The sequence below is a fragment of the Patella vulgata genome, chromosome 6, assembly GCF_932274485.2.
Source record: "Patella vulgata chromosome 6, xgPatVulg1.2, whole genome shotgun sequence".
NCBI classification, from domain to species: domain Eukaryota; kingdom Metazoa; phylum Mollusca; class Gastropoda; family Patellidae; genus Patella; species Patella vulgata.
Window position 1 is genome coordinate 50,519,832 of NC_065884.2, and position 144,179 is coordinate 50,664,010.

The 144,179-nt window shown below is 35.9% G+C and overlaps 3 protein-coding genes across 9 annotated transcripts in view; 2 read left to right on the forward strand and 1 right to left on the reverse strand.

Annotated features, from left to right (window-relative positions):
- The first annotated feature begins 26,135 nt into the window (after positions 1 to 26,135).
- Positions 26,136 to 83,112, forward strand: LOC126823611 (transcription factor ETV6). Of its 7 annotated transcripts, none has more exons than XM_050552558.2 (10): positions 26,136 to 26,158; positions 70,415 to 70,536; positions 71,714 to 71,821; positions 72,568 to 72,672; positions 76,934 to 77,020; positions 77,870 to 78,049; positions 80,216 to 80,290; positions 80,746 to 80,859; positions 81,364 to 81,607; positions 82,104 to 83,112. In XM_050552558.2, the coding sequence occupies exons 2-10, from the start codon at positions 70,437 to 70,439 to the stop codon at positions 82,603 to 82,605; spliced, it is 1,515 nt and encodes a 504-aa protein (XP_050408515.1). In that variant the 5' UTR covers positions 26,136 to 26,158; positions 70,415 to 70,436; the 3' UTR covers positions 82,606 to 83,112. The 7 variants fall into 7 exon arrangements, with proteins under 7 accessions (XP_050408515.1, XP_050408513.1, XP_050408511.1 ...); XM_050552556.1 differs by lacking the exon at positions 26,136 to 26,158 and adding an exon at positions 34,033 to 34,130; XM_050552554.1 differs by lacking the exon at positions 26,136 to 26,158 and adding an exon at positions 34,179 to 34,339.
- A 9,096-nt stretch (positions 83,113 to 92,208) lies between these two features.
- Positions 92,209 to 116,823, reverse strand: LOC126823617 (splicing factor 3A subunit 2). Its single transcript, XM_050552564.1, has 8 exons — positions 116,707 to 116,823; positions 108,712 to 108,937; positions 104,597 to 104,643; positions 103,281 to 103,390; positions 99,385 to 99,434; positions 98,861 to 99,001; positions 98,333 to 98,401; positions 92,209 to 97,245 (listed from the first exon to the last, which is right to left on the reverse strand). The coding sequence occupies exons 2-8, from the start codon at positions 108,907 to 108,909 to the stop codon at positions 96,820 to 96,822; spliced, it is 1,041 nt and encodes a 346-aa protein (XP_050408521.1). The 5' UTR covers positions 108,910 to 108,937; positions 116,707 to 116,823; the 3' UTR covers positions 92,209 to 96,819.
- Positions 116,824 to 117,510: 687 nt separating this feature from the next.
- The window catches only part of LOC126823604 (uncharacterized), a 30,956-nt gene continuing 4,287 nt past the window's right edge, over positions 117,511 to 144,179 (forward strand). The window contains exons 1-13 of the mRNA XM_050552529.2: positions 117,511 to 117,560; positions 119,786 to 121,652; positions 121,898 to 123,712; positions 127,967 to 128,268; positions 129,777 to 129,820; positions 130,942 to 131,095; positions 131,890 to 132,053; positions 138,074 to 138,228; positions 138,913 to 138,993; positions 140,557 to 140,668; positions 141,397 to 141,474; positions 143,139 to 143,266; positions 143,856 to 143,972. Coding sequence (XP_050408486.1) covers positions 119,827 to 121,652; positions 121,898 to 123,712; positions 127,967 to 128,268; positions 129,777 to 129,820; positions 130,942 to 131,095; positions 131,890 to 132,053; positions 138,074 to 138,228; positions 138,913 to 138,993; positions 140,557 to 140,668; positions 141,397 to 141,474; positions 143,139 to 143,266; positions 143,856 to 143,972 — 4,976 coding nt within the window. The 5' untranslated portion in view covers positions 117,511 to 117,560; positions 119,786 to 119,826. The remainder of the gene's footprint in view (positions 117,561 to 119,785; positions 121,653 to 121,897; positions 123,713 to 127,966; positions 128,269 to 129,776; positions 129,821 to 130,941; positions 131,096 to 131,889; positions 132,054 to 138,073; positions 138,229 to 138,912; positions 138,994 to 140,556; positions 140,669 to 141,396; positions 141,475 to 143,138; positions 143,267 to 143,855; positions 143,973 to 144,179) is intronic.

The window sequence follows — 144,179 nt, forward strand, 5'->3', positions numbered from 1 at the left end:
ACGGTTTTTAAAATCGGATAAAAAAAAATTGTGACCTCTTAAGAATCCACAAGCTAAAAAAAAGACACGATAACGGTCTGATATGTGCAAATAGCTACAGGATCCGAGATCTTTGAGACATAAACATAATAAACATATAACTTAAGTTTCACCAAAATCGGATAAAAATTGTGACCGTATTACATACTTTTACATAATTTGCATTCAAATAACGGCCATTTTGTCGGGCAGTTTCATTTCGATTTTCCAGAAATTTGAACTCAACCATCATTAGGGTGTAACGTTGATAAATTTAAACGTTTTTTTTTTTTAAAAAATAGGATAAATATTGTTACCTCTAGAGGGTCCACAACCTAAAAACGTTATAATCCAGGACGTTACGGCCCGATATGCGCAAATCTTAAAAGGAATATTGTGATTTCTAGGATGTCCACAACCTTGGTGTTAGATACTTTTATACTATTTGCGCACAAGGAGCTGGCAGTTTCGAACTCAACCTCATTAATGTGTAACGGTGATATATTTAAACGGTATATTTAAGCTAAAAATGCGATTTTTCGGACAATCCGGGGCCATAATCCTCAAAGTTACGTTCGGATATGCGCGATTATCTAAAGGAACCACGATCTTCGTAATATAAATTGAAAGTTTGATCAAAATCGGATAAACATTGTGGCCTCTAGAATGTCCACAGCCTTGACATACCATATTTTTACACTATTTGCGTACGAGGGGCGGCCATTTTCGGGGCAGTTTAGGTCCGATTTTCTCATAAATCAAACTCAACAATCATTAGGGTGTAACGGTAACATATTCACGCGTTTTTTTGTTTTTTTTTAAATCGGATAAAAATTGTGATCTCTAGAGAGACCACAAGCTAAAAAAAAAAATGTTTTCGTACAATCAAGGGACAGCTTTCAGGAAGTTGCGATCCGATATGCGCAATTATTGAAAGGAGCCAATATATTTGGGTTATAAACATGCATTTCAAGTTTCATCAAAATCGGATAAAAATTGTGACCTCTAGAGTGCCCACAAGCTAAAACATGATTTTTCGTACAATCAGGGGCCATAATCCATGAAGTTTTGATCCGATAGATGCCAGTATAGAAATGAATCGAGATCTATTGGAGATAAACCTATATTTTCGTCAAAACCGGATAAGAATTGTGACCTATAGAGTGTCCACAAACAAATTGTGGACGGACGTCCGGGCGGACATGGGGCGACGACAATATATGTCCACATGAAAATGTGGGCGTATAAAAAAAATCAAAATTGAAGATTTAATTGAATTGAATGTGCACCACTTTTAGATGAAGTTTCTGGTAGTGATCACATTTTAATGATATCTTTAATAAGTAACGGCACAATTTCATCGGGGCATGGGTTTTCATGAATACTTTTGAAGTTTGTAGATTTTATGTATTTCAACAACCATTGGAAATTAAGTATAGGCAACTTTACCAAATCAGGACAACTAGATCTGTCAATCTGGGTCTGTTACTGTAGAGAGTACTATAGTAAATCTAATATCTCTTCAATTTTGTATATAAATTATGTCATTCGTCTTGGAATTCAGGAATATTTATCATCCCAGACACATTGACCCTGAACGAGTATTTCAAGGAGGGTCGACTGGAAATCGGGGGAGAGTAGTGGTGTACGTGTTAAAACTTACCTGTTAAATAAAAAAAAATTATCAACCGATATTTGTGGATGGTCTTCGCCTATAACCTTTTCTCCCACAGCAAATTTTCTTCCAGTGTATTTTTTTTTCTTCAGATGTTAAAGTTTGATTTCTAAAGATGCTATATTCAATTGAAAGATGAATTTATTAAAGGTAGACTACCATAATATTTAATCAAGTACTATTTCGATGATATTTGAAGATGCTACTTTAATCATGCATGACATTGACACGCTCAACATTGTTAGTCGTCTTAGATTTACCAAGTATGTGATCGACAACATTCTGCGCCGTTCCGTGTTAGTACCTATTAATAAGCAAGAGAATTTGCAATAAAACATGCGCGATGAGCAATAATTGAAATGAAATAATACATCTATCTTATATGCAGCTCTTGGTCTGTGGTAACAAACTTTATTTTATCAAAGTTCAATTTCGTGTGTGTCTAAAACGGGTTATAAGTTAGGTTACACAATTCAACTTGGTTTGACAAATCTTCTTTATTTTTATTTTTATTTAAAAGGTTTGATTTGATTATATCTCTCTTAAAGTCATCAATGTAGATGTTCCTACGTTTCTGGAAAGATATAGTTTCCTCATTGGGCTTTGTTTTGGGAATACATACTGCTGATCAGAGATAAGTTTGTCTTCCAGGCATAGAGTCATGTCCCTTAGTTATCATCATATCACTTGGAATCCTAGGCTTCATTAAGGATCAAAAGATCACACGAATGGTTGATTGCCTTTCAAACTGACCCTTTCCTCATTCAACCGCCTAAAATATTTTGCAGTGATACGGGAATGTGCTTCTGTTTGATGAACTCCGAAAGAAGACTCCTCTCAGCAGTTTTGAAAATCACAATAAAATTCTATCCTTAGCGTATCCGACGTATTAGGGGGTCAAACATGGCCTACTTATAAACCCGATTGTCGTCGCCCATGTCCGCCCGGGCGTCCAAATTTTGTTTGCGGACGCGCAACAGGTCACAATTTTCTCCAATTTTGATGAAACTTGACGTAAAGGTTTATATCGCAAAGATCTCGGTTCCTTTCAATATTGGCAAGTATCGGAGAGTAACTTCACAGGCCCCTAAATGTACGAAACATCTCGTATTTTATCTTGTGGACGCTCTAGAGGTCTCAATTTTTATCCGATTTTATAACTCGCTCAATATATCACTGTTACACCATAATGGCGGTTGAGTTCGAATTTCGTGATAATCGGACCAAAATTGTCCAACAACATGGCCGCTCCCCGTACGCCAATAGTGTCGAAGTATGTAATACCAAGGTCATTGGCCCTCTAGAGGTCACAAGTTTTATCCGTGAAAATCGGACCAAAACTGCCGGACAAAATGGCCGCCCCTCGTATGCAAATAGTGTAAACATCTGGTATATTAAGGTTGTGGACCATCTAGAGGTCACAATTTTGATCCGATTTTGATGAAACTTAATAGCACAAAAGATCTCGGTTCCTGTCGATATTCGCGCACGACGGAGGGTAATTTCCTGGTTTGTTGCCCCTGATTGTACGAAAAATCACGTTTTTAGCTTGTGGACTCTCTAGAGGTCGCAATTTTGTATCCGATTTTAAAAACCGTTCACATATACTATTCAAAAAAAGTAGGGGATATTTGATTTTGGGGGCATAATACTAAAATATGCAAATGACTACGAAAAAAGTCACTATAGAACCTAACAGAAGAAACATTTCCAGTTACATGTGACGCCCAAACGCACCAATAGCTACCGCATGGAATGCAGGTGATGCTTGGGATCATCATGGGGGTCCAACCCAAGATTTGCACGACTCTGACTTTGAATGTTACAGTCATTGTGGCATTGAATTCCAGGGTGGAAACATCAGTTTAATTGTTTTAGTGACCAGAAAACAAATTTTGATATGCGTCGGCTTACCCAAAATGAAAGGTTACGTGCCCTTGGCATGCTACAGGCGGTTGTGGCGCGGACGATGAATGTTTCTCAGTCTGTCATAAGCAGGCTATGGTCCAGATACCGTGATACACAATCTGTACAGGTCAGACCACGCTCAGGTCGACCAAGGGCGACAACTCAAGCCCAGGATCGATTTATCCGTACCTTGGCCTTGAGAAATCGTGTCATCACAGCAAATCAGATCAGCGCTCGTCTTCAAACAGACACTGGTGTGAGAGTGAGTGGCCAGACGATTCGGAATCGACTGCATAGGGGTCACCTTCGCGCCCGACGTCCTCGCGTGATCCCTTGTTTGAGAGATCATCACATTCAGGTAAGACGTCGTTGGTGTAGGGATCGTCAACACTGGGATAATCGACACTGGAGCAATGTGATGTTTTCAGATGAGTCAAGGTTCACTGTTGATTTTTTGGACAGACGTAGGAGGGTGTGGCGTCGTCGAAACGAGCGCTTCCAAGACGTTAACGTCATCAGACATGATCGATTTGGGGGTGGTTCTGTTATGGTGTGGGGAGGCATCACTGTTGCTGGAAGAACGGCTTTACATGTTGTTGCAGGGCGTGTTACAGGCCAGTACTACCGGGACAACATCTTGGCAGTCCATGTTGTGCCGTTCGCACGACGTCATGGCCGCCGTTTCATCTTCCAGGATGACAACGCAAGATGTTACAGGTTACCTCCAACAACAAAACATCACCACATTACCTTGGCCAGCACTGAGTCCCGACATCTCCCCCATCGAGCATGTCTGGGACATGCTTGGACAGAGGTTACGTCAACGTCAACAACGTCCTGCCAATGTCCAAGAACTTGCTGCTGCGTTGCAACAGGAATGGGACAATCTGGACCAAAATGACCTTAGACGTCTCATTAGGAGTATGCCACGTCGGATCAATGCTTGTTTGGCAAACAGAGGAGGATTTACCCGTTACTGACTTGGTTGTGATGCTGTGGTAACTTTGCTGTTTGACCCCGGGTATCATTTTACCCTTATAATGGTCAGTCTGTGCCTTACTTAGTCTAACGATCATTTGGAATAAATCGATGAATGTGAACTTCATTTCATTTTGTCATTTGTTTCTTCGTCAGTTTCATTAGGTGACTTTAATAACACTTAAAAATCAAATATCCCGTTACTGACTTGGTTGTGATGCTGTGGTAACTTTGCTGTTTGACCCCGGGAATCATTTTACCCTTATAATGGTCAGTCTGTGCCTTACTTAGTCTAACGATCATTTGGAATAAATCGATGAATGTGAACTTCATTTCATTTTGTCATTTGTTTCTTCGTCAGTTTCATTAGGTGACTTTAATAACACTTAAAAATCAAATAACCCCTACTTTTTTTGAATAGTACGGTTGAGTTCCATTTCGTGGAAATCGGGCAGAAACTGATCGACAAAGTGGCCACTACTCGTACGTAAATAGTGTAAAAGTATGTAATACATAATTTTTTATCCGATTTTAATGAAACATAAAATATATGTTTATATCTCAAAGATTCCTTTCCATAATTGCACGGTAACTGCCTGGATTATGGCCCCTGATTGTACACTCCAAATCACAATTTTTATGAAACTTAAAATATGTTTCTACCCCAAAGATCTCGGTTTCTTTCGATATTGGTTTATAGCGGAACGTATTTTCATGAATTTTAGCCCCTGATTGTCCGATAAACTACGTTTTAGCATGTGGACAGAATCACCCATCAAATCACAAAAACGTGTCCTCAAAATTTAAACAAAGCAAAATATCAATAATATACATAAGGAATTATATAAATTTAAGTTTCAGTGGTAATGAGTAATCTGAATGACCCCTAGGATTTCTGTATCCCAAAACGAACTATTCCATCTCATTGTCTAAATAATACGCTGCAAAATCATGTATGATTTGTTACTAAGTGGTTAATAATGAAAATGATATGCTATTGTATACATGTATATACCCCACCCTTTTTATTTCAGTTTTCTAGAATTGTGACATATTGTGGAAAGGGGTTAATTTGGACCTTTCACACTTTCTTGCTGCGGTGGATGCTGTCTCTCGCATAAAAGAAAGTAGGGGAGGAGACTATTAAAATGAGTTTTTCCGTATGCCTGAACTCTCCTTCTAATTGAGCTAGAATATCCAAACCTGGTGTAGGTGTTTATTAGGTCGATGACTTGATGGAGTTCGAAGATGAGCATTTTCTGCTTAGGGAAAGCAGAGATAAGCAATTTGATTGGTTTATACTTTGGGACACAATAACTTTAGTTCTGATTAAGTGAGAGGGATCAAACTTGGTGTATAGTTTCATTACAGGAATACCTTGACTAAGTTCGATAATGAGCATTTTCTGCATAGCGATAAGCAATTTGATTGGTCGAGACTTTGGAAAACAATAACTCTCCTTCTAATTGAACAACATTGTTCACAGTTCACACTTGGTGTAGGTGTTTATTAGGTGAATGCCTTGGTGGAGTTCGAAGATGGGCATTTTCTGCTTACTGTTGATGCTTTGGGACACGATAACTTTATTTCTAATTAAGTGAGAGTAAAGAAAGCAGAGATAAGCAATTTGATTGGTTGATGCTTTGGGACACGATGACTTGACTAAGTTCGATGATGAACATTTTCTGCTGAGGAGAAGCAGAGCGATAAGCAATATTGATGTTCATTAGGTGAATGTTTTGACTGAGTTCAATTATTAACATTTCCCGCAGAGCTAAGCAATTTCTTTGACTTTGATTCTATCTGATAAAGAGTGATGAAACTTACTGTTTAGTTGATAAGCGTACAATTAATTAATATGTGTCATCTACACTGAGCGCCATGGAAAACGCATCATTTTTTTTCCCTAATATTTTATTACTAGGTGGTTTTGTATGTATAATATTATGCAATACTATGAACTATTATTTCACACAATGCTCCCAAGCGCAAAAAATATCGGCTCGTGTGCAAAAAAAAAAAAAATTGCACGAGATGCACATGAAAAACCCAATATTCACGTGCAGCATTGTGTGTGAGCCCTTTAAAAGCATGATTTCAACTTAATGTGCATTACATGAACTGTGAAACGTCAATCTGTCGTAATTTGTTGTTGGACGTGTCAAGGAATCGAGCTAGAGATGCCGAGACTTACTGAAAATCAACGGAATGAAGCCATGGGAATGTCCAGGGCTGGCATGTCTACACGTGCTATTGCCAGACACTTCAATTGTTATCAGTCCACTATTGTAAGGTTGGCGGAACGCGTTCGAGTAAGTGGATCAACACGTGACCGTCAACGTCCTGGTCCCAAAACGCGTTACAACCCAGGCTCAAGACCGCTACATCCGGGTCACTCATCTGCGAACAGGTACAGCAGTCGTCGGAAGACAAGGACCAGTAAGTGCCAACACCGAAAGACGTCGTCTAAGAGAAGTAGGAGTCCGTGCACGACGACCTTATATTGGAGCTATCCTCAGGGATCATTACCGTCAGCGGCGGTTGATATGGGCTCAAGGACACCAGACATGGAGAAGAGTAGACTGGCAAAGTGTGCTCTTCAGTGATGAGAGTCGCTTTCATCTTTATCACGCTGATGGCCGTCAACGTGTGTGGAGACGTCTTGGGGAACGTCTTGCAGACTGCTGCGTCTTCGAAACGAATCGATGGGGTGGGGGAAGTGTAATGGTGTCGGGAGGCTTCACATTTCATCACCGGACCGCCCTACACATTTGTAGGGGTCGCGTTAATGCTGTAGCCTACCGTGATGATGTCTTGCAACCAATTGTTGTTCCGATGTTTCGAGCGCACCCACAACTTCAACACTTCCAACAGGATAATGCACGTACGCATACCGCCCGTTTTAGTATGGACTACCTGGCTGCTAACAACATCAATGTCTTGTACTGGCCAGCCATGTCTCCGGACATGGCACCGATAGAACATGTCTGGGATGAGATTGGACGCCGTCTGTATCGGAGACCACAGATGCACACCATTGCCGCTTTAGAAGCTGCTCTTGTCCAAGAATGGAACAATTTGCCCCAGGCCTTCTTTCAAACATTAGTAAATTCCATGCGACGTCGCTGCACAGCGTGCGTAAGAGCCCGTGGAGGACACACGCGCTACTGACATCTGTGTCATACTTTTGGATTTCACCCCTCTGACTTTGTACGGTTGATTACAGATTAAACATCCATAAGTGTACAAATTGAATATTGTTCACAATAAGAAGCAAAATAAATAAGATATGTTTACAGGATCATTTTGTTATACGAAAAACTAAGTGATGCGTTTTCCATGGCGCTCAGTATATTTATTACGGGATTTCGATGGGGGACATCAGCCTCACTACTGGCTTGTTAAAATCATATTTCGTGATCCATCCCCTCTACGTACAGTTGTGTTACTTGGGACGCCTAAACAAAATTGGAAGAAAATATTTTAATGTGTATTCCTGTAATATTTGGTCCAGAGAGCAGCATATTAAAGTTGGCCGAAATTGGAAAAGGTATAAATATGACGTCAAAAATAGCCACCACTGGACCAGAATTCCCAATAATACATTTCTGTCTCACAGTGTCCCGAATTTGAAATAATACGATGGTAAATTCCAATTATGTAGAATATCTTTTAGGTGTATCAAAAATTTACCCATTTTCAAGTGACGGCATTATACTAATGCCAAAAACATACATTCTGAATTAACATACAGTCACAGTATAAGCAAAATCAATAAATCTGACCTAGGTTTTTCAAAATTGGTTGGTATCCAGGGTGCATTGATCATATTTTCACAGTTCCCATTCTGACAAGGTCCACAAGCTCGGTACTCCTTAGTCACGCCCAAGTGTGTTGCATCCAGTCGAGCTTTGCCCCGTTAATCAAAGTCGCCATTGCAGGGATCCTGGCAACTCCATCTGGGTTTTCAGCACCCAAAATCTTCGAACAGATATCCAAGACAGAGTCGTCCGCGGTGACTTTTCGAAACACTGATTTCTTCCCTACACTAAAGATTTTAGAGGCAGTGTCACTCCCAGTGAATGCATGGGCCGCAAAGAATAAACCATAGTGATCATATTTATACATTGCCAATCGAGATTGAAGACTTAGTAAAAATTCAGAACGTTCAGAAACGTTCACCTTTCTTCATTTCCCCTTATCGGTAGTAAGATTGGGTGTAAATACACAGAATGTTGTCCCATATATTGTGATCGAGCTTGTACGTCCGTTGGCCCACAATTACCTGTCTGCTACACTCTACACTATAAAATTAAAGATATTTTCAAAGAAAAGTTTTTATCGGGTGGTTCTTTCCAATAAGAGTATGTCAAATTTGGTATATATGGAAAGTATAGACACCCAATCTTCCTAGAAAAATACTGGATTACCCGAAAAACTCCCATGGGGCAAGCACTAGGAAAATTTGTCAGGGTATCACTAACTGGCAATCCGACTGTTATCTGCCAGCTTATTGTGTGCAAGCTTAAGTGAAGGAGCGGTTGTTATTTCTTATCAAATGGTTAGGCGGTTTTGGGAACATTGAGGGGTGTCAACGTACAAAAGACTGCAAATAAAAGGCGGAAAAAGATGTTGACAGAAATAATTATGAATTTACTTAGACCTCAGTATGAATGGTAAATGTACAGTAAGTAATGATAAATACATTCTGAAAAATGGACCCCCCCCCCCCCCACAATGAAGCTAAGTTGACAAACATTGCGTCTAACAACAGCTTACTAATAGGTATAGGTATCCCCGGCGAGTACAAAGTTTTCAGAGGAAATTGAAGCAAATTTTTAATAGATTGGTTACTTTGAATATGTTTTTAGTCCAAATATATCATCAAATCACAAAGTTTGTGCGCGGGAATTTATCTTTAAGTACTGATTTTTGTTAAAATGAATTATATGGGTCCGTAATGATACTTTTCCGCTAAGAAACGGCACCGAACGTAGCGACATTTGCTTGTCCTTACTGTACGGGCGAAGGTATTCGTGGATTCTTTTCAATATTATTTTGTTGGGTCAAAACGAATCCCTTTTCGATTTTGACGTCGATCAGGGTTTGTTCACGCTCAGAAAATAGCGAAGTTATATTTTTAACTTGAACTCGCTACATTTCTTCGTGGATTCTTTTCAATTTTATTTTGCAGGACCACTGTCGGTTTTGATTGGGCACTTTCTCGTTCCAGTAAATCAGGGCGTATATTTCATATTTGTAACGAAGCTTCCAATCTCGATCAAAAGGAAGCATTGTTGGTATTTGTCCGTTTTGGGAATTTAGCGAATCGAACCAACCGCTTATGTACTATGGTTTTGTATTTAAATGACAATATTGGTGTCAGTCATTATCACATATGTTCCAAATATAAACGCCCACATTCTGCAAGAGATGGATAGAGAACAAGCTAAAAACAAACGTGACTTTTTGTACAATCAGGGGCAATAATCCAGAAAGTTATGACCTGAAATGTGCAAATATCAAAAGGGACAGAGATCTTTGGGATATAAAGATATATTTTAAGTTTCATCAAAATCGGATAAAAATTGTGACCTCTAGAGGGTCCACAGTCTTCTTATTACACACTTATCTACACAATTTGCGTACAAAGAGCGCCATTTTGTCGGGCAGTTTCATTTTGATTTTCCCGAAGTACGAATTAAACCTTCATTATGGTGGAATGGTGATTGTATTAAATGTTTTTTTAAAATCGGAAAAAAAATTGTGACCAAATGGTTTTTAAAATCGGAACAAAAAATCAAATGGTTTTTAAAATCGGATAAAATAATGTGATCTCTAGAGAATCCGCAAGCGAGTTTTCGAACAATCAGGGGCCATAATCCTTGAAGTTAAATTCGGGTTTCCACTATTATCAAAAGGAACCAAGATCTTAGTGTGTAATGTTGATATATTCACACGTCTACAGGGACCACAAGCTAGAAACGTGATTTTTTGTTCAATCAAGGGTCATAAGTCAGGAAGTTGCGATCCGATATGCGCAAATATCGACACCAACGAATATCTTTGGGTTATAAACATGCATTTCAAGTTTAATCGAAATCGAATCAAAATTGTGACCTCTAGAGGGTCCACAACCTTAATTTACCAGATGTTTACACTATTTGCGAACGAGGGGCGGCCATTTTGTCCGGCAGTTTTGGCCCGATTTTCACGAAATTCGAACTCATGAACCATCCATAGGGTGTAACAGTGATAAATTCGAACGTTTTTTAAATCGAATAATAATTGTGACCTCTAGAGGGACCACAAGCTAAAAACACGATTTTGCGTACAATCAGAGGCCATGATTCAGGAAGTTACGATCCGATATTAGCGAATATTGAAAACAACCGAGACCTTTGGGTTATAAACGTGCATTTCAAGTTTCATCAAAATTGTGTCCTCTAGAGGGTCCAGAACTTTGATATAACAGATGTTTATACTATTTGCGTACGAGGGGCGGCCATTTTGTCCGGCAGTTTTGGTCTGATTTTCATGAAATTCGAACTCAACCATCAATAGGGTGTAACGGTGATATATTCGAACGTTCGTTTTAAATCGGATAATAATTGTGACCTCTAGATGGACCACAAGCTAAAACAGCGCGATTTTTCGGACAACCAGGGGCCATAATTCAGGAATTTACGATCTGATATGCGCGAATATAGAAAGGAACCAAGATCTTTGGAATATAACCATGCATTTCAAGCTTCATTAAAATTAGATGAAAATTGTGACCTCCAGTGGGTCTTCAACCCTGATACACAATATTTTGACACTATTTGCCATTTTCCCCGTCAGTTTCGGTCCGATTTTTACGAAATTCGAACTCAACAAACATTACGGTGTAACTGTGATATATTGTAACGGTTTTTCAAATCGGATAAAATTGTGACCTCTATGGGGTCCACAAGCTAAAAACGCGATTTTTCGTACAATCAGGGACCATAATTCAGGAAAGTATGGTCCTATTTGGGCGAATATCGAAAGGCACCGAGGTCTGTGGGTTATAAACATACATTTCAAGTTTAAACCAAATCGGATAGTGTTCACAAGCTAAAAACGTGATTTTTCGTACAATCGGGGGCCATAATCCATGAAGTTGCAGTCCGATACATGCCAATATCGAAAGGAACCGAGATCGTAGGGTGATAAACCTATATTTCAAGTTCCATTGAAATCGGATAAAAATTGTGACCTGTAGAGTGTTCACAAACAATTGTGGACGGACGGGTGGACAGGGGCGGCGAGAATATACGTCCACATGAAAATGTTTTTATTAAGTATAGTATGAATAAAAAGAAGGGGATGTACGGACTTTTTATATTTTTCTCGTTTTCCCTTATCTAGGGACCTTCAATTACTTTTTTGAATCATCATATATCCTCTCACAGCCTCACATAAGAACTTTTGGTCTTCGAAGGAATTATTAGTGAGCAGAAATTCGCACGTATGTCCTGTATCACTCGTCACTTCAGCCAGTTATATAGAAGAGTAACTCGTGTTTTCCTTTTGTGTTCGTCACTTCCCTTTCTTGAAAGCTGCATAACGCAGTTATCGTAGGGGTGATCTCTGTGTTAAAATTATATTTGGAACGTGTTTAACCAGTTCTATCACATATGTGATAATGACTGACACCAATATTGTCCTTTAAGAGGACCTCTATGTTGGATATGATGGGCTACCACAGGGCATTGGCTATGTCTAACTTGGCAGTAATTAAACGATCTACGAAGTCAAATGGTGCTTTCTTGACATTTAGGGCATGGCGGGTTATATTATTCACAAAGTAACATTTAAGATCCCATTAGTACATCATAAAAGGATAAAATATCTTTTCAATAATCTGTTTTCTTTACAAACCAGTTAAGCGGATATATTATCATGTGAGATAATGAGTATATAAGAAACATTTCCTTCCTTCATAAGTATTTCCACAGTGTTATCTAAAAGAATCTGTCATCTTCCCAAAGACAAAAATAGTCACATCTTTATTATTACATATCCATGCGTACACAACTTAGTCATATTAGAATCTAGATCATCACTATAGCACCGTCACACTTTTGGAAACGCTATAGATTTTCTATTTTCAAATAATATAGCACACTTTGTTGATATTGTGAAATACCATAACTTTACACTAGTGAACAAACTTGGAATATGCAACATATAGTAATAATAATTACCACTACAAGCTGATCATTTGATCGATATCTGGTAATCTGTGAAATATAGACTATAGAAACGTTGCACCCTGTTGTATTTTGGTTTTGCAAGGTAAACATGATTTACCCTACCCAAATATATTGTGTCCTTATTGTCCCCCGGCTTTCGAAGAAAGCAGGGGACTATTAAAATGGGTTCGTCCGTCTGTCTGCCCGTCCGTCACATTTTTTTATCCCCCGCCTTTCGAAGAAAGTTAGCGTATCTGTATGTACGTGTAGTGTATATTAAACGGACACCTATGGACTAATCCATTTTGAAGGGTTTTTATACGCCCACATTTTCATGTCCACGTCCACAATTTTTATCCAATTTATCTCCAAAGGATCTCGGTTCCTTTCAATATTGGCATGTATCGGACCATAACTTCATGGATTTTTGCCCCCGATTGTACGAAAAATCAGGTTTTTAGCTTGTAGACACTCTAGAGGTCACTATTTTCACCCGATTTTGATGAAACTTGAAATGCTTTTTTATAACCCAAAGATCTTGGCTCCTTTCGATATTCGCGCTTATCGGATTATAACGTCCTGAGGTATGACCCCTAATTGTACGAAAAATCGCGTTTTTAGCTTGTGGTCCCTCTAGAGGTCACAATTTTTATCTGATTTAAGAAAAAAAAAACGTTCGAATATATCACCGTTGCACCGTAATGTCGGTTGAGTTCGAATTTCGTCAAAAATCCTCTTTAAAAAAAAGGTCGCAATTTTTTTTCCGATTTTAGAAACCGTTTAAATATATCACCATTCCACCATAATGAAGGTTGAATTCGAATGTCGGGAAAATCAAAATAAATATCCCAATGATCTCAGTCCCTTTTGACATTTGCGCATTTCGGACCATAACTTTCTGGATTATTGGCCCCTGATTGTACAAAAAAATCGCTTTTGATTTAAGCTTGTTCTCTATCCATCTCTTGCAAAATGTGGGCGTATCTTGTCTGGCAGCTGCTGGTTTAATTTATCTTCCTCGTTTGTATGTATAATATAGACCTCTTCACCCTCGATCGTTACCCTAAAAAAGTTTCGGCTTTACCTAAACCATATTTCTTGTGACCACCATGTTGGTCTATTACTAGTACAAACTATAGGCCTATTTATGATGACCTTAAATTATTCGGAAATTACTTGACTTAAGATAACCGATATCAGTCTTGTTAGATTCTTGTCAAATTTGAACTTCGGCAGTGGAAAGTAGTTAACTAATCAAAGGCGGGCGTCAGATAAATACACCAATGATATCTTATCACACTGCTTGGCTTTTAAAAACAAAGGTCAATAGAATTTGAAGTTCTATCCTTTACAGTCGTTCATAAGAGGGCGGGGTAGTTGGTTGTCCGAATGGGTTATGTTAGTTCCGTATTGACTCTCTCACACACACACACACACACACTTAAAAGATACGAAATATTATAAGAATTGGACGATTTAAAACTAGGGTAATCACAGATAGTCGCAGAATTGTCGTGTCTTCCGTAAGTATAAATAATTTTTGGGGCCAAATATAAGTTTTTGTGAAAGCTTAACATTTTAGACATCAATAGAGTGTTAACCAATATCAGAAAGGATTTGTTTAAAACCAATGGAAAATATGGTAGTGCTGAGATTAATGTAAGATATGTTAATATATGTGTTATTAAAAGCAAAGAGTCATGTTCCGTTTCGGCATAAACGGTGTCGTAAAATTATTCACCAATTAGTATGTAAACAGAAACATTTAAATAATTGAATTGACTAAGAATTGCAAATTTGAACGATTTTCCAATCTGCCACTACATAACCAATCAATTAGAGTAAGCCTATACATTGGATCCTAAACTAACGTGCTGTATGGATTAAGAAAAAGACATCCAACCAGAAAATCAAAAGTATGCGGTTGCTGTTAATACTTGAGGAAACTTGAACAAGATCGTTAAATATTATCTTTTAAATTATTCGATTATATTTGATAAGATACGTCTAAATGTCAATTGGTGCAATGTACAATCCTAGATAATCTCCAATTTTGAACTTCCTACTTTCGTTCTAAGTATCACAAATATCCGCATTATAAGTCAATACAACTAGATATCCGGACAAGGATGTATCCGGGAGACCTTTCATGAGTTATTTATTTTACCCTTAAGCGTAATTAATTCTTTCCTTGAATACATATTATAAGAAGAGGCAGAAGTATAATAATACATAGTGTCAATATCTACATGTTTGAATCAAAGTAAGTATTATTTATTAAATTTGATAAATTAAAAGACGTTAGGCCTACTTGTCAGACTGTCCAAGCAAGTTTTCGGTGACGAGGTAAACCCTAAGTAAATAATCATTGAACGGCTTCCGATGGGATCCAGTCTAATGGGTTAAACAGATAATCACACTGCGTTTGGAACAAAATTGTCAAAACCCCTGAAATGTAGACCGATTAATCAAACTGCACGCAGCGATCCATCTACATACGTCATTATGATCACTGCCCCAATTAACCGCCATTTAAAACGCTCGCGTGATCATTTTGGGGTGGGACTTATCGACCGGACTACAGCTTTGTGTACACAACAGAGTAAAAATAACCCCAGCACGCACGTTTTTTTTATGTAAACACATGTCTTTAGCAAAATGTCAACTTCTGCCAATCCGGTAAAAGCGATATATAATATGTACTAGTGGGTAGGCCCTAATATTGCCATTGTAAACTGTCTTTAGAGTTTCAATCTGTTTATCTTTCAAAACAAGGTTAGATACACCTAAATTTGTCTTCGCAAACAAAACCGCCTCTGTGAAATTATCTTTTATGGGCACCGCCATATTGAATAATTAGAGGAATATTTTGTGATTCGGCTTTGATTAGTTTGACATCTTTCATACACACAGCGGCTAAATAAACATATTAAATTTCATTCAATATGACAATAGAAGAGAAAGGAATACTTCTAAAAATTACTAAAAGCATACTCAGTGTTTTCGACTAAAATCGTCGATGTAGGAATTAAAATGGCGGATAATTAGCTTAGGGCCTGTTCTCAGACGGAGCTTGCTGTAGACAGGCAGCCTAAGTTTGGGATGAGGCGCAATAATTCCGTAAAAATGACGTGTGTATGGTTAGTCACTCCTAATCTAAAGCTACACTTAAAGTACGCATATAGCTCTATCTTTGTAACCGTAAAATGAACGTAAATTGACCCATAACCACAATATATTAATTGAATATGGGTGTATATAATTTTGCACCTGTGTTGTCCTTTCTACACGTTATTTTTTTACTATCGCTTGTGGATCAACCCTTTTTAATTATTTCCGCATTGTTTTGTGTGATGAGTTTTTCTTTGTTCATTACAAATGGCACTGGAACAAAACGACGACGTGTACTGATTAAAAAGTCTTCATTTAGGAGATAAACACTTCCTGTTACGTATTTAGAGGGGGTTTATTGTCCATTTAACCATGCTTGAATCATTAGAACACGAGACGCGATAGCGTCGAGTTGTTCTAATGGATAATTCAAGCATGGTTAAATGGACAATAAACACCCGATAAATACGTAACAGGAATGTGTTTATCGATATTGTAGCACAAATATTTGGAGATTTTCTTCGGAACTATTTAGAAAACATTTTTACACCCATTTTAAAAAGTCGTTATTTGGTCACGCGCTTGCGTTCATTTTTCAAAATATTTTCAATAGACGGTCTCTTGCTTACCTACAAATCTAAAATTTTTGAGTCTCGAGTTGCTGGTAAATGAATTATGAAAGAAAATGTTATTCGGATATCGAAAACAACAAAATATTTTTAACGTTTGAAGATCTTTAAAAGAACGAGAAATTAGTATTTTTTATTGCGGTATTTCGAGACGAGTGTCAGCGTGATTGAAATAATTCCGCCCTGCTATCCGAGACTAAAAGAGGAGTAACTCTTGGCAACAAAAATGATTTCGCTTCGGGAGTTTCATGTAAGTTTCCAGCATTTATTATTTTATTTTGCAGACTGTTATCACAATGTTGTAGCTAGTTCTTCTTTACACAATTGCAGTTCAGACTTACATATTGTATTTTCAAGCGATTCCTTGTGACCAATGATTTATTATTAGGTAGATCATGCTAGTCAGATTTTGAAAGCATGATTTTTTTTTTTTAAAAATCCACCTGATTAATAAAAATTGGTGAGTGAAGCTAGCCTACCAAAAAAGAAAACATAGGCTACTGACACTGTCACTGCCTAGTTACGAATATATTTGGATACCTGAAAACGGTTTTAATTAATTTATGACTGATTTTCTACTGTTTTATGTATTTCAGAAATGTGATTTCATAAAAGATGATGTTTGAAACTGGTGTGATAGTCATGTGTGCAGAATTCCTTGAAAATATTTGCCAATAAAGATTTGAGTTGAGGAAGATCATTGGCACAAAAATGAAAAAAAGTACACTGTTATATTTATACGCAGTAATTCGCCTTGAAAATTTAGAGGGGGTTTATTGTCCATTCGACCACACTTTTCGACGAATCAGAATCGAGGAAATTTCTAATTTGTGCTACAATATGTCTTAAATATTGCATATTGGGATCTATATTTTCACGGGAAGATAAGACCATCAATATTGATTAAACTGGGCCAATATTAAATTCTAATTCGTTTTTTTAAATTTTGAATATTATGGGAATTAGATATAAGGATACCATATTTTCACAGTAAGTTAATAGCAATATTGATTGAATGGGCCGACATTAAATTATAATTCGTTTTCGATATTTTCACGGGAAGATAAGATAAGACCATCAATATTGATTGAACTACACCAATATTAAATTCTAATTCGTGTTTTAATTTTGAATATTATGGGTTTTGGATATTTGCATACCATAATTTCACAGTAAGATAACAGCAGTATTGATTGAAGTGGGCCGACATTAAATTCCAATTCGTGTTTTTAACTTCGAATATTATAAATAATATTTAAGAATCCAGCGACCAAATTCGTCAGAGGTAACTTTGGTTCTGGGTGCACGATTTTAGAGACATCTGTTACTTTGGATGGCTCTCCGATAAATGAGATCGTATATGATTTGTAATTCTCGAGTAAAATTAATGGTGCTATTTAGTTTATATACTAGGTGGTAGTATAAAAACTATTCTTTTTGTAAATAGTCTTCTAGTACATATTCTACAGAACTGAACTCTATATTATCTGGAAGTTCTTTAGTTCCAAAGATTATTGAATATCTAAAACTTTTAAATTGTTATCAGGATGTGGCGTCATAGACGAAAATAGACCAATATTTGACATCAAGGGAAACTTTTATATTTTTCAATCAATTTTAATGCGTTTTAGTCTCTTCCACGCATGCGAATGGCTTAATTTTGAAGATTTCGACTTGAAACTATCCGAATCCGTTAATAATGGCTGGATTAAGCCAAGCATGTCAACGATATTTAGGCTATTATTTAGGCTATGGTTTCGGGCTCCATTTGTAATGAACAAAGAAAAACATCATGCAAGACAATGCGGAAGTAATTAGTAATGGCTGATTCACAAACGACAAAATAATTTTTAAAAAAGGTGTAGAATGGACTAGGCAGGCAGAAACGACTGCAGTTTAATTTGGAAAGTTCATGTGTTTCACCGAACATAATTTATTAGAAATTACAGTCCAACCTCGTGGGCGAGTCCCGAAATGATCTAGTTTGTGTCCAGTGGACATAAAATTAATCAGTTTTACTTATTTGGGACGACTCCTTTCGTATTTATAAGTAGAAAATGTACATCATTCTCCCAACATATGACCATTGTGACACGTATGTTCAGGGCCTATTTTAACGTGGCTACAATCCCGGATGTGTCTCAGGATAAAAAATGTCCGTGCTTTGAGAAGCTGAAATCCGTGCTTGGAAAGAATGTTTTGTATCTTTGTGAATCTCAGGAGATTGTATGGGGAAACCTGAGCTATCATTATGATCACCGACCATTTTCGATTTCTGTTTCAAAAGTTTTATATTGTTGACGTACTCCCACCACCACCTAAAGCCCGAATATTACATGGCAGAACATCGTCAGGTGCAGGTGACAGTGTCGCTTCGTTTGCCTTTGGATATTTCATTTGGACTGTTAATGATACTGACACGCTGCTATAAATATCAATATATTAATCCTGTTATATTTTGGTTATAAATGTGTAAGCGTGTTATCTAAACTCAAATTCTGGAAATTTCCACGGACCTTAAAACACCGGAAACCGTGCTTCAGCAATAAAACTTTAAGATAGACCCTGCGTATCTCTGTCTGTAGCTATGAAAAAAAAAAAATTAATGATTAACAAGAAAGACGTAATAGAAATAATACAACCGGTCTCCTGAGAAAATCACACTATTAAAATAATGTGTCTATAAAGACACATACCATAATATCTGGCCTTCCCAGGACACAGTAGTTTTAAGTGCTTAAAAAGAGTAAACATAATTTGCCATGTGGGCGACATCTGCCACTCTTAAAATAATACATAAATTTGACAACTATAAAAATATCAGTGAGCGTGAAATAGATTAACAACCCCTTGATGACGACATCTATGCATATTTCAGTCTAGATGTTAAATATCATTGTCTCATTAGTTTGGCTGTTCGAGAACAGTGGGACGCTAAACCCCATTCCATTCAGACATTCAGTTTTTGTTAATGATCAACTCCAGCAAGTTTGAAGATTCGGTACTCTGAATTACTACATGGTTGACCCTTCTGATTATAGTCGAACAATTCCAGTTACAATGAAGTTTGGAAATAAGACAATTCTCAAAAAACGGTAATGTTTAGAGGGTTTACAAGAATGTCGAAAACATGAAATGTTTCGCATAATTATATATTCCATATTTATCAAAACGATATTAAAATATTTTTATTTAACTCACAGGTTTAGTCTATTTACTAGATGTCTAAAATAGTTGAAAGTACAGATTTAAAAAATACATACCTATGAAGTTACTTCTGTAAGTCCATACTAAACTTGGGCTGTCTGTCTACAGTTAGATCCGCTTGAAAACAGACACTAAGCTGATTGGCCGACATTTTAAGTCCTAAATCGACGATTTGAGTCGAAATCATTAAGTATACTGACTATTTGCGATTGAAAAATTGGTAATTCTGATTTTGTTTCATCCGCAATCTACAGATCTATATATTTCGTTTCGTTTTTTTATACATTCAATGGGCTGCACTACATGAAGATCTCGCCTGTTGTAGTGGAAGGTCGCCTAAGGGGTCATAATATGAGCGGCATTTGACCACTCGCCGGAACAGATCGTTTCATTCGCTAATCCCTCACATCAACTTGAACGCGGGTTATATAACAACTCTTCCATGTCCTAGTGTAGTAAAGACAAGTAAAACGAAATTTGAACTATGAAAAACGAAACGAAATAGGATCTGTGTTTCAATCAGGTTGGTTCATCCGTGTACCACAAATCCAAACAGTTCTAAAAAATATTCCAGTGATATCATTCTTATCACAAAAAGGATACTAGCTACACCGTGTTCCAATCTCCCTTTCCAGAGATATGGTGTTTATGGTTCAACTCACGTCAGCTGATACCATTTCTGTTCGTTTCTACCTGCTTATTCCATTTTTGTCCCCCGCCTTTCGAAGAAAGCAGGGGACTATTAAAATGGATTCGTCCGTCTGTCTGTCCGTCACACTTTTTGGGACACAATAACTCTCTTCCTAATTGAGCTAGAATGTTCAAACTTGGTGTATGTGTTTATTAGGTCAATGCCTTGATGGAGTTCGAAGATGAGCATTTTCCGCTTAGGGTAAGCAGAGATAAGCAATTTGATTGGTTGATGCTTTGGGACACGATAACTCTCTTCCTAATTGGGCTAGAATGTTCAAACTTGGTGTATGTGTTGATTAGGTCAATGCCTTGATGGAGTTCGAAGATGAGCATTTTCCGCTTAGGGTAAGCAGAGATAAGCAATTTGATTGGTTGATGCTTTGGGACACGATAACTTTTAATTGAGCTAGAATGTTCAAACTTGGTGTATGTGTTTATTAGGTCAATGCCTTGATGGAGTTCGAAGATGAGCATTTTCCGCTTAGGGTAAGCAGAGATAAGCAATTTGATTGGTTGATACTTTGGGGCACGATAACTCTCTTCCTAATTGAGCTAGAATGTTCAAACTTGGTGTATGTGTTGATTAGGTCAATGCCTTGATGGAGTTCGAAGATGAGCATTTTCCGCTTAGGGTAAGCAGAGATAAGCAATTTGATTGGTTGATGCTTTGGGACACGATAACTTTAGTTCTAATTAAGTGAGATTGATGAAACTTGGTGTATAGTTTCATTACAGTAATAACTTGACTAAGTTTGATAATGAGCATTTTCTGCTCAGGGTAAGCAGAGCGATACGCAATTTGATTGGTCGAGACTTTGGAAAACAATAACTCTCCTACTTTGATTGTCCCCCGCCTTTCGAAGAAAGCAGGGAACTATTAAAATGGGTTCGTCCGTCTGTCTGTTTGTCTGTCTGTCCGTTCCGCTTATGGTAAGCAGAGATAAACAATTTGATTGGTTGATCTTCGAATTGAGTAAATGTTCATGCTTATTGTCCCCCGCCTTTCGAAGAAAGCAGGGAACTATTAAAATGGGTTCGTCCGTCTGTCTGTTTGTCTGTCCGTTCCGCTTAGGGTAAGCAGAGATAAACAATTTGATTGGTTGATGCTTTGGGACACTATAACTTTAGTTCTAATTAATTTATATCTTGTTTTTTGGGGCTTTTTTCTTATGAGATTAACAAATGCATAAGTTTTTTTCTGCACCCAAAATGTTTGTACTAGAACAGTACAGATTGATTGCATAAGTCAGTTATATCTGGTATTTGTTAACCTCAACAACCCTCCTAAAAGTAAAATAATTTAATGTGATAATGGTAACAATAATACTAATCACTGACTGATAACATTCAGCTATCATGTTAGAGTAGAGTACTACAGGTCACAATAAGCCGTTAATCTTGATCTCTAGCAGCTCACATTACTTTCAATACACATCTAAAATCTCCAGCAGGTCACAGTAATTGTCCCCCGCCTTTCGTCCGTCCATCTGTCCGTCTGTCTGTCCGTCACACTTTTTGGGACACAATAACGTTCTAATTGAGCTAGAATGTTCAAACTTGGTGTAGGTGTTTATTAGGTCAATACCTTGATGGAGTTCGAAGATGAGCATTTTTCGCTTAGGGTAAGCGGAGATAAGCAATTTGATTGGTTGATGCTTTGGGACACGATAACTTTAGTTCTAATTAAGTGAGAGTGATGAAACTTGGTGTATAGTTTCATTACATCAATACCTTGACTAAGTTCGATAATGAGCATTTTCTGCCCAGGGTAAGCAGAGCGATAAGCAATTTGATTGGCCAAGATTTTTGGAACACAATAACTCTCCTAATTGAGCTAGAATGTTCAAACTTGGTGTAGGTGTTTTATAGGGTCAATGCCTTGATGGAGTTCGATTATAAACATTCTCTGCTTACGGTAGGCAGAGATAAGCAATCTGATTGGTTTATGCTTTAGGGGCACGATAACTTTGGTTATAATGAAGTGAGAGCGGTGAAACTATGAATATAGATTCATTATATCATTACCTTGACTAAGTTCGATTGTACGAATTTTCTGCCTGGGCTAAGGAGCGATAAGCAATTTGATTGGTCAAGACTTTGGAACATAAAAACTCTGCTTTTAACTGAGGTAGAATGTTTAAACTTTAAACCTAATGTAGATGTTCATTAGGTGAATGTCTTGACTGATTTCAATGATTAACATTTCAAGCTAAAGCTAAGTAGAGCTAATCAATTTCATTGGTCGATGCTTTGGGACAAGATAATCTTGATTCTATATCTGATAGAGTGATGAAACTTGGTGTGTAGTTTGATTGCTCGAAACTTTTGAAAAAAATAAATGTGCGATTAATATGTGTCATCTATTTATTTTGGGATTTCTGCGGGGGACATCAGCCTCACTGTTGGCTTGTTACTGCTGAGCTCCAGGCATTGGAGTTTCGTCAGGCCTCATAATTAAAACATATAATCTTTATTTAATTCGTTGTCCTCTACAAACAATGCATACTAAACAGCTTGATTTCCCATTAGTGGCAGAAATGAGAATTGATCCGCAAAGACGCTGCCCTTTGCTGGCTCCCCAATCATGTAGATATTAAAGTGATGGATCAAAAAGACTTATCACCGTCTCTATGTCAGTTCTTTGCTCAACTAGAGCTTTGAAGTGCTTAAAAAAATGTATAGCACATTTCAATTGTATTTATAATCTATTATTCGTTTTGAAATATTTGTATACATAAAGCAATGTGATACTTGCTTTTAATTTTATAACTATATGATTAGTGCAATGTAGCCAATGCTGACGTACTATTAAACGCCATTTCATTTTCATTGATAACACTAGATCTGTATCGAATTAACAAGCTTTATAAGTCAAGATGTAAACGAAAATGTATTTTAGTTAGTTTCGATCGACAAAATCATAATTTCAGCAAGATGTTTCCTTGTAACCCATCGAAATTAGGAAAACAAGCCTTCTAGAACTACCCAGATGTTGTATAGGGGTGACGACATTATAAGTTCACAGAAAGCCAGTTTAGAACAACAAACTGATTAGAGTACTAAAACTATATTTATTTCAAATCACCTTGTCTCTATCATGCAGAAAAATACATGTGTTCTACGAATATTACCAGGGTCGTCAGAAGCAATTCTTGATTGGGGGGGGGGGGCTTCCATCCTATGTCCTTATAGGCAAGGACCCAGGGGTCGCAATAACCTGGAGAAAAGAGTACTTGCGGCCAAATTATTGGGGGGGGGGGGGGCTAAAGCCCTCCCCCCCTAGCCCCCCCCCCCCCCCATTCCGCCGGGCCTGATTAGTCTGGATGCGTTGTCAACATTTGAGAATAATACGGTCATTGGCTAGATTATCCAGTCTTTTACATTATCATAAACAAAGTCTAAGGGAGGTAACTAGTCCTAAAACAAGATTTTGACGCCCATGAAATTAATTTAAGAATGCCATTTCAAAAAATCCACTTTGATTGCATTGCCAGTTCAATATCCAACACTCTTAATTTTTTTTATTGTAAAATTTCTCTCTTCATGGGTCATATCTATATTTTTGAAATTAATCCTAATTCGTCATCACGATTCATGATTGTTTATATTAATGCAAGAATTATGGGATTTATTGCAGAAAGCGGCGCACTTCTTATTTGACTTAGTCAAAGATACTGGATAATCAACCACATCAAAAACCAAAACCCCGGTTACGCATGGGCAATGGATTTTTCGTCAAATATTGACAACGTTCCCAGACCCTTCGTACGTTGAAGACTAGGAGGTTCTGGGTGACCGAGACTATAAATCGCTAACATTTAGAAATAAAAGTGTCTAGATAATTACTATTTCCAAAAGCTTCCGTCAGTCATAAATCAAAGCATGAAAAAAGAAACTATTCTCATATGTCAACCTACATAATGTGAATGCGGAAATAGTCACATAATAAACCATATGTACTGATAAACCATCATATATAGTAGCTGGTCGTTTGGATGTAAATAATTTGCTTTGAAGACCTTGTGACAGATTGGGTAGTGTCCAGTTCTTCCTCTCCCGACGCACAGGTTCAAATGCCTGCAGTAGCATCCTGAATAAGACTTCGGATTTGTCAAAATGTAGCCAGGTTGAATAGGCAACCCTACTCCTTGTCACGCACAAGCGGGGAATCGTAACCACGCCACTTGGCCCAATGACAGACCGTATGATCTAATGCGCACACGTTAGATCACAGCCACCCGATCGCCGATTCATTAAAATCCGAATAGCGCATGCTTCGATTTGAAATAATAAATTGGTAAATAACTGTATGTGATAAAGCTTAAAGAGTGTATGGCTCTATTTTTTTTAACCTTGAAATAGACAAAAATGGTTCTAAAAGCACATATTAATGTAATATGAATGTATGTAAAGTGATTTATATTCAATTTTTGAGAAAAAAAAATGTTGTAATTTCTAATCAATTATGTTCAGTGAAATACGTGATCAGTACAAATCGAACGGCAGTCGTTTACGCCTGCTTAGTGTATTCTACCCGTTGTTTGTTTTTTTTTAAATTATTATTTTGTGTTATAGTATATGTTGTTATTTGTTCATTAGAAAATGACACCCGAAACCATAGGGTACACGACGCGTGTACTGATTATAAAATGTTAATTGTGTCTTAAATATTGGATATTAGGATCATATAGTTTAACGACAAGAAACTAACATCAATATTGATTGAAATTGATCAATATTGAATTCTAATTCGTATTTTTAATTTCGAATATTTTGGAAAATATTGAGTTAGAGAGTTGGCTCCTTTAAGCAAATGATTTATGGTTGTAAAAACACTTTCAACGAATATATCAATAGATTCATTCAACTTTTTTTGTCAGTGGAGATTTATCGATTTCCTTTTATTTAGTTATTTGTATTTTTTCTTCACATTTTTTTGGGGTGGTCTACAATTCAACACATTTGAATAAGTTTGGTTAAGCAGGTGAATTGAACAAAGTCTTCCAGCCAGCTTACAAATCGATGTCGATAGATCCTGCTGAGCAAGTTTTAAAACTCTGAGCACGTTTTAAAAAGTCGAGGCAAGTGTTAACAAATCTAATAAAATATTTTTAAAATCCAAATTGAAACCTGACCTTTATCACGTTTGCACGCTTTACAAGTCAAAATAGAATCATGGGGATAATTGCATGGTTTACGATATAAATTTCTCATCTGCGGAAGACTTTTAAAAGATACAATTAAAAATGTGTGCTATATCGCGTTCACGGGCCTTTAAGGACGACATATGATCGAAAGGAGAACTCTGCATAACGTTTGAAATTTACAATACGTACGGATTCTTCTTTAATGAAAAGTCCCACTTAATATTTGCTATCAAGAACTGTGCCTTATACATTTTCACAAAATTGCATATTTCCGAACGGAAATGTGAAGAAATTTTGAATTTCCATAGAGTGTATAATGTTTACCAAAAAGTTTGGGCAAAGGGGCGGATTCAGGTGACGACAATGAATATGTGAGCACATTTACTGTAATGAATAAAAAAACATCATAGTCGGTTGTATGTGATCTGTCTTACCACACTAATTAGCCTATTAGTTGATGACATGGATACGTCACAGCTTAAAGTAGGACCGGAACCATGATACAAGTGATTTTGAGAGGATTATCAAAGATTAAACAGGATGATGTGCAGAGTTAATCCGGGCACACCCAAGGTAACGGGAACTTCTCAATCAAGCTAATATCACGTACATATTTGCTATGTTTTAACGGTGGTCAAGGAAATTGTAGATTTAATTATGGGCAGGTTGTTTAGTTGTTTATAAGCCTAATGAATGGTGGCTGAATGATTTATTTTCGTAAATGGGACTTAAATAAAATCTGGAATTGTATTTTCATTGCCCAGTTTAAAACAACACACATGGTTATGGTGCTATATATTTTGTAAGTGTGCACTATTTTTGGTTGTTGGATTGGGCTTAGTTGATTTTTTTGTTTCTTTTTGGTAGGGGGATGGGTGTTAAAAACACCTACGCATTTGGAACATTCATCTTGGGAATCCGATAGCCTTTTAGAATTTAATAGGTTTCCCCTGTGATCTCCTCAAATGAGTAGAAGAATCAGAATATCATTGAATATTTCATCAAGTTTATATTTTAAGTCCATCAACTGTATAAATATGCAATATGTAACTGTGGTATTATCGAAGACTTGTTTCATTTAATTCTTGAGTGTAATTATTTCAAACGATCAATTTATATACCCAATAAATATATTACCCACTCCCCATATAAAGCAAAATTCCATCAACTCTGTAATTGTGTACTTATAAATACACATCTAAAAAGTTATTTATATCAGACAATAAAACTGTAAATATAAAAATTGCTTATCATTGTTGAACTATTGTATTATATTGATATCCAAAAATTAATTAATTCATTTAATAATTTAAAAGTATACTTCCATATTTTTATTATACACTAAATTCTTAAAATTACTTGACAGATCACTCTGTATATGTGTTCAAATGCTATTTGTATCCATAGATCTTTCTAATAAATGACGATTTTAGATTACTGCAATGACTAAAAGTACATGGTAGGTTTTTTGTTGTTGGGTTTGGGGGTTTTTTTGGTGGGGGGGGGTGAACGTCATAAATAGGGTTCAATTCATCTGATTGCCACGTGGATATTTGTATAGTTCGAAAAATATCTGTTTTCCATGCAGGCATATACTAGAAAGAAAACCGAATCGAAATTTTGATCTGTATTTCGGCCAGATTGGAGTTAATTTAGTTACGGTTTATTGCTTCCTTATTTACAAATTTATTTATAAGCGACATAGATTTTACTAATTTTAGGGATCGTGACAACTTGATGGAAACATGCACATAGTTGTATAACAATAAATATTATAGATATGCCCCTGAATCATTACTCTATATTCTTAATTTGTCAACACTAAAGTTAACTATCGATTACAAATTTTGATTATATAAGCCGTAATTTAATTTGACTTCCCTTTTCAGATGGTTTCGGTGAAAGCGACTTTTATTATACGTCCAAATTCATAATGTGGACGTATATTGCCGTCGCCCCTGTTTGTGTGGGTGTGTGTGTGTGCGTGTGTGTGTATGTCGCCTACAAGCCGCAATTCTTAAAACTTGAAACTTTGCATACTCATTCCTTATTTGTTTGTTTGTCGTCAACATGCCGCGTTTCTTAACGGAACCACTCCAAACTTTGCATTCCTTTTACTTATACACTAAGGATCATCACTATGTTATTTGGTAATTTTAAAATATACCATATCAATCAAAGCAGGAATGTGCACGTATATTGCAGCAGTAGCGATGCTCTTGTATTTATTTCTGATACTCTCGTAACTCAGAATTTTCATTTGTTGGACAGCACAAAGACCCTTTCATTTGCAACATCTTTTTTATGAGTGCCTATCGTGATGCTTTCACTTTACGAGGAATATGTAGCGTAATTTCATCTACATTGATATGTTTGAAAACTCAAAAATGGCGGGCGAAATTAACTGTTAGTAAGGGGGCTCTGATATGTACGTTTGTTAGTGATTTCTGCGTATTGTGTTTGTCCGTAGATTCGTTTTGTTTAATTGTGTGTGGCGCAGTCCCCTTGCACTTACTATTCGATAAATTTCTTCGGACAAACCCTCAGAATCCTTTCAATTAGATTTTAGAAACTGTAGGTGGTGCATTTCAAGTTTTATATTATGTTGTCACCTATACCCATTAACTTGTGATTCGACAGTATGCCGTTTAGATTAGTAGTGATTATTCTTCAGAATATTTAATGAGCCAAGATCAAAACTAATCCGACTTAATGTTTTTCTGCTTATCTATAGATCAGATTTCTCGCGATTTTAAGATAATTTTTAAGTATAAAAAGTGTATAATGGGCATGTGTGTTATAATACACCCACATTTTTTATATTAACGTTTGAGATTAATACAGGCGGTAAGGCCTAGTGTAATAGTAAGGGCAGGGGATGGGGGCAAAAGATTTGGGTGGGCGTGTGTGTTACAAAGAAGACTTTAAGAATCTTTAAAGGCATTACAAGCCAGATCAGGTGTAACAATTATGTGCGACCGGTACTTTGATGTATAAAAACCGTTGTTATTGTTAATCATATCCTAGTACACAAAAAGACGGATTGGTTTGTACGAGAAAGATAGCAAAGTTATTAATACTTTATTTATTCAAGACACATAGTGATGGCCGTATGAAATCTAAAGAAACTAATGTAACTTTAAATGTTCATAACTTAAATTAGAATTGATCTATTTGCACCCAAACGTTTTTCACTAAAAATACTTTTGATTGTACGAAGTCTTAAACTTTATAATTAACCCTTACTCTTTAATTGACTTTAACGCCATATTAAATATAATAATTTTAATAATGCCTGAAATGAAAAGTGTACTTTAATAATATAGTGATATGGTCAAAATACTTCAAATACTGTAAAATATAATTAATAATAGATTTAGATATTAAAGGGGCATTATGTAAGATTTAGATAAAGATCTGACCGTTCTCGCTATAATATTTCAAAAATAGATAATGCAAAATGAATATATTGAAATTTCTTTCAAATTACTTTATTTTAAGCGAAGTTATCAATAGTTGTAGTATTGACTTAAAGCATTAAATGGCCGAACCGTTCTAATCTGCTTAAAAATCAGAGTCACCTGCTAGCATAGAGAGTCCATTATGGTCTTGTCATGTTAATAAATGTCTAATTAATACTTTAAATAACATATAGGCCCAAAGAAAGACCTGCAATAGTCAGATTTAGCTCTTACATAATGCCTATTTAAACAACGTTTCTACATAATAAACGTTACCCGTACATTTAAAATGATGACCTATATCGTTTTTGGGGTTCTCAATAGCCTACGTTATTTGCGCTGTAAAGTATGTCGTCATAAATATGATTTCCCAACTGGTTACATTTCCATTGATAAGATACTAATTTTACTATTGCTGTTCTAATAGTACTTAACGCATTTTCAGTTTTACCTGGTTTTATCGTATTATGATTTTACTGAATGAAACTGGACGCGCCCTTTATGAGAGGTATTTTTTGAATGACAATGCCGTCACACGGTATTTGCATGAATACATCTACACTGTGTAGGGTCTTTGTGACGTCATAAACACCTTTAGTAGACGTCTCCGATAACAAAATATGGAAAGAATAAAGATAGCTTCTTCCTAAGTGTAAACAATACAACCGTCACACCCTGCAATATAATAATATAGAATAGATTTTTTATCATTGGGTATATCATATAAAATTATATCTCATCACGATTTTACTACGTGAATGAAAGAATGTTGTTTACTTTTAAAAAATTTTGTAAACTTTATATACCTGTATTATACCTGTATAGGATTCAAATAAGGGCCACTTTTTTGTCGGCCTACCAGGAAGTCGTGAGTCAGAGCCTGGTGGAGATTAAGCAACGGAGATTAAACCAGACAGCAGCCCTACCGCCTACTCTTATTTCGAATTCCGACTATCAAGCAATATTTTACGTGAACGCAAGTATACGGTTCCTAGGTTTCCGTCCCACCCGAATGACTAGACACTACTTGTCAATCCATCCTCCCTGCTGCACCACTGACAACCACGCCTGGAGCAAACCAAAACATTGTAAATGAATAGACGATGGCGGACGTTGTACAATATAAAACAATGTCGCTGTTTCCGACTCGTAAAAAATAAACTATCCTTCAAAGGGTATATATAGTTCTACATTTTAAAACTTAAAATAAATGAAAAGGGGTCCAAAAGCCCACATGCGAATTATTAAAATGAAAAACCACATGTTAGTCCAGAACTGAACTATTTGTGTCGAATGTAGGTTAAACCCCCATTTCCCTGTAGGTAGTAAGGCCTGTTGTCTATACAAATCGTGGGTACGATACCGGGTTTCTCTGCACTATTTCCACTGCCAGTGCAGTAATTAAACTGTCACTTTATTAATTGTCAATGCAGTTTATTACAGATTTTGCTAATCTATTGGTGAAGCGTAGTACAGCATTACTAATTGTCACATTTCCTTCTCCGCAATATTATATGTTCTCGAAGCGTGCACGAATTGCTCCATGACTAGACTGGGTTTTTTATAATTACAATTATATCCTGATTGATATAGGCGAATCACGTGACAATGTTTTCCAAAATATTGTACATGTTATAGTAACATGACCCAAACCATCAGCAGAGCTACATTTTAAAAATAAATCTTTTGCTCAAATCTTATAAAATTATATTATTTTAAAGTTGTATAGAATGATATAAAGCGTTTAAAATAAACAGAGCTGCTACAAAGTTGGTTAAATACTCAGAATACAATTTAGATCGCCCGCAGTTTGGAATTCAACATTTTACCAAACCTCCATATTCCTAACTTATTTATTCCTTTTTACAAATAAGGATGAGGATGTGAAAATACATTTGTAAAATCACGCCACATTATAGGATCTATTTATGACACAAATTGCGTCTAAATATATTATAAACAAAAACAGTCATATCTAAGTATGGAATATAGATAAAACGAAGTATTTCACTATAATGTTCAGATGTTCCTTGTTAGGCTAATATGCTGCTAAAATGTGATGATACGTCCTAATAAAAAGTGTGCATTATGTAAATTTACCCGCACGTGTCCCATTCAGTAAGCAGCGTTCACAGTCGTAATTGCGATTTGCTTCTTTTATCAGGTAGGCCTAGTTCGAGCAGTAAGGACACTGTTCCAGATTCCAACCATGGCAACTTCAAGCCGGGCAGACAAGTAAATGGTTACCTACTAACTCGAATAAACTTTAATTAAAGTTGTATTGAATGACAAGTAAATGGTTACCTACTAACTCGAATAAACTTTAAAATTAAAGTTGTATTGAATGACATGTCAAGCGTTTAAAATAAATAGTGCTGTTACAAAGAAGGTTAATGTCTAATAATTTGCAGTGGTCTTTTTTATTAGGGTTTAACACCAATGGTCTATACTGTGGTTTACTATATTCAGAAATTAAAATTACATTACTTGAGATAGTTATACGGTAACAGTATCAATGACACATTAAAATTGGATTACTTAATATAGTTACGGTAACGTCTGTCTGGCAAGCCCAAAAATATTAAGGGGCATGGCAACCTGAATTGAAATTAACTTTTAGATTATTCAGCTATTATAATGTTATGGGACAACTTATTTCGAAGTGTCTCACAGTTCTCCTTGCAGTCTTTCTTTGATAAATATGTAATAATATCGATCATAAAAGACGTGGTGGGCACGTTGGGTAGACAAAAATTGATGAGCGTATCGATTGGTTACTAAAATATTTTTTAAGGGTGAATTTTTAGCAATGATTTGGGGAGTTATTGTCTTTGTTCTTCAAACCTTATTTGTGCATTAGTCTTAAAGGAGCTAAACCTCCTTGACAGGGCCTATTTTAACGTGCCTACAGACACGGACGTGCCTCGAAATGAAAAAGCCTTGCTTGGAGAATCTAAAATTCATGCTTTGAAAAGATGGTATCATGGTATGTTATGTATCCTTGTGAATCTGAAAAGATTGCATGAGGAAATTTAGCAAGTGTGTCATTAACAATCATTGTGATCATCAATCAATGCGTTTGGTTTCGATTCAATTTCGTGGATTGTATGTAAATGTCGAAAAATAAAGCTGTTGTTGACGCAAGTAGTCAGCTGCATGTTACAGTAAAGGTTCGTCTGCTTTTGGGCGTTTCTTTGGACTGCCAATGATACCGATACGCAGCTATAAATACAAATGTCAATAGTATGCAAATTTTAATTTAGACCTCAATTTTTGACCGTTTTAGATGTTGAGGCTCGAAAGATCTTGGTTGAATTCGATTTTGGTGATTCTGCTTGGATTATGGCCTTACATACACAGAGCGCAACAAAGTTTGTGAGCTTTATATTGTGATGAATTGAAAACACGGGAGCAAGAATCATACCGATAATCAGCATTCCGCGACCTTCTGATCCGGAGTTAAGCCCCCTGGAAAACCTCGTGGAAGCGACAGGTGCTTGCGTTTTAACCTTGTTTTATTTTTTCACATTTGATGTGAAGCATTGGGGTCATGAGACGACAAACCCCATCGAGTTACCAAACTTTGCCAAAAACCCTGTGAACGCGATATAGGCTACAGTTTCATATTCGATGTGTAGCATTGGGACAATGAGAGGTTGAGCCCTATCGATATTCCCCTTCCCTATCCATATCTTACAGAATCTCGGCGTATCGTGTGTGCCAACCGCTTGTTTTGTTTTAAAAGTGTAAGCGTGGTGATAATTCAGGAAGTTTTAATTTCACTTCTGGTGAGCCTTTGTTTTGGTCACAACTAATTGATCACGATTTCAGAAGGTTTATTCCAACACATTAGAGCTAATAACGGTGATGGAAGAAGCTAAATTGAGCTACCAAGTTCTGTGTGGAAAATCGTGAGTCACGTTTTGGAAATTTTGTTGGAACCCAAAGGGGGGAAACCGAATGAAAAAACTCCCATCTCCGGAAACCGTGCTTCGTCAATAAAACCTTAAAATAGGCCCTGTCCTTGAATGAGATCAAAATGTTAAATTGCGTTAACCTGGGGTGTTATTCGATTAGTAATGGCATATAATCCAAAAGATTAAATTTTCGTTTCGACATATTAAATGTAAGTCAGTTTGCTTACTGCTTTTATTTTGGTTTTTAGCTTAAACTGTCGATAGTGGAGCACAAAATCAGTTATCAATATCGGCTCTATATACCTAAAATTTTAAATAAAGACAGATATTTCATTTAGCAAACCATTAAATTAATACTTTTATTTTAATGAACAAATCCTATATACATAATTGTTTATGTCACTGAACTCACAATTAGTAAAATCCATAAATCGAATCACGAAGTTTTCTTATACAATCATATGTGATAATTGGTTGACAGTCTGTTCAAACTGATGACAAACTAAAGTAAAAAAAATAGCTGTTGATCACATGTATATTGATTTCAAAAGACACGATTTTAGCCATACATGTGTCATACAATTTCCTCTTTTTTGCTGATCTAAATATTATAAATGCTTAAAAAAAAATATCAAGTATTTAATTTAGCGTCACATGACAGAAGTGGTCATCTGTCATTTTTTAAATTCGTCAACGTCGAGGATATTTAGCATGCTATGACTTTTGTATTATATTTTCTATGAAGGGCAGGATGTTAGAAAGACCATTATAGCTCATATAATTTAGCACGTCATTATACAAAATATACATTCTTAATTAAATCGTTTTCTCAATATTCTTTTCCTTCTTTATCAAAATTAACACGAGAAAGAATTAAACGAAAAAAATCAATGAATTTAATCCATATCTGGTTGTGATTCAGCACTTTGTGTCGACTTAGAATCCTGTGTTCACAGTGGTGTTCACAGTCAGATATTATTAGCGATGAACTTAAGCAATGTAAACAACATTTAAAAAAATCGTGTGACTTTCAATTAAACGACCCCTTCCCTATGACAAAATTTCACGTGATTATGAATAGCTGTTCACATCAAAGAAAGTGTTCATATTACGCACGTCCAGAAACGAGTTCACACCAGGCTCTGAAAAAAAATGTTTGTGTTGGACGTAAGTTTATAGACAATATAATATTATTTCCCTGTTAAATTCACACTAAATTTGTATTTCCTTTCCAAAACGAACGACAGAGGTCTTTTCTTCTTCTCTCTTAAATTTTTCCTGTGTACAACAATACTGTTCATCTATGTATAACAAGTTGCTGAGTTGTTCAGTAGGAAATAAATTATCAGTTCACCATCGTCAAAATTCCTGACAGTGTAAGTATTGTGTATGTTTAGAAGTATTAGTTAAATTATGTATTGTTACATTTCTTGTGAATATAGACATTGTTTTCATGGTTCACGGTAAATTATGCTATATGCAATTCAGAATAGTATGAATATTTTCTTTTACATTATTACCCATCCCAAAAATTTACATTTATATTTTAGGCGTTTAGTGAGTTATAAATATGAGCAACCATTAAAAGTTAAGTAACCATAGTGGGTGTGTCCCTGGGTATGTATTTATTTACTGGGTCGGACTGGACTTCTTTCGCACAGCATAATATACTCTGATTCAAGACAGTTTTTCATTTGGATTCTATACTGAAACAAGTTTAAAAATAAACCAAATTATAAGTTATTAATTCAAAACAATGTATTGGTCTGTTCATAATATTTAGTACAAAACACTTACATTTAGATACGTGGTTAACCACCTATTATAGTTACATAAAGACACCAGTTTAAATTTTCACGATGGTTGGTTGACATCTGTATAGTAATTTATTATATAACATACGCTATTTTAAATATGTGTCAAATAGTTCTATATCCCTTAACAGTTATTTTAAGCGAGCGATATTGGCGGTTCAAGGTAGTCTGCGAATTTATTAAAACATTTACAGAACTGATTTTTAAAGACGGGTGTTGCTCCATGGAAATAGATCCATAAATAATATACTTTTATTTCAGATACAGAACCTAAAACCAAATATTTTATGGGCAAATGTTCTTTTTCATTTATGGATTTCAAATCGCCAATGTGTTAAGAGTAAGGAATTGCTTATTGTGTTTTCTGTGTCTTAAATATTGGATATTATGATCTCATATTTTCACGGTAAAATAACAACATCAATATTGATTAAAATTGACCAATATTAATTCTAATTGGTCTTCTTAATTTCGAGTATATTGAATGATATTGAATTAGAGGTTTAGCTCCTTCAACAAATTAGTGGAATTTGAAACATTTTACAATTCATAAAAGCACGTTTTGGCTTAAAAGCAAAATCTTAAAGGCTCAATACCACTCTTGTTGTAACTGAATAATATGTCCCAATCTTTATTCTGGTCAACAAATTGCACTATTTTACAATATTCCAATTAATTGATGATACAAATTTCATCTTAACACACCTAATTTAAAAAATTGGAAAAATTCAACTAAATGATTTGAAAAACCTGACGTAAAGCTTTTCAAATGTGACTTGGATTTAAAAATATTTTTGAACCATCTGGACAAGTAAAATAGGATTTAATGCATAATTTACACAACAGGTAGGACACTAACACATCTAGTATTTAGAATAAGGCTGTTTTTTTTATTTTCTGGAGCTGTCAAGCCAGCAAGAGTGTTATTGTCCCTTTAAGTTTGTTTAGGGTGATTTCGCATTCGTTTATATGTCATTATCTTTTCTTAAAATCGTTATTAGTTTATATTTCCGGCTTAGTCCTGGATAAATAAACGACACTCTTTAGAAGTTAGCCAATGGGTTTTTCATATTAAATATGAATTTCCCGACAAACAATTTAACAAACATACGACATCATTTGATTAATTTGACTGGGATAAATCTCCAGGCCATTAATTTGCCACTTTCAGGTCTAACATCACGATGTACACCATTATTACATTTTTCTAATCATTTTAATTCTATAATATCTAGATTTTCAACTTAAAAGTCCTAATAGATTTGTTATAAACTCTAACCGCGTGACATAAGTATTACCCTACATCAGGAAATATAAAACTGCATGCACTTGTAATTTGTATAATATAATTTGCCCCGGCGGAATTATTAAACAACAGATTTAAAATTTGGCTAAAGTTCGTTTCCGACAAAGGAAAAGAGCCACAAATATGGACATAAACTGTTTCATAAAGCAGCTAATGACAGTTCAGTTATGTCTAGTAAGTATGTATATAACTTTATGTTGTGTGTGTGTGTGTTTGTAACACTATTAAACCTAAAGGCATTATATTAATAACATTTTTCAGTTTCGTACAACCTTTACATGAATATATTAACGAATTTGTCAATTTCCTCTTACATTTAGTTTTTCGGAGGTTTTTTATGTTTTATATATATACACACACACACGCACACCACAAACATAAAAAACTCCGAAAAACTAAATGTAAGAGGAAATTGACAAATTCGTTAATATATTCATGTGTGTGTGTGTGTGTGTGTTGATTGCTATAACCTTGATCTCATTATTGTATCCTTGTGATCAGAGGTCAACACCTAGCTGTTTATACTTAAACACTTAACAGCTATTAAAGTTTTTTTGTTTTTTTAAATATTTAAATACGATATACATGTAGTTATTGTCTTACCCGATAGTCAAGGCATAAAATCATATGGACTAATAAGAAAAAATAAGCAGACATTAATAGGGACAGAGTTGAGCCGCGCGTTTTGAAATGTTGCACTCCGTCAGTTGGGTGAATTTAACGTTTCAATCAATGTTTAGCCATGTTTGGCAATCCTCAATTCTCCAGAAACAGATAGAATCTTGTAGTTAGCCAAAACCACATCTTAAATGACTACAAAAATCTCAAAAAGTATGTTCAAATCAGTTATCATTATCATTATATAAGGAAATCGAAAGGGGTTAGGTTATATATTAAATTCTTATAGATGACCTTCAATGGAACTGATAACGATATTAAGCAAGTCATGACGGGTTGTGTAATACAATATTTCATACCGCTGTCAACCCTTAAATACTTTTTTACATTATCTGTATCCTACTATAGTTGTTAACCACTTGCGCAACCGGATGTTAGTTATCGTTGTTGTTGTTTAGAATATATGCCTCTTGAAGGAAGACATTATTTGCAAAACAAAATTATTATCTATTTTAACATTGATCGCACGAGTACTGCGGACATTTTAATCGCATGTCTACTTCCGGCTTCTTGTTCGGATTGATTTATTCTTTAGTTGTAGTTGCTGTAGTTTCTGATTGTGGGAGATGGCATTGGTTCTGTTGTGCTAGAAGATTTGATTTTTTTCTGGTGGGCTATATTGATTCTGTGCTGGAAGATTGTATTGAATTTCTTCTGGCAGATTTAATTGTTCCGTAGATGGTCTTAACTCTGTTATTTGATTTGTTTCCGTTTTGGCCTATTTTTAGATTATGAAATAAAATGAAATGGGGTTTAACGTCCTATTGTTCTGCGACTGGGCTAAGGAAGACGGACATACGACATACAGTGTGCTATGAGGGTAATTTTGTCCGGATAGCAGCACTACGACCTACTCTTATTTCGAATTATAACTGTCAAGGGTTCTTTTACGTGCAAACCAATGTGTACACGGGACCTCTGTTGTTCGTCCCATCTGAACGATTACACGTGTCCCATGCCAGGACCTCCGTCCTGCACACTGACAAGGGGGAACTTTCTCGGCCAACACCGGACTCGAACACGGAACCTCCAGGTAAGCGAGTAAGCGTCTTACTTACTCCGTTACTCTAACCCGATATTCTACAGAATTCTTTAAGCGGTGCTTTGCGATCTTGAACAGAAATTTGGTATCTTGGTGTGTTATGATGATAGCTGTATAACGAGTAAATTCTTTAATAGAGTCATTGTCATGAAGCTTTCCCAACTTTTGTTCTAAGTATCTTGAGGTATTAAATTCAGGCTTGGTGTGTATGTAGGTGTATCAAGGTAGTTTAAGATGAACTTCGAGATACGTCCCTATGTGTGTATGCATTATAGATAGTTTGGGTAACAAACTTGTTGATAAACATAAACTGGTGTCATGAACGGTTTTTGCATGTTATGTATCAAGCTTAGTGCTACGTACAATCTCGTGGTTGGTTGGGGATATGTAACACTCTCGGTAAGAAACTGTACTATACGTATAATGTGGATTATTCGCATTTTGATATGTCGGGATTCTGTTATGGTAGATCATATTTCATTATATTTCATTAGTTATGTTCGATAGATTATATTTCACTTTATTCCATTAGTTATGTATGGTCGGTTGTTTATATTTCATTATATATTCCAATTTCATTAATTATGTTATGTTCAGTAGATTATGTTTCATTAGTTAGGTTATATTCGGTAGATTATATTTCGTTATATTTCATTAGTTATGTTATGTTCGATAGATTATATGGGATTATGTATAGTTTCATAATGTTCGGTACAGTATATTGGATTATGTACAGTTTGATATTATCGGTAGATTACTGTATATTGGATTATGTGCAGTTTGATAATATCGGTAGATTATATTGGATCATATGCAGTTTGATATGTTCGGTTGATTATGGGGGATTATGTGCAGTTCTGGTAGTTTATACTGGGTTATACTTTGTGTGTTATTTGTATAATAACATTCGATAATTTTCGTAAATGTCAAAGATTTATTTGTATGTATCACTCTATCAACTGGTTGTTAGTTTTTATTTGTTTATGTTTTCATTTTCATTTTGATACTCCCACATTGTCATGTCCGTCTGTCCGTTCATATTTTGTTTGTTGAACTCTACAGATCACAATTTTTATCCTATTTTGACGAAACTTGAAATATAGATTTATATACCAAAGATATTGGTTCCTTTCCATATTGACATGTATCGGGCCACAACTTCATGGATTATGGGCCCTGATACGAAAAATCATGTTTTTAGTCTGTTGGCCCTCTAGAGGTCACAATGTTTATCCGAATTTGATGAAACTTAAAATGCATGTTAATAACCCACAGATTGTGGTTGCTTTCGATATTGGTGCAAGTTCCCGACAAAATGGCCGCTCCTTGTACGCAAATAATGTACAAGTATGTAATACCAAGGTAGTGGACCCTCTAGAGGTCTCAATTTTTATCTGATTTTTATGAAACTGAAAAACGTATGTTTATATCCCAAAGATCTTGTTTCTTTTTTGTATTCGCGCATATTGGACTGTAACTTCGTGAATTATGGCCCTTGATTGTGCGATAGATCACGATTTTAGCTTGTGGGCGCTTTACAGGTCACAATTTTTGTGCGATTTTGATGAAACTGAAGATATATGTTTATAATTATATCCCAAAGATCTTACTTAGTTCCTTTTGATATTATCGCATGTCGGACTGTGGCATCCTGGATTATGGCCCCTGATTGTGCGAAAAACTCTGTCCATTCATGCAAAATGCAACCGCGTGTTTAGCATAAGTGTACTCAAAACTGACTAATTTGAATGTGTTCTTATTTGCATGATTTATGTTAAGTTTAATGAATAGATTCCTTCAAGATGTATTGTAGAAACATGTAACAATTATGTTTGTATTTCCTTAATAAACGACAATGGTTTGTTATATACTGGCTTCCTATCTCCTGCAGGGTGCTTGTTTAGTGAATCTTTGAAAGGGTTTTTATATACTTTTTTTTCAGTTTTCTGAAGGTTAAAATAAAACCAAATGAATTACTACAAAAGAAACGTTTTGTTGTATGAGTGCGAAGATTGTTTTTATCTTCTTTCTTTTGTCTAATGTCAACAATTTTTCTGACTTCCAGTCTCCAGGGGTGTTTTCTTGGTTAAGAAAAGAAGTAAATGGTTTGACACTTTTTATTACTGCACTGTTGTGTTGATATTAAGTTTATATCTACCTGGAGTGTGTTAGCCTACCTATATATAACTATTTTCGTGACACAAGTGTATATTATTTTTTTTATGATTAATTTCAAAAGAAAATAACAAGTCTCTAGTTTTGTAAAGTATATTTGGATATGAATTACCGTTGTCAAAGTATATTTTCTACTTCCTTTCACACCTAATTACGTATATTTTAAGGTTGTACTGGGGTCAGTGTCCATGTGGCACTATAATTAGTAGAGCGGTTTCTTTCTATGTTATTAGAACTTTCGAATGCCTTTACACATAAATAGTTCAAAAATACTCATACCAAATACCTATTGAGCCCATAATTTTTTGTCAGTCCTAATGTAAGTTATAGCTAATAGAAGTTTAGTGACTAAAGATTTCATGCAACGGTTATATCGTTCTAAGAATTTGAATTGCATTTTATATATGAATGTTAACATCAATGTTAAAAGATTATCTAACCTTCATCCACTTTCTAAATCACTATCTAACACCCTTTACTGTCTTTAGTTTTAACTTATAATAAAATGTATTGGCTTTTTCTAATGCCTAATAACTAATTATTTTCACTGGTAAATTTACTAGCATTTTGTAATGTCAATGTCAAATTATTTCCACTGATGAATTTTGTCATTTTATAATGTCAAATAACTTCTTATTTTCACTGATAAATTTTGTAATATCAAATAACTCATTATTTCCACTGATATGTTTATTGGCATTTTGTAATGTCAAATAACTAATTATTTCCGCAGAAACATTATAAAATGTATTGGCTTTTTGTTATGTCAAGTAACTAATTATTTTCACTGATAAATTTGTTGGCATTTTGTAATGTCGAATAACTAAGTGTTTACACTGATAAATTTTATCATTTTGTAATGTCAAACAACTATTTATTTCCACTGAAAAGTTTATTGGCATTTTGAAATGTCAAATAACTGATTACTACCACTAATACATTTAATTTAAAGAGTCATCAACATTTTTCTCTTGTAAGATGATTTCTCATCAAAGTCGGTCCTTAAAACTTTTCACTTCAAGCAAGGTGTCGCTTAGCTTATACATTTTAGTTGCAAAAAATGGCATTATTCTTAATAACTTTGGATGTTAAATGGTAGACAATACAGTAATCAAGTAGGACAATTTTTTTTAAAAAATAAATAAGTAATAAAACCCCAAATTAAATGTTTATAATAATAATATAGCGGGGTGATTCATAGAGACAATATAATAACATGAGAAATCAATTACTGCTTGCTATAAAATAGGTTTCCTATGAGAAACGCGGAAACAAATAGATTCGTAATTGATGCTTTTTTCACGCGGGTTTAATTCACGTAGTCAAACCGGGTATCAATTAAATCAAACCATGATACGGTAAAGTTTTACATAACATAGTAAAGAGTACAACATGTATTTTTCTTTACAGCCTCTTTGCGTGATCCGTTGTAAACTACAACATTTTAAAAGATGATTATATAACAGGAATATCAGTCAAAAAATGTTTCAATTCCGTTCAGTATTTACAAAGCTATTGTTGAATTGAAATCTATCCTGCTTGTTCGCTATGTAATAATTCAGTCACCAGTTTTGTTGTTGGCCTGTTTTAAATCCGATTGAATCTTACCGAGAGATTATCTAGCGATGGTATTTTGGTTTTGTTTTCTTAATTAAATGTTAAATAATCAGTCTGAGTATATATTAGCGTGGGCCGTGAGAAATTTGTAATCTTAGCGAAAAATGCAAATGACGTAATGGGACTTTAAGTTTGCTGATTAACTGACGTGGCTGTTTCATAGTTTGTCATTTTAGGAAATATCTAAAGTAATGTTTACAAAAAAAAGCCACTTTTGATGTTTAAATTTGTGCATTTACAACATCTAAATAAATAAGCAATTATTAATTAAAATTCACACAGACCAATCTATTATTATTTTATGTTTCGCCATATTTATAATTTTTAAAACATAGTAATACATTCCAAGTGATATTTTATACACTTTAGTATCCAACAATACATTTAATATTAAACATGTAAGGTTTTGATTCCAAATTTTTAATTTATAGTTTAAAGGTAAGTTAGTTAGATCTTGACTCTTAATCATTAAATTATAAAAAAAATTAACATTCAACACAAACCAGGTCATTTCGGAACTGATATGGTGTATCTTTATATCAATAAGGGAGCCGCAGTTGCTCAGTGACAAAGACGTTGGCTCGCAAACCTGGCCGTCCCGTGTTCGATCCCGATGTTGGCCGAAAAAGTTCATCGGGATTTTCCTGCGTGGTTCCCGATTTTCAGTGGTGCAGGACAGAGAGTCTGGCAGGGGACAACGTATAGTCGTTCGGATGGTATGAAAACCGAAGTCCCGTGTACACATTGGCGTGCACGTAAAAAAAATCCTTGACAGTTGAATTTGATATTTGTCCCGGCAGAATTTCCGTTATAGCACACTGTATGGCGTATGTCCGTCTTCATTAGGCTAGTCGGGGCAATCTGTTTCACAGAGTATTACGAAAGTCTTCTAATATCTCTGTAAAAGATGACTGCCTTCAATACATGACGTCATATCACGCGGCGTCAATCATGGGCTCAATGGCGCGTGCATTGTTTACATAAGACGTTACTGATTCGAGCAGAATGGCGCCTTTTACTCATTTTAATACCCATTTACACTAAAATAGCACATAATTTTTACAAATACCTCAAACGTCTTTATTTATTTTTCTAATACATAAAAAAAAATGTTTTAGAATTTGATTTGTCGGAGGAAAAAAGTTAATATTTGTGCTCATTAAGTCGCATCAATGTCATCCTTATCAGTGATTGTCGCGGCCTAGCGAATATTCACTGCGGATCAGTGTGTAGTCGGGGCAGAACAGTAGGACGTTAAACCCCATTTCATTTCACATATATCAATAATTCGCTTGATAACAGGTGTCATATAAGCATCGACAACATGCCAGGTGATCTTTAGAGCCCGTACTAGACCTCCCTGTTCCCTGAAAAACCAGACCTTTCTGTAACGAATTGATAGAACAGGAAAAAAATAATATTCTCTAGGATATTTAATCAGTGATAGTATTAAAACTTGATAAATACATTCAAAGATACTGACTTGATTACTTGGTTAATATTTGTCCATCCTGCAATAAAAACTTATCCGTAACAAACTTGATTTATCATGAAGATTTGTAAAGCTGGACTTCAGAAATGACCCATAAGATACTCCTAAGATACTCCAATTTGATAGATATATTGTCGTATTGTCTCATACCCTTGTTTTTTTTTTTTTTAAAAATCAAGCTGTCATTTTTAGATTCGGTGAAGGCTTGATTGTCACAAATGGGAAATCCTTCTGGGTTTCTTGCACTTCTAACGCCTATGTAACAAAACGGAATTGCCAGTATAGATGATGAAGGGGAAGTGACAATCGCTACATTTCGTGTAGAAACCAGTTTCTCGGTGGAAGACGGAATCTCAGTGAGTGAACAGATAAGGGAATCGGATAGCAATGAATTTACATTGCATTCAGATTTTCAATATACTATATGGTGAGCAATAGATTCCTCATTTGAATTCAAATTTTCCCTATAATATTTAGTGAGCAATAAATTCTATATTTGAATTCAGATTTCCCATAAAATATGTGGTGAGCAATAAATTCCACATTTGAATTCCGATTTTCCAAATAGTATATGGTGAGGTATAAATTCCACATTTGAATTCAAATTTTTCCCTATAATACTTGGTGAGCAATAAATTCAATATTTGAGTTCAGACTTTCCATATAATATATGGTGAAGTATAAATTCAACAGTTGAATTCAGATTTTCCATATAATATGTGGTGGGATATAAATTCTACATTTGAATTCAGATTTTTACATATAAAATTTGGAGAGCAATAACATCTACATGTGAATGATAACCAAACATTCCCGTTAAGTCCTTGGGGATGGGGACTTATGCTATCTTTTATTGCACTTCTGTCGTCATGTTTGAAAATATCTATATATAATACATAATTTATATACCTAAAGATAACAACTAATGTTTTGAGAGAAAGAGAGAGAAATGGGGTTTAACGTCCACTCGACACAAACTAGGTCATTTCGGGACTAACATATGGTTTAATTTTATTTTACATAATTCGCTTGCGCGTAGGGGTCTTTAGCAGTGGGAGGAAACCGGAGGACCCGGAGAAAACCCACGACGATGGACAGGCGACCCTACTCCTTGCCACGTACAACCGGGGATTCGAAACCACGCCAGTCAACTCAATGACAGACTTTATGATACAGCGCGCGCAGGCTAACCATTCAGCCATCCACCCCCCCCCCCCTAATGTTTTGAAATACATGTAGTTTTAAGGACAATGTTGATGTCCACCAATATTACATACAATTTTAACACGGATATCTGTTTTGCGGTTAATTAGTAACAAAGATTTGAAGAATCGGAAATAGACGCAACAATTAAAAATTAATTATCGTTACTAGCCGAAGAGGCAACGGGTACGCAGCCGAATTGCAGCTCAGTGTTAATCCCTTTGAAGATGAACCGTTGTTATATGAGACCCCGAGAGGATATCTGTTCGAAATGAACTATTCATAAAAAAAAAAATGACTGTCACAAAATCAGTAAAAGCGAAAAAAAATAGAACAAAAATCCCCGTATTGCCTTATTTTGAAGAATTCTAAGTTGGGTTAAGATCCTAAAACACAATGGTACCCTATATGCAATTCAAACTAAACATAATTATAAATGTGTAGTAAAATGATATCGTACAACCGGGGAATCGAAACCACGCCAGTTGACTCAATGACAGACCTTATGATACAACGCGCACGCGCTAACCATTCGGCCATCCAACCCCCTAATCTCCAAGAAATGAAATGAAATGAAATGGAGTTTAACGTCCTACTGTTCTGCTCCTAACCTGGGCTAATGAAGACGGGCATACGTCATACATGACGTATGTGTCTGTTGGTTTTACCTACTGTATGTTAACTAAGGATACTTATCACGTCCTTATGGTGGTCTCACGTATCGTCTCTTGCCTAGTTAAACTTGTAGATTTTACTTACCATGTTTTGAAAGATCATAGGCGTAAGGGCTCGATGACAGTTAGGGGGGCAGAACCCGAAATGCCCGAAAAAATTTCGGGTTTACAGACAGCGGCGTCAGTCTTCCTCGAGAGGCTTGCATGCCCCCCCCCCCCCAAGAAAATTTTGGAATATTTGACGGCTGCAAACACGTTTTCCTGCTATTTCAGTCCTTGAACAAAGTGGTCTATTATAGCCTAATTAAGATGGCTGACTCGAATTCCAATCAAAAGATCAATCGTTTACAGTCCACGAAGACGGGACCGTTAGCAGAAAATTTTGAAAATTTAACTGCCGCAAACGCGCTTTCCTGCTATTCCAGCCTGTGAATACAGCAACTTCAATTTGGTCCAATATAGCCCACCTGACTGATCCGAATTCCAAACAACCAATCAATCGTCGCGGAGTATGGAGGCCTCACCCCCCGGGAGAAAATTTTGAAAATTGGACCACCGCATATGCGTTTTCTGCTATTCTAGCCCGTGTAAGAAACTCCAACAGTATCCAATGGTTTTGTAACCTAAATCCCATTTTGACTTCCAACCATTCAATCAGACTGTTCCAGTTGCATTCACAAAAAATCGATGCCCGAAAAATGTCGCACAAAGCAGAGTGGCTCCAGACAAAATGTTTTAATCCATAGTCAACTCAGTACAAATTCGTGGTATTCAATTAAAAGATAAGTAAAATTAGTGTTTTATTTGGGCTCGGTGACAGGGAAGCAAAACTAGAAATGCCCGAAAAAATTTCAGGTTTACAGACAGCAGCGCCGTTTTCTTCGAGAGGCGAAGAAGCGGAGCTGACCTTGGAAGGACCCCCCAAGAAATTATTTGGAATATTTGACGGCCGCAAACGCGTTTTACTGCTTTTCCAGCCCGTAAAATTAGTGTTTTATTCGATTTCGGGCACTTTATTTTGCCAAGTAGATGAAATAATTTTTTTTTTTCACTTTACCCGTCTGCCCGAAAAGTCAGCTTGCCCGAAAGTTAGGGGGGCAGCTGCCCCCCCCCCCTGCCCCCCTGGCTCGTACGCCTATGTGAAAGATGATACCTTTTGTGTTCTGTTGATTCTACCTACCGTATCTTAACTGATGATACTTATCGTGTCCTTTTGGTGGCCACACGTTCCGTTTCTTACTTGGTAAAACTTGTCGGTTTTACTTACCATCTCTTAATTAATGATTGTGTTCACTTCCGGTGATTAGTTTGACCCGACTGTCTCTTGTTTGATGATACTTGTCTTTTATTTTCGCTTCCTGCCTACTTACCGTGTTTTTCACTTACTGTATCTGGTATAATTATTGTTATCGTCTGTGGGTAGTTTTACCTGACTGTCTCCTGTTTGATGATACTTCATGCCCATTTGTGTCAATTCAACTGAAGTTATAATGACCATGATACCAATTACACCCTGATAGCTTCCACCAATAACTTTAACAGGTACCCAACGACAATCGTCAACTACGTAACATCTTCCCACTTCGCATGCCTTTTGTTTGCTGTTCAAGGTTTTAGACTTGACTTTCCATTTCCCTTTCTACTATCCACAGCTCGAGGTTCGCATCACTCTATCGACATTACATAATCGTGTCGCCAAACATTATAACCTCTGTTTATTAAGTGTTTTGTACATTTTCATCAAGTGAGAATAAAGATGTTTTGCTTTTGTAATTTATAACTGTATGTAACTCGTGATTATATTTATAAAAAATGTATTTATATGTCTGTAAATAATTTATTACGGGAAATGGATTTATATAAGCTCCGGCTTGTTTTCAGATCCCATAATTAAATATTGTATCTTTATAATATGTAAATATTGATTGTTAACAATTTTCATAGTTTATTTTAAACAAGTATGATTTTTGAACGAAAAACAACTGAGAAAGAAATTTAAATAAATGATCATATCGAAGTTTACATTTAAAACCAATAGGTCATTATCAGACTACACGAGAAAATGAATGACTAACTATTAATAGCTAGGACCTATCATACCGACATGTTGACTTTAATATAAGTAATATGTACTTATCTACATAAAGCTCGTATTATCAATGGACATCCTGTACAAGTTACATGCGCTTCGGTGGCCTACATGTAGGTTTCAATGACAGGAGATATATTATGTCAATCATCATAGAGCCTTCCCCCCGGAAGTATAACGTCATGAAACACCCTCTAGGAAATGGTTGTATGTTACTTATGAAACTTCCTACACGATATACAGGTAGATAGATCTCAAGCTAGGTAAGTTGGATATATTCATAGCTAAAAAGAAATCTCTTGGATTATTTTTTAATTTGTTAAATATCATTAATTCATTGATTATATTTTTTAAAATTATAATTTTGTTGTGGGATATTTATTTTAGTTTTCAGTTTGCGGATGTAGATACAAATCGCATTGAATACCGATACGTTATCACATATGAGCAAATAAAACTTATAGTGTATTAGCGATCCATTATATAATAAGTCATCATAAAATGTAACCTGTGTGATCAACACATAACTAAGTTTGGGTTGAGGTTTTTTTTCAAAATAAACTTTTTGATGCAAACCGACGATTCTTTATCTCATAGCTGTCTTCAGCACATCATTATTTTCTTTTTTCTGGACGTAGGATACCATTGCTTCAAAAATCGTTCACCCTCCATTGCTACTGCAGAAAGGCGCCACCCCACCCCAACCCACCCTTCACCCCTTCCAGAATACGCCCATTTTATCCCAATTTTATTTATTTGTTCTATATTTTTTTTTTTTTTTTTCAAATTAATCAAAACTGTCTACATGAACTTGACAGTAATTTATACATTATGGTGTATTTACTTTCTATGTCTTTTTAAAACACAATTTTATTTTATTCATTATTCAGAATAATAAAATAAATGGATTACACTAAGTCAACCAACCCTATCTTTGTGATCAACAAACGACTCTAATGAACCTTTGCTAGTAATATCAATTCTCGGAAAAGGGCATTAAACAATGTCACCCAGATAATAAATTACCGCTTTGTCATTTTAATATGTTAATCACTCCTCTCTGAACGAACACGTAGACAATAGCTCGACATTTCCGCATTTATCTCCCCTACGGCAGGATAGTCAATAACGTATACTATGTCCGTAAATTATATTGAAGAAGTAAAGAATTGCGGTCTATATAGTACGTGTTGACGTGTATTGTATTTGCATATATTCTACAACCATTTAGGGCCTGTAAGAGAGAGAGAGAGAGAGAGAGAGAGGGGGGAACTAATGTAACTCAAATTAGGTCATATCGGGACTAACATATTTTACAGTGTTATTTCAATAATTCGCTTGTCTTTTAGGAGTAGGAGAAAAGCGGAGGACCCGTAGAAAACCCACCAGGTTAGACACGCGACCCAAGAGTTTGAAATATATTACTGAATTGTATATTGTTTACAATGCTATATGGCACGTACATTGTTATTTATACATCGCTCCGAAAAATTTCCAACTATTTATGATTACGACTTCCATCGATCGAATATCAGTGCAGGGGTGTCTCGAGTTATCCAAACCAGACAAGCAATGGAAACACTATCACTAATGATAATAATAACACACTAATGATAATATAATAATTTCTTTTTAAAAAAGAAGCAAAAACCACCACTTAAGTTGTATTGTTTTATATAATTGTTGACACTCCTTTCTGACTGGAAATGATTCTGACAACAGTTCCGGAGTGGCTTGGTCTCCCTTACTTTATATTGCAGGGGTGGATCCGGAGTGGATGTTGTGGAGTGGGGGAGGGGGTAGGATGGAATGGACATTCATAGCGCAAGATAATGATATAGACATGATAACACAAATAATGCTTTGGGTCAATGAAATTGAATCACAATGTGATCCTATTAGTTCATAATAAAAATTGAAGTCAAACGGAATGTATGTATGCTTACTAAATTTGGAGACGATGATAGCATCATGCACTGTCATAGCCGCTTATTCTCCACGCTATGGTCATATTTTGGGTTCTTGTCAAGTTATCTGTGCCCCGCAGTATTGGAAAAATTAAACGAATAATTGATGTGATGAATTTTTTGGATAATTTGGTGTTTGACGCAGTCGTGGTCAGTTTTTTTTGTTTGTCTACTTTGCTTCTCCTTAAAGTTTGTGGGGTTGGATGGCCGAATGGTTAGCACGCACACGCTGTATCATACGGTCTGTCATTGAGTCAACTGGCGGGGTTTCGATTCCTCAGTTGTACGTGACAAGGAATAGGGTCGCCTGTCCAACCTTGTGGGTTTTCTCCGGTCTTCTGGTTTCCTCCCACTGCTAAAGACCCCTACGCGCAAGCGAATTATTGAAATAAAATTGAACCATGTGTTAGTCCCGAAATGATCTAGTTTGTGTCGAGTGGACGTTAAACCCCATTTCTCTCTCTCTCTCTCTCTCTCTCTCTCTCTCTCTCTCTCTCTTCTTAAAGTGACCTTTAAAAGTCGTGTATTGCATATTAGTAAAACCAAACCGTAGCGTAGTCGGTACATGTATTTAGTATGTTTTTATGTAAAACCCAGGTTTCTGTGTTTTGTCAAAGTGACCCCTGGTTACCCCAGACATACGCCAAAATGACGATAGAGACCATGTATTTCTCAAAAATGTTCAAGGCCAGAGGGAGAGACCCCCCCACTCCCCCAAAGATACATTGTCTAAGGGACCTGGCACCCCCCCCCCCCACACACACACACACCTGCCAAATATTCCTGTATCCGCCCCTGTATTGGTTGCTTTTAGGTACGGATACTCGCTTATGAAAGAAATGGGATAAATGAGTCAACGTGTGTAATTATTAAATTATATCTACACGTCGGTATAGTCTATTTATTTTCTTTGCAAACGTCATTCGACAATGCCACCCGTGTGATGTCATGGACTGTCATCAAACCATAACAATAACACCAATGACGTCATGTCACGAACATAAAAGCAAATAAAATTTATTAATAGTAATATATTTCTAGGTCAAACGTAACTATTATGACGCAATGATTTAATTGCTTTGTGATCATGAATAAACAAACATCCCGTATCAGTGACGGCTGCACTTACAGACAGGTGTACTTGACTTTAATACATTACACAAGTAAAAATCTATAGTATACCTAGGTTTACAGCAGATTCATTTTTGTACACAAGTAGAAAGGCTTTACATTTTCTTATACGCGTTACTATTGTAAAGGTGTCAAATATTGACAATTAATGAACACGGTGTCAGAAAGTAATTTACTTTTCCTATGGCTGACAGTGTAAGGATGTTGTGAGCGTTTTAGTAGTTGTTTTGTGTTGTTCGTTGGTTGTTTTTGTGTATAGTGCGGTTGTTCTGTATTTATTAATAGAAGTTAATCCTAAAAGCGAAACAATACTTAAGATTTCCTTGTTTAATCTTAATGTAATTAATTTCGAGTTCATTTAACTTTTACTGAGAAAATGATGAATGGGTGAGCACTGGAGTTATTTACTGGGCAAGGCACGAGTATTGCGCGTGGTGAAATAGCCATTAACTGATTTATTATAGATTAACTGATTAATTTAAGTCTAAATCTGTAATTTAATAAGTACATTACAAAAATTATAGTTTCAAGACACAAGGCTGTTATAATGAATACATCGAAATTATTTTGGTCTGACGTAGACTTATTGAAGTTGGATTTAATTGAACGCCTCCCCACCCCAACAAACACACACATACACAAATAATACAAACCAAAATCAAAAGGACTAGATTAATAGCCTTAGTCTAGACTGTGGACGAACGGGTGGTTGGGGGTTAGTACAAGGTATCTTACTGAGCGGAGAGCTGGGCGCCTTAAAATGACTTTTACATTAACAGTCCTTGTTTAGTATCTAGTCAATAACAGTTTGACATTGAATTGTTTAGTATGTCGGTCATAGGTGGGTGATCTCTATACATAATAAACTAAAATAGAACGAAAACAAAAAATCAGTCACTGTCATGGAATACTCAAAAATTGCGCATCAAAATCCGTTTTAAGAGCAAATCCTGCGGTGGTATATACCCGGACTAACCGGATGTGTATATGTAATCAGCGGACAATGGGCGACACTAAAGGTTATTGGGTGCATAGTATATATATGTCAATAAAAGCCCACAAGAATTCCCAACTGATATCCAGTGAATCGGTCTGTGAATTCGTCACTGGGAGTAAGATGCTCAAAATAGCCCTAACGTTATTATTGCGTCTTATGTCTCGACGTCAATATGTGTGTGTTGGGGTGGGGGCTGGGGGTTTCTGGCGTGTGCGCTTTAGATAATAAGGTCTGTAATTAAGTCTATTGGCGTGGTTTTTCCATCCCACACTAGAAGTAGGACCGCCTGCCGAAGATCGTGGGTTTCCTCCGGGCCCTCCTGTATCCTCCCACTGCTATAGACTCCTACGCGCGATCGAATAATTGAAATAAAATTGAACCATGTTAGTACCGAAATGACCTAGTTTATGACGCGTGGACGTTGAACACCATTTCTCTCTAAATTTCACATTGTATTGTATTAACATACCGCCATCTTTTTGTTAACCAATGCCTGAAGGATAATTCATTTATATCTATGAAGATCAAGATGTGGTCTAAATCGTCTAAATTACTGTATAAAGAAACCTTTTCGGTCCTTATTTTTGTCAACTTTAAAGGTACATTATTCAAGAGCTAAATTTGCCTATTGGGGGTCTTTCTTTAGGCCTTAAATGTTGAATAAATTATTAATTAGACATTTATTAACCTGACAAGACCATAATCAACTCTCGATGCCATCGGATACTCGGGATTTTAACTAGATTAGATTTAATTTAAAAATGGAGAAGCGAGGCACACATTTTGTCAAAACTACAAACAATGATAAATTGGCTCAGAATAAAGTAATTTCAATGAAATTTTCAATATATTTATTTTGCATTATCTATTCATGAACTATTATAGCAAGAACGGCCAGCTCTTTATCTAAATCTTATATAAATGTGAGTCCCCTCTTCCCTTGAGTCCCTAAGCACGTGCTTATTTGGCTTAATGGTTAAAGATGGGTTCCCGCTTACAAACTGGGTGATTTAATGGTATATATAGACCAAAAACATATTCAAACTAATTAATTTGTCATAATTCTGCTTCAAATCCTTCTCAAACATTATAATTGCGAAGGAATGCCCTGCTATTAAAATTCGATAATACCAGGTCATCAAGCGCTCAATGTTCGCTTGTGACCTTTGACATCATGCGTGCAGAAGTTCCTAATCGTCGGGCTGTTGATTAGGGGAACCCTTACATTTTTGTCCTGTATACGCTCCATGAGTGTTTTTCGGGGAATCCAGTATTTATCTAGTAAGATTGGATATCTCTACTTTCCATATATACCAAAAGTATCATACTTTTATTGGAAATAACCACCCGATAAATACTTTCCTGGGAACCCATCTTTAATCTAAGCTGTTTACAGATAATGATATATGTATAAATCGTTTGTATCCATGTCTGTCGCTATTGCCCGTCTTCCATAGCCCGTTTAGTACAGAAAGTTAGGACGTTACATCCAATCCCATTCATCCCGTCCTTGTTGACAGTATGGAGGCAAGTAGATGTGGTCTACGTGTCAATCCGCATAATGGACACGCATCTGGATTTGTGCATCACGGATGTACATAGTCCGCAGTGCATGACCGTTGAAGCACGTGTACGAAATTTAATGAAATGGCTTAGGAGAGATTCCGTATGCACGTGAAGCGTGACGAGTGGTGTCTTCTGCGTAGCATATTCGTCGCATCACGTGAGCAACACACCCATTACTTGTCCAAATTTGTATGAGGCATTCAGCACAGGTATTCCAAATTGAAGCCGGATGAAATGAATACTTTATGGGCATCAATCACCATCAAGTACAAGCATTGTTTAAATGGGACCGGAGCCGTATAACAGCTTGTATATACCGCCATAGACGTCCAAGTATATAATATAGAAAGTTTTATTTAAGTTACCCTCGGAGGGACTCGAACCCATGACCTACCTAAATTAGAAGATGTGGAGTTGCAAAGTATCGACCAATCAAATTGCTTATCTCTGCTTATGTTAAGTTCGTCATCGAACCTGTTCAACTCAAGACACTGAAACAATGGCAATGGACATTTAACCAATTAGAAGCAGGGATATTGCGTCCAAAAATGTTGGAAAGCCCGACAAACCCATTTCATTAGTGACCTTCTTTATCCGAAAGGCGTGAAACAATAAATATTCACGTAGAAAGTATAATCTTCTTGTATTTGAACTGAAATTGAGGTTAACGTCCTGCTTTTCTGGTCTGACTGGACTAATGAAGACGGGCATACGTCATGCAGTCGGGGGTTCTATTACGTGCATGCCCATGTGAACACGGCACCTTGTTTTTCGTCCCATCCAAATGACTATACACTGTCCCTTGCCAGGCCCTCCGTCCCGCAACATTGCAAAGGGGGACCACACCGGAAAATTCCGATGAACTTTCTCGGCCAACACCGGGATCGAACACGGGACCCCCGCAACAACCTAATTGTACTTGAAACTAATTAATTTCGATTTTGATGCGATTTTAAATAAGCCAGTGCTTAGGTTAGCGAGGATAGGGATATTTCAAATTTGATATTTATATATATTTTATTAATAAAATGATAATGGCTCTTCAAAACTAAGAAACTGAATGGAATATAGAAAAACACCTGTGGGTTACGGGACAGGAAAATAGAAATCATTTAAACACCTAGGTCTGGGTTTTTCTTTTAAAGGTGATGTTAAGTGATGAGTCATGAGTGTTACCCTATTCATCAACCACGCATAATGTATATTAGGTGAAGTGAGTGTCAAATATCAAGCGTCAAAAAATCAAATACCTGATAGTGTAGTTACGAATATCTTTGGTATATCCATTTCTCAGAAATGCATCTTTCTCCGAAAATACTAAATCAAGTTTAAAACGACTTTATAAAAATGAATAACGACGAATTTGACGGAAGTAAGCAAGGAAATCGGAAATATTATATGCTTCAATATCTGTAGGGAAGACTTCAATCAAGTTGCCATACACGGCTGACATCTGAGGGTTAAGTAAAGGTGCATTGTCGTGAGAACTATATTTTAGTAAACTTTCAGGGTCGTTCATTGAATTTCGCAGTGCTGTTTAGCTGCATGGGTTTTAATACTAATAATAGCACTGTTTGGGATTATTTTTCGAAAAAGAATATCTAGCGCTTAGAATGAGTTGAGCTTTGTTTTGGGACAGAACCATTGGAATTATTAAAAATCCTAGGTTTGGGGATAATTGTTTGTTCAAATTTGGTTGGGCTGTAGTACTCTAGCCAAGAAGAAGGAACAGCTTGACATTTGGTGTTATCCCAGCCAATGTCTTTGTAAATTTTGCAGTGATCGATTGGGTAGTCACAACGCGAGACCATTATACACATTTCAGTTCCTTATTTCTTTTAGAATTTGGCGCTTTACCCAAATGTTTAAATAGCGGTAGGCTTTATGAACAGAGTGGACGATTTAGCTGATAATTGATATATGTTTAGACCGACTAAGCAATGCAGAATGGTTGTTATCTTCAGTAAGATTGTGTTGTGTGGACAAAAGTGAGTGGGTACTACATTTTAGTACAAATAAACGTGTTATTGAACCCAAAAGTTCTTTCGTTCATGACGTCTCGGGCGAGGTCTTTATCTTTTATTATATTTTCCTTGTTTACAAGTTTGAAAAAATATAAATAAATGAAATACGCACATGATTAATTCGGTAAGGATAAATCAATTACGTCAATAATCTAATAAAATAACCCACAAACACACCCGAACTGAATTTGTGATTCTAGAAATTATCTTGCACAAAATATATAACTATATTGATAAAAATATGTAGGTAGGCGATTTGTAAAGCTGTGCTTGAACCATGTAATTTGCTTGGTACCTTGACCATATAGAAGCCCTTCGGGGTTCTTTAATTACAAAAGAAATGAAAAGCATAGTAAACAACTAATCGACGGCTTCTTTCAAAGGGTTGAACCGTTCGGATGAAACGCAACATTGGCATACAGATGTATGTTAAAATTTCTAAAAGTAAAAATAACCTATTCTACAGTTTTTATAGTGTTTCCGTAGTAGATTCTACAGTTATCTATTTGTCTTTCTGGACAGACTGCACAGTTGTCCCACTGTCTTCAGTTTCTTGTTAATATTAATTTCAGCCAATGAACAAACAGTCTTTTCTTGACTTTCCAGCAACAGAAATTTAACGGACCGTTAACAATCGACACGTTAGCAAGATAACGATCCGTTAGAGTTGAACGGACCGTTAAAACAATGTAATTTTGAGCAACCGGACCAGTTGTATAATCGTATATCAAATCTGTCAGTCTTTATTTTAAGATACTATAGCGTCGAGAGAAAAGGGTTTAAAGCGTCCAACATTGTGATAAATTTTTATTCCAATAAATAAACTTACGCGAAAGCCGGAAATCGTAAGACCCGAAAAAAAAGCACCAGGTTAGTCCCGTATAAGCCACTTGACTAATTGACAGACGTTATGGTCTAACGCGTTATACTGCTCGGTCCATTATTAATTTTGTTGCTGAACACATGCGGGATTTGGTTGTTTTTCATAAAGGTGATTGAACTTTTAAATATTACCATACGACTGAACTCTTGCTTTATTTGTTGGTATCAACATTAATAGCTATACCGATTCCGGAAGAAATGAAGGATATATCTTAGTCATCTACACATCGTCCAAGTTTCCTTGAAAGTTGTTTGAGTGCAAATGAGATAATTGAGAATGTATAATGACCATTGGCGAAAACTACTGACAACTGTATTTTAAATGTCAAGTCTTTCTTCGGGTTAAATCACGGAACTGTAGACAAGCAAGACCACTCGTTAGATCATTTCACATTGAATAATTTATTATACGTAAAGCTAAAAAAAAAGAGACAAGAGGTACAAAATGACTTTTGAATGGGGTCCACACTTACTATGCAAGTCCATTTCCTGTAACATTGAGAAAGAAAAATATTCCGTCAAATATAAAAGAATAACAGGAAATCTTACTTTTCTGAATCAATCGGGCTAATAATACCAAACACTCTCAAAACTTCAATAGAAAAACAAAAAACAAAATCACAAAAAAACTCCGATTACTGAAAGGACCCTGAACTATAAGTATATAATAAGCATCGAAGATTACTATGATGTATTTGCTAATTTATACAAAAGTTCCAGAATTTTGTGTATCATTTAGAATGCTGTTTTTCTCACTGTGTTAGCCAGTATTATACTAGAGTGTTTATTATTAGTTAGTTAGTAGAGTGTATATTAGTTTAGTATATATATATAGTATATATTAGTTTAGTGTATAGAGTTTTTATTATTAGTTAGTGTGTAGAGCGTATATTGGTGTAGTTTGGTGTGTATACAGTATTAGTTTAGTGTATAGCCTGTTTATGGGCATGTAGAGTGTGTATTACCCGAGTGTATAGAGTGTTTATTAGTTATTAACTTGGTGTGTATGGCGTTTATCACCTTAGCATGTAGAGCGTTTATTACCTTAGTATGCAGGGCGTATTTTACCTTAGTATGTAGAGAGTATATTACTTAAGTGTTTAGAGTGTGTATTAGCTTGGTATGTAGAGTGTGTATTACCTTAGTATGTGGAGCGCATATTACCTTAGTATGTAGAGTGTACATTACTTAAAGGCGTTTTTGTGAGTCGATTAGATTAGGTTTTGATTTGCTAGTACGATTTGGTATGATTTCGATTTGATTAGCTATGGTCCACAAATGTGAAATTTGATAATTACGATTTGGTAAGATGGCTGACATCACGGACACCGATCAGAAAAAAAATTGTCTCTGCTAACATGACGAGGGGGGCGTGTGTTTCACGTGTAGTCCAAGTTACCTACAGATTACAGTGACACTGCTGGCACCCAGAGGGCCTAAAATTGCTTAGAGCCAGAGGTGATCTAACATTCTTGTGGACTATAAAGTTAACATTAAAGGAGCTAAATCGCTAACATTTGGGATCTAGAAATTGACAAAAGTGGGTCGCAATGCTTATAATACTGTAATATGAATGTATATAAACTGATTTACATTCAATGGTTTCCGTTTTTACTCCAATTTCAAATCCGTTATGTTCGGCGAAATAAGCCAGCAGTCTCAAGCGAGTGCAAATTTCTAGCGTCTGGTTATTCCAGTTTACATACGCCGTTTGATTTGGTGCAATGTGTCTAGCCTCGTCCCTCGAGTCTCTTGATACAACTAGGGCTGAAGCGCATTGTGGTACACGATTCGTGTACCAATGGTAAAATGTTTATTTTGTCTTAAATATTGGATATCAAAAGCCCATCTTTTCCCGTTAAGATCACAACATGAATGTTGATATAATTTGACAAATAAATCGTGTTTTCAATGTTGAAGATTTTGGATGATATTGAGTTAGAGACTTAGCTACTTTAAACACCTCAAATGCGTTTTAAAAAAACATTTTTTATGGAGAAAAACAACAATAAGCATTAAGAATTACTTACGATGTCGAACATTCCGCCATTTTGAAAACGTCAAATCTAATCGCCTAAACACCTCCTGGGACGATTAGGTCGATTTGCCTAATCAGTTGAGTTAAATCGTCTCACAAATGTAACGATTAGCATAATCAACTTGGTTCACAAATGCGTATAATAGCTAATCGGTCTAATCTAATCGGTTCACAAAAACGCCTTAAGTATATAGAGTGTGTATTGTCTTGGTATGTACACGTAGAGTGTGTATTACCTTAGTATGTAGAGCGTATATTACCTTAGTGTGTAGATAGATATTACTTAAGTGTATAGAGTGTGTTTTAGCTTGGTATGTAGAGTGTGTATTACCTCAGTATGTAGAGCGTATATTACCTTAGTATGTAGAGTGGATATAACTTAAGTGTATAGAGTGTGTATTGGCTTCGTATGTAGAGTGTATATTACCTTAGTATGCGGAGTGTATATTACCCCAGTATGTAGAGTGTATATTGTTATATATTATTCAACTGTGTATGTTAAATATATATAAAAATTTCGTGTGTGGAGTTTATTTTAGATTGTAAATTAGAGTAGTGTGTAACGTGTTTCATTTAGAATGTATTTAGTATTTAGAATGTGTATTTGTGTCACACGTGAGTGTGCAGTAGTTTAGTGTGTAGCATTGTCTGCGATATGACTTAGATAGAAGCGGACGTTAAATAAAGCTATGTCTCACACACACCCACACACACAGTGTGTAGCAGTATGTACTAGAGTGTGTATAAGTTTACTTTCTCATAATAAAGGTAAAACCGGTACAATACTGATACTTTCAACTTGTTAATGTAAATTCCCGTTGGAGTTTAACTAACATGATTATTAGACCATTAATGAGAATTAAGCTTAGATCATCGTATTATTTTCTCCAGCCCGATGAGTCAACAATTCGTCCGCTAATGGTTAATATTAATTTGGCATAACGTAGAGCACGTTTTGTGGATTTGGCGCTATATAAATGGACAAATCCTCGGGGGGTTTTTTGGGGTTTTTTTTTTTTTACTTTATCGACGAGTGTTGATATTTTTTGATATCAAAAAAGACGAGTAGGAGTTTTTATTTATCACCTAACCCTTTCTTACACGCACAAATAAAAATAAATATAATTCTTTGATATAGATATTATTTTACGGAACCTGATTACATTACGGCGTAGAGATAAATCATTTTTTGACAGCATGTCACCCGTTTCAAAGTCCTATATATTGACCCTTTTCCATGCCCAGAAAGGTCTACTGAAACTTTGTCACCAAACACTTGTAGCAGAACATTAGCCCAGTAGGTGCAGAAAAGTAGGACGTTGAGGCCCATTTCATTTCAATTTAGTTATGTATAATATATAAAGTACACGCCCTCACTTTTTCATATTAAATGTGTCTAGTTTAGTACGTTTTTTTTATTAATTATGATCCGGTGTTAGGTAAAACATTTTGATAAGTCACGAAATGGGTGACCTTGAAATTTGTCCTCCCCAGTCAATAATTGCCGTATACGTGAAAAGGTATATATAAACGTGCATTTTACATTTTAAAAATCTAACATTACATTGATAGTTATTGCGTTTCAGGCAAAACGGAAGATTATGTAAATGTGACATTAATTTCAAACAAAACGGAAGATTGTGTAAATGTTAATTGTACTTTCAAAAGGCTATATAGCGTGACATTAGTTATACTTTCAAGGGAAATTTATTTTGAAAATCCACGTAAAACTTAAAAAAGTATTTCGAACCTTTTTCTTACTAGGAGCCACGGTGGTTTGGTGATTAAGACGTTGACTCACTAACCCGGAGATCCCGTGTTAGATCCCTGTGTTGGCTGAGAAAGTTGTTTAGAATTTTCCAGCGTGTTTCACCCTTGTCAGTGGTGCTGGATTGGACGAAAAATCGAGGTTGCGTGTACACATTGGCGTACACGTAAAATAACCCTTGGCATTTGAAATTCGATATTTCCCTCATAGCACACTGTATGGCGTATGCCCGTCTTTATTAGTCCAGGCGAGTTAATGACAGCAGGACGTTAAACTCCATTTCATTTCATTTTCATTGCTTTTCTCATAGTTGACCACACAAGGGGGCCGCCCACATCAATTAATGACAGTCGCGTAAAATGCAATTGATCAAGGCTTGATCTGAGGTTTCCCGAACGAGCTCGGGTGAAGCCGATTGGCCTACATCACGCTTTCTCCTTTACCGGACGAGTTGCATCCGTAAATGCGAAATGTGACGGGACCCCTCTCAGGACCGAGGCCCCAAACGAAGGAAAGTTCTTCCAATCTTAATTACAGTCCTCGAAATCCGGATATTCTTAATACGGCATTTCTTGTCGTTTTTGTCATATGGACATATCACTGAATTCGCTGAGTATCGTTAATGCGGTACAAGTAGTTTCTTTATGGTATTTTCATACATATCGTTTTATATATAGATATTGAGATTTGTTGTTGCCTATGAGTTATCTTGTCGTTATAATTAAAATTTCTTCATAAAATAAAATTCCATACTATTATATTTTGTATCTTGAATCAGTGTCTTGTTGGCCTAATTCCAAACCTCACTCAACGACTATACAATGGATATATCCATGTCATGTGTCATTGGTAATTTTGGATAGAGAGAGAGAGAGAGAAAGAAATGGGGTTTAACGTCCACTCGACACAAACTAGGTCATTTCGGGACTAACATATGGTTTAATTTTATTTACATAATTCGCTTGCGCGTAGGGGTCTATAGCAGTGGGAGGAAACCGGAGAAAACCCACGAGGATGGACAGGCGACCCTACTTCTTGCCACGTACAACCGGGGATTCGAAACCACGCCAGTCGACTCAATGACAGACTTTATGATACAGCGCGCACGCTAACCATTCGGCCATCCAACACCCCCGAAAGAAAACTTAATCCCAGGTGTGTTTGTTGGTCCGACTCACAATCTCATCAGGCATTGCATCAAGATATATGTGGCGTCAATCATAGAAAGCGCTATTGTAAAGTAGTTGTAAGAGCTGTACAAGTTGATTCTAGTCATTCATTTACGCGAAATTTCACCCTAAGGTCCGATTCTGCAAATCATTGTTCATAAACTTTGTTCCAGGGCCTATTTTAACCTGCCATCAGCTATGAACGAACGTGCCTCTGGATAAAAAAAATCTGTGCTTTGAAAATCTAAAATCCGTGCTTTGAAAAAAAAAGCTATGTGGCCTTGTCAATCTGGCAAGATTGTATGGGGAGACTTAGCTATCATTATGATCATCGACCACTTTCGATTTCTGTTTCAAAAATTTTGCATTGTTGGCGTATTACCACCACCACCTAAAGCACGAAATTTGCTTAGGAGCATAACGTCCAGTACAGGTGACAAAGAAGGTTCGTTTGTCTTTGGGTCGACTTTGGACGTTTCTTTGGATGTTTCTAATGATACTGACACACGGTTATAAATATATTAATTCTGTCATATTTTGGTTATAATAGTGTAAGCGTGATATCGTGTTATCGGAAGTCAAATTCTGGAAACTGGCAACCGTGCTTAAACCTGCTTTTTTCGACTATTTTGTGGTGTGTCGATACTAGCAAAGCGTGTTGTCTGAACAATGTGGACTAGCGATCCAACATGTATTTCCTTTAAAACAAACTAGAAAAAACAACCAACGAATATATTGGAAAATGCGTAAACAGAAAAGTTAAATATTATGTATATATAAAAACACGATAGATTAATACTTTTTAATTGTGATACACAAAATACCAGGTAGAAATCTAACTTGTTTATATCCTATTAAATAAAAATATTAATGCATGGTAGTCATTTAAACATCTTGTATTTGGCTTTATATCTGGGCACAACATTTTGTGACCAGGATGTTTATCTTATAGCAACCAAATTAAAATTGAGTTGTATTTTATTTAGTGTCCCTGCTTTTTTTATGATTTCTACAATACATTGTAACCTAACGTATTTTGTAGCGGACTGACAGTGACAATTCTATGTATTTCCACCGGTCAAACTATAAACCACAACCTATCAGATCCACTCTATACACTTGGGATTTAAAACCTCATAATTCACCAGCAAACGAAGCACCAGATTCTAATACAGACAATATGATTGGTTAATATGCTCAATATGTGATCTAAGTACCGTTTACAGAAATATAACTATCTAAAAGTTAACGAATTATAACATAAAGAAAACGCAATTGATATACTAGTATTGGTTCCAAAGCTCTAGGACTAGCTTTCAATCTGCTATGGAAATATACTTAGAATTAATTTTAGCTGTTTTTATTTTACTATTGATAAGTTTTCTGAATAGTTGAGCCTATCAAGGCAGTAAATTGGGAAAGAGTTGTGTAACCCCAGTAAATTGTTTTCACTAGACAAGTTCAATGGGCTATTTCTTACCATTTTGACCTTTGATTTGCGGACTTAAACGAGCTGTTATTTCGGAGTCACTGAGAACACTGGGACCTCCCCTTTCATATATCTAGATATTATTATATTTTGCAAAGGTAACAGGACATGAAGTATACGAGGACATACTTTATTGCTCTCGTGGTTTGGTTTTAAAATCTGATAAACAAATTAAGATAAATGATTCCTTAACTGGCGATAAGCCCAACCAGGAAATATTTTGTAGCATATATCTACAGAAGTAAGTACAAAGATATGTGTTATCTATATGGCTATCTTCACATTAGGTTTATAAAAATATGGTTGCTACGTAGCTTTTATTTATAGCGTGTAAGTACGTTTGAAAAATCGTATACATAATATGGTTTATATATGTAAGGTACTTGATTCTACTTTATTTAAGAATGACCAAAATCTAATTAGAACATTATTAAATTGTTAATTGCTATCTTTTATCAAAAACGGGATTTGCGGGCTATTCAAGAATTTGCAAATACTAGCTGATTTTTTTTTATTGTGTTAATTTCAATCTTATCTCTTAAGTTTCATTATTCAAATCATTCAAATGATAATTTTATCAAAAACTGAGTTTGTGGGCTATTGATAGCTTTCAAGGTAACTAAATTTATCCAGAAACGGTAATGACCTCGTGAAATAGTCTTCTCTCAATTTATATCTTTATATAGAAATGTAAACTTTATTTGAAACTAGATAATAATTATTTTCGGAGAAAAAAGCAAATCTATGATGGAAATTATATCTGATGTATACTGTGATCATAAGCCATAAACACGAACGTATTGTGTAGGATTTATATAATTTATTTATATAATTTATCCAGAAACGGTAATGACCTCGTGAAATAGTCTTCTCTCAATTTATATCTTTATATAGAAATGTAAACTTTATTTGAAACTAGATAATAATTATTTTCGGAGAAAAAAGCAAATCTATGATGGAAATTATATCTGATATGTATACTGTGATCATAAGCCATAAACACGAACGTATTGTGTAGGATTTATATAATCGTTGCTTGCGGTGTATACATTGTAGGATTTCTTTTTCATAGTTATTCAGATTTCAAAATAACTATTATTCACTGTAATATCACATACGTTACTTAAAAGATGATTATTTTTCCAGTTTAACACAAATATGCTCTTTACATAATGAAGATAAGTATTCATTCTTTTTTTTTAATATACACGTTACTCCATATTTTATTTATTAACCGAAGGAAAGGTCGTGCAAGGTCTTTTTTTTCCAAAAATCTAAAGATTAGATTTCAATGTAAACAATACTTTATTTCACTTTTCTTATTCAGCATTTCTTGAATTAATGTTCAATCGCGTACGCAACAAGGGTCGATATTGAGCCTTTATTGTTTTGTGATAACATAAACGATATGTTAACCATTTGCGATTTGTGTCTCTAATTTAACCATTGCAGACTTAGTAGCGTGCTTTATGGATGCTTAGAAATTATTTTCTTAAAAGAGCTGGCAGCCATAAGATCGTTTCTTTAAGTAGAATTTATATTAAACATTGTATAGCCCCGAATTTCTTATCAACAAAAAACCCAGTCATAACAAATTGCATTGGGATAAAATCTTTCATGTAAGAAATAGTCCCACATGCATATGTTAAGTCCCCCCATTCATGATTAAGATTTTTACAGTAAATGCCGATGCAAATAGATACACAGGTTGTCAGCAATTTTTGAGATAAGCTAGAGCCTACTTTACTGGATGGGACCAGGAAGCGTTTGCTCTTTAATTTGATTGGCTAACAAGTGGGATATGCATCAACGTAGGTAAATCGTTTCCGTTTTTAGGTCAGACTATTTACTCGTGTTCACCTATTATAAACAAACCATAGGATATTCAGATAAAGCTTATAACTGACAGCGATAAATGTATATTATGAATATTTAAATGGCAGGCCATCTTATAGATCGAATAAAGAAATAAAATCCTAATAAAGCAAGAAATGTGTCTGCTGATTAAAATTGTAATTCTATGATTCAGTGTACCCAATGTAATTACATACATACGTACTGCACGATTCGACATAATAAGATAAGGTAGTTTGCCAGGCAACAAAACGCACTCACCTGCAGATTAGCGGTGTTTATAAAGGTTGTCACCAATCTGATATTTTGAAGCTTTGAATATAATTTCTTTAGAATCTCAGCAAGTTTCATGAACATTGTTTAGTGCAAGGAAGAGTCTTTAAACCTGTATTCTTTATGTGAAATATTAGTGTAATTATGTGCCCTGCTTTTTTTTTTAATGTGCGTGTACCTTCCTTAGACAGTACAGCGTTTGCGCCTCGTCTTTGATTGATTCGATTTTGATGAGAAAGAAGTAAAGCCATGTCGTCTTTTGTTGATTACTATCAATTTCCGTGCCTTGAGGGGAAATTCTAACTAATATTTTTGTTATGTGATGAAAGGGAATTTCCGAAAAGTTTTATCATCTACAACGTAACAATGTGTTCTTTGTTTATAGGTTATTTTTACGCAGGAAACATTCTTTGTCTATTGTACAACAATCAGTTATTGACTATATTTCCACATACAAAATGGTGCTTACATATTAAAGGTTTTATCGAGGTATACTACTGTTTAAAACTTCTTTAAGTATAAAAACAATTTACAGATAAAAGAGAAGTCTTTTAAGTAGGCGATCAGATAATTTTAGAAGACTAAGTGCCCCGTGCAATTCGGGCAAGCATGATGTTTTTTGTCATGATGGGTGTGACACGAACTCTGAATATATAATTACAAATCCGAGGTGCATTGCACACAAATAATAATTCCACCCAAGAAATATATAACAATAGAAGAGGTTTGAGTTACCTTTACTAATAATAAAAACTCGGTTACCTGTTGTTGTTATCGACACACACCTATCAACGTTATCTTTGTATCCGCATTCTTGAATTTCAAAATCGTAACAGTTTATCCGCATTTTTAAAGTTCAGTCGGAATTATATCGTTAAAAAAAATATTTTACCTTTTTAATTTTATTACTTCCAGTTGTGAAACACTGAATCTAGGGAGTCTTTCTGAAATAAGATAAATGGAGAATATTGATTTGTGATGATGCTTATAACGTTTCTACCTGCTGGAACCTGTTACCATAAAGAAACATGCTAAATAAGATCAAATTTATAAGACCGGTGCGATTTTGATAGCTTAATTTTAATGCAAAATTCGCCGAGCCATAACGACTGACATTCGGATATGTAAAGGATGTATGTAGAGGCAAGGACGAATAATAATGTCATGTATTGAAATTTCTTTTATCGTTATCTATATTATACTTATACAGAGTAAACATATCTAGTGTATAGAAATGAACCTGACAGATAAAAAAAAAACCAAAGAAACACGCTGGGTATATGTATACATTTGCGTCAGACTACGTACTGAAATACGGATATACGTTGGGGTTACCTGTCAATGTGACTTATTTCCGCGAATAACTATTTACCTATACAAACACACGCCATAAAAGGAAATAAAGAGGGGAGGGGCCATATTTAAACTAAGATAGTGTAATGCTAATATAAAACCTGTTTTTACTTAACGACGCTTGATTGAAACCAATGTTATGTTATTTTTATAAATTCTCTAGTAATTTTTTTAGTTGATGTTTATCAAGGTGTAGCCGGGTGGTATTATAACTATATCTTTATTGAAGATAGACATATAATAATTTTCCTATCTCTTTAAGTGAGTTAATCGTACACGCCCAGATACTAGTACAATATCCAAGTTATCCTCAGTTCCGCTCTCTAGTTTTCATTTCATAGGAATGTCACCTATACCTTTGGGTGCGAACTTGTCTCTTTCTTAGTAATAATATCCTATCACATGAATTTATACACCCATTTGAAAATATTATGTATGAAAAGAGGAACGAGTGTCCCGCCTAAATGTGTATCTTAATCTGATGTTATCAGTTATGTATTGTGACACCATGGCGCTTAAGACGTTCCCGTTTCAGTTCGATCCCAGGTAAGAATATATTTACTATTATTTTGTTTTTATAAGCTAAGTTTGGATACAGTATCGTTATGGCAATGATAAAATCCAGCCCGACTTAAGACGCCTGGTTGTTTGGCTATCACTCCAATTATATATATATATATATATATATATATATATATATATATATATATATATACAAGTAAAAAGGCGGATGCTGTGCACGCACAAAACAAATATTATACTTATTCAGTTTCTCCGGCGTGGTTTCCCCTTGTTTGTGGTGCAGAAAGGTGGGTCTGCGGGACGAGAAGAAGATCCGGCAGCGAATATTAGGTTGACTCTTCGCTCCAGTTATGAAGACTGGGACGTTTGCATCTCACTTCAGAAAATGATTAGAAACCGAAATAGGATCTTTAAACAATATGCAACATAGATTTAATGTAATAAAATGTTTATGGTACTCTCAGGCTGTAATCTTCAAGTTTTATTACATGGTTTATGGTTTATATATCATGAATTAATGCAGTACTACCACATTCCTTATTTGTGAATTGTTTTTTGTTGTTTTCGTTTTTTTTTGTTTTTTGTTGTTTTTTTGTTTGGGGGGGGGGGGCAATGATTTCTTTAAAATGAATAAAGAAATCACCGATGAAAATTGAGAATGTTTAAAATATACAACTGTATAGGGACCATACAATCATACTAAATATAATAGGAATCCCAATGTTGTTTTTTTGTGTTTTTTTTACATCGCAATGTGAGTTTTGGGGATAAATATTTAGCAAGGTACACCAACATAGAAATCGAATTAACACTATGTGTATTATGTCGGTACAGTATGTCGTTAAACCCCATTTCATTTCATTATGTTGGGAATATATATATAGAGAGAGAGAGAAATGGGGTTTAACGTCCACTGGACACAAACTATGTCATTTTGGGAATATAAACAATGATTAATACTAGTTAATGTAAACATGTGAATAAATATAACTGTAAACGTATAAACTGGAATATAAACATTTGAATTAATGTAAACAGTTTTAAACAAATAAACACCGGAATTAATATGTGAGTGTTTGTGGAAATATTCGAAAAACTATTGGATAATAAGGGTAGATAACTACGTCTAGTTTAGCGAGTAGCTCACTGCAGAAAATATACAGAAAAATGGCTGCCGAATAATCTTAACATCTCGTAGCAACCCAAATCCTTTTATAATTGTAGAAATCTTCCACCATAATGTATTAATAATTTATGTTAAGAATTCTTAATCCCTGCCATTCCATTTGCGGTTCAGTTGTGTAACTAACAGTGGTATTCTCCGTGGCATTTGAAGTTTTATTTTATTAAAAAATGTTTAATCTGCATTGTCCTTACTTTACCCTGTATTCTTAGTTTTGACGGATTAGCTTATTTTGCGTGTGTTCACTTCCAACGTTAAAAATAAAACCTCATTCAATGGATCGATAAAATTAAGTCTTGAACTGCTCGGACAAGACAATTTCGCTTTAGCTATTTATGGAAGCATGTAGACTGTTGCTGAATGTAATGACTTTAGGTATCCGTGTCGATAAGAAGTCCATCACGCGTACAATCTTAGAAATACTTCCGCTTTTAATGATAAGAAAACCCGGAATTTATAAGAAAGGCATTACAAAGGGAAAGGAACAATGCAGTTGCGATCAATATCTTGATGTGATCTTTGGATTTTATTTTATATTCAGATAAAATATCTGAGTGGGATTTTTTTTAATAGGATGTTGCCAGTCCTCGTCTGGGTCTCACCTAGTTTATATAATGATCATAAAAGCTTTTTTAATCGTCACAGGAATGAAATAAAACATGGAGATCATGGCCCTTATGCTTACAAATATATGATTGGGGTGTAACTGTTCGGGATACAATTTCTTAATATTAGGCAAATATTTGTACCCTTCCAATTGTTAGGACCCCCTCAAGGTCAATGTTAATAATAACGCTGAATTTGGAACAGTCGTTGAAGCTACCATGTGTAATATGTACTCTAATTGTATTGATACATGTACATCTCTTAGAACACGTTTCTTCTTGACACGTGTTCCCTTTGATAACAATATCTCATTCAAAACAAGATTCGCTGATCAATGTATTAGTCGACATAATATAGGCGTAAACACGATAAAATCAACTGCCAGGGACTTTGTCTGCTTTTGGAAATTCAGAAAAACAGTAATATCAATGAGAATGTGTTATATAAAGTGCAACATTTTAAAAAAAAGTTGACATTGCTAAATATGGGTTGTCAGGTTATAAAGGCATAGGTGTGTGTAATATTTGACCGCTATTTGGGGACCCTTTTCAACTTGTCGTGGTATTACGAGAGACATCGGTTATATTGACTGAATTAGCGGACAATGTTGTTCACTACTAACTATTAGTATACCTGTAATTAATCAGATGCTCGATGTGTGTGCGTTATATTTCAGTAACGCAGTTATCGTTTATATAACATCCATGGTGCAACAAAACCATAAGACGTATACAACATAAGTATTCGACATTTTTTACGATCATACTCGTGGTCATAAAATGGCGAGTAGTTGGAAAAGGCGTTTGGACAATGCGGAAATACTCTCAGGGCAAAATTCGACCATGGGTATTGTACACGTAATTATATAAATCGATACATATGGCCTAAGTAAAGTTAAACCCCGGTCCATTCCATTTGAGATTGCCAGTCTTACTGCAGTAATCGGTTCAATGTATCCTTGTCCAGACAATGCACTTTCGCACAAACGTGCACTCCATGACCTTCTTGCTGACCGGGTTAATTTTAGAGCACAACAACCAAGCATGTCTTTAACTTGATGAAAGATATTGAAAGCAGATTTTGGTTAGCACATGCTGCTAATAATCTTACATGAACACAAAACATCAAATTGCTTTTCGTAATTTACATATAGGTTACACCTCAATAAATTTGAAGTAGTTCTTATTTAGACTCTTTGTGAGATTGTGATGTATTTTCCCATTTTAGATTTCATTGCCTTTAAGTCACGTCAATGTTCAATAACTAGATGAAGAGTTAGGTCGGTCGTGATGAATAAAACTTTAAAAGTGAAATGTAATATTTACTGGACATAGCTACAACACGTGTTCTCCTAAGCACGGGGGAAAAGACTACTGTTATTAATTGAAATGTATAGGTGACATAATGGTATATAAAATTATATATATAAATATTATATTGTGCATCATATTATGTTAGTCTCCAATTAATGACCCATGTATCATAGTCTCTAGTTAATGACCCACGTACCATAGTTTCCAGTGAATGACGTGGGTTTTCTCCGGGTCCTCCGGTTTCCTCCCACTGCTAAAGACCCCTATGCGCAAGCGAATTATTGAAATAAAATTAACCCATATGTTAGTCCCGAAATGACCTAGTTTGTGTCGAGTGGACGTTAAACCCCATTTCTCTCTCTCTCCAGTGAATGACCCATGTACCATTAATAACTCATGTACCATTGTCTCCAATTAATAACCCATGTTTTCAATTAATGGCCCATGTGTCTTAGTCTCCAATTTATGACCCATATTAGGCCATATACCGTGCATCATGGTCTCCAATCAATAACCCATGTATCATGGTCTCCAATTAATGACCCATCTATTATGGGAACGAGACATTAAAACAGTATCAGTTTCAATATTTGGATGGGCTGAACAAAGGGCCGTGCCTCGAACCACACTAAAACTGCCCCTGCCGCCCCCCCCCCCCCGCCTGCCGCCTTGAGTCAATAACTGACTCTGCCCTATCGTACCCAAGGCGCACCCCCCCATCCCTGCCATGCCTCTCCTCCGCCCCAGTGTTGGAAGAGAATAACTGACACCGCCCGTTCTTACCCGATGCGCACGGCTGTTGGGAACATCTCCAAAAATATTCACCCCTTCAATATCAATTTATGTAATTTATAAATGTGGCGCCCACCCGCCGCCAAAGCGGAAATATTGTATACGCTAAAGATATAGACCTATGCCTCATCGACCTGTAGTCGCGAACATCTCACAATGAATAACACTGAAGCGATGTACGGCGGTATATCACCAGTATTGAACCTCTTCGATACATCAATTATTTTGAGCGCGTTCTTGACATCCGCGTTGTCAAGGAAGTTTAATCATCCCCTGCAAACTTTCAAAACGGACAAATGAATACATATAGATCTGTTTATGTTAAATAGCTATGTATATCATTTGCTCGGGTTCCGTGGCGCTCACTCTACAAATAAATGGATCTCAAGTTGTTTATAAACAAGTGTTTTCAATACGACTCCATCTCTTCACAGATTAGCCATCAACTCACAGCTGATGTATTCACCGTGTCCATGGACCCCCTCGTACCACTGTCCACCAACGTTATCTGTACCATCAACGACCTGCCATGCAGCTCTCCTACCAAATACTTTAAGTAAGTTAGTTTGTTTTTCTTTATTTTTATATAAAGATTCACGAATTTTAAACTCCAAATTCCGTTTCTCAGTCTAACTTTTAAGTAATGGTAAATTTATCTAACTTTCGAGGTAATTATTCTTTTAAATAGGAATATAATAATGCATGAAAAGTATGATGATTATTAGTTTAACTCCGCCGTCAAAGCTCTTTAGATTGTTCTAGTTCATTAATAAAATTTTAAAATTTAATCCAAATATCAAGATATATCCAGTATTTAGAAATACTATCATTGTAATTAATAAGCTCTGCCGTTAAATGTAAACCAACGCTATGTAAAAATTTTAGTTTTCTGATCGTCATGGAGCCACGGTGACTCCGTGATTAAGGCAGTAGCTCACTAACCATACCGAGAAAGTCCCCTGGGATTTTTCGTTGTGTTTTCCCCTGTCGAAGCGCATGACAAGGCACAACTACTATTCGGTTGGGATCTGTATCTCGATTTCTTCCGTCCATTTAGATCGCTAAGAACCCTAGTAAAATTCTAAATAAATGGTAAACCCTTTGAGGTGGTTCAATCGTGATGGTCATTATTAATCTATTATACTTGAGATCTTGGCCTGAATTTATTTTGAATTTTATATTTGAATTCTAAGCAAAACAAAACACTGATAGTTTTCACGTGCTATACAACCAGGATCGTGTGTGCTGTAACTTGGTAACCTGTCTTGAGAAAACAACAGTATTTGGGTACGCTTAGCCTCTCCAAAATGTCCATCATCTTTTTGCACCATAGAGATCTGTCTATTCCCTTTTCTAAAATTATTTCATGAATAAAATGAATCTTGTATTTTGGAACTGAATGTATTTTCCGGCCGGGGGGGGAGGGGTCTAACACTGTAAATTGAATCATATAATATCGTATATTCATCTTATTTCTGCATGTTAAAAAGAACTTTTTCCTTTTGTGGTACCTCTATCGCGAATGACCTGTAATCTCGTATACACCAGACTGAATCGTCGATGTACAAATGCACCGTAACATATCAGTTACATGCAGTTACGAAAGTTGTTTTGTTTCGAGCTTGACCGTATTCGCATCACGTCGTTGCTCTTGTCATTAGCTTCGCCCAGTCGGTGCAGAAAAGTAGGACGTTAAACCCCATTTCAGTTCACAGCTGTTTTTAATTTTATAGCTCGACATCCTCAAACATGGACCAAAGAAGATGTCCGAGTTTGGCTCAATTGGTGTGCTCAAGAATACGCCATAGAACCCGTTTCTCCTGATAAATTCGACATGAACGGTAAGATATATTATTATTTTGTTTGGGAGGCACCTAGAAGAATTTATATACAAAAGAAAAAAAAACCCACTAAAATACTCAAAAAATATTCATTCCTTAAGATCTTGCAAATTGTTCGAGATAACATTGATAAGGTGCCTGCGCAGTACCAGAATCCATTCCTCTTAAAAATGGACTTTCTGGCATCAGCCTCAATTTTTGGTTAATGAGACTTATTAAAATGATAAAAAAGGGGATTCGTTTTTTCAATATTTAACACAAAAGGTAGGGAAGTTATTCTTCCAATTAAATGTGGTATTATAGCATTAGGAATCAACTCGCTTATCGCCTCATTTCTCTTTAAATCGGTGTACGTTTTAATATTATAGTCCATACTACAAATGCCACCAATCGACGATATCTTTTACTTCCCAGCACCTAAAAACATCCGTTTTTTTATAAGTTTCACGGGTGTATTAAATAACATAGAGAGAAAGAGGGTTGGGGTGTAAGCCCGCTAAACACAAAGTAGGAAATTTCGGGACTATAATATGGTATATCTTTATTAGATTTAAATGATTCGCATGTGCTTAGAGGTCTTTACCAGTTGTACGAAACCGGAGGACTCGGAGAAAACCCACGAGGCTAGGCAGGCGGTACCCTTATTGTCAGACTTTACAGACGTTCGTGTTAAACCACTCGCCCACCCCTTGAATTAAAATAATATATATTTAATTCAATAATAGATAATGTTCATTTTATTTCAGGGAAAGCACTGTGTCTGTTAAACCGTAAAGATATGATGGACCGGGATCCCCAGTCTGGTGACATCTTATTCAATGCCTTACAACAAATAATTACTAAATCCGAAGGTAGACTATCACTTCTATCAATATTTCTTAAAAACATGTAATTCAAATATCTCTGGAAAAGGTTAATCCAAATCCCCCAAACGTTAAGGCCCGATTTCCACGTATACGCGATTTCGCGTCGTTTCCTCGCGCGTTTTCGCCGATTACATGGAAACGGTCCCATTTGCATTAGACCGACGTAGGCGAAAACGCGTACATGGAAAACGGACCTAAATGGGGAATGCTGAGCTGGAAAAGAAAATCTAATTGCATAAGACACGTTGTGCATTTAATAGAAATAGTCTGTCTCTTCCTATGATTCGATGCCTGTGAATTTTTAAAAGCATTGCAACCGCATGCTTTTAAATTTACGTAATTTATTTCAAACAACAACGGTTTTTGCTAGGTTGGCTATGGAAATAAAATTAAAGATATTACGAATGCTGAAGAATCCTGAAAAACGGATTTTATCTTTTGTGTGACATATTCCCGACACAGAAAAAAAACGGAAGGAATATTACCTGAATTTTTTAATTGTTACGTATCACACTGTTTAAACAAATTGCATGTTGACGTAAACTATTCGCACATTTTTGGTTTTTAAAAGGGTTTTAATGCGACAGGACGCCTGCGTACTTCCGCTTTAGCTACACGATACCTTTCTTAATATTCCCTTGAGGTAAACTCACATTTTAACAGGATATTGACAATTTCCTAACTGTTGGTGTATCGCGCAAAGGTTATGGAAAATAATGGCATTTGAAGGTATGCTAAAACAAAGGAAACGAAAACTCGGTCATTCCCGTATACGCGCAAGTCGATGACGTCAATGACAACCTCAAAACAACAATTATGTCCCAAAAAAGCGGAAAAAGGTCGGCAGATTTAGCAAATATCCTTTCATTATAATTGTTACAACAATTACTGTTTACACGTCTACATCTCTGATTGACGACTAACATTACGAAATGGTTCTAGGAAATAATTACGACTTAATTTCCTCGATTAGCGGACCCGACAGGAAAATAGCGAGATTCTCTGTCGGTTGATTGACGTCAGGCAATCGACTGAAATACTCTATGTGGATAGTTAGAGCTACACGTTACTCGATCATAATTGTTACCTAGTCCCAGACTGTAGTTTTATAATGTGCTGATTATTATAATGGGACCGTGGAAAACCAGGAACTTTCTCCCCATTTCCGTGATTTAATTATAGCATCGATTCAAGTCTAGCTACGCGCGTGGTTCCTTCCGCTTTAAATGTAAATTTTAGACCCTTTAAGGGTAAATAGGGGTTAAATTATACAATTAGAGAATGAAAGCGTTGTTCCACCATATATTAGTATTGATTATTGAAATTAATTATTAAAATATATCAGTTTAAGACAATACATGATAACCATCTATTGTTAAAAGTGCCAGAGTTCTTGGGATTGGGTTGGTCTGTTATATTGTATCCATTAGTGAGCTCTATACGATAAAATGTTTTGTTTCGAAAGATAAAGTGGCTTGTTTACAACGGTATCGACAGTGAAGCACAACATCAGATATTTCTTAATACCGCCTTTATGTGTACGCGTAAAACTTTTAACGAAGACAGAATCATATCTAACAATACAAGTCAACAATATATTTTACCCAAATCGGTGTTGTCTAGTTATCTTAACACTGTAAATCTTTCTGTTAATTTTATAGGGCCATTTCTTCACGCGTTAAAAATGGTCCTGTACCATGACTTAATTTTATACAATGATTGAAACGATTTACCTTATGCACCCGGTTCTTTGGTAATTTTCGATAATTGCCGGTTTACGAGATTACAGAGAGATGTGCAGCTAAATTATATGTATATACATCTTTGTTTAGATAATTATAATATTAACATAAACAATGACCGATATACATACACGTGAATCTTCTACACGTTACTGTATGTTGCCTGCCAGTAAAGCCACAATTCTTTTGCAGGCCGCTAAGTCAATGTCGTCTTTCTTGATTTAGATAATTTGTCGTGCCGATATTACCTTTCTCAACTTTATATCGATTATTTCTGAAGTTATTATAGTATTCGGAGGAATCACATTATCCAGCCACAACTATGAAATTCCGGCATATAGCTTCAATCTAATTAAAATTGTTGGATAATTCTATGTTTTTAAAACTGTTTCTTTATCCCTCATTAATTTGTTCTCTTTGAAAGCACTTTTTTGCGTCACTGATTGGGTAAATTACGTTTTCATTGGCTAAATGGGGATGGGGTCAATTCATATCAGATGAGAGAGAGAGAGAGAGAGAGAGAGAGAGAGAGAGAGAGAGAAATGGGGTTTAACGTCCACTCGACACAAACTAGGTCATTTCGGGACTAACATATGGTTTAATTTTATTTCAATAATTCGCTTGCGCGTAGGGGTCTTTAGCAGTGGGAGGAAACCGGAGGACCCGGAGAAAACCCACGAGGTTAGACAGGCGACCCAACTCCTTGTCACGTACAACCGGGGATTCGAAACCACGCCAGTCGACTCAATGACAGACTTTATGATACAGCGCGCGCACGCTAACCATTCAGCCATCCAACCCCCCTCATATCAGATGGACACAAATTTATTAAAGACAATATTAGGCTGTATTGCAGTATAAATATAAATGACATAAAAACGAAATGGTAACAAAACTGGAGTGCAAAGAGCAAACGCCCTTTAATTGAATTTTGAATGGGTAGGGCTTCCAGCATGGATGAGCTATTCTGTGATTATGGTATGGTGGATATTTATTTATTGGATAATTAGCTTGTATCTAAATAATTTAAAATGAGGAATGATATATAAACGTAGTCATTGGGACCAACCAAGTCGCAACACAATCCCACACCACCAGCCTGCTCCCTCACACCAACCCCAAGTAGGTTCCTGTTTGGGCAACAGTCTGCTACCTTGTTATTAAAGGAAGAAAGCTATATGTAGATGCTTTGATTGTTATCAGTACTAATTGAGGGGATTGTAGTATAGAGGAAGCGGATATCTTATTCGCATATATTAAATATTCTCTTATCTTACTGTCCCTCGTGTGTTTATTACACAATTCAATAGACTCTTTGTATTCCGTTGCACGCAAAGTCCCTTACAAGTATTATTGAATTCATAATAAACTTTGCTTTAACTTCCGTCAATCGCTATATTGGCTACCGACATGTTGTATTGCTTCCAGTTTTGAGCCAATAAACTTCTGAGTTAGGACAGGACTTAATTACGACAAAATGACGAAAATCTCTAGTGTTGGTGGGCGAACACCAGATTACTAACCAAAAATCGGAGTGTCAGTGGTGATTTGTGCCGCATATATGGAACCGAATATAACATTCAATATGATCAGCTACATCACCCCAAGCAACAAAATGCTCAAATTTACGCGTTTTATAGAAACAGAATAATATTTTTAAAAAATATGTCACTTAGTGGGGTGGGTGGACCGTTTCGGTTACCTGGATAAGCAACTGTGGGTATCCGAAGAAAAGCTAGAAGGTTAAGTATGCTAGGATCTATAAACCATTCGGCTCACTATAAATACGCCCCCCCCCCCCTTTCCTGCTTCCAAGAAAGGATCAATTATCTGGAAGTTTCTGTTCTTGTGCGGTCTTTTGTACTAAAACTGCTATTAGCCGTCTTTCAGTGCGATTTATTCCTAGATTCGTACAGACCAGGTGACTTTAATCCTCATCGTTAATTATAACAATAACTTATATATCAAGGATTGTCTGCTTGCGGATTTTCTGCAATTTAAATATCACGATAGTATATTTAAACAAAGACATAGATAGATTTACCTTTTCATATAAGCTGACACATCCGTGTGTAGGTATATAACAATGATACAAGTAATAAAATTCATGTTATATTATATACAGGGAGGTGTACAACTAGAAAATGAGTATTGGCGTTTAAGTCTATAAAATCGTCTGCTATCGCGTATATACATTTACGACACAGATAGGGCTATAAACCAATGGGTGCCACATTTTAAATAAGGATTGTTTGCAAAAATAGGTGTCAATATCGGCAATTTTGGTCCAGGGGTTGCTATTTTGTTTGACGTCATGTTTATATCCCTTGTGGTGATCCAAATTCGGCCAACTTTTAATGTTGTTTTCTGGACCAAGTTCAACAGGAAAACGCCATAAAACGTTCTCTTGCAACTTTTTAAGATTATTCTACATAATGATCATTCTGTATATCTTTAACAGTAATGTCAGTTACTTATTATTTTTCTCTATATTATTATTTCAGTGCCTTTACCTTTTCCATTTACCCCATATCCACTACGCCTGCCCGCTGGAACAAATTTTCCAGTACCTCCAGTTAGTCCGTCACCAGGTAAGTAATTACTGCACAGCCTTATACATTTTTAATAAACTTATATAAAAATTCATTACGGAAAGATAATATTTTGTATTATTATTTTCATATAGTTTCAACTTGTTTTGTTGGATTAGAAGATTTGTTAAACCAAATAAAACACTAGCGTCTAGTTATTCCACCGGTAGTATTTATTGCGCATGCTCTTTACATAAGAATATGGCGTCACGCCGTCACCGTTTGACACGACTTGTGGAATATGTCTAGCTTCGTCCTTCGAGTCCCTTGTTACAAATGGCGCTGAAACGCATTCCGGTACACGACTCGTGTACCAATGGTAAACTGTTTATTTTGTCTTAAATATTAGATATCAGAAGCTCATTATTTCTCGGTAAGATCACAACATCAATGTTGATTTAAATTGACAAATAATTCGTGTCTTGAATCTCGAAGGCTATGGATGATATTGAGTTAAAGACTTAGCTACTTTAAGTGTGGCTCGTGTTATAATAATAAGATTTGGGGTGATTCTCATATTTAAAATCCAACCGGGTCAAGTGTTTAAACATATTGTAAAATACTGCTTGTTTTAAAAGTTTGTGAGTTGGGATTTTTCGGACATTGGGTCAATTTTGTGAGTGATTAGTGCAGCGCATGGTCAAAGTTATTTGGGACGATTCATCTCAACTATGTCCTTACATAGGACTAGCCCCGATAACCAGCGCTAATCGAGCCGTGACGCAGGAACAAGCTTGGCGTTATTTAGTTCAGGTTATCCAGTCTAGCATTAGCCACACTTGATATAAAATTTTAGACGATTTGAAATAAGTTATATTGTGATATTTTTCTCTTTATTTTCTCTTTAAGATTTTAGTCAAAGTGGATTATTAGTATTATCTGGTAATACGACGCAGACGACATTTTCAACCCCAAGATCGACGCCATCTTTTATACCTATCTTACCCCAACCTTCCCACCAGCATCAGCCTTCGCCTTGTCAGGCTCAACAAGAACCAATCTCAGCAGTCGTTACATCCGTACCAGGTAGTCGTAAAGATAAAAATCTTTTCATCTTTTACCTTTCAACTGAATTGGCGGGGTTTTATTCGATATCCGGTTTTGATCGGTCTCTTGCCTTTTTTTGTTATAATATAAGTGGTATTTTCGTAACATTTTCAGGTAAAATGGTATCCTACACAAAATACACAGTATTCAGTAGGCCAAATAATATATAGGAAATGAGTAATAAAAAAGGGATATAAATAGACAACAAGTAAAGCATAAAATCAAAAATGATGAACAACTGGGATGTTAGAACGAAAAATAGCAGGGATAAAAAGCTCAGGGATAAATCTTGGCTATTATAAAGTAGGCACTAATTGAACACCAGAAACCAAATGCATTGGCAGTCGATTTTATTTCTTTCTCTGCGGCCTCATATTATCGGAACCGAACCAATTCGGGTATGAGCCAAACCGGGTTCGAATCAGAGACGGACTGGAGGTCCGTGGCCCCTAAGCCTTGCCCAGTAACCCAGACCCCCACCATGTTTCTAGCTTATGTACAAATTTAGCCTGTACATGGTGAGAACATTAACATTTTAGGAGACCCCGCGCCTAATATACCCACAGGCTCAGAAGTAGGCCGAGAAGAATCGTCAGACGAGCATGTAAATCGATAAGATTCGTCTGCTGTACGTTGAAGCAAGCTTACACACAAGACGACATAATCAAGACCGACATTAAATTTTGTGCAACACGGTTCGCAACAGTATCAATTTATTTATTTGGAAGGGAAATGGGATATATATAGCGCACATCGGGCTCTCTTGGCTTCAGAAAAAACATAAAAACGAGTGCTTATATACTTGGGTTTATTAAATTGGGTTTTTTTTTGTATTTTTCTACAATATCAATTCATTATCTGGATGGGGAAAGTAGCACGAACTTCGTTGTAACACTTATAATGCCCGGGGTAATGTCAAGGTCGTTGTCAGGAAATCGTGAATTGTGTCAATTTTGTTTTTCTTATGAAAATCCCCTAGAGCATCTAGAGCAAATGTATAAACCGAAAAGAACAGATCAGCGACCCTGGTTTTCAAAAGTCCTGTGTCTTAAATTTAACCGAAATTTGTATTAATATTGGAGAAAAACGGATATTACATATGCTCACGATAGCTCCCTTCATATCATCCAAGATGGTGACACCTTTGTTGGCCAGTTATTTTTCACGGGCTTCACAAATGGTCAATTATATGATATAACGAATGCTAGGATGATAAATGTCTAAACCACAAGATGGTGCTGTATACCAAACAGTATAAAGGTGGCTACTTACAAATCTTGATCAATAATGGTGATTAACAATATAAATAGCTACAAGTCAGCGGTATTAATATCCATATCTATAATTGACATTGTCGTCCTCGCAATCATGTTGACGTATGCTCACGTGGCCGCGACTGAAACCGAAGATGTTTATAGTCTCCGGGCGCACGGCGCGAAGAAGGCTTGAACACGTTTTATGATTCACGTGGCATCTGTCTGAAATAGGAAGCGAAATTATTTTAATCGGTAAATTTAAGCCATACTTATATTTTGAACAATACTAATATAGCAGATTATTAAGAAAACAACTCATCCAATGTCAGCTAATCCAGTAATACAAGAGTTTATTGAGAATACTCAATAGCCATTTACATCTTATAGCTATTATTAAAATTAAAGATTTAGCGTTTCAATTAAACTTCATCGATCAGATAATACAGTAGTCTTTGTTTTATCGGATATGAAAGACAGGGCGGATTAATCAGACTTAAAGAAAATCCATTGGGGGAATTGGGACCCTGCGTACCTACCCATCACGTCGTTAGCTCGGGCATTGCGGTATCACTGATTTGGAACCAGACTTTAAACCTCCAAGAATTAGACAGTCGGTCCCTGTTTCGGGGTTTCTTTTTACATTTTTGAAATAAAGTTGGTCAAAGACGAAACCAAGTAGATAAATCAGTCAATAAATCATTATGCCTTCATTTTTCTTCTATATATCTATCAACATTTTAACCACTCGAACTTCTTCTTACGGTGTCTATGACTATATTATATTATCATAACTTGGGAATTGACATGCCAATGCTCTAGGAAAGCTTGGAAATAAATTTGCAAATGTACAAGGAAAGCGTGAAAGTTAATGTAAATGTTTTATATATTTTAGAGGGTGTATTAAGTCCAGCGCCGACCAGTACAGATACCGACAGTGCCCCTTCAGATGGTGATTCTAATATAGACGGTAAGTGGTCCTTAAAAATCCTATCTTGATTAAACCTCTGTTTCTATCTTGATTAAACCTAAGCTGCTTTTGTGAAGTGGTGAAACTTTGGTCTCAAAATAATTTACTGGAATTGAATTAACATTAACCATGTGATATTCCATTGCATTAGGTTGATGAAAAGCACGTCTTTCTTTTAAATTATCAAACTTAGGTTTATCTGAAGACAGCCATTGGACATAAAACAACATAACAATCGAAGTCTGAAGTTGGCATAAGAATTAGGTGAAGCGGATCAAAACGATGAAAATTTTAATAATATCACTACATGTTTCGACCCTAGTCGTTCAGTAGCGTATTGGTGGGTTGACTTGTTATCCCCGAACAAATCAAACCTTTTCTTTTTGGCTTTGTGTTGTATATGGTTTTAAAATAAATTGGATTCGTTTTATTTATCTATCTATCTATTTTATCAGAAATGGATCTTCAAGAATCTGATGTAAGACGAGTTGATTTAGAAAGTAACAGTAATTATTATGATGAGGCCTTCAGATTAAAATGTGTGGCGACATTAAAGAAGGCAGAACCAGGTACACATATTTAATTTGAAAAACTAAAATAAAGTGTTTTTAAATTTGAAATTGTCACTATTATCTTTTTTGAAGAGGCTGTCCTATAGTTAATTTAAGTAAACAGGTTATTGCATCTGATTTACATCTTCCTTTCTCACGATTCTCAGTACTATGCTTGCGTCTTGGTGGTATACAATCGAGGAGTTATCCCCGGGCATCACCAAGCTTCTGCACTGCACTGCTTTCAGACACCTCAATATGAGCTATAAACGCTTAAAATAACGTCGACCACGTTTCTATCCTTCCCATAGAGTGTATTAGAAATAAGTGAACCTGCTTCAGAGAGATAATTCGGTAATATTCCCAAATATACAAGTACATGTAGTACGATCAGCCAATACGTGTATTTAGTATTTTAAATAAAAACTAAGAAAATTCTAGTAGATTCCAAATGTAGATTTTACGGGAAATTAATATCCACAAATCATTTAAATGTCTGTCTTATTTGCTGGTTTGTTTCAGATTGTCGCTTACTTTGGGAATTCATTCATCAGCTTTTAACAGACGCTAAATACAAACATTTAGTTTGCTGGGAAAACGTCAGTGACTTGGTTTTCCGTATCGTCAATCCGACAGGTTTAGCCGAACTCTGGGGACATCAGAAGAATCGTACGAATATGACATACGAGAAACTATCCCGTGCTTTACGATACTATTATAAAATGAACATCATTCGTAAAGTTCCCGGCAAGCGATTAACTTACAAGTAAGTAAATGAAATATTTTTCTGAAGTGTTTATTTGGCATAAGTCGGTGTTTCTTAAGGACGAGTTTGCACAATGACTTTTCTTGGATATTCACCCGTATTCAAAATGTTCACTTATTTAGTTGCCGTTCATCGTGTGTGTATTCAAAGCGTAATGTTTTATCTTTTAAATTATTTGAATTATATACAGGCCACACCCAAAGCCTGTCGATGGGTTGCGTGCTACATATCTCATGGGAAGAGATGCAGAATCCCTCATTCCACTCGCTCTGCACGCGTAACCAAAGACATAAAAATTACCATGTTAGTCTCAAAATGACAAGCCGGCTCTTGTTTTGAAGGGAAAGGACTCAGGTGTCACCAACGGATCGTGACTTCGACCCCACGATTGCACATTACAATCGTCGGCCAAACTTCGGCATTCTTCGGATTTCAGTCATTTTGTGTTAAAAGAGTTCTCTACAACAAGACTTAGTATTAATCTATTTATTTTCAGATTTTTGCAACATCCAAGCACCATCCGTAAAGGACAACGGGGTGCTAGACCTCATGCTAAGACGAATCTCATGTTACAAAACGGCATCAATGAACCAAAATCGGAGCCATCGTTAGACGTCGGTCTACCAAGATTAGCCATCAGTGATCAGCAGTCACATGACCACATACCGTCACCAAGTCATATGCCCAGTCAAAGTAGACGGTTAAGTCCTGCCACATTAACATTACCAGATAGGCATTCCGAAATGATGCCACCGCCGACACTATTTAGATATAACGAGACACATTCAAATATCCATTTCGTCAAAGGTGAAATTCCAATTCAGGACGAACCCGAAGACTTATCGTTTAAGAGAGAGTCGCGTAACGTCATTGATAATGTAGACAGATCTCAAGGACACATGTGTCAAACAAACTTTCAACAAGAAGATGGCGGTATGTCGGAAGACAACTCGAGTCGTGAACGAGAAATTGGTATTAAAATAGAAGTTACTGCTTGATATTCGGACTGCTGGGCGCCTTTATCTGTGAACTAGCATGTGAAAAATAACTGAAGCTTCAGCGCATACGATGCATGACCATGTTACTCGGCTATTGTGTCTCGAATGACAATTTTACAGCATTTTTTGAGAAGAGATGTCAAAGAGGCACTCTTTAAAAAGATAGTAATTTTTATGGGGAGATAACTCTCGTGTGGGCTGTGCTTTAATATATAACCTTTCATAAAGGTATCGATGATTGATGTAAGTACGCATTCCATGTCCTTCTATAAGCAAAGGATTCCTCGCCTTTTAATTATGTGATATAATAGATCATACAATTCAAAGCAAGGGTGTGCCTGTGTAAACAGATTGTTGTCGTACTTGGAGGCCTGTGTTGTGTGTTTGGGCCATATTATGTTGTCATTATTTGTTTATCATAATATTATATATATATATAGCCTATATAATGTTAAAGGTTGTTGTTAAGCTATTTACTGGGATGTTATTAAAATTGTTATCTTGAAATCCTCTTCCTTGTCTGTTCTTAAAAAAGAACTTAGGCCAATAAATTTGCGACAAAGATCGAGCAATGTATAAGACATTCAGAAGGGCTATAACAACATTATAGCATTACTCTTTACTCTATAGAGATCTACAATCTATTATCTTGACATGGTCGCCTTGGTAGAGACAGGCAGATAGCATTCTGACTGATCCAGGAAAAAGATCCTGGAAGTGTTTGCCACTGGCCGTTATGTAATGGATTAATATTATGGTATTGGAGTTTTGGTCAAACTCGTACCCAAATACAACAGTCACACTTAATGTGGCTGTCAAAATAATAATTTAAGCTCATAAATGAACCGTAAAAGATGAATGCTAGGAAGGGTAGGGCAAGAAAATACAGACAACGTAGGGCCCGCCGCCAAGAACTGCTCAGTTTGTTCGTTAATACACTCAAAGCCATTAAAAACGCAATGCCAAATTCAAAGTTTATTTACTGCAACAACTTTTAACAAATGTACATAACAATTGACAAAATCGAGATAACAAGCATCTGTGGATAATTTCATGAAAGAATTCATTACAAATGCACAAATCCGAAACGTCAGAGAACCATGAAACAAAGCAGGGGTCAGCTGAAGTCAATATCGGGTATGTCTACTCTGAGCTCTTACACATGTCTGAAGTCGCCTTGGCATGGACTGGCACAGATGTCTCACTACACGCTGTGGGATTGTTTGTCAATGATTTTAGAGTGCCTGTGCCAACTCTGCAACAGTTCGTGGTGGCACGGCGTGAGTTCGAACCCGTCGTCCAAGTTCATCCCAAAGGTGTTCGATTGGGTTCATGTCGACGTCGGTAGATACGTTGACGTCCATCAGGAAAATTGAGGTTGAATCGGGATTCAACAGAGAAGATGACATTTCGCCATGGTGTGCTGTGCAGATACCCCTGATTTGCGGTCCATTGCTGTCTGGCAAGTCGATGACGATGCAAAAGGATTTGACCTTGGTAAGGTCGACGGCAGCAATGGTCGATGGGTGGACATTAAAGTGTCTGGCGACGGCTACCTGTTTTGCCCCCTGATCCAGCATGCCAATAGCTCTGTTCCTGTTTTCTTGTATAAGGCGTGGCATTTTTCCGAAGTGATGAATTTTGATCTATATTTAAAGGGCCAGAGTGCAGGGAATGCATGTGCAAAACGTGTGACATGGGACTGCTTCAAATCGTGAAAAAAGACAAGTGTTACGTTTGCACGAAGAACGTTCATTGCCGAGAACTGATATTGGGTTCAAACTCAGAACTCCACAAAAAGAGACCCATCACAAGTTTCACCTATGTGCCATAATATAGGAAAGCCCAAGAAAACGTTTACCAGAAATATTTCACGAATAAGGCATTGCGTTTTTAATGGCTTTGAGTATATATTCGCTGATGCAGTTCTCCTAAATTCTGAAAGATTGACACCGCGGATCAAACAACAAAAAACAATCCGACAGGCGCCAGTCGGTGAAATTGTCGGGCGGAAAAATCTGTCTCATCACTTTTCGGAAATCATTACTTATGAAATAGGACAGTGCTGCAAGGAATGACGAAGAGGCACTCAGACTGTCCTGTGCAGCTTGGCAAGGAAACGGGACACCTGGTCATCTCGTTTGAGTTATTCCAATTACAAAAGACTCTAACATGAAAGAATCTTACCAAATAGTGAACCCCGCGCCTCATCTAGTTCTGGTAATCCCAATAACAATATTGAACTCCAGGCAAGCCAAATTTTGGACAGCTATACCCGGCCAATAACCAGACGATAGGCATGAACCAGAGAGGGGTTCGAATTTTTGTTTGGCTACAAAACAAATTACTTTCAACTCTGATCACGAGCTATCTTTACGGGGTGTTCGATAAAAGGTTACATAACTTTCGCTGGTCGCAGAACATCTGAAATTGCGCCTATTTAATTCTTAGTCAACAAACAAATGGAATGAAATGATGTATAACGTCCATTTCTACACCAACCTGGAAAATTTCTAAACCAACGGGCTTACACCATATATGCCATTCTATGTCAAGTAAACCAAATTCTAAGGAACTTGTCGGGTGATCCCCTCAAAATGAATGGGGTGGGGAGTGAACATAATAATCATTATTATTATTATTACAGCATATTAATAGTGCGCCCTTTCATATAACATGTTCAGGGGCAATTTACAAAGTGACAATGTAATCATAAATAAACAACACGATTATGGACATGTTAACGATTGTATACTGAGTCCGTTAAAAGCCTGATTAAATAAATGTGTTTAAGTTGTTTTTTAAAGAATATAGAGATGTACAACATCTTAAACTAAATGGTAGATTATTCCATAAAACAGGTGCTTCATAACTAAAAGAGCGCTGATCATCAGAGACTAGTTGAACAGTTTTGGGCTTTAAAAGTAGTTTATCTGATGTACGTAATGTTCGGCCAGGTGTATAAAGTTCTAAGAGATATGAGAGGTATAAAACAGGAGCTAAATTATTTAAACATTTAAAAGTAAGTAATACAATCTTAAAATTAATTCGATATTTTACAGGTAACCAATGTAAATTATATAAAACAGGAGTTTTGTGATCACATTTCTTAGTTAAAGTACCAAGTCTAGCTGCAGCATTCTGTACTTTTTATAATTGATCTATCAGCTTTAAAAGGAAAACCAACTAAAAGTGAATTAAAGTTATCTAACCGAGAAGTGACCAGAGAATGAACAAGTGACTTAGTGGCCTGTACAGTTACAAATTTACGTATTTTACCTATATTTCTGATATTAAAATAGCGCAATTTACACATATTATTTACTTGAGCTCCCATAAGCATAAATCTATCGAAGATTGCACCAATATTACGAGCAGAATAAGATGAAAATATATCACAATTACCAATTACAACAGGGGGGTTATCATGTGCAAATTTACTTAATTGATTTCTTGAGCCTAATAACAAATATTCGGTTCTATCATCATTCAATTTTAGAAATAAAATAAAACCAAGTACGAACAATCTAAGCCATTAGACAAAATTCGAAGTCCTAAAAAAACGGTATAGGCAAAATGGTGTAATCAGCAAATGGACTGTTCGCCGTGTACAAAAGTTCTTTGACATCCATTTTCTAATTTCGCTAATACAGTTCTCAAGTTGCAATTTTGATAAATTGAAAGAAGATGAACAATTAGGTGTAAATGAAATATATAATTGAGTATCATCGGCATACAAATGAAAGCTGAGACCATATTTTCTGACAATATCACCTAATGGTGACGTATAGACGGACCAAGAACAGAACCTTGGGGAACCCCAGATGACAAAACAGATTCAGACGACGATTTACAATTAACTAAAATACACTGTTTTCTACCCACAAGATAGCTTTCTAAAAGATTTAATGCAGAGCCACAAATACCGAATTTAAATTGAAGTCTACCTAGAAAAATGGAAGGGTCCACCGTGTCGAAAGCAGCAGATAAATCTAATAAAATTAAAAATGTACATTTTCTATTATCAAGCTTATTTGAAAACGTTGGGAATAGAAGAGGATGATATACAAGAATTAATAATATTGGAAAAAATTGGAATAACTTCGTCTAGACAGTCCTTAAGAACAGGATTCGGAACTGGATCTAATGAACAAGATTTAGGAGCAGACGATTTAATTAGCTTTAAAACAAAAGATTCACTAACCAAGTTAAAATTTTCTAAATAAACAGAATTTTCTAACTTATCAAAATCATAAGCGTTAAAGTCAATAGTTTTTATTTAAACCATCAAGTTCAGTTCGTATTTTCTGTATTTTTATTTGAAAGACATCAGAGAATAAATTCGCAAGTTCAGTGTCATTATCATTGTCCGGGAGAATAATCCGCTCAGCATTATGATCCAAAAGGCAATTCACAACTTTATACAGTTATTTTTGTCTGTTTTCGCCATTTTCTATTTTATCAGAGTAAAATTTAATTTTAGCGTCTTCAATTAATTTATTTATTACGGTCCCTTCTGGCTTCTAAAATAGAACCTTTAAACCACTGCGTATTGGGACGAATAGTAAATGTTTTCGTTTGAAGAGGCACAAATGAGTCCAAAATTTCAGCAAGCTTAGAGTGATATTGGGTTGCCTTCTCTTGTATATCTTGAATACGTTGAATGTCGCTATTTCCGCTTTAAATTTATGAGTGTCAAGTGATTTAAACCTTCGATATGTTACAGTCTTTCTTGTTGGTTGTGGTTTCTGGATCTTATGATTAAAACTTGCCAAGAAATTATCAGATATTAATTTGTCCGAGACAGAGAGATTATCCAGTTTAATATCACATGGATTGGTTATCACCGGATCGATAATATGTCCACCGTTATGCGTCGAAGTAGAAACATGTTGTGTGAGAGATCTATTATTCAACATTTCACAAAAGTCAACCGCGATAGAGTCAACATGAAAATTACCCCCCCCCCCAAATAATTAGGGGATTATTAGAAAACTATAAAAATACGGGTTATAGAAGCGATGCGAAATCATGAAGTTGTTGTTTTCTAAAGCGGTGGACACATTAGCCGAATTATTCGGCCGAATGGGTAGACACACTAGGTGAATGCCACACTGATCAGCAATGAATATTCGCTAGTCCGCTACAATCACTGATAAGGATGACACCAATGCGAATTAATGAGTCTCAAATATTAACTTTTTTTCCACCGACAAATTAAATTCTAAAACTTTTTTTTGATGTATTAGAAAAATAAATAAAGACGTTTGACGAATTTGTAGGTAAAAATTATTTTCTATTTAGTGTAAATGGGTATTAAAATGACTAAAAGGCAGCATTCTGCCCGAAGCAGTAACGTCTTATGTAAACAATGCACGCGCCATTCGGCCAATGATTGACGCCGAATGCTGTGACGGCACGTGATAAAGGCAGTCATCTTTTACAGAGATATCAAAGGACTCGTAATTCTCTGTGAAACAGATTGGGCGAATGCTTTACCCGATTCACCAGTCGATTGCATTGTCTTTCACGTCACATGATTAAACATGGTGGCGTCTCATCCCAAACTTACGCTGCCTGTCTACAGCTAGCTCCGCCTGAGAACAGGTCCCCGAGTTCACAAAGCATTCTCAGACTTAAATGTAAGTTGAGAATTTGCTCAACTTTTAATCACTGTTTATGAGAAATATCTTTGATCCAGAAACACAAAACTTTGCACAGTTTCTTATTGATGTATTTCATACATTAAAACAACAAAAGTTTTATTAAGGGCTATATTTTAGTTAAAATAAGGCAAACAATTTTGAGTAAATTCTTGCCTTAAATCTGAGAATGCTTTGCGAACTCGGGGACTGCCCCTAAGCTAATTAACCGACATTTTAATTCCTACATCGACGATTTTAGTCGAAAACACTGAGTATGCTTTTAGAAATTTTTAGAAGTATTTATTTCTCTTCTATTTTCATATTGAATGAAATTAAATATGATTATTTAGCCGTTGTGTGTATGAAAGATGTCAAACTGATCAGAGCGGAATCACAAAATAGTCCACTGATTATTCAACATGGCGGCGCCATGAAAGATAATTTCACAGAAGCGGTTTTGTTTGCGAAGACAAATTTAGGAGTATCTAACCTTGTTTTGAAAGATAAACTGATTGAACCTGTAAAGACTGTTTACAGTGGTAAAGACTGTATTGCAATATTACTAACGAGCACATATTATATATCGCTTTTACCGGAGTGGCAAAAGTTGACATTTTCGCTAACTTGACATCTGTTTACATAAACCATGTGCTTCGGGTGTACAAAGCAGTGCCAGTTCTCGAAGTATGACGTAGATGGATCGCTGCGTGCAGTATGGGTGGCGTCTATGTCTTCAAACAATCACGTGACTTCTCGATATGAATGGATGATGAGTGATGATTGGCTAATGAAATGAATTCTAAATTCGGGCGCATGCTTCGGCGAAGTGGACACACTAGGCGAATTTAATTCGCTCAAATGAAAATATCAAACAGTGGACACACTAAGCAAATTTCGACGCCGATTGATTGATTCAGCCGAACGATTCGGCTAGTGTGTGCACCGGTTAAGTCATGGTATATCCTAGAGATCTTTCATTAAAAGTAGGCCTATACATACGTATTAATCCAACATTCGGTAAATATAGACACATCGGATTTGAAACATGAATAAAATTACATTCTAACCTGGTGGCTCAACGGTTTTACTCGCCTAATAACCTGGAGGTCCTAGATTCGATCCCGGTTTTGACAAATTCCCATTCCATTATTTGTAAAGATGAGAATTTCAGGCCACAGTAGCCTACAATATATGTAGGCCTAAACATCATAATATAGCAGATATTCCAAAATAGTCATGGATAACGGTTTCGTCAAATTTAACCCGACGCTGACAAACGTGGAGGTAATTACGTTCCGTGTTTAGTAAGTAATATAGTCTAGTTGTACTAGCCTAACAGTAACTCAGCGAACTTGACTTTCATTAGAGACAATCTTCACAAAGTCTATGAGGAAATAATACGTTTTGAAAAGCTTCAGTGTGATTAAAGTTTATGTTTTTCCCGTAAAATCGTGCTTCTGCGCCGAACTTGAAAGACGAGTTGTTTTTAATGTTCCAAAATGGTGGAATATATCAGGAAACAGACAACTGCGCATGTCAAACGGAAGTGACGGCTAAATAGTAAATAAAGTAAAGAACCGTCGGACGGCAAAATATACACTTCGTATAGGAAATCAATGAATGCTATTATTATATGTAGACCTAGCATGCTGTCAAAAACACGTATTCTTACATGTTTTGCCCACTATTTCTTGGGCGCACCTTCTCTTCAATGTCCGGTCGAAATAGGTTTTTGAAGATGTATACCACAAGCATGGCCTGTCTTGCCGTAATTCTATATAATGTAATTATCGAAATCATCGAAGTCGTTCGCTTCCATTTTGCCTATTTACACTGTCACGTGACACATTTCTCTTATCACGTGATGCTATTTCCATGAAAGAACGCGCATGTCGACGGCCTAGTTGCAGAAAGTTGAACATGTGCAACTGACTGCAACTAGTTGCTTTGATTTGTAAGAGGCGCCCAGGTGGACTTTTTTCAGTTGCAGAAACGCCAGTTGCGAGGTCGACATAATCCCCCTTTACGGCTTTAGGGAGAGAGAGACACACACACACACACGTGACACACGGGCAGCACTTGGTCCAAACTGCACGCAGCGATCCTTCTACGTCATACTTCGAGGCGGAGCTAGCTGCAGACAGGCAGCCTAAGTTTGGGGTGCACTTGGTCATTTCCATTTCGAGAGTAACATATACTATTCAAAAAAAGTAGGGGATATTTGATTTTTAAGTGTTATTAAAGTCACCTAATGAAACTGACGAAGAAACAAATGACAAAATGAAATGAAGTTCACATTCATCGATTTATTCCAAATGATCGTTAGACCAAGTAAGGCACAGACTGACCATTATAAGGGTAAAATGATACCCGGGGTCAAACAGCAAAGTTACCACAGCATCACAACCAAGTCAGTAACGGGTAAATCCTCCTCTGTTTGCCAAACAAGCATTGATCCGACGTGGCATACTCCTAATGAGACGTCTAAGGTCATTTTGGTCCAGATTGTACCATTCCTGTTGCAACGCAGCAGCAAGTTCTTGGACATTGGCAGGACGTTGTTGACGTTGACGTAACCTCTGTCCAAGCATGTCCTAGACATGCTCGATGGGGGAGAGGTCGGGACTCAGTGCTGGCCAAGGTAATGTGGTGATGTTCTGTTGTTGGAGGTAACCTGTAACGATCCTGGCCCTGTGACATCTTGCGTTGTCTTCCTGGAAGATGAAACGGCGGCCATGACGTCGTGCGAACGGCACAACATGGACTGCCAAGATGTTGTCCCGGTAGTACTGGCCTGTAACACACCCTGCAACAACATGTAAAGCCGTTCTTCCAGCAACAGTGATGCCTCCCCACACCATAACAGAACCACCCCCAAATCGATCATGTCTGATGACGTTAACGTCTTGGAAGCGCTCGTTTCGACGACGCCACACCCTCCTACGTCTGTCCAAAAAATCAACAGTGAACCTTGACTCATCTGAAAACATCACATTGCTCCAGCGTCGATTATCCCAGTGTTGACGATCCCTACACCAACGACGTCTTGCCTGAATGTGATGATCTCTCAAACAAGGGATCACGCGAGGACGTCGGGCGCGAAGGTGACCCCTATGCAGTCGATTCCGAATCGTCTGGCCACTCACTCTCACACCAGTGTCTGTTTGAAGACGAGCGCTGATCTGATTTGCTGTGATGACACGATTTCTCAAGGCCAAGGTACGGATAAATCGATCCTGGGCTTGAGTTGTCGCCCTTGGCCGACCTGAGCGTGGTCTGTCCTGTACAGATTGTGTATCACGGTATCTGGACCATAGCCTGCTTATGACAGACTGAGAAACATTCATCGTCCGCGCCACAACCGCCTGTGTTGTGCCGATCTGTAGCATGCCAAGGGCACGTAACCTTTCATTTTGGGTAAGCCGACGCATATCAAATTTGTTTTCTGGTCACTAAAACAATTAAACTGATGTTTCCACCCTGGAATTCAATGCCACAATGACTGTAACATTCAAAGTCAGAGTCGTGCAAATCTTGGGTTGGACCCCCATGATGATCCCAAGCATTCCATGCGGTAGCTATTGGTGCGTTTGGGCGTCACATGTAACTGGAAATGTTTCTTCTGTTAGGTTCTATAGTGACTTTTTTCGTAGTCATTTGCATATTTTAGTATTATGCCCCCAAAATCAAATATCCCCTACTTTTTTGAATAGTATATATACGGTTCAATTTATATATTAATAATTCGCTTGCATATTACAAGGGTCTTTAACATTGGGAGGACATGCGGTCCTAACCGTTGTCACCTAGAAGCCAAGCGGGAAATCGAAACCAGACCACTTGACTTAATTAATGAAAGGTGTTATGATCTATTTAAGAATTTTAAGCACACGTCAATCCAATCGACCCCCCCCCCCCCCCCAACCCAACCATAAATAGAAAACTGTTAAGACTAGAATAGGTTCATTTTGTTGAAAAAGTTTAATTTCAAATATAATTGAATGATACATATGAAATAATCAAATGACAGCAAATTTACAATAACAATTACAGTTAATAATAGGTTGTGATGTCTTTAAATTAATATTTGCAGTAAGATTTATACTTAATGATCTCAGAAAACGATGGCATTATGTTCTAAATATATGCTGCTAGAGATGGAGAGTTAAACATGCATATGTAAGAGCTAAATATGCCTATTGCAGGTCTTTCTTTAGACCTGAAATGTTATCTAAATTATTATTTAGACATTATTAACCTATCCAGACCGTAATCAACTCTCAATGTCATCGCTAGCCTGCAATGTTTATTGGATTAGGTTCCGATTTCCTGTTCGACTTCCATTCATAATTTAATCATAAAATGGATAATCGAGACTATGTTTTTTATCCGTCCAACTTTAGTAATGATCGAGGCTAGGCCGAAAATGCAATAGCTAAAATCTCGGTTCAGAGTGGATCAATTTGACAATAACTTTCAGCAAATTCTCTTTACATTATCTAGTTTTTAACTATAATAGTGAACACTGCCAGCTCTTTATCTAATCTCCCATAAGTATCTATAAGACCAATATATACAAATGCAAAAATTGTATAGAGAGAGAGACAATACATTAAAAGTTCCCTCTCCAATATATTTTAGTGAATAAAACTTGATAATTCTTCTGGCCCTGTGCAAATATCTGAAGCTCAATGATACTTATTTTACAAGAAATACAATCTCTCCCGATTCCATATAGGATTGGTCACTAGTACACAAGTGTTTGGCTAATCACTGAAGTGATTAAATTATTCAAAGAGAGAGGAAGAGTTTGATGTCCACCGAACACATACTAGTACTACATGGTCCAATGTCATTACAATAAACTGCTTTCATTGAGAGTCCTTAGCACTTAGACGTACCCAAAGAAAACCCACATGGTTGGACAGGCGACCCTAATCCTTATTACCTACAAGCAGAGAAGTGGCACAATGCAACAAGACTCAATGACAGACCTTATGATTTAAAATTTGTCCACCCATCCCCCCCCCCCTCCCACACACTTTTGAATCTTTAGAAAAGGCAAACCGACCATTTCTTCCCATACGTAAGGGTCCTTAGCACTTGGAGGAACCTGGAGAAAACCAACATGGTTGGACAGGCGACCACTCCTCATTACCTACAATCTGATTAAAATACAGGTCTATATTTCGTTTCCTTTTTTTATACTTTCGATGGCCTACACTACATGAAGTAGTAAAGACAAGTAAAACGAAATTTTGAACTATAAAAACGAAACGAAATAGGATCTGTGTTTTAAATAGATTGCATTACCTACAAGCAGAGAATCGACACCATGCAACAAGACTCAATGACAGACCTCATGATCTAAAATTCAGCCACCTATATCCCCTATTTGAAACTTTAAAAAAGGCAAACATACCATTTCTTCCCATACTTATACCCACTTTTATTAAGGGTGTCCCGTGTTATTAAAAAAAATATTTCAACAAATCAGTTCAGGTCATTCACACAACTTTTCTTTTCAAGTAACCCTACTTTCTTTCAAACTGTTAAGCACTTGATACAATGCTGTGAAAAAATTCTTAACAGTTATGTAAAAAAGCAGGAAACGTTAACCAGATTTTATTTATTTCATTAACACCAATTAAAAACATTTGGGGAGTGTTAATAAAATCAAGAGTATTCTGTGTTTATTTTATGACAAATTTCCGATTGTGAAATTACCAGATGCCTGATGACCTAAAATAAAAAAATTAAGGCTATACAAAATAAATATTCTGGGTCTCAGATACTTCTGTGTCACTTAACAAGAGCATCGCTAACACAGCAATATGCGTTCCCATTTCTGCTTTGATTGATATGGTATTTTTTAAAATGAAGAGAATGAAATATGAAATGGCTGCAATAACTGTAATATGATGTAGATCGGATGAAAACTTTTGTCGTTCACAGGGATCAACAAAGTCAACCAAGGGAAATAACTCTAGAATATTTAACGAAAATTACTAAAATTCAATAGGCTTCTTTTCACTAATTTAAATAATGTACATAAATTTCATACAGATCGGATGATAACTTGAGTGTTCACAGGGTTCGACAAAGTGAAACAAGGGCTATAACTCTAGAGTCTAGATGTAATTAACAGAAATTGCTGAGATTCAATAGGCTTCTTCGTTTCACTGACTTAAATAATGCAATTAAATTTCATACAGATCGAATGATAACTTTTGTCGTTAGAGTGTTCACAAGGTGCAATAAAGTGAAACAAGGGCCATAACGGAAATTATTGAAATTAAATAGGCTTCTTCATCTCACTAATGTCGACAACTTATATCAATTTCAAAACAATCAGATGATAGTCTGTAGAGTGTTCACAAGAAATTCTGGACGACAGATGAGGGCGACGGCAATATACGACCACATTTCCATGTGGACATATTAAAAGGAATATAAGAAATACATAATATGCCAAGTTCCAAGCTAATCCATTCAGAATTGCGGCCTGTACACGATAACACAAAAATGAGGCGTGGATCTGCGCCTGGGGGTCAGGACATGCACCAAAATCAATAGTTGCCGACTGCCGTCCTTAGGCTATAAGGAATACATATGCCAAGTTCCAAAACGATCCATTAAGAATTGTGTCCTGTAGGCAACACACAGACACACTAAGAAAAAATGTGCGTGGCTCTGCTCCAGGGGGGATCGGGCATTCACCAAAAAACAATCGGGAGCATCCTTAGGTTATAAGGAATAGGTATGCAAAGTTTTATGCAAAAAATTAAAACAATCTCATTACCTCATAAATATTTTCCCTCGGTTACAGGATGCAAAAATTTGAAGTATAAATGTTACTGACAATCATGAATGACATTAGATGATCATACATTCCTATGAACAACATGAGATGAATGTAGTGTCTTGAAATGTGATGTGAGAATTCATTTAGCCCTTTGACATAATAGAAACACAAAAAAAAACCTCCCTCTCACATCAGATTTTTCTGAAGGATTGTCTGAGAACCAGAATATTATTTTTGTATGGCCTAATACGGTAAGTCAGTGTTTTAAATGTGACTTACAGATTAATTTCCCTACATATATGGAGGCCATATATGTATGGAAATTAATCTGTATTTTCTATTACATACGAATTTGAATATTTTGTTGACACATGATTTTTATGTGTGGTCTAAAACTGCCTGCTTAAATAACGATAAAGAGTTATGTCCCTTTATTTTCAGTAAAAATGTCCGACAAAAAAAAATATTGAAATCCCATCAGTGAGAAAGAAGTTTTAATGTAAACGCACCACAGATCAAATTTTTTGAAACAAACAAAATTGAATTGAACACGATATATCGTTGAATCAATGCAAAGCGATTCACCTTCTCACGATTCATGAATTGAATCGTGAGATGCTGAATCAATGTATCGCGATTCTTTTTTATGTGTTTTTGTGACCTCAGTAAGTAACCTGTCACTCTTAATTATTCACATCACATGCTATCCATAGGTAGACAAACACTCCTAAATTGTTTTGGTCCTTGTTGTGATCCAGATCAATATTGTGATATAAAACAATTTTATTTCTTCGTCATCCACAGGACTAAAAATATCAATTATTCATTTATCCAGTTTTCTTGGTAAATAATGACCTGGTTATAAATCGTGATACGAATTGTATCGTAGCACCTGAATCACGATATGTATCATATTGTGACTGCAGTGGCAATATCCAGCACTAACAGAAGTGGGGCTACACTATGTCTCACTAAGACTTCTAGTCAAATCTGTGTTGTGTTTTTCATTGTGTCTCAGTATAAAAGTAAATAACCTAAAGGCACAACAGTCTTTCTGTAAATCAGACTATTGTGAAACAAGATATTTATAATAACAACATTGATTAATTAAATTTCCTTGATATAACAATGATGTAATATAGTTGTCCACTTTTTTGTATTGCGAAAAAAGCCATTTTGAATCTTAGTGCCTATATCACTCGTTATTCTGATGTTTGCATTAATTTTTCAAAACACATTTAAATCAAACTCCCTTCAGGTGGCATTAATTTTATGACATATTAATTTCTTATCCTAGAGTAATCTTTTAGACCAATGATTCTCAACCAGTGTGCCATGAAATTTTGAAAGGCACACTAAGAAAATTATTCACTAAAGAAGCCAGCTATTTGACTGATGAAATTCGAAACACTGCAATAAAAAAGTTCATAGCTGTGCTTTTCTTTATTTACGTTTAGTCATTCTACGTGTCTATGACTAGTCTGTGTGTACTATTGTATGCCGTCTATGACTTGCCATGTTTTTATTTTGCAAAATTCAAATATTTTTTCACAGTGCCGCTATATTTTTTCATGTGTTCCAAGGCGTGCCGTTGGCAAAAAAAGGTTGAGAACCACTGTTTTAGACAGATAAATAGACACAATGTTTGACAAGGTAATCAGGTTTAAATGTTTGTAGTCATGATTTTAAAAACTGTTACCCTCTAACATTTGTGTAATAATGGACTAATGGTGTATATAAATCAATAATGTACAATGTATAATTCTAACTTGGAGGAGGAGGGGGTGGGGGTGGAACCATTTGTTGTTGAGTAGGGTGGCTACCACCACTGTTGCTTGTAGGTGGAGGAACAGGGGGTGGGGGAGGTGCACCCATTGGAGGGCCTGGAGGACGCATCCCTCCATGTGGCATTTGTCCAGGATGCATTGATCCTGGAGGAGGCATGGGAGGGGGGTTCATACCCATAGGAGGTCGATGGCCCATATTGAAATGACCAGGGGGTGGCGGTCTTTGGGGCATACCATGGGGAGGACCATGTGGAGGGCCCATGTGTCGATGTGGTCCTCCATGATTCATTGGAGGAGGGGGTAATCTTGGAGGCATTGGATGTCTGGGTGGAGGGGGTCCACTTCCAGGAGGTCCCTGGAACATTCCCTTAGCATCTAACTTGAAAGCAAATTGAAGGAAAAACTGAAATAAAAAAATATATATACATATGAAAACCAGAAATAATAAGACAAAGGTGAGGCTAATGTCTCCTGCATAAATCCCCCAAAATAAACAGATGACACTTCGATTTTGTAAAATAGTCAACAATCAAATTGCTCAACTCTACTTAGTTTAAGCAGAAAACGTTCAACAATGAAGTTAATCAATACCAGTTTCACCAAGTTATTAGTGACCAAAAGTCTTAACCAATCAGTTGCTGATCTCTGCTTAACCATAGCAGAAAATGCTCATCATCAAACTTAGTCAAGATATTCACAAAATGGACACCTACACCAAGTTAAAAGTAACAATGCATCATTTGTATTTTTTGATAGTATTAAAAGGCAATTGTATTTCAATCTGCTCAAAATCACAACCATCCACTGGTCTATAGACGAAGACTTCGATTTAAATCACCAGCAAAATCCATGCTTTAATAATGAGTAAGGTATCGAAACCACATACATGTTGATCTACTAATAGTCGCCAAAATAAAAAACGGCGGATTAATCTAGATAAATGAAGTCATAGAATTATTTTGGAGTTATTTCAAATTATTACTTATTTTGGTGGTTTTTTTCTTTTATTCTGAGTTCAATAAATATTAAATTTATAATAATTTTATGTGTTTCTAAAAAATGAAAAACAAGCTAGATTTTGTCAAAATAGAAACAAGAAAAGAAAAACAAAACCCACCCTCCTACATTAATGTTTTTAAAAGGATTGTCTGAGAACCAGAATAATTTGTTTTTTGTGGCCTATAATGTAAAATATTGTATTGATGGTTTTCTTCTATTTTTGCATTATACCCCAAATCTGACGATCAGTATGGTGACTTATCATACATGTTTTATCAAGATAAAGATGGTTCACCAATAACATACATGTATGCATGCCAACCATCCATTTTAGTTCGAAAAAGTATCACAGATATAATGGGGCTGAGATAAGGATTTCTGAAGCCCTTCCATACTGATTAAGGCAGTTTTTAAATCTATGTTTCCAGTGAGCAATTCTGTTATATAGCAAATAATTACGCTTACATATATGATAAATTAAATTGCTGTACCTGTTTTGTATCTCTATTCCAATGAGTCCACAATTTCTTTGGATCTTTATCTACTTCACGACTAGGTACCTGTAAAATACAATATAAGGTTAAACAAATAATGACTGGTGCCTGTAATTACATCATTAATATCTCCACTACATCCACATTCCAGAAGCCTGCATAATCCATGCAGAAAAAGCTTATTAACGAATTTCATCAAGTATACTCAATTAGAATCAATAGTATTGTGTTCCAAAGAATCGACATATTAACTTGCTTACCTCTGCTTAAGCTAAGCAGAAAATACTCATTCTCTAACTAGGTTAAGACATTCACATAATGAACATCTACATGTACAGCAACTTTCTACCTCAGATAAAAGGAAAGTTATTGTGTTCCAAAAAATGTGACAGAACAACAAATTCACAAATCTATTTCAATAGTACTTTTTAAAGTAGCTTGCTTTCTCATGCAACAATTCTTATGTAACAGTTTGTTTGTACCCACTACCTGCTATACTTAAAACAGAAGTCACAATTACTGTACCTTAAATGCAATTGTTTCATATGGTTCTGCAGCAAACAAGAGATACTGCCATTTCCTGTCTGGTGGCTCCACTTTTTGTTCATAAGCTGCCATAAATCTATAGCGAGGATGAATGACTTCAACTATTTCAGGATAATCAATCTGTAAAATACACACAATGAATGATGTTCAAGAGAGAGTGAGAGAAATGGGGTTTAACAACCACTCGACATAAACTATGTCTATTCGAGACAATAATTTTCCTGACCGGGTCTTTTAGCTAGCTGTGGGAGAACTGAGTCAAATACCTACTTTGCTAACTTTGTATTAATGAACATCAGTTCATCCTTTCTATATAAAACTACTTATGCACGGAATAAGAAAAAATTTGTTAGAAGCGAATTTTTATTGCCTGGAAATAATGATGAATTTAAAATTTGATATCATTCTCTTTTTTACCCAGCATCAAAATATACATGCATAAAATCATTAAAGTGCTTTGATTTTATTGATGAGTACACAGAAATGATAGAATTATAACATACTTGAAATAAAAGACTTTGCTGTCCAGTCTCTTGGTCTCTTTGTTTTGTTACTGGAAAAAGAAACACTTCAGATGAATGTAAACATTTCGTTTGTATATAATTATAAATCTAGTTCAGTTAGGGTACTTAAGATTATTGGAGAGAGAGGTTCTATCTAGTTTTTACCTAGAGATGGTTGAAAACCCTATCAAAGTTTTATCTTATCAACATTACAAATCATACATTTATCTGATTATGTTATTTATATTAATGTATGATTATCCAATATTATTTATGATTGTCAATAACATAACCGAGTCCATCATGGTACATGGTTTCATTTAAATTTTGAATAGTACAGGTTCCTGTAACAAGGGACCAGCGGCTGCCAGGCAGGATACGCCCACATTTTCGAGAGATGGATAGAGAACAAACTAAAAAGAAAGCGATTTTTCGTACAATCAGGGGCCATAATTCAGGAAGTTACGGTCCGATATGCACGAATTATGACCTCTATAGGGTCCACAAGCTAAAAACGCGATTTTTCGTACAATCAGGGACCATAATTCCAGAAGTTACGGTCCGATATGCGCGAATATCGAAAGGAACCGAGATCTTTGGGTTATAAACTTACATTTCAAGTCTCAACAAAATCGGATAAAAATTGTGACCTCTATAGGGTCCACAACCTTGATATACCATATTTTTACGCTATTTGAGAACGAACGGTGGCCATTTTGTCTATCAATTTTGGGCCGTTTTTCATGAAATTCGAACTCATTCATCCTTAGGGTGTAACGGTGATATAATAATACGTTTTTTTTAAATCGGATAAAAATTATGACCTCTATAGGGTCCACAAGCTAAAAATGCGATTTTTTCGTACAATCAGGGGCCATAATTCCGGAAGTTACGGTCCGATATGCGCGAATATTGAAAGGAACCGAGATCTTTGGGTTATAAACTTACATTTCAAGTTTCAACAAAATCGGATAAAAATTGTGACCTCTATAGGGTCCACAACCTTGATATACCATATTTTTACGCTATTTGAGAACGAACGGCGGCCATATTATCTGTCAATTTTGGGCCGATTTTCATGAAATTCAAACTCATTCATCCTTAGGGTGTAACGGTGATATAATAATACGGTTTTTTAAATCGGATAAAAATTATTACCTCTATAGGGTCCACAAGCTAAAAACATGATTTTTCGTACAATCAGGGGCCATAATTCAGGAAGTTACAGTCCAATATGCGCGAAAATCGGATAAAAATTTTGACCTCTATAGTGTCCACAAGCTAAAAACGTGATTTTTCGTACAAACAGGGGCCATAATCCATGAAGTTTCGATCCGATACATGCCAATATCGAAAGCAGCCGAGATATTTTGGAGATAAACCTATATTTCAAGTTTCGTCAAAATCGGATAAGAATTGTGACCTGTAGAGTGTCCACAAACAATTGTGGACGGACAGGGGCGACGGCATAATACGTCCACATGAAAATGTGGGCGTATAAAAATGTGAAGGTGCAACAATTAATGAAACTGTTTTTTATTTTCTTTAAAAGTTCTAAGTTCTCCAGTAACAAAAAATACACAATAAAATAGAAATCAAGAACAATTGATCCAAGGGCCACACCAATTTAAAATTCTGTTCTTTGGGAACACCTATGCGACATTCTGACTCCAGTTTCTTCAAGGAAAAACAGATAATTAAAAACAAAAGAGTACTTAGGCCTAGTTGCTCTTCTCGAAAGATTTTAGTTCCAAATATCTAAGTTTTGAAATTTGAACAGAACATTGCACACAAGAATTGAGTGGGTTACTTATTGATCAAGAGTATGGAGAACTAAACATAAAATTGTTTTAGTCTAAAAATCAAATACAAAGCCCAATGGAGTATTTTATTTTTATACCCCATATAATATTTAGAATGCCTGGTTTTGGAAGGATTGCCTGGGAACCAGAATATGTTTTGAATGGACCAAATGATCAATATAATTTTTTTATGTCAGACTCAACCTTTCTATTAACTTTAATGTTAATGCTTGTCTCTGAATTCTTTCCCAAATTGGAGTAGAAAGCTTTCTATTATAGATAGAAATGAAATGAAATGGGGTTTAACATCTTACCATTCTGCTCTGACTTGGCTAATAAAGACGAATTATAAACAGAGTAACTTATGACAATGTCTTGGTCCATGAGATTGACCATAGAAATTTTGAGACACATAAGGAGATACTTATCAAACCCTCAACTCCATATAAAATTCAAAGATAGGTTGCCAGGCAACGAAACATACGCCCACAGCAGCTAAATCGTCCGGGCAGTCAACAAGAGTTGTCGCATATTTTTACTTTTTTCGGTAATGAAACATTTATAGTACACTAAAGTCTGATTAAGAGCAACAACTCAGAAAACCATTAGAATTTGTTTGGTTTTTATAAAGTTCTGCCCCATGCTAACGTTTTGTATACAAAACTTTTAATACTGTATCATGGATTTAGCTGTTCCAAATCATAAAAATTCACTGAAAATCAATATACTTGTTCGTCTCAAGATCTTAAACTCTGTGTATCAATCTGAAGTCAATCAGATATTAACTTGGACCTCTAGAGCGTCCACAAGATTTTTCAAAGTGATCAAGGGCCATAACTTTGGCAGTAATTATCAGAAATCTTTGAAAATCAATAGGATTCTTCGCCTCGTGACCTCAAACACTGTGTATAAATTTAAAGTCAATCAAATATTAACTTTAGCCTTTAGAGCATCCACAAGCTTTTTTGAAGTGATCAAGGGCCATAACTCTGGCAGTAATTATCGAAAATCACTGAAAATGAATAGACTTCTTTGTGTCATGACCTTAAACACTGTGTATAAATTTAAAGTCAATCGGATATTAACTTTAGACTCTAGAGCGTCCACAAGATTTTTCAAAGTGATCAAGGGCCATAACTTGGGCAGTAATTATCGTAAATTGCTGAAAATCAATAGGATTCTTCGTCTCATGACCTTAAGCACTGTGTATAAATTTAAAGTCAATCGGATATTAACTTTGGCCTCTAGAGAGTCAACAAGATTTTTTGAAGTGATCAAGGGGCATAACTCTGGCAGTAATTATCGGAAATCGCTGAAAATCAATAGGCTTCTTTGTCTCATGACCTTAAACACTGTGTATAAATCGGATATTAACTTTGGCCTCTAGAGCGTCCAAAAGATTTTTGAAGTGATCAAGGGCCATAACTCTGGCAGTAATTATCGGAAATCGCTGAAAATCAATAGGCTTCTTCGTCTCATGACCTTAAACACTGTGTATAAATTTAAAGTCAATCGGATATTAACTTTGGCCTCTAGAGCGTCCACAAGATTTTTTGAAGTGATCAAGGGCCATAACTCTGGCAGTAATTATCGGAAATCGCTGAAAATCAATAGGCTTCTTCGTCTCATGGCCTTAAACACTGTATATAAATTTAAAGTCAATCGGATATTAACTTTGGCCTCTAGAGAGCCAACAAGATTTTTTGAAGTGATCAAGGGCCATAACTCTGGTAGTAATTATTGGAAATCGCTGAAAATCAATAGGCTTCTTCGTCTCATGGCCTTAAACACTGTATATAAATTTAAAGTCAATCGGATATTAACTTTAGCCGTATAAAAACAAATTCAAGCCCTATTCTCTGATACTAGACCAAAAGTTGCAAAAAAAAAATCATCATACAAAGGCAGAGAGCTATAAAACACATGGGAATTGCATTCCTGGGTTCAAGGGATTTGTTATTGTGGTTGTTCTATTTTCTGACCATTTATTATTCAACAGAATCATATCAATGTGACAAGAGTAATTTCAGGGCTCTTCTTCTGGATTTAGTTTCTCTTCTTACAGATTTATCAAAGGAAAACATTATCACATACCTTTATAACCAGGGCGTCCAATTTTAACAAATTTTTTAATGTCAACTTTGGCTTTCTCTGGTGCTGGTTGTGCTGGCGCTTCTTTTGCTTCCTTAGCTGCTCGTCTTGCTCTAAAATATTCATATTAAAAATGATCATTAGTAACAAATAAGTTAAACATCTGGGCTGTTTGATATATGGTTTAAAAATACTTCCCCACAAAAGTATTTATCGGGGGTTACCAATAAAAGTATGGTAATTTTGGTATTATGGAAAGTAGAAACATCTGAAAAACACCTATGGACCGCATACAGGACAAAAATGTAAGGGTTTCCCTAACTGGCAACTCGACGATTAGGGATGTCTGCTCGAGTGACGTCAAAGGTTGTACGCGAAGATTGTCTGATCTCCCAGCGGTAGCGAACACTTGATGTGCATGCTGATAAACTTGATGGTGAGCTGAAACGTACAACAGTTTCTGAGATAAAAAACATGGAAAAAGACAAGGGCAGTGGACAATCCGAGAATTTAATTAGGCTTTGATATTTATGATAAAATGAACAGCGATTAATTGTAAATATAATGCACTCATTGATAGCAGTTAGATCTTTAATTTGATAAGGCCAACTTCAATTTTGGTCAAAGGTAACGAGATGTAAACAGGGCTAGCAATAATCCCGACCCTAACCCCCGAAACCCTAACAATTGCATGCCCTAACTTTATGTACATCTCAACGACCTTGACGAACATTGAGCTGACCTTAAAGAAATTTAGCCGTTGCTAAGGTAGCATGTCAGCCAAGTCACGTGACACAAACATGACCTCTTTTTAATATAATACAATGTTTGGAGAAGGGTTTGAATCAAAATTTTTAAAGATTAATTTGTTTGAATATGCTTTAGTCCAAACATATCATCAAATTGTTGGTATACTGATATTTCACATGTTCAGGGGACTTTAGCAGCGAGCTGAAAACCCTACTTTTTTTCAGGTACAAGCCGTGGTGCGAAAGCACAACACTTGCCTTAAAGACAGACCTAATGATCTAAGGCATATAAAACCTCTCGGTTAGTAAATCCCACTCTACAGTAGTCTACGAAAGCAAACCAGACTACTTTTCTTGTTACTTTTTTAATTCTCCTGTTAAGTTAAGCAAATATTTTTGGGGCTAAATTCAAAGTGATTAACCTGTTATTTTAACAATAGATTGACCTCAACATTGAAAGGGAATGTACCTGGGCCAGGTTTGTCAGATTTGAATTTATTTCGGCTAAAGGAATAGCAACCTGAAAGTACATAAATTTGGATAAAAAAAAATAATTCAAAGTCTACTTACAAATTAGCTTGATGTTTTTTACCCTGTGTATGAGCCAAATAGCTTCCCTATAAAATAAAAATTACAACAGATTATAAACTATTAATTTCATACATTATCACTGTTTAATGTTATATTTATAAGCAATTCTACAAGATCTCTCTTTATCGCCCAATTAGTGCGTTATATCACCTGATTGATATTTAACAACATCTACTATCTGCAACAGGGGATATTGCTTCAACTTAAATGTACTTTTCAAAAGTCCCTCTATTGTAATTACCTTTACATATAGGCAACATTAAATTCAGTATTAAAAAAGACAAAACTTAATAAGCATACCAAAGATAAATCTATTTAAAGAGTACATACTATGGTCGTATCAAAATTGCATGTACTTGAAGCCAGTATTTATTATAAAAACTTTAGCCAATTGCACACCAATCTAATTAAAATTATTCAATATGACTTTTTATGACTCAGACTTTGGTTGCAGCAATAACTAGCGGATGCTGCATAATCGTGATTATTCTTTTAATTATGATATCGTATTGGCCCAAAATCAGTATATCGGGAAATTTTTTCAGTTATCGCGATAAATCAAGTAATCACCAGAAAAATGATTATAGTCAGAATCAGTGATGGGATTTTGCCCGTATATTCCGGACTTGTCGAATCTTTTTTCCAAACGCCCAAAATTGTCCGACCGGGAATATGCCCAATCGGACATCAAGACATTGTGAATAATATTCAAAATTCCGAAAATAATATAGTTTACTGAGTGTATAACTACCACTCAACCAGACTATCGTTGATAATACGCTGGATTGATTAGGTAATTAAGTGATCAACGTATTTATCGTGTTATACACGGTCTATAAACCTACCATGATTAACTACTTAATCTGCCTTGATTGACTGACTTAATCCTTTGTCGGACAATTCATCAATCTAATCTTAAACAGAAGCCATCGTTTCCCCTTTGTCGGACTATTCATCAATCCATTATAATTTTAATCTTCGTGTTAACCTCATGGTTTCTGCATTGTCGGACATTTTAATCGCATTGATGTGAGCCGACAATATGTATAAACTATTCATAGAAGTAACATATTGTAAGAGTATATAACGCCCAGATCAATAGACAGTCATTATAATTCGTCTGCGATATCACTTCGGTGGAAGCGAGTGTTAAATAATACTATTTCACACACAAATATATCCGAAAAATATTAGACATTTCTAGCACGCGGTTACAGCACTCGGGGAAACCTCTGCAGATTCCGTAACTCTACATCTAGCTTCGGCTGCATGATGGTATTATACCGGTATTAGAAATCTTGCGAGACGCGTGAAATTATGAAATGAATACGTGACTTAATTCACGCTTCTAATGTTGAAGAAAAGATTCTATTTTGATGGCATATTCTCGGATTTACGATCTTATTTTGAATGGGGTTTATGTTTTTAAATAAAGAAATAAGTAATCTAGGCAATGTTGACAAATATGTCGATTGAAATAGTGTAAGTACTTAATTGTTTTAGACGATAGCGCGTGCTAGAGTAGAATGCGATTATTTAGCGGATGGTGTCATTCCTCGGGATATCATATTCTTACCCTCTGTACATAAGTCGTAACGGAGTATAAGACGAATGCCGGCCTTCTAATGAAAAATGTATCGACTTATGACCCGAAAATACGGTAATTTTGGAGGAATATGAAACAGTACAGATCGGCAGCAGTCGGCACGCTTTCATTCTATTGTATTACGAATTTTGTAGGAATATTACTGACATAAATTTGAATACCGTACGGGAATTAAATATGAAAAATAACGAGGTGCACCTATTTTTATATTACGGACGAATTTGAATATTTTGCTTACACATGATTTTTGTGTGTGGTCTAAAAACTGCCATCTTAAATAACGAGTTATGTCCCTTTATTTTTGGTAAAAATGTCTGCCAAGAAAAATTTTGAAATTCCATCACTGGTCAGAATGGAAGTTATTTTAAATACATGTATAAACAGCAGTTCAATTCCGGTGTGGCTGGATATAGAATTATCCCGAGACTGGCGATTAGTCCTGTGCAGAATTTCATCTAGATGATGTATGTATTTTTAATGTTTAAATATTATTATTTGGACAGAAATAAAAATTATTTCAACGATTTTACTCACACCTTCATAAGAGGTAATCATATTCACTGTTATTTATAACCCGCTGAACCGATGTCGGTCGTGTAGACCAGGGATTCCACTTCAAAATTTTCACTGCCATTCATTTTTGATAACGCACGTAACCTTTGCAAAGTAATTTCATGTTTTTTATTCATGGTAGGGTATGGTGAATTCACGTGTCTATACCACTTTGTCAGCGTGGGGTACACAAAATATTATATATTGGACTTAAAAATGAAATATTAGTAAGGCTTATGATAATTATTTATTGATTAAATATTCCCTTTTGGCTACTTAAATAATCGAAATAGCTAAATTGCCCGTAGAAAAACCATTCCAGTAGCTGACACGTAATTACCACATGATCTATAGAAAACACACTGACCTGGATAATTTTGAGTTGTAATACAATAACTTCGAAATGAAGATAAATATATAATTATCGATGGCATATATCTCACATTTATTGGTTTTAGACCATCTCTTACGGCATAATGGAAATTTAAAGTCAAACATATAATAACTTTAGCCTCTAGAGCATACACAAGATTTTCAAAGTGATCAAGGGCCATTACTCTGGCACTTTATACAGAAGCTGATGTGTTACTATTTTTGTCAATCGGGGATATGCGGAAATTAACGAATAACCTTGATTAAATAGACACACGCGATAAAAACAATAATATTTACCAGAATTCTTACTTTGCTTTCTCATTTTACAAAATGAAATGAAATGGGGTTTAAGATTCTACGGTTCTGCTCTGACTGAGTTAATAAAGTGGGGGCATATGTCATACAGTGTGCTACGAGAGAAATATCACCCGGGCAACAGCGCTATGGCCTACTCTTATATCAAATTCCTACTGCCAAGGGATCTTTTACATGCACGCCAATGTGTACACAGGACCTTGGTTTTTCGTACCATACAAATGGCTAGACAGCTGTCCTTGTCCGATTCTCCATCCTGTGCCACTAGCACTATATTTTATTTACACTGACTTATTTTCAAATTGAATACTGTTATAAATACTTGAAATTGACATGAGTGGTACTTGGCTACTTGATTCTCTATGTCAGGTTTAAAAGTCCCTATTCATAGAGTTACTTCCCTGTGTAATGAATTGTGTCTGGTAGTTTGAGAAGAAAATGAAGAGTTCAGTTTTGTTTAATGATTCGCAGTTACTGCAAATCAAAAACATCAGATTTTGGATTAGCAATGGCCAAAATATGTATTGCAAATTACGCTGCGATACTGGAGTATGTGACTTTCTTGTTGTCTACTCACATCGGAGGTGAAATTTAGACGAATGTATGACAACTCATCCCAAGATGACTCTGCTGAATAGAAGACCACTTATCCCAAGAAAGAAGACGACTCATCCCAAGTTTTTCACTTGTCCACAAGCTAAATATGTGGTTTTTCGTAAAATCAGGGGCAATAATCCATGAAGTTATGGTCCGATACATGCCAATGTCGAAAGGAACCAAGATCTTTGGAAAATAGACCTCTATTGCAAGTTCCGTCGAAATCAGAAAAAAATTGTAACCTGTAGAGTGTCCACAAGCAAATTGTGGACTGACGGCATAATACGTCCACATGAAAATGTGGCATATAAAAATCATTCTGTAGTTAATTGTTTCATTTTATTAGAGGATTATGGAATCAGTCAGGCGTTAATGAGTACAAATACCGGCTGTGTGTTAATCAAGGAATTAATATTTTTAATACGCATTCGGTCACTGTGACGTCACTAGCGTGTTTTCAATAATTGGCAGAGTCGTTTTTACAGGAGGTCTATATTAGCGCGTTTTAGTGAAGATGGCTCAATTAATTTTAATTAGATTGGTGTTAACTACCTGTAGAGTGAATAGTAACTACTGGCTATACATTTAAGTACATAAAATTTTATTTGGTCATTTTATGTGCTCTATAAATAATATTAATCCTACTCACCTCATTGTTGTGAAGTGTCAAACACAGTTTACATTCATAAGAACCCAAATGATTTTTCATAAAATAGGGATCTTTATTCAAATCTATGGTCTCTAAGGCCAACTGTCGCAGTCTCTCTCTCCTATCCCTGTTGGTCTCAGAGGCGGAGGCCACACCCCCTGACCCAGTCTTGCCTCCAGCCCGGTGCTGGAAATCCATGTTAAGTCTTTACTTCTGTAAGCTTATCCTTTAAAAATAAATAAGAATTTAATTACCCATATGCAATTGATTTTGTGCAATATTCCTGTGATTGTAAAAAGAGTAAAAAATATTTCAAATTCTTAATAGTGCAAACTGCAAACATGTGCTAAAAACAATGGTGCATGTGTATATACATGTACATGTAAAAAGTCAGTTAACTGGTCCACAAGCAATGTACTGTATCATGCCACAGTTTAGCCGAAAACCGTTTAACGGTAAATTCTATAATCCCATAAATATGCAACCTGATTAGGCTATTCATAGGGAGTAGGTCCAGCAAGTTGACTTTGTGAAAATAGACCATGTGGCAAATGAAGACAATCCACGCAATTAATCTATCCCATAAACTTGCTGGTTTTTCATAACATGGCCAAGACATAACCGACTGATATCCCAAACTATTCTTTTTAAGCACAAAAATATGAATGGTGCCATTCACTTGTCAATATTCTGGTAATCATTATTAGTGCACGTTAATAATAATCAACTTTTGTTGCGACTCCATTTGAAATTCACAGCGAATATAGAATTTTCCCATGACTATGCATAGCAATAGATCACTATTATTATTTCTCAGCAAATCAGCGCTTGTGAAATTAATTACCATGTATGGTTCAATGTCATATAAGGCACTGCATACTACAGACGCAGAAACTAAGGTTAGATTTGTTACAAAATTACAAGGGCTTCATGGATATGGATAACATGATGCCTTTTGGTGAGTGATTAAGCTGTCAATGTAATTGTAAAATACCTTTTCATAAAGAAGATAAACGATGTTAGTCATCATAAACTAATCTTATCACGAACATTTATCCATCGAATAATATATATTCAGATTTCATATCAAGTCAATTAAATGGTGTGTAAACATCTTCGATTTGTATTCATTATGTCTGAAATCATAACGCCAATCAACAAACAATACGGGGCCACTTTATTACAAAATCATCGGTGAACTAAACTCGGCCGTCATCAGTCAATCATGCTCATTGATTTTTGGGTAAATAAAACAATATAAACACAACCGATGGGTAAAACTTACTTATTCGAGACAATTAACGTGTGAACAAAATGAAATGGGGTTTAACGTCCTACTGTTCTACTTCGAACTGTTGGGCTAATGAAGACAGACATACGCCATACAGTGGGCTTTAAGGGAAATTTTGCCCAGACAGCGGCACTTACGCCATACAGTGGGCTTTAAGGGAAATTTTGCCCAGACAGCGGCACTACGGATCTTTTACGTTCACAGGACCTCGTTTTTTTGTCCCATCCAAACGACTAGACAGCTGTCCTTGTCAGGTCCTCCTTCCTGCATAACTCGTATCATATTAAGACAATCTGATTAAAATACAGATCTATATTTTGTTTCATTTTTATATACTTTCCATGGCCTACACTACTTGAAGATCTGACAAGTTGTAGCAATAGGTCGCGTCAGAGGTCATACGAACGGCTTTTGACCTTTGACGTCAGACATTTGATTAACCAATCAGCATAGATGTTAAGGTGGATTACCCACAGTTCCGTGCAAAACATGCCTAAAGCTCGCCGTGACAAACTGTTTCATTGGCTAATCACTCACATCATTCAGAACACTCCTATGATAACAACTCTTCTAGTGTAGTAAAGACAAGTAAAACGAAATTTTGAACTATAAAAATGAAACGAAATAGGATCAGACCGATATTAAGATTATATTGTATACATGTAAAGTATTAATTTAAATGCATAGAACCAATTTGAACCCCACGTATGAACTCATTAAACCCCTATGTTATTGACCTACAATACAAGACATACTGTCCACTACATATTTACACATATTTACGGACGTAATAATTTCAAAATCAGAGAGGCACTTTAATCAAATTATTCTAGAAAATGACTTACTAAATGGATCAAAGGAATTTTTTGTGAACAGTATGTTGACGCATTAGTGATTAATTCATCACAATTTCAAGACATTACGATAAGGTTTAGAGTCTGTACACAGTCTATACCAGTGATGGGATTTTGCCCGTATATTCCGGACTTGTCCGAATCTTTTTTCCAAACGCCCAAAATTGTCCGACCGGAAATATGCCCAATCGGACATCAAGACATGGTGAATAATATTCAAAATTCCGAAATTAATATAGTTTACTGAGTGTATACATGTAACTACCACTCAACCCGATTATCGTCGATAATACGCTGGGTTTATTAGGTAATTAAGTGATCAACGTATTTATCGTGTTATACCGTCTATAGTATAAACCTACCTTGATTTAACTACTTAATCTGCCTTGATTGACTGACTTAATCCTTTGTCGGACAATTCATCAATCTAATCTTAAACAGAAGTCATTGCTTTCCTTTTGTCGGACTATTCATCAATTCAATAAGAATGATTATAATTTTAATCCACACTGTATCGGTACTGTTGGGTCTTCTGTGTGTTCCCACTGTCTGACATGCTGCCTCAGATGCCTGTGTGAAGGGATTCTGCATGTGCTGTTGCACAACATGGCGGTCTTGTCAGAGGCGGATCAAGGCTCTGATTGGCCCTAAGCAGCTCGACCCTTTGCGGAACTGGTTTGCCGTAGTAAAACTAAGACCGCTTAGTTTGTCGCTTTTTTCAGCATTTCAGCATCATGTTTTTTCTGTTCTCTCTTCTCTCATCCACACCTTTGCCTTTGGCCCATATCAACGGCAAACCAGCCTACGTCGAAATGACACGGCGACCTTCGCGTAATGAAAGAAAGACAAATTTCAAGAGAAAATAGCAAAAACTTTTTAAAAATGAAAGCGAAACCGGATGCCAGGCTAAAGCATGGCAAGCGAGTGACCAGTCTCCAGGTTGGAGTGATTGATTACACTAAAGCTCATCTCAAGCGTTATGGTGTCAGTGACCGCGTCGAGCTTCTTTCCTCATAGTGAACGGCCGACACAACCGAGTGAGGTTCATCAAATTTAAAAAGGTCATCAAAAATTTTATGGGCCCTCTTTTTTCTTGGGCCCTAGGCAGCTGTCTACACTGCCTATGGGGTAATCCGCCTTTGGGTCTTGTCACCTTGTGGTAACCTTGTCTACCAGTTCGGAAGCCATCATCCGTGGTGTTGGTGGCCCGAAGGCCGAAAGCAATGCTGAAGCTTGTAGATTGGCAACGGCTTGGTGAACTGTCCTGATTCGTGGCATGCTTCTGACGTTGTAGTGTGAATGATTCAACCAGGTATATGGGTGCATTTTATAGGGCTGGTCCCGGTGAACAGCACGTATAGTATAAGTTACATGAAAATCATGGAGAACACATTACCATCTCAGAAGACAGGTTGCGTTTCCTGGGTTCAATTCTGTGTTTGGGAAGGAGCCTTATTGCTCAGGTAAAATTGGAGATGTGGTCACAAATATACAATAAAAACATTTGGCAAGTTTTATGCAATTCGTCTATTCCTTTATAAGATCCACCTTCATTTATTTCCATAAGTGGACGTAAAAGTCGTAAAAATTCAATTCTTCTGAGGTGACCTAAATTTCATCGGCCATACTGTAATGACGGAAGGTGTGTCAAATGTACATGTACATTATCATTCAGACGAATATTCCCTGTATGCTTTGCACTAGGAGGTACTGGTGATGTCCGGGACTATATCAAATTACAGTTAGACGACCGTTAGACATGTGCAAATGCGAGAAAATAATTGAAATATTAACAATTTTAATTCTTTGAGACTGAATTTGTTATTTTCTGAAAAAAACTAAAATTAGTTTGAATCGTCTGCTTTATCAATTCCTTGTTAAATAAAAAATATTTTTCATAGCACATATCACGGTGTACGGCCAGTCTTCATTTCCATCCATATTTCCACGTATTCATGGTGTCAAAATTAAACACCAGTGGCCATTTCATTGGATTATTGTTTACCAATATTGTTTAATCATATTTACTATAATTTTTCAGGTTCCTAGAGCTTGGTAAAAGATTTGATTGAAATTTTAGCTGTTTTTATTGTTATTGATATAGTCAGGCTACAGGTTTTGTTTGTATGGCATAATGATGATTCATTTGTCATGTTTTATTTTTTGATATTTTAAAATTATTTAGAGAAAACTTAAAATCATTGTAAAGGATATAAAAAGAAATGTTATTTTATAATTATTCAGAGAAAACTTAATTTTATCACAATTAAAAATTAAACATACATTATGCAAGAGCTAAATCTGATTATTGCAAGCCTTTATTTAGGCTTCAGATGTCATAGAAATTATAAATTAGATCTTTATTTACACAACAAGCACAAAATCAACTCTGTAGACCCACGGATGGCTTGGATTCGGCTTGGATTTAAACAGGATTTCATTGAATGATTAAATTTTTAAATGGCGTCGTAAGCGGAGATTAACCGTTACGTTGACGTCATACCCCCAGAAATTTTAGATCGAGGCTAATTGATAGAGTGTACGAAGAGAGGCCGCTGTTAAGCGAGGCCGCATGTAGGTCAATTTGAATGAAAGTTCATTATATACGGCCTTGACATTATGTTTAGTTGTGGTTAAAATGAGAGTTTGGATGTCGGTATTATACGCTCTTTTGTCACTTGCGTTTACAGAAAAATTATGGAAATTGATAAACATCGCAGCTAACATCACCCCAGTTGAATTGCAGCCCCATTGGGTCACTTTCCTATAGTATTTAGTATTTGTCTGCTTCGGGAGTTACGTAGGCTTACCAGTTACAGTACAAGAGTACACGCAGGCTAACAAGAAGTCGGCTATAATTATGCCTCATTGATTTGGTCCATTCCTTTCAAACTTTCGCTTCTTATCTATATATTAAAATCTTATTTTCAATTTGTAGTAAAAATAAATGTGATCCGAATTGAATTGCAACCCCGTCTCAAACCTAAAAAGGCTAACAGTACCACAACCATTGAAAACATTACTTGATAGTCGAGATTATGTAGGTGGAGTTAACACCTGTCAATCAAACGGTCAGCCATTCTCGGAGACGGTGAAGAGAGAGTTGACTCCTATTTCTAGTCAAAAATTACAATGGTGATAACTTTGTTCAGAATAAAGTAATTTGACTGAAGTTTTCAATATATTCTTCTTTCATCATCCATTTTTGAACTGTTATAGCAAGAATGGCCAACTCTATATTAAAATCTCCCATAATGTATCTTTAATAAAATAGTTTTATTGTTGATTTTAACTTAGTAAATATGATGTAGACATATGATATATGTAGTGCAACAGGTTTTTGTTTCTTACGATTAATTTCCTTTTATTAAGTTTCATATTATATTTAATATTTCATAACTGGTCAAAAGAAAACATACTTCCCAGTTTGATTTTATTATTCTATCAGAAAACCAATTTTCAAAATCTTATGATTTTAAGATTTTGTTTAATATTGTTATTTTAATTACTTTTCTGTACGAAATATGGTTGATTTCCTATAAATTGATTTGTAGTAAATCTGTATATCTAGCACGTGTGTAAAAGTTGAGCCTGCTCCAAAGTCATTCAGTCAGTCAAAATATTATTTCATCATTTTTGCCCGTTTTCGCCAGAATTTTGGAAAACCCTGCTTACCTATGAGTACCGGTATAAAACCTGCTACAAAAAAAAAAGTTCTGAACCGATTTTAAAAATTTAGACAGATTAATGATTCTCAGGATTTTTTCTAACTGTGTGGTGTGCAAAATTTAAGGTCTGTAGCTCAAAAATTGAATTTTGGATGGCAGAATTTTATATGGCCGAATTACGTAAAGTTGTGCGTGACCCTGTATGTAGATATCAATGGCGTCCTCAAAGCCTGTTTGGCAGAAGGGAACATATTTTTAACAGCATGTTGTGTTGCACATACTGACACTAGCGAGGTAAGCAAGAAGGTATTGTTATTGTAGGGTTTCAGGTCAAAGTTTCAAATGACAGAAAAAAATTTTTTAAAAATATTTTGTGAAAATATACATAAAATGCTACCCAAATTTTTTTTTTCATCAAAATATTCTAATTAGATCCAAAGTTATGGAATTTTAAAATCTGAGATCGACGTCAATAATGTAATCAAAATGCTCTATACCAGTCAATGCGTGGCATGGCACCATAATAAGTGCTTTTCAGTCATATTTGAGTGACGTCATAAGCGGTATTTTCCCTTCAGAATCGCTTGTACCAATTTTAAAACTGAAATCTGCACGTTATTGTCAGCTAAAATTTATTAAAATCGTAATAATTTGAATGATAATATGTCAAATATTTATAATCTGGATGATACCCCAAGAAAGTTTTTTTTGCTTTAGTCGAAATTTAGCAATTTTCAGTCATCAAAACAGTTAAATCCCATTTTCTCCGGGTCTAATTGTCCGATCACGTGGTATCAACAAGCATAATAACCACAAAAGTGTTAGCTATCATTTGATTGGTTCTATATCAAAATCCCCCAGGAACTAAGCTGCGGATTCACCAATGAAGTGAGTCGTAGAATGGAAAATCTCAGGCCGTGTGACGTCAGAGCGGTATTTTCCCGCGAGCGTCTCATGTAAACAAACGGTAATTTCGCTTCCATTTCCGATAATTTTTTAGCCTGAATCTTTGCAGATATTGAGATTGATATTAAACTATTGTAATACAATCATTAGTAATGCATTTACATGTTTACATGAAATAGTAATTCAGAATCGTAGATCGAAGTGGGCTATATTTCAGCCGCTGGCTGTTCGATTTCACGCTAAAGTCACGTGACCTGAAACCCCTAGTTATTGTATTATTTTCTCACTAAAATGTTCCTTTACTTACATTGTTCAGGCGTTCACAGAGACTGACACACGACCGTTTAGCAGTAAAAAGTTGCCCAGTAAAATTGACTGGGATTGATTTTAGTTTCGACACGGATTCAATAGCACGGTTCCTAAACGTAATGAGACCTACGTTTAGGTACGCCGGTGAAGCGGTGAACCGCTGACGTAATTTCGTCGTCGCGAGTCACGCTTCAGATACGCCAGCTCGATTTGTGTATCGGCTTTTCTTCCTCGTCGTATTGTTGATTGGTACGAAACTGCGGCTTCAAATGAGGTTATTTTCGTAAATAAAAGGCTAGCTTTTCGCCTCGTTTTTGAATTTTTACTCTAGCTGCTCCGTGTGCAGAGAAATCTAAACATGAAAATGAAAGTAGAAAACAACACGATTTTTGGGATGGATACCAAAATAGCATAGGGTTATAAATATATAAATTAGAAAATACATATATTAAACTTTAATTCTGTGAGTTTTCAATGAAATCGGTAGGTGCGGAGCCAAAATATGTAGTGCGGAAAATTTTTGATCCAGTTTCGCCGTGACCGCCATGTAAGAAAGTTAGAGAAATTTTACCGCTAGCGACTGCGCGCGATGGCCTCACTTTTCCTTCTTTGTTCTTCGGACAAAAAGAGCGTTAATTAGCGACAATTAATTTGGCATAACTCCATTAATATATGGCCTTTCAAGCTCATTTTGGTGTCATTGTAAAGCTGCTGGACAGCCCTATCCAGAAATAACAGAATTAAAGCCATACGGGATTTTTGAATTTTTTGTTGTCATCCCTACTACGTTCAGTTCAGAGCTGAACTAGGTTGGCACATGGGACATGCCTTTACAGTTGATACAGACGCTAGTCTGAGACTGACTGAACTCAGGGAATCGTTCACAAAGCAAGGGTTAGGCAGCACAAAAAGTATATTAATCTCATTTGTCTTAAGCATCGAGATTCGTGTGCTACGTCTATCTCACCTGTTTTTAACTACATTTACAAAGAATAACTTAGGTTCCGCGTGTTTTTTTCTTTGGCATGAACGTCTCGAGTTATTTCCGTTTCCTGTTTTGAAGACCCACAGTGAAGAAGACGATTCGCCTATCTCGGTTGAGTTAAAGTCTATTCGCATCAGCGTTCGCCAGCTTTCAGCCTAGTGGATTCTTTTTTTATAATATTATGTTGTCATAAAGAAAAATGCAATTTAATAAATTACCAGGTACTTCCTCGACAGTAGGAGAGGTCATAAATATACACACAGATTTGAGAAAAACCGACGAGAAAAACACATGTCGTTATTAGTTCAGCTCTAGACGTAGGTCATTACTCGCCCTGTACGAAATACTTCAAACCATATTTATAATGGAGTATGGTATTATGTATATGTTCAACACAAACTCACTATTTTAGCAGACATTTTGCAAGTTATGGAGAAGACCAATGTGGTTGATTTGTATTATATCAACAATAATAACGTTAAACCATGGACCGTATATAGGGCGGCAGAGAATCGGACCAAAGGGACTTCGTTGTCTGTCCATCTATATACGGTCCATGGTCAAACAACAGCTCGGCGAAAAGTCTTTGGTACGAATTATCTAAAAATAATTTCTTTTCGGGCGATCGCTCTTCTCAATTTCTATTCCTATAGGATTTTTTATTTATCTTCCTGACCATTAGATTATTAAAAAAAATACTTATTGTAAGACTTGTGGTTGATTTAATTTATACAAAACATTTGGATTTTATTTAGAAATATTTTTCACCAGTCTGCAAGTTCCGCAGAAACAATATGGCGACGCACAGACAGTGTTTGTTTTGATTAGTAACTCAGGTAATGATAAGGACGATAGTTGTGTTCATTTAGGTAGATTTGTGAACTTTTTATTTCAGTGCTTTTCCAAAATATTCATATGATTTTTTTGGAAGCGTTACGAAACACGTCAAAAGTCAGAAACTGAGATGTTGACATGTCTCGAAACTAAGTCAGAATGACTCGGGAGTCGGAACTGAAAAACTACATTATTTGATTTATCATTGTAACAATTTAACAAAACCAAAGGAATGAATGAAATATGCTATAACGTCCTACTTTTCTTCACCAACCAGACAGACGAAAATGGCTTTATGCCATACATTGGACCGTGCGGAAAATTTTGCTCTGACAAACAGCGACAGCAAATGCATTTCAACTGTCAAGGCCAAGGGTTCTTTTTCAGGTATCACGTCATTTGGGACTCAACATAAACGACATTTGGGACTCAGTTGACGACGTTTGGGACTTGATTGGCGTCAATTGGGACTCAACACAAACGACATTTGGGACTCAATATAAACGACAGTTGGGACTATTTATTTATGAGATATACATGTATAGTAACAGCTGTCTTAGTTGTCTTTCGTTTTATTTAGTTGATCGGCGATTGTTGAGACCGCGATTAACACTGCTAGTTCTCCTTTGTTTTGTTTTATCTGCGAGTATAAAACTTCTCCTTTGTTTTGTTTTATCTGCGAGTATAAGACTTGACAATAATATATTGTTGAAAATTTGTGTATATTTAGTAATACTTCGTTGTTTTTCTTTTATCAAATAGTAAACGAGCTTGATTGACCGACTACTGCTCATGTTTTTTCGTGAAACGGTATAACTGCAATCAACACACGGACGCCATTCTCGATGATTGACAACTCACGTTTTTCCTCATCCACCAAAGAACCGTTAGGTTTCTTTGAACATACTGCAATAACATCGGGATTATCAGTTAATCAGGTTTAATTATCCTGCTTTGATTGTTGCCATTTCTTATATTTTCCACAAAAAAACTTTGCCTTGTACGCACTAATTTATCGATTGGTATTGCCATCTACGACAAGCATGTCAACGTGCAGCTCACGGATTATCGTTAACAATTTCTAGGGGCTTGTAAAAAAGATTGCATGTCGTGTCAATATTTATTTTGTTTTTTGTGTAGATCATTTTCAAATAAATTCATCAGCATATTATTAGTTTTAAATAAATATATAACTTTTATGAGAATCGATGATTATCAAAGAACCGTAAGTGCAACTAATGTTTTATCGTTTGGTTGAGCCTTTTACTAACCACGTTTCATGTTAATAAATATTTTCTTTCGTGTCTTGAATTGGCCTATTTCTAATAAATTATCACGATACGAGTTCCTAACGTCGTATACCCGAGTCCCAAACGACGTATATCAAAGTCCCAAACGTCGTATACCAGAGTCCCAAATGTCGTGGTCATATTTTTTTGAGTCCCAAATCCTTTTTCACACATATTGTAGTGTACACGGGACCTCATTGTTATTTTGGTCCCATCTGAATGAGTAGATACTGTTCCTTGTCAGGCCCTCCATTCTGCACGCTTGACAATGTAAAACTATGGGATCAAACCCCAGACTTCCTGAGCTAGTGTCTTACTCACCGAGTCACTATGGGTCCTGAAGGACTAAACCAGATGAATTTAGCTCACATCCTGTTACTCTCAAATTTTATTCCCAAATCTTCATATTAGATCTTGTACTAGTCACAGTCCTTGTTGATGGATGAATTTTTGTGAAAAATTCACCAGTAGAACCATGCCGCATTGATATTCAAATTCACTTCCAAAACAGGTCTGTGAGGTGTGCGGAATACCACATGGTGTTTCAGGTTCTAAATTTTTTGTCATGATCAAATGCAAAAATTACATGCATTAAAGCAAAATCATTTTAGCAATGAAAAATTGATTCTCCCTTGCAATGTGTCTATGTTAATCTTTCTGACCAGACTACTGGAATTTTGCAAAAAGTTGTATGAGTAAGCTTACTCCAGTAAAATGCACAATGTTTTGATAATACCAACATGTACCATGATCAAAAATCAAACCAAATTCTCCATATTCAGCATGAAAATGTCATAATTTTCAATGGAGATCACAGTGCAAAATACATGTATTTTTACTATCAGTACTATATTAGATGGCTTATATTTATAAATTGATCAATGTTAAGGTCGTACAGAGAAAAATATTATTAAAAATATTAATTTTGTGTTTTTCAGGCTGATGTTTGTTGTTGAAAAGATAGTAAAGAAGTTACAGAATGGCAGAACATGACAAGAAAACACAACAAGGAGCAACAAATTCTGAAAATGATGCACAGGCAGTGAACCCAGAGGAATTGAGAGAAAGACGATTAGCATATTTTCAGTCAAAATCTGCATCAAAGCAACTTGTTAAAGATGGCTATTCTCGTGATGATGCTGTTTCGAAACCTTTAAGGCAAGACAAAATAAGAGAGGATGATACTAAGCCTAAAGCACCAGATAAATTTGGGAATCCCCAGTCTTCTATTACTGACATTGTTGCAGGCATTGGTCTAGAAGAGGAATTTTCCCGTCAAGACTACAGAGTAAATTCCCCACTTAAAGAAGTAAAACTTAAACCAACTAGATGCACCTTAAAAACTGAAATTACCAGACCACCTGAATGTTCTGAAAATCCCAGTCATCAGAGAGATTTCAAGGTACCAGAATTAATACAAGATCAAGAATTTGATGAGAAAATTAAACTACACCCTGCTGCCAGAATAAATCCTGATAATTTACCACTCACTTCTCTCCAAGAATCCCAGAATTTGGATTCAGTATCAGTATTTCAGAGTGAAGCTGATTTGGAGAGTTTAGGACTTTCCACTCATCGCCCTGCTTCTCCCCCATCGACAGTTTCTGTTCTAGACAAAAGATTAAATGGAGATAACCCCATACTAGATGCTTCTGAAATTAAAAGTCTGTTAGGAGATGAAAAGTATGAAGAGTTTCTCCAGAAATCTGTAAAAGACATTAATGCTCTTTATAAGCATAAAACCACAGAAACATCACCACGTCTGCTTGACCAGACAGCATCAGTTTTAGCTGAACAGACAGCACCAAATACTACAGAATACAATGTCATCAATTCAGATAAAAATACAATTAACTTTGTTCACAACAATATAAACAAAAATTCTGGCACACCGACAAGACAGCAGGTGTCTTTACAACCAGAACAAAGTTATAAAAACATTCACAACCTTGAACAAGAAATTGATAGAGGTCAAGAATCACGAAATTATGATCAGGTGTTGGTTTCTAGAAATGTTACTTTCTCAGCTGATGAAATCTATCGACAAGCTTATGGACCAATTCCAATAGACCCAAGAAATGCTCATCAACAAATGGCATCTTCTCCACCTTATAATGTGATGATTAGTCCAAGACAACAGAATTATCCTATGGCGATGAATGTACAAAATTATCAACAAGTACCAACTGGAATGTGTATGTATAATGGACAAGGGGATTACTTCATGTCACCAAATTCTCCAGTATCACCCCAAGCATCTTTTTTCCAACCCTATTTTCCTCGCAACTGTTCACCTTCACCACCACAAAGACAGTTTGTGTACCCTGGTGTGATGGGTTCAAGCCCACCTGGTCCTACCCATGGGTACCATAAATATCAACAACAACATGCTTACAACACAAACAACTCTAATCAGTACCAAGTATACCTTCCTCATCCTCCTCATCCACCTCCTCAATATCATACTCAACACCAACATACTACTCAACATCAGCACCACCAGCATACCATTCAGTATCAACACTCTAACCATCAAGCCTATGGTGGTTCATCTGGTTGGACAGGAGCTCAGAATAGAAATCAGTACAACAGCTACTCGGGCAATACTAATTTCAAGCATACCAAAGATACCAACATTCAAAAAGAAGCTATGATAAAACACAAGGAGACAAAAGTGGAATCAGCATCCCCTTCCCATAAACAATTAGCAAAAATGCCAAGTGAAAGTGATAGAACAAAGAATCATATAAAGGAAGACACATCACTTAGACACAAAGAAGCTGTTAGGCAATACCATGAACAAAGGTAAGAACATATTTAAATGTTGTGACCTATTCAAAATTTTGAAAAATTTTCTGAAAAGTGTTCTTTCTGAAGACATAGTAATTTAAAATTACTTTATAAAAAAAACTAATATTTTCACATATGAATAGACACATAAATGCTATATTTGACTTAATGAAGAAACGGTTTGATTAAAAAGATTATGATAGCTCAAAGTTTAATATGCGAGCATATACATGTACCATCTCAAAATTTTGTCTTTTCAGAAGAACTCTTCAGGAAGATCAAGTTGACCAAAAATCACCAGTAAAAATCAAACCAAATTCTTATGCTGCCAGCTCTTTAAATCGATACTTCTCTTCTTTAGAAAATTTAAATGCCAAAACTGAAAATGACAATGATGACAATTTGACTATTGTAACAGAAACGTCTGGTGTTACAGCTACTAGTGTGAACGCTGGGGGTATTACAGATAGAATAGAAAAGTTAGGGATTACAATTCCTAACCTTAAACCTAAAGATGCTTTAGCTGATGAGTCATCTGCTAAATTAGAAAAGAAATATAAGATATGTCCAGAATGTTCCACAACAAACAAAGATTACATGACATGGTGCTCTGAATGTGGGGAAGTCCTCATAGGTGTCAGAACAATCACTTCCAAAAAGAAGCAATCGAAAGGGACAGAAAGAACTCAAAGGTTACCAAAGAAGGAGAAGAAATCTGTAAAAGATGCTACCAGTACCCTTCATGCAGAATTAGATAAAATAGACAAGAAGGAAAACAGTCATTTTCAGATTAATGATAAGTCTAACATAAAATCAATCATTGATTCTCCATTGAAACCACAACCAACCTTTGAACAAGTCAAAGAAGCTGAGAAGATCATTGAAAGAAATTCTCCAAGAACTGATGATAAACCCAAATTTGATCCTAAATTTTACAGAACGGATAAAGACATCAATGATATTTGTGAAGTGATTACAGATCCAGTTATTCGAGGTTATATCCGTTCTTACTTCAAGAAGAAAACAGGATCAGCATTGGCAGAAGAAAAGAGCTGTGCTAGTAGTGTTCAAGATCACCCAGATAAGTTGGAAGAGTCTACAAAACTGTTGGTAGTGTCTCCGGAACATCTGGAAGAGTCTCCGGAACATCTGGAAGAGTCTCCTGATACAATAGAAGTAGAAGAGGAACCACAACAAAGAACTCAGCCAGATGTTGACCTAGATTTGAACTGGTCCAATAACACTAGAGCTTTTAAGTCTGCTGCCATTAGTACCCAGGCCAAAAGTCAACATTTTAGGAAGAAGAAAGAAAATGTTGATAGAGAAACAAAACTTCAAGCAAAGGAAGCAGAACAAGGAACACAACCAGAAGTATCTCTTGATCTAAACATGTCTAATAGCACTGCTGCTCTAAATGATGCTTCCACTAGTGCCAAGGTAAAGGGTACAAAATTTGGAAAGAAGAAGGACAATGTTGAAATAGATATAGAAGTATTTGGAATGGAAGAAAGTAGAGAATCGAAGAGTTCCATAATTCCTGTTGTTCCATCTTTAAATCTTGCCTCCAGTAGTGATGAAGATGAACCTCATAATAGAGATGTGATGGTTGATTCATCTGTTGACACTGATGTATTTCAGGCAGTTATGGATTCCAAGACTATATCGAATGGTATTGTAAAAGATAAAGTTCCTGAAAAAAGCAATTTTCTTGCCCAGATTTTAGGACCAAAAGGATCAACTCCTAAGAAGGTAGGGACAAGTAAAGATGTTTCCACAAGACCAAAGAAAAAAGTGGTGCCTAGCAAAGTTTCAGAGTCTGTGAACAGTTTGCCTCATCAACGTCGTTGGGAAAAATCGAATTTAGCATGGTCAGCAATTCATCCAAAAGAGATAAATCTGAAATCGAGTGTCAGTATGCCTAAAGCCAGGATAGGATTTGCTAGTAAAGGTAGAGCAGTGTACAGTTTGGATAATTTTGGTTCTTTTGATATGAACAGCGTTAATCAATGCACTCAATCCACAACAGATGGTCATCAGAAGAAACAAAGACCAGCCAGTGCTGATCTTTATAAAAGGTATGATTGATTGTACTTATTTAAAGCCTTGATCAATCACAAGTTTAGTAACCTTCAATTTCCTTATTTTGATTTAACAAAGAGACCATTTAATTGAAAAACTAAAGTTTTAGTCATCAGAAGAAACAAAGACCAGCCAATGCTGATCTTTATAAAAGGTATGATTGATTGTACTTATTTAAAGCCTTGAGCAATCACAAGTTTAATTACCTTCAATTTCCTTAACAAAGAGACCATTTAATTGAAAAACTAAAGTTAGATCATAAATGCCATCTTGATTTCAATGATCATGGATAGAAATGAGTTATTCTTTAGTAGTTGAATGGTGTTTTAAGACAAAAAAAACGATGACACCATGAAATCATTAGAAACTAAAAAGATTAAGAATGACACATGACACAATCCTTCAAGTAACTTGTATTCCATATTCTTGTCTCATGTGTTATTTTCATCCAGTTACTAAATGCTTCTTAAACAACAAATTAATAAGAATGAAATAAAGAAATTTCAAATATTTAGAATGGATCATGTAATAGAATATTCATTTCTTAAACAAAGTTATTCTACAAATGTAGATTCAGTTATTAGGGTTTCACACTGCGTAGCTTGTGTGAAACACTATTGTTTTTGTTAAGATTATTCTTATTATACTATTCAAAAAAAGTAGGGGATATTTGATTTTTAAGTGTTATTAAAGTCACCTAATGAAACTGACGAAGAAACAAATGACAAAATGAAATGAAGTTCACATTCATCGATTTATTCCAAATGATCGTTAGACTAAGTAAGGCACAGACTGACCATTATAAGGGTAAAATGATACCCGGGGTCAAACAGCAAAGTTACCACAGCATCACAACCAAGTCAGTAACGGGTAAATCCTCCTCTGTTTGCCAAACAAGCATTGATCCGACGTGGCATACTCCTAATGAGACGTCTAAGGTCATTTTGGTCCAGATTGTCCCATTCCTGTTGCAACGCAGCAGCAAGTTCTTGGACATTGGCAGGACGTTGTTGACGTTGACGTAACCTCTGTCCAAGCATGTCCCATACATGCTCGATGGGGGAGAGGTCGGGACTCAGTGCTGGCCAAGGTAATGTGGTGATGTTCTGTTGTTGGAGGTAACCTGTAACGATCCTGGCCCTGTGACATCTTGCGTTGTCATCCTGGAAGATGAAACGGCGGCCATGACGTCGTGCGAACGGCACAACATGGACTGCCAAGATGTTGTCCCGTTAGTACTGGCCTGTAACACGCCCTGCAACAACATGTAAAGCCGTTCTTCCAGCAACAGTGATGCCTCCCCACACCATAACAGAACCACCCCCAAATCGATCATGTCTGATGACGTTAACGTCTTGGAAGCGCTCGTTTCGACGACGCCACACCCTCCTACATCTGTCCAAAAAATCAACAGTGAACCGTGACTCATCTGAAAACATCACATTGCTCCAGCGTCGATTATCCCAGTGTTGACGATCCCTACACCAACGACGTCTTGCCTGAATGTGATGATCTCTCAAACAAGGGATCACGCGAGGACGTCGGGGGCGCGAAGGTGACCCCAATGCAGTCGATTCCGAATCGTCTGGCCACTCACTCTCACACCAGTGTCTGTTTGAAGACGAGCGCTGATCTGATTTGCTGTGATGACACGATTTCTCAAGGCCAAGGTACGGATAAATCGATCCTGGGCTTGAGTTGTCGCCCTTGGTCGACCTGAGCGTGGTCTGTCCTGTACAGATTGTGTATCACGGTATCTGGACCATAGCCTGCTTATGACAGACTGAGAAACATTCATCGTCCGCGCCACAATCGCCTGTGTTGTGCCGATCTGTAGCATGCCAAGGGCACGTAACCTTTCATTTTGGGTAAGCCGACGCATATCAAAATTTGTTTTCTGGTCACTAAAACAATTAAACTGATGTTTCCACCCTGGAATTCAATGCCACAATGACTGTAACATTCAAAGTCAGAGTCGTGCAAATCTTGGGTTGGACCCCCATGATGATCCCAAGCATCACCTGCATTCCATGCGGTAGCTATTGGTGCGTTTGGGCGTCACATGTAACTGGAAATGTTTCTTCTGTTAGGTTCTATAGTGACTTTTTTCGTAGTCATTTGCATATTTTAGTATTATGCCCCCAAAATCAAATATCCCCTACTTTTTTTGAATAGTATATTATTCTTCTTATTATTATTTTTCTTCTTCCATTTTGATTGTATCTCAGAAACTACTTGTCGGATTGATTCGATGTCTTCGGTTTTACTGGGAAAGTGGGTGTGACTTAGAGATTAAAGCTATTTCGAACGTTCTGCGACAATTTTTTGAAATATTGCCGTAATATTAACAATAATCGTTGGATTGTAACATTGGATACATTTTGACATAGCCAGAGACAAGGCACATAGCTACGGTTCTTTAGATTTTTTATTTTCGACGAATCTTCGGAGATATTAGGTGCCAAATTTTGAAAATTTAAATTTTTACGAAAAACTTTTTTATTAATGAATATTTTTATGTGATATTTTACCAAGGGTTCAAGAGTCATCTGGTTTGATCAAAAATGGCAACATTTTTTGTCACCGTATTTTTCCTTGGCCCCCATTGGCTAAATTAGTTTTTCAGTCCTGGATTAATTATTTATTGTTCGATTTGTAAAAAACAAAGTTCATATGCTCCGTGGTCCAAAATGTCATTTTTTTTGTTACCGGTACATTTTTCTTTCGGCAACGGAAGTGACGTAAATTTAGCAAAAACTACAATTTTGACAGTTCGGTACCACTTTTTGAAAGCAAATATTATTTTTTTCAAATCTGGTATGACTGAAAGGGTGTGCCCTGTAAAGGCGCAGAAAACATCGGGCTCAGTTTTTTTAATTTCAATTTTGTTTTTGGGTCATTTCGATTTAAAGGTGAAAAAAGGTGAAATAATGAGCTATTTACAACCCATTCAGGCTTTTCATGTTTTAATATATTTCTTCGCAACTTTCATGAACTTGTAGCAATAATCCATACGAAGAGAATGTATGTGAAAATTAGTTTGTAATATGAGCAGTTGCCGAGAAATGGGCAATTTTGCAAGTGTCACTTTTTACTCTAGTTTGCCTGTAAAAGAGTCAATTATTATTGGATTTTCATAAAAGTGATACCATTTGATGCGAAATGTCAATTGTGACTAGGTCAAACCAATTTAACATTTTCAATATCACCGGAAATGACGTAATTTGGGCAAAAACTATATTTATAACTTTCGAAACAAATAATTTATTCAGATGAGTCGTATTTGTTATTTGTTTAAAATTTGGATATTTCATTCCAATCAACTAATAGAATGAACCCATACGATCATATAGATATCACAAAATGGTTTCTAACTTGTTCAGTTACGGAAAATAGGCGATTTTCAACAGGCCACTTTTCAAGGTTTTTGGTACATAAAAGTGTCAATTATTATTCAATTTTCGTAAAATTTTCACTGTGTGATACGTAATGCCATTTACGATTTCATACAAGTAATTTATGATTTTCATTATCACCGGAAGTAACGTCATTTTGGCAAAAACTGTATTTTTAGCCTTCAAAACAGATATTTTATTCAAATGGGTCTTATTTGTAATGTTTTTAAAATTATGATATTTGATTCCAATCAACAAATAGATTAAACCCATACGATCATACAGATACCAGAAAATGGTTTCTAACTTGTACGGTTGCAGAGAAATAGACGATTTTCTACAAGTCACTTTTCAAGGTTTTTGGTCTATAAAAGGGCAATTATTATTTGATTTACATAAAATGTTCACCATTTGATGCCTTATGCCATTTATGATTTCATAAAACTAATTTAGAATTTCATTATCACCGGAAGTAATGTAATTTTGTCAGTATCACTTACATGCAACAAATGTATGCAATGAATTGATATTGCCGGATTTGCTTGATTCCTGCGTGCATTTTATTTGATGTGTAAAATGCTTACATGGAAGCCTGTATAAAGGTTTCATCGGTACCGGAAGTGACATATGTTCAAGGGTAACGGGGCACCGGTGAAACCCGTCATTACTGCGTCGCAGTTCTAGTTTCAATTGTGGTTATACAATATTATTGATATCAACTTCCAGAAAAGGTTTCATCGGTACCGGAAGTGACATATGTTCAAGGGTAACGGGGCACCGGTGAAACCCGTCATTACTGCGTTGCAGTTCTAGTTTCAATTGTGGTTATACAATATTATTGATATCAACTTCCAGAAAAGTACAACAGCAGAGACCAATGAGTGCCCAAGTTCGACCTATCAGTGCCCAGGTAAGACCTACTAGTGCCCAGGTAAGACCAACAACAGCTCAGATGCGACCGAATTATAGTAAACAAATTCCTGCTCATTTACAATCAGATAATGTTGATATTGATGATGACGTACTTGAGGATTTTAATGATGAATATGTGGATGTTCCTAATGTTGATGATCACAATCCTATCAACATGCCCACCATTGTTGACCACCGTCTGCCCACTCAGGTAGCCAGAGTTATCTCACAGTCAGTGAATCTAGGTAAGTATGTAGCTGGACTTTCATTTTCATCCGCCAACATTGAAATGTGGTTGTATATTGTCGTCAGGGGCCCCATCCGTCAATCCATCCATTGGTCAGTCCGGCATCCACAATTGCTTGTGGACGCTCTAGAGGCTAAGGTTAATATCCAATTGACTTTAAATTTATATAGTGTTTACAGTCATCAGACAAAGAAGCCTATTAAGTTTCAACGATTTCCAATAATTGCGGCCAGAGTTGTGGCCTTTGATCACTTCGAAAATTTATACAGTGTTTAAGGTCATGAGACGAATAAGCCTATTGATTTTCACTGAATTCTGATAATTACTGCAACTGATATGGTCTTTGATCACTTTGAAAAAAACTTGTGGAATTCAGATTCATACACAGTGTTTATGGTAATGAGACAAAGACGCATATTTACTTTCAGATAATTACTGCCAGAGTAATTATGGCCCTTGATCACTTTGAAAAATCTTGTTGATGCTCTAGAGAATAATTACTGCCAGAGTTATGGCCCTTCATCACTTTGAAAAATCTTGTGGTCACTCTACAGACTAAAGTTATACACAGTGTTTACGATCATGAGACGAAGAAACTTATTGATTTTTAACAATTTTCGATAATTACTGCCAGAGTTACAGCCCTTGATCACTTGAGAAATTTTGTGGATGATGTAGAGGCTAAAGTTAATATAAATTTATACACAGTGTTTAAGGTCATGAGACAAAATATTGTGTTGTAAATGTTTTCATTACTGACAAAAGTAAAATATGCAACAACCCTTGTTGACTTTACGGACGACTTAGCTGCTGTGGGCGTATGTTTCGTTGCCTGGCAACCTATCTTAACTTATTTATATTTTCAAGCTTAAAAATAAAAATTGAGGGGTTGCCTGTCAAATTGACAGTCTGTGGTTATTGTCCGCCTGTCAAATGACCAAGTCGGCATGCCATATTATTTACATATTAATTTAAGTATAATATAAAAATTCAATCAACAATAACAACTATTCAAACAATTCAACAATTCAGTCACTAAGATCACCTGTTTATAAAGTTCACTCTGAATTTGTTCATGTGCAATAAGTGAAAAATGTCCATGTGTACATAACCATGAAGATAAAATGAGGAGTCATGTATATTCAAAAATTAAGACATTTTATAAATATCACTGTGACTGAACGAAAGAATAAAATAATGAGTCTCTGGTTCAGCAAAGGCCAAAAGTAGGATTTGTAAACAAAGAAAGTCCAAGATTTTATAATTGTTGGAAAATCAGTGTTGTGTTCAGTCACCTGTCACAATGGTAGCCATAAGTGTCACAATGGCAGCCAGAAGTGCCCCATGGCTGGTTAAATAGCCGTGCTCTGGCTGACATTGTTTGATGCCAGGCTACTATCTTCAGACATGCATGTCTATTATATCTTAGAAAAAAAATGTATTTATAAGCTATTTTTGGAATCATTATTTTTGATCTTATAATTCTGTTTTGTTAAAACTTTTCAGTTCCAGAAACTTCAGTAACAGCCTATAATAAGTACATGGAAATGGTGAGTATTTGAAGATAAATTTGATTTATTCCAGTCTAATATAGTCCTTGTAGTGTCAGGTACATGTATGAAATATGGGGTTTTATCAAGAATATTATATTTATTTAATCTTGAATATAATAATAAACTTGAAGCTGGAAAATTCATGAATATTTCAAACAGAAAAGCGATTGAAATATCCTGAATCCAAAAAGCATAAATATTCTAAGTTTTAAAAAAAAAGGGAGTTTGAATTTATTTCTAAATACAGACTTTAAATTGTGAAATTATTTTGTAAACTCTGCAAACCAAGGTAACTTAAACTATTTTGCCACTGTTATAGACCACCATACATGTACATTGTAAATGTTTCACAATAATTTTATATTCTATTGCATAAATTGAGGGTGGCTATCAATGGGAAAAAAGTCTTTTTGTTTTGGCGAATACTGCACCCATTTAAACATTTAATTTATGAATTCATTAAAGAGAGAAAAATGGGTTTATCATCCATTTGAAATGAACTAGGTCATTTCTCTAGACTTGCATATATATTTTTTTCAATAAATTGCTGAGATCAAAAGCAAACACTTGACTCAATGATAGATCTCTTGATCTACAGCACACACATTAGACCACTCAGTCTACATTCTCCCCAAATTTCTCTCTCTTACCATTGAATGAAATGAAATGAAATGGGGTTTAAAGTCCTACTGTTCTGCTCCTATACTGGGCTAATGAAGACAGGCATACACCATACAGTGTGCTATGAGGGAAATTTTGCCCGGGCAGCGGCATTATCGCCTACTCTTATATCGAATTCCAACTGCCAAGGGATCTTTTACGTGCATTCCAATGTAAACACGGGACCTCGGTTTTTCGTCTCATCCGAAGGACTAGACAGCTGTCCTTGCCAGGCCCTCCGTTCTGCACCACTGACAAGGGGAAACCACATCAGAAAATCCTGATAAACTTTCTCGGCAAATGCAGGGATCGAACACCCGACCTCCAAGCTAGCGAGCTAGCGTTTAACCCACCTAGCCACCGTGGCTCCACCTATGAATGAATTTTATATATAAAATTTTTAGTTGATAAGATGTTTATATTTAGAAACTGTTTTTTTTACTTGTCAATTCTTTTAGACACCAAGAATACAGGAAGGAAATTTTTCACCATGGGTGTGTATGCCAGATGAAATATGGCTTCATATATTCTCTTACTTAAACCATGTAGATTTGAAGAATTGTGGCCGTGTCTGTCAGCAATTCCATCGAGTGGCTCTTGATGAAGTTTTATGTAAGTACACTGAATACCACAAATTTGCAAAATAAACTAAATAAATGTATGGTTACTATTACCGATGTCATTGAGTTAATAGAAAAGGATTTGAATTTTAGTGAATAAAAGAGACTTACTGTTTTACTGATTTGACCATGTGGAATGTCTTCATTCAGATTGGACTATCAAAAGGTTCCTACACATGGACATACATATTTGCATACTTTGTTAAAGACACTCTAAAATTTGAAAATTGAATTTTGGATTTTTCTGATATTGACCAAGAATTTGACTATATTTTAATTTGTGAAACAATTATACAGAATGCATGTATCTACAAATTTCATTGGATGTGTGATATTTTATGTAAGATTTTTTGGCCTAATTTTAGATAAAAGATACATCAACTCGATAGATTCATAATAAATATTATTTATAGGCCCAATATCCATTTGCATTGAGGATAAACTATTAAATTTTTTACATGCTAAATATGTTCTCAAATTGATTATTTAAGATTTAATTAAGAAAACAAAATGAAAATACCAACACTGGATAATCTCCTGACTTGGATTCAATCAGATCTTAACTAGGTCCATCAGGTTTCTCCACTACCAATAAAATATGGTGGAGTCCTGTTATGCTTAAGCAGCATAGATTGATGGGAGTACAATTTATCATAACTTAGTAAATATGGAACGGAACGGAACCATTTTTTGACTGATAATCCTATCAGAAATTAAACATTGTAGTTTGCAAGAGATTTCTATAGCGCTAAATAACTTATTAAGTCTTTAATATATATATTGTAGGGAAGTATATTGCTGTAAAGAAACAACATAATATATGTGATATTTGGTTACATGAGATAGGTAAACGTCATCCTATATCACTAGCTTTGATACAATGTCATGGGGATTTTATTACTATAGAAGGTCTGTGTGACATGTTTAAAGAATGTTCAGAAACTCTTCGGGTAAGTATGTCATTTACAATACATAAGTTTTTTATAGGTCTGTACCTTGTGGTACGCTATATAGTGTCCAAGTGTCGATTGCTGACATTTCATATGAAGTGTTATTTCTCAGACATTTGCAAATGGAGCTGCCTGAAACTTGATAGGGACATTCTTTGAAACATTCTCAAACCATTAACAAAGGTGACATTTTGATTTCAGCTCAGTGTCATTCAGATTTCAAGTGCTATTTATCGGCTGTTCATGGCTGCAATATTATTAAGTTTGCTAGAAACCATAAAGTCCAACTTGTTACATAAAGAATTATAAATTAAATACTTTCATTATTTAGAGACTAATATACAGTTAAGCTTTATTACACTATGATGATTATGTGTGCCACTTGATTAGAATGTCATCAATCGCAACCCTGTGGAACTGGCAAAGACAGTAGCTAGCTAGCCTAATTACAGATTGACATGTACATACTAGGCTGGTAGGATTCACTTGAACTGGGGAAAAAAATATGAAACAAATGATTCTTGCTTTGTATGAAAGGTCTATATGAGTACAACTTCAGGAAAAAAATCCACCAAATTCGCCCTTGGCATTCTGGTTTTCGTTCTGAGAATATTTTTGTGCATCACAAATGCTTTTCCGCTATTAGATCATCAACAAAATCAGTTAATTCCCATTTTGGGAAATTCTAATTGTAAACACGGCCATAAATGCCCCTGTCCCACCCCAAAAGCTAAGCTAGATCAGCGCATTTACCTACTGCACAAAATAGTCACATGCATCAAAAGTAATATTTTCAGTGATTGTCCCATCCCACCCCACTAGCTTTTTTACCAACTACACAAAACATGTTGCAAAATGTTCACCAAATTCACATGTATTAAAAAAGACAACCTCCAGATATTTTCAGTGGTGGGGTCTCCCCGCCGGGCTGGACGATTTACTCACTACTACCTGATACTAACTAAATACTACCAAATACTACCTCATTATTGTGGAAAACTAACATAATACTTCAATTATGTTTGGTAGAATTGGGTAAACTTCCCACCATCACATCCAGATGTTCCTATTTTCCCACACCAAAGGCTAAGCCAGATGAACCCATATGCTTATCGCTCGAAACCTGTTGCAAAATACTCAGCATAAGAATGGCAATTGTCAGAAATCTAATCGCTCCACCCAAAAAGCTAATGTACACTACCACATGACTAACGTATAGAATGTACCTGAAAACCATCAACATATTCCAACAAATCATAAATGGCCACTTCCAGGCATATTCAGTGATGGAGTATCCCTGCCACGCCGAACGTATAAACTGTAAATCGGACCGTTCCCAACAATAATTGTCTCACTGCGCTCACTGTAACTCTTTATCGTGACAACAAATGCATCTCTTGATGACCCTAATTATTATGATCACGAATCCTTGACAGACGAATCCAATTCTGATCTAGATTAGGATACTAGTCTTTTTATCTGGTCGCTGACTATTGAATTACCTTGTACAGTACATTTCAGATTTGTCACATGACACAATTGTATAAATCACAGGTTACTAAGTGTTGATGCAGATTCTCTCATCGCTATTTCGGTATGAAAAACAGTTCAAATTATCTGAGGTTCAGGGTCACCAGCTCGTGTCCACATTACTCCTGATACATATAACATTCTTCGCTACAGATTGAAGCCAATGCCATCCTTATGAAATGCAACCATACGAATAATATCAACCAATTAAAACTCAACCCAAGCACATGTGACAACTCAACAACCACACTTAAAGAGAACACAAAGCCCTCAAAGAACTTAAGAAAGACAGGGCCATCACCACAGTGCCTGCGGACAAATAGACGATAGCTGTAAATGTAATAATGGATACACATGACTAAATCAGCATTGTCACCACTCTTCAAGACCTATCAAACTACATACGGATAACAAAAGACCCCATTTCTGCTCATCAAACCAAAAACCCGAAACCTGTCTTCACCATCAAGATCCACCCAAAGTCAGGTTACATGCATGCTCCTGAGACTATGTCTACTACAAAACAGCCCAATATCTTTTGAAAAAAATTTTTTCGCTTGGCCAAATAACAGCAACGTAAGTTTGTCTCCTATGATGTTGCTGACTTGGTCACGCCCCCCCCCCACTCCTTACTAGACCGCCTCAACACACAGCATAATGAAATTAAGTTCACCGTGAGCACAGGATGAGACAGTTTTCCCTTTCTAGGTGTCATTATCACAAACAAACAAAAAAAATCGCTTCAAACTTCAGTTTATAGGAAACCAGCCTACAACAAGCAGAATCTCCATTACAAATCAATTAACCTGTATCAGAACAAGAAAGCCACCATCACGACACTCGCCAACCATCCCTCAATATTTGTTACCATCATCTTCATAATGCAATCTCAAGCAATTTTTTGGGGACATTTAACCAAAAACCTGCTACTCAACACCACAAAGTCAGTAACAACTGAGCCATTACCCATCTGCGTCAGCATACAATTCCATCGCAGCTTGCCAAGTCGTCCATAAAAAAAATTGCCCAAGGTAGATTGCAGTGAATTTTTTTCTTGGGGTATTATGTAGATATATATATACCGCCTTACAAAAAAGAGAAAAACAATTGTTTCAGATTTTTTCCCCCAGGTTGAAGTGTTTCCTACCAGCCTATTCATAACAACAGAACCACTGGTTATTGGAATTCAAAAAGGAGGAACATATCTCTACCTTAGCAAAATTCCACCTACCACTTGTTGCACACAATACATGTAACCATAAAATTGAAAGTGACCATTGGTCTCGATATTACAGAAGAATTGTGGTTTGACAAAATGTTAAACCCCATTCCATTTCATTTAAAGGCCATTTTGCCTGTGTTTTATATAATATTCTAATTTTTGTCTTTGAAAGTATGTCTACAATCGTTTTCAGTCCTACATATATCAGTAACTTCCATTGATTTTTGTCCCCCACGTTTTAAAGAAAGCAGGGGACTGTTAAAATGGGTTCGTCTGTCTGTACGTCACACATTTTGGGACACAATAACTCTTCATCTAATTGAGCTAGAATGTTCAAACTTGGTGTAGGTGTTTATTAGGTTGATGCCTTGAATGGAGTTCGAAGATGAGCATTTTCTGCTTAGGGTATTTTCTGCTTGATTGGTTGATGCTGTGGGACACGATAATTTTAGTTCTAATTAAGTGAGAATGATGAAACTTGGTGTAAAGTTTCATCACATCAATACCTTGACTAAGTTCGAAAATGAACATTTTCTGCTGAGGGTAGGCAGAGCAATTAGGAATTTGATTGGTCGAGACTTTGAAACACAATAACTCTCCTATTCAATGTATAATGTTCAAACTTGGTGTAGGCGTTCATTAGGTGAATGCCTTGATGGAGTTCGAGGATGAACATTGTCTCTTATTATAACTAATAGTAAGCAGAAATAAGCAATTTGATTGGTTGGTGCTTTTGGGCACGATAACTTTTGTTATAATTAAGTGAGAGCTATGAAACTCCGAGTATAGATTCATTATATCATTACCTTGACTAAGTTATGAGAATTTTCTGCTTAGGCTAAGGAGCGATAAACAATTTGATTGGTCAAGACTTTGGAACATAACAACTCTGCTTTTAATTGAGGTAGAATGTTTAAACTTGATGTAGATGTTCATTAGGTGAATGTCTTGACTGAGTGTAGTGTAGCCTGAATAGGGTTTTCATAATCGTAAGTTTCCGTTATTTTCTGGACCTATGGATCCCCTTTATCTTTATTTTTTTGTTATTTGATTCATAATATTTATGTAATGTAGATTTCTTTATCTAGTTTGTCAATATTTGTTTTATGTGTTTGGTGTGCCATCTATGGTGGCTGATTGGTATCATGTCGTAATGTCGTGATGTCGCCTTTCATAACGCGACAACCCGACATCACGACATTTCTACCCGACAACCCGACACCACGACATTTTTACCCGACATCACGACAAAGTGATTTGTTTTCGTAGTAATAGAGCTTGTATTTTAAAGATGACTTTTACCAGTTTTTATGCTGCAACTGACATAATTTACTACCCACTCCAAATTACTAGAAAGTATTCGAAATGCCTGGAAATCGCGTCTACGGCCGTCTGGTTTTCAAAATTTTATGGGGGAGGCCCCCCAGACCCCCCGTCGGAAATATATTTGTCGGGAAAATATGCTGGCCCCCCAAACAAGTTCGGCCACGTACGCCTATGACACTCACAGTGCAGTTTGAGTTGCATTCGTATCCATTTGTATACGTCCACATTCATAATGTGAACCGTCTTCATTAGCTCAGTCGGAGCAGAACAGTAGGACGTTAAACCCCATTTCATTTCATAATGTGAACATATTATGAAGCCCCCCTTGTCTGTGTGTCTGTCATTGAGTCAAGTGGTGTGGTTTCCAGTCCAAGCTTGTACATGACAAAGAGTAGGGTCGTCTGTCTAACCTCGTGGGTTTTCCCCGGGTCCCCCGGTTTCCTCCGACTGCTGAAGACCCCTACGCGCGAGCGAATTATTGAAATAAAATTGAAACATATGTTAGTCTCGAAATGACCTAGTTTGTGTCGAGTGGACGTTAAACCTCTCTCTCTCTCTCTCTCTCTCTCTCTCTTCTCATGATCAAACTCAGAATTAGCTAGAATCAAGGTTATTGTGTCCCAAAACATCGACCAATCAAATTGCTTATCTTTGCTTAGCCTTAGGAAAATCATAAATAAACAACAAGATTATGAACATGTTAACGATTGTATACAGAGTCAGTTAAAAGCCTGATTAAATAAATGTATTTTAAGTTGTTTTTTAAACGAATATAGAGATGTACAACATGGTCAAGATATAACGCGACAACATGGTCAAGATATAACGCGACATCACGACAACCCGACACCATGACATTTTTACCCGACATCACGACATTTTTACCCGACATTACGACATTTTTAGTGTCATAATGTCGGGTAAAAATGTCGTAATGTCGGGTAGAAATGTCGGGTTGTCGCATTATGAAAGGCGACATCACGACATTACGACATGATACCAATCAGCCACCATAGCCATCCCTTTAATCCTTTGTCTTTATATATTTCTGACCATTCATAGTAGTGAAAGATCGATATCGGCAGGCAATCGACGGAATATCTTTGATTTTGAATCATGTTTTGTGTTTTAGTACTGCAAATTAGTATTCTGAACGCGTGCCTATCATTATTTTTTATGTGTCTATCACTTGTCGAATTTCATTCATATTTTCGTTATTTCATTTCATATTTTCTGTAAATCTAAGGGACATAACTCTAGTTTTATTAATTGTTGCCTAAATACAGTTTTCCTTAAATATTAATTATCTCCTTTAATATGTTGGTAGATTTTTAGTGTCAAAATGTGGGAAATATGTATTAACAATTTTGTAATATTGAGACGGAGGGCTCTTTTATGATTTTAAAATGTTTTCCTAGTCTGAGCTTACCAGTCTTTAGTCGATTAAAGACAGTTGATATAATTTGCCTGCGTGTTAAGCTTGTTGATCTGTTATTGCTTGTTGATCTGTTATTGCAACAGTACAAATTAGAGATTTTAGTGGGAGTTTTAATAGATTTTTGCCTTACTGGGATTATAAAGGAGCGGTAAATTTTCTTTCATTAGTTAAGTGTTTGAATATTGTAAGCGACGCCAACAAAGCGTCCCGAGCATGTTATTCGATGTATAAATAAAGCTGTTTTGGAGATATATTAGTGTGTATGTATTTATTTGAAAGCTATTCTGTCTAGTGAGCAGGTAACATGAGTTTAAGGATTAACATTTTCCACTAAAGGTAAGCAGAACTAAGCAATTTCTTTGACTTTGATTCTATCTGATAGAGAGTGATGAAACTTAGCGTTTAGTTGTAAAAGATAAACATGCAATTAATTAATATGTGTCATCTATTTATTTCGGGATTTTGGCGGGGGACATCAGCCTCACTGTTGGCTTGTTATTTCAGGAATTGAATTTCACGCGATGTAGTCGAGGTGGTTTGACGGGAGATAATATTTTACTCAATGCAGCCATCATGTGTCATAATCTAACACATATTGATGCTAGCTGGTGTCATGTCACTGATAATGCTTTATTAGCTATAGCAGAAAGCTCAAATAGGTAGGTGAAAAATTTTGATCATACAGAATTGTTATTCACTACACATTTTGTATTCCAAATATTAAAGTTAAGTGGCAATGGGTCAACAAGAAGACACACTTTACCAACTGCTCTGCCCATGTCAGGGGGGGTTGGATGGCTGAATGGTTAGCATGTGCACGCTGTATCATAAAGTCTGTCATTGAGTCAACTGGCGTGGTTTCGAATCCCTGGTTGTACGTGACAAGGAGTAGGGTCGTCTGTCCAACCTCATGGGTTTTCTCCGGGTCCTCCGGTTTCCTCCCACTGCTATAAAAAATTAAAACCATATGTTAGTCCCGAAATGACCTAGTTTGTGTCGAGTGGACGTTAAACTCCATTTATCTCTCTCTCTCTCTACCCATGTCAGGATTTAAACCAAGACATTTTAGTTGTTAACTTAGCCAGAGAATTAAGCCCTGTGCTTTCATTCAATCTGCAATGAATTGAATTTAGTGGGAGTTTTAATAGATTTTTGCCTTACTGGGATTATAAAGGAGCGGTAAATTTTCTTTCATTAGTTAAGTGTTTGAATATTGTAAGATTAAGATGAAGACTTCACTTTTTCAGAAAAGGTATCGAGTTTATACTCCAAAAAATGAGTATGTGTTTTGCTTGACAGTTTGCCTGCATTAAATATATGATATCTGTGTTATATTATTATAGATTAGAAAGTGTATGTTTAAATGGTTGTCAAGTTATATCAGATATTGGTTTAGAAGCTTTAATAAAGAAACATGGAGGAAGGTATGGTATATATAGACACACATGCACACACAGTCAAGCTTAACAAATTAAATATATATTATGCAAGATTTAGATAATGAAATGGAGTTTAACGTCCTACTGTTCTGCTCCGACTCATGGGTTAATGAAGACGTTCATATGCCATACACGGGAGGTCGTTTTTTTCGTCCCATCCAGATGACTAGACAGCTGTCCTTGTCAGGCCCTCCATCCTGCACCACCGACAAGGGAAAACCATGGTGGAAAATCCTGATGAACTTTCTCAGCCAATGCATGGATCGAACACCCGACCTCCAGTCTAGCGAACCAGCGTATTGCCCACTTAGCCACCGTGGCTCCCAGATAAAATTGCCTACAGGCTGCAATTTTTAACTGATCGTCTGAAACTTTACATTCTTATTTGTTATACCCTAAGGATGATCCCTATTGTTTTTTGTGCATGCCCGACATCCAGGGGCAGAGCCACGCCCATTTCTTGTATATGTTTGTCGTCTACATGCCGCATTTCTTAACATATCATCTAGAAACTTTGCATACTTATTCCTTATACCCTAAGGAACATCCCTATTGTTTGTGGTGCATGCCCAACCCCCATTTTCTTTTTGTGTGTCTGCATGTCGCCAACAGACCGCAATTCTTAATCGATTATCTTGAAAAATTTTCATACTCATTTCTTTTGCCCTAGGATGATTATTTTTGGTGCATGCCCGACACCCCGAGAACTGAGTCACGTCTAGGGCTGGGTATCGATAGTGATTTTTACTATCGATAATCGGCAATGAAATGTCGGTCGATAATCGATAGTATCGAAAACAAACTTATTTTCACGGTCGTCATCAAGACTGGATAAAACCCAAAGTGCTTCCACACAGCACTTTTAGCTTTGCCGGGAAAATCAACAAGCGTTTTGTCGTCCATGTGTGCTATTTATTGTACCGGGTACTCTATTACTGAGGCACACGTACAGAAATAGTGAACTGTACAGACGAATTCTGAAGCTTGCAAAGGGAAATAACTCTAACTTTATTTACACATCCGGGTATCTCCGATTTAGCGATATTCAACAATAATTTCTTCAAAACTAAGTAATGTTTCAATGAGAGTGAATTTATGAAAACGGCTGTTCAATAAGCAGTCACAATTTTGTTATGTGTTACATTGATACTTGATAGTAATTAAAGTGAGCTGTGTATTATGATTAACTGAAAGAAAACATTGACATTTCAGACGCAAGAAAAATAGACGAAGAGCGATAATCGATAGTAACCCACCGCTATCGATAGTGCTTTTCTGGGCAATCCAATCGATACTATCGATTTATATCGATATTTTACCCAGCCCTAGTCACGTCCAATTTTTGTGTGTGTCTTCGTTTCGCCCACATGCTGCATTTCTTAACAGATCCTTTTGAAACTTGGTATACTTAAGCCTTATACCCTAAAGACAGCAACTATTGATTTTGGTGCATGATTCCCTCCCACCCCCTTGGGCGGTGCTACACCCACATTTTGTTAATATTTTGTCTGTAAATTAAAATGAATAGCAATATATTGTTTATTTCAGTTTAAGAGTGCTAGAAATGTTTGGATGTTTTAATATAAGTCAAAGAGGTCTTCGTTTCATTGCCAATAACTGCAGAAATCTATACACTTTAAATCTTGGACAGTGTTATAAGGTAAGCTGATCACATCACAGACAGAGCTTATGCTACCAAATTTGCCCAAAATATCAAGATACAAAAGTCACCAATTTCAACTAGATATAATTTTTGTTTTGATAAATTAATAATAATATTATCAAAAATTATAAATTAATAAATTCAAAAATTTATAACTTAATAGAATCAATAATTACAAATTAATAAAATCAAAAATTACAAATTCATAACATCAAAAATTATAAATGAATAAAATCAAAAATTATAATTTCATAAAATCATCATCAATTCATCAAATGAAGATTTAAGATTGAGTAAAATCAAAAAAATAAAAATTTATAAAATCAAAATAATACAAATTTATAATATCAAAAACTATCAATTAATAAAATCAAAAATTATAATTTCATAAATTCGTAAATTCATCAAATCAGAATTTAAGAAATCAAAATTTAAGAACGAATAAAATCAAAAATTAGAAATTAAAAAAACCTAAATTTAACAAGATCAAAAATTAAGAATTAATAGAATCAATAATTACAAATTAATCAAATAAAAAATTATATTTTAATGAAATCAAAAGTTAAAATTTAATGAAATCATAAATTAATAAAATCAAAAATTATAAATTAATAAAATCAAAAATTATAAATTAATAAAATCAAAATTTATGAATTAATAAAATAAGTATATAATTAGCATATTTTTTGTTTTTATTAAAACCTGAATTTATTTCTTTGTTTTAGCTGACAGATTCTTGTATGACACAGATATCAGCTAATTTAGGTCGAATAGAAAACCTAGATTTACGGGGTTGCAAACAGGTAAGAATAAAGTCAGTTCATATATTGAAAAATTTGGAAAGTTAGATAATTTAATAATACATGTATATTAGCAATTGAAGGCATTACATTTATTTGATCAGTCAATGTCTTAAATGAAGTGGAGATTTAACGTCCTACTTTTTCTTCATCCCATCAGATTAGATGGATTTTCTATCTAAGCCCTCTGTCCTGTAGCCTTGACAAGGGGAAACACGGCTAGAAAATCCTGAGGTACTTTAGTGGCCAACACCAGGATCAAAACCCTAGACCTCCTGCTCTCAGAGTCGGTGCAATGCATACTGTGCCTCGCAGTGAAAGCCCTGTATCACACATAAACTTCATTTAGCTGTAAGTCGTGGCAGATGTCATGGATAAGGCAGAATATGATTATACTATTTCTAGAAGACATATTACCACTTCCCATCCATTTTGGCAATTTCACATACTTTATTCGTACTTTTATAGGTTGTCATAATTTAGAGAGAAAGAGAGATGGGGTTTAACATCCACTTGACACACACTAGGTCATTTCGGGACTAACACATGGTTCAATTTTATTTCAATAATTTGCTTGCACATAGGGGTCTTTAGCAGTGGGAGGAAACTCGAGGACCCAGAGAAAACCCACAAGGTTGGACAGACGACCCTACTCCTTGTCACGCACAACCAAGCAATCGAAACCCTGCCTGTTGACCCAATGACAGATCTTATGATACAGCTCGCATGTGCTAACCATTCGGGCCATCCAACCCCACTGTCATAATTTGGTATATATTATTCTCTTTCACATATTAAAATATATTTCCTTTGAATTAAATAACTTTTTGAGAAAAACTGTCATTTGAAGGATAAAAAAAATTAGAAAAAGGTAGAGAATGCCTGTTCTAAACAAGCGGTTGTCATGCTAGAGACGCCCACATTCCGCGAGCGACTGACAGAGAACAAGCTGAAAAAGCAATTTTTCGCACAATAAAGGATGTTACAATCCAATATGTGAGAATATCGAAAGGAACCAAGTTTTGGGGTTGTAAACATAGATTTTAAGTTTCATCAAAATAGGATAAAAATTGTGACCTCTAGTGTGTCCACAAGCAAAGAACATGATTTTTCATACAATCAGGGACCATAATTCATGAAGTTATGGTCTGATACATGCCAATATCGAAAGGAACCAAAATCTTTGGGAGATAAACCTATATTTCAAGTTTCGTCAAAATTGGATATAAATTGTGACCTGTAGAGTGTTCACAAACAAATGTGGATGGACATCTTTCCAGTCCTATCGACAATATACATCCATGTGAAAATGTGGGCATTGGATTTCTAGAGATGAATTAAAAAAAAACAAATCGGCTATTGTTACGACGAGTTTGATCCAAGTTTAGAACGAATTCCAAAATGGCTGCCAATCTCCCCTACACCAGCTTTGAAAAAGGAGCAGTATTTTCAACGTTTTCTGAACTGAAGGCAGCAATTAAGAGATGGGAAGGGTTAGGGTTAGGACTATTTTTACGACTATTCAGTTTTTAACTTTGCCGATGGAGGGCTGTGAAAGAATCGTCGTAACAATAGTCTGAGGACTATTTTTACAACTCGTCGTAACAATAGCCACTGCCCCCCATAAAAATATCAATTAATCTTGCCTCTTTTATCTATTGTAATAGATTAGAGACAATTGTGTGAGAAAAATAGTACGCAACTGTCCGAGATTAAAAACCTTGGTGCTGGCAAATTGTCCAAATATTTCAAATGATGCTATGGTGGAAGTGGCCACCTATTCCATGGATATCAGGTAAATAAATGAATGCCTTACACAAACTTTGATAATTCATTAAGTTCAGATTTAAAATGAAATAAGGGTTAATAACCTCCTATTTCTGAATCAACTGTGCTAATGAGGGAAAATTTAACTAAAGATAAAATCCAAACTTTAGTAGATACTTCAATTTTGATTGGCTAAGCACTAAAACCAATCTAATATTATCCAATCAAATTGCTAAAATTGGATTAACAGCCACACTACCGCCTTCTCTTATTTCAAATTCCAACTGTCTAAGATTCTTTTACGTCCACACCAATATCTACACAGGACCTTTTTTCATACCATCCAAACGACTGGGCATTGTTCCTTGTCAAGCCCTCTGTCCTGCACCACTGACAAGGGGGAACCATGCAGGAAAATCTTGAGGAACTTTCTCGACCAACACCGGAAGCAAACCCGAGACTTCCTGGTTAATGAGTCAGCGTCCTATTCACTGAGCCACAAGTTTAGATTTAACTCTCTTCCAAAACTTACGTATAAAAACTGTTTATTGTGACAGATTTTAGTTATACTGATTTAGTAATATTAATATTAGAAATATAACTAATGATATTTGCAGGAACCTGGATGTATGTGGTTGTAGAAATATAAATGATATCAGTATTAGAAATATAACCAATAATTGTTTGAGATTAACAGCTTTGGATATTAGTTCTACTGGCTGTTCTACGGCAAGGTGAGTCTTAATTAAACAATCATTGATTGTAAATCCAGTAGCTACATAGTCCATAAATGACTTATCAGGGACTTCATCTGCATTCCATCTGGTCATATCACTTTATAAGGCATATTTTAGTCTTGCCAAATCAAGTGCCAAAAAGACTTAGAGCATCTTACTGGATAGTTATGATCTATGAAAGGGATTATTCAGGGATACTACTTC

What these genes read in the sequence shown, in the direction of transcription:
- LOC126823611 (XM_050552553.2), top strand. Translation starts at nt 66,046, where the DNA reads ATGTTATCAGTTATGTATTGTGACACCATGGCGCTTAAGACGTTCCCG. An exon ending in AATAATTACTAAATCCGAAG is followed by an intron (nt 72,673 to 76,933) that starts GTAGACTATCAC and finishes TTATTATTTCAG; the next exon opens with TGCCTTTACCTTTTCCATTT. An exon ending in TGGTGATTCTAATATAGACG is followed by an intron (nt 80,291 to 80,745) that starts GTAAGTGGTCCT and finishes CTATTTTATCAG; the next exon opens with AAATGGATCTTCAAGAATCT.
- LOC126823617 (XM_050552564.1), bottom strand. Translation starts at nt 108,909, where the DNA reads ATGGATTTCCAGCACCGGGCTGGAGGCAAGACTGGGTCAGGGGGTGTG. An exon ending in TGACACTTCACAACAATGAG is followed by an intron (nt 104,644 to 108,711) that starts GTGAGTAGGATT and finishes TTTATTTTATAG; the next exon opens with GGAAGCTATTTGGCTCATAC. An exon ending in ATGAAACAATTGCATTTAAG is followed by an intron (nt 98,402 to 98,860) that starts GTACAGTAATTG and finishes TGTATTTTACAG; the next exon opens with GTACCTAGTCGTGAAGTAGA.